The 110,626-nt window shown below is 40.4% G+C and overlaps 3 protein-coding genes and 1 long non-coding RNA gene across 17 annotated transcripts; 2 read left to right on the forward strand and 2 right to left on the reverse strand.

Annotated features, from left to right (window-relative positions):
* Positions 1-4,683: 4,683 nt before the first annotated feature.
* On the reverse strand, positions 4,684-15,188 carry RO60 (Ro60, Y RNA binding protein). Of its 3 annotated transcripts, none has more exons than XM_033067171.2 (9): positions 15,135-15,188; positions 10,403-10,992; positions 9,496-9,716; positions 9,086-9,232; positions 7,691-7,828; positions 7,346-7,462; positions 6,473-6,586; positions 5,922-6,068; positions 4,684-4,970 (listed from the first exon to the last, which is right to left on the reverse strand). In XM_033067171.2, exons 2-9 carry the CDS (start codon positions 10,971-10,973, stop codon positions 4,818-4,820), a joined length of 1,608 nt encoding a protein of 535 aa, XP_032923062.1. In that variant the 5' UTR covers positions 10,974-10,992; positions 15,135-15,188; the 3' UTR covers positions 4,684-4,817. The 3 variants fall into 3 exon arrangements, with proteins under 3 accessions (XP_032923062.1, XP_032923061.1, XP_032923063.1); XM_033067170.2 differs by having other exon boundaries at positions 10,403-10,995; positions 15,135-15,178; XM_033067172.2 differs by lacking the exon at positions 4,684-4,970 and having other exon boundaries at positions 5,941-6,068; positions 6,480-6,586; positions 10,403-10,995; positions 15,135-15,178.
* Positions 15,189-15,601: 413 nt separating this feature from the next.
* Positions 15,602-31,526, forward strand: UCHL5 (ubiquitin C-terminal hydrolase L5). Of its 2 annotated transcripts, XM_033067586.2 has the most exons (11): positions 15,602-15,754; positions 17,062-17,125; positions 18,859-18,964; positions 26,210-26,335; positions 26,414-26,475; positions 26,553-26,683; positions 27,988-28,051; positions 29,114-29,216; positions 29,641-29,754; positions 29,945-30,043; positions 31,401-31,526. In XM_033067586.2, the coding sequence occupies exons 1-11, from the start codon at positions 15,673-15,675 to the stop codon at positions 31,443-31,445; spliced, it is 996 nt and encodes a 331-aa protein (XP_032923477.1). In that variant the 5' UTR covers positions 15,602-15,672; the 3' UTR covers positions 31,446-31,526. The 2 variants fall into 2 exon arrangements, with proteins under 2 accessions (XP_032923477.1, XP_032923478.1); XM_033067587.2 differs by lacking the exons at positions 15,602-15,754; positions 17,062-17,125 and adding an exon at positions 22,274-22,357 and having other exon boundaries at positions 18,881-18,964.
* Positions 31,527-42,027: 10,501 nt separating this feature from the next.
* Positions 42,028-50,584, reverse strand: LOC116999856. The gene is made up of 6 exons (XR_004418637.1): positions 50,463-50,584; positions 47,733-47,816; positions 45,827-45,887; positions 45,067-45,108; positions 44,793-44,953; positions 42,028-43,733 (listed from the first exon to the last, which is right to left on the reverse strand). It is a non-coding gene; the product is annotated as an uncharacterized LOC116999856 (long non-coding RNA).
* Positions 50,585-50,689: 105 nt separating this feature from the next.
* On the forward strand, positions 50,690-108,974 carry RC3H1 (ring finger and CCCH-type domains 1). Of its 11 annotated transcripts, none has more exons than XM_033067562.2 (20): positions 50,690-50,859; positions 74,415-74,780; positions 81,947-82,067; positions 83,266-83,505; positions 84,626-84,801; positions 85,624-85,824; positions 86,863-86,995; positions 88,502-88,620; positions 89,703-89,815; positions 92,433-92,714; positions 93,016-93,233; positions 94,518-94,894; positions 95,925-96,056; positions 96,625-96,795; positions 99,186-99,396; positions 100,788-100,878; positions 100,992-101,127; positions 103,014-103,184; positions 103,771-103,886; positions 104,868-108,974. In XM_033067562.2, the coding sequence occupies exons 2-20, from the start codon at positions 74,550-74,552 to the stop codon at positions 105,019-105,021; spliced, it is 3,393 nt and encodes a 1,130-aa protein (XP_032923453.1). In that variant the 5' UTR covers positions 50,690-50,859; positions 74,415-74,549; the 3' UTR covers positions 105,022-108,974. The 11 variants fall into 11 exon arrangements, with proteins under 11 accessions (XP_032923453.1, XP_032923455.1, XP_032923459.1 ...); XM_033067564.2 differs by having other exon boundaries at positions 104,871-108,974; XM_033067568.2 differs by having other exon boundaries at positions 103,041-103,184.
* The last annotated feature ends 1,652 nt before the right edge of the window (positions 108,975-110,626 follow it).

Here is a 110,626-nt window from a genome sequence, read left to right on the forward strand (position 1 = left end):
AAAATGGCTGATTTTCTTTTTGCAAACCCAAAAGTGCCGTGTGTTAGCTTCTGTAGGAACACTTGGTTTGTTCTAGAACTCACCTGAGGAGCTGGTGGCAGTCCTGTGTCTCCAAGCATTCTGTCAGAGCAGTGGTAACTCAGGAGTGACTTACATTCATATTGGCTGAAAGGCAACACTCTACCCAGCAGTTCCTAAACCTGCTTTATGTCAGGAAAGGCTTCCCTCACTGGACTGATTATGCATTAAGGGAGAGTGTAAGTAAGTTAGCAGAACATCTTCAGTAACATGTAACATCCTATTTTAGCACCAAAAGAGATATCCCAGCTACAGAATGTAAGCTTTGAATTTATAATCACTAAGAATGAGGCATAATGAAAAGTGCTACAAGTACCAAAAGTATAGTAGGAACTTCAATTTTACATTTAAAAGCTCGGGTTTTAGGCAGAAAAATATGGTCTTATGTGTAATTTACCACTATGGGTAAACATGGTATTTTTTATAAATCATAACTATTTTCAAATGAACATCAAATTCACTGTTTAAAACAGTCTGCATTAGCATAAAAGAGGCTGAAATACATATGTTTTAGAGGAAGTCATAAAAGCATCACTAAAAAACCTTTCAAATCTTGTAAGACTGATCTACTAAAGAGATCTTTTAACTTCCCCCCTATACACACATAGAAAACACAGAATTAAATACAAATACACACAAACTGCTATCAATTTCTGTTGCAAAAGGGTAGAATACTCACTGGCTTTCTCTTTGTCACACTCCTACTATCAGACAAAAAAATAAAAAACTAAAAATAAAGAATCCAGTTTCACTCACTTCCTAAACAAGATTTTGTGAACATGAAGGAGGACAACTGTACAGTTCATAAAAGTTTTTAAGAATTGGTCACTATAAACTGGAGGTAGTTTTGAAATATGTTAGCTTGAATTAATTTATTAAATCAGAAGTAATACTAACCTACAAAAAGATTTTTAAAAATGAAATACTCTCCTGTTAGGAAGATTGTTTCCGAGTCATTGAATACATTCTTTTGAAAAATAAAAAAAAAATAATAAAAATAGCTTTTTGTTTCTGGTAGTTCCCACTCAGCTTTGGTGAGCAGGCCAAGACACATGCACTTGTTAATCTTGCTCACTGAAGGTGTGCTGATGTATCTTGAAGTTGTGACAAAGACTGAATGTGAGATCCCAGTCATTTCCAAGGTCTTTTTCTACTTAAGACAGTTTTTAGAACTTCCTGTAAAGTGTTTGAATTCTAAACTAGTGCTTCTGAAACAGTATTGTGCAGAAACTGCCCCTCAATTTATCTAAAGGCATGTTCCCTCCTGAAAATCCAGATGATAATCCAGAGAGAAAAAGATTAGCATGAGCTCTTGAACTTTCAGTTTTATCAGTATAAAATGTCCCTGGGTAACTTTTACACTGTATCACAGTCACATGGTCTCAATACATACCAGAAAAAACTTCATTTGTAGATTTTAACTGTAACCATGGAAACCACTGAGCATTAGTAACACAAAACACAAATATTTTTTGAAGTCCAAAGAAAAGTCCCTCTCAATGAAGTTGCTGGTAAACTGCCATTATTTAAAATACTACACCCATTTATTTCCAGCCCCATTCTAGAAGTAATTAATGAATTTATTCTTGCAAATAAGCATTCCACAGCAATGGGGGAAATTAAAAATCTCTCCGTATTTATAGTCTACTTACTATAAAAGAAATTAAATTATATACTAAGTAACCCTGTAAGCTCTTTTAGCAAACTTCTCACTGTTATTTTAAATTGTGTGCAACAGGAAAAAAAAAAGAGATTCCTCATCTGCTTTTCTTGTTTTCCCTTCAAGAAAAGCTAATAAAGAATCACAAAATCATGAGGGTTGGAAAAGAGCTCTTAAGCTCAAGTCCAACCATCAAGCCAACACTGACAGGTCCACCACTGAGCCATGTCCCTAAGCACCAGATCCACACGGTTTTGGAACACTTCCATGGATGATAATTCCACCACTTCCCTGGGCAGCCTGTTCCAATGCTTGGCTGCAAACAGGATCTGAGGTTCAGTCTCAGCAGTGCCAAGTAAAGAGCAACAATCTATTCCCTAGTCCTGCTGCCACTCCTTCTGATCCAAGCCAGGATGCCCTTGGCCTTCTTGCCCCCCTGGGCACAGCTGGCCAAGTTCACCCACTCCTGACCAGCACCCCCAGGTCCTTTCCCACTGGGCAGCTTTCCAGCCACTCTGCCCCAGCCTGAAGCATTACACAGGATTGCTGTGACCCAAAGGCAGGACCCAGCACTTGGCCTCATTGAACCCCATAAAACTGGCCTCAGTCCATGGATCCAGCCTGTCCAGATCCTCTGCTGGAGCCTTCCTGCACTCCAGCAGATCAACTCTTTGGCTCACCCTGGCGTCATCTGCAAACTGAGGGTGCCCTCGATCCCCTTGTCCAGATCAGCCACAAAGACACTGAACAGGACTGGCCCCAACAGGAGCACCACTGGTGCCCAGCCAGCAGCAGGATGTGACTCAGTCACCACTCTCTGTGCCCAGCCATCCAGCCAGTGTTTTACCCAGCACACAGTGCACCTGGCCAAGCACAGGACTCTCCAGGAGAATGCTGAGAGGAAGTGTCCTAGGCTTTGCTGAAGTCCAGGTTGATCACATCCACAGCCTTTACCTCATCCACGAGGGAGGTCACCATTCACAGTAGATCAGGTTGTACAGGTAGAACCTGCCTTTCATAAAGCCATGCTGCCTGGGCCTGATCCCTGGCTGTCCTGCACGTGCTGTGCGATTAAGATGATGTTTCATAACCTTCCCTGGCACTGAGGTCAGGCTGACAGGCCTGTGGTTTTCTGGATCCTCCTTCCAGCCCTTCTGCTCCATGGGTAACACACTGACCAACCTCCAGCCATCTTGGTTAGCCAGGATTCATGACAAATGGTGGAGAGAGGCTTGGGGGGATTCCTTCTGATCCCATGGACCTTTGAACATTTAAGTGGAGCAATAGTCACCGTTTCCTCCTGAATTACAGGGACTTCATTTTGTTCCTTGTCTCTGTCTTCCCAAGGACAACTGGTCTGACTATTAAAGACTGAGGCAAAGAAGGCATCAAGTACCACAGGCTTTTTCTCATCCTTTATGGCAATGCTTCCCCTCACATGCAATAAAGGATGAAGATTCTCTCCTTGGTCCTCCTTTTGTTGCTGATGTATTTGTAAAAACCCTTTTTGTTATCTATTATGGCAGTGGCCAAATTAATTTCTAGCTGGGGTTTCACTTTTCTAACTTTCCTGCATAACCTAACAACATCCTTGTAGTCCTCAAGAGCATCCTTCCCCTTCTTCCAAAGGTCTTTTCTGCCCGAGTTCCAGTGACAGCTCCCTGTTTAACCAGGTCAGTCTTCTTCCCCACTGGCTTATCTTTCAGCACATGGAAACAGCCTGTTCCTGCATCTTCAGGATCCTTGAAGAATGTGCAGCCTTCCTGAACACCTTTTCATTCAGGATTTTTTGCAAGGGACTTTCTGAATCCTAAAAGGCCAAAGTCTGGTCTCTGGGGCTCCTCAGCTTCCTCTACACCCTCCTCAATGACTCCAAGGTGGTGCTCAGCACTCTGGAGGTGATCCACCTGCTTTCTGGCACTGCTGGTCTCTGCTGCTGTTGGCATCCTGGGGGACAAGAAGTTGGCCATCCTGCAGTACAACCCCTGCTCCTGATGAAGGCAGCATGTCCTCAGCAGGTGCTGCTGCAGCAGGGGTACCTGCAGCAATGGAACTCCAAAGTCCACAAGGAGCTGGATAACTTTGTGGCCCTCTTCACTTACCCTGCTGAGGAGCTGGATGTGGCCAAGCTGGTGTCTGGGCTGAGTCCAGCACCGGTGGAGAGCAAGAGCAGGGTCCAGCATGGTGACATTAAGTGTTTGCTGTGGTAGCGCCTTCCTTGGGCCCAGGCAAAACCACCCTTCTCCTCAAGGCAGCGGGTGCTGTGGAGCTTGAGGTCAACAGGGATGGGGTAATTCATGTGGTGCAGGCCAGGATAGCCAGGAAGACTTTGGTGAAGCCCAGGGACCAAGGGTTTGTAAAGTACACTGTGGTCCTGCCATCATCCCATTGTAACAGAGGGTCCTGTTTGCCCCCTGGAAAAGATCCAGGCTGTCCTGCAGAATTCAAAGCACAGTTACTGTGGTTATCACACAAGGGATGATGCTCTTTGGAGCTCCAGCTCACACAGAGCCCAGGGTGGTCAGGAAGTTAAGTCCAGCTAGAGTTTTGAGTGTGTGTATAGGAAGAAACCAACTGCCTTGGGAAAATGAGCATGCTGGATACAAGGAAGGTGGTTGAGGAATGGAGATGCCTTCTGAAGGGGCATGGAGCAGGGCTGCCAGCTGTGCTGCAGGACTCTGAAGGGTGAATGACTGCTCTGCCAGCCATTACCAGGAGTGTCCAAATGCGCTGTGTGTTACTGCATGGCGCCAAGTGCCAGGGTGACAGCGGTGACATGTGGCTGCCACCTCCAGTGGCGGGGGATCATTGGCTACTGACAGTTAGTTTGACACCAGAGATGCAAGCGCTGAGTTTCTCTGAATCTGTTAGATTTGCATGAAAAAGTTCTGTTCAACCTTACAAATATCTTAGTGAGAAGCTCTAGTCAGAAATGCTTGAAGTGCCACCACCTCCGGTAACATTCTGATATGTATACAGTATGCCAAAAGCTAATAAAGTGTATTTGGCTGGGAGTTCCCAGGGTGAAATCTGATGCCAGCAATGGACCCACTGGGAAGAGCAGATGCCTAAACTTAACTTAAATCAAATCCAAAGTGAAGTTTCGAATGACATCCAAGGCTCCCGTATCGAAGCCGCAGATATCCAACATTCCTCTGTCATCCGGGTCCGCGATCGTAAAACCATGGGAGGTCATTCCACAAACAACCAGCTTAGCAGGAATACCCATTTTCTAGAGGAAGGAGAGAAAAAATATCAAAACACATCTAGAGTAAAACATGTGCACATATGCAGTAACTTAAATATGCCAGAGTTCCAAATCTTGCTTGCATAAGCCACTGTCTGAAGAGCTGTACTGACAGAAACAAGGAATGCCAGAATCAGAACTGCAGGGTGCCTGTCAACACTGGAATGGCAGCTAACCTCACCTACGGAAAACAACTTAAACAAGGAATGCCAGAATCAGAACTGCAGGGTGCCTGTCAACGCTGGAATGGTAGCTAACCTCACCTAAGGAAACCAAATTCAAGAATTTTGGTATTCATTTCACCTGGGTGGAAACTATGTAATGATTAAATTCCATACACCTATGCCTGACATACATATTTTCGGTAGTTTAAAAAATAGTTTCTTCAAAGCATAAGGGATTTTTTGCTGAATAAATAAGGGTTTCCAATAGCAAGGTCCTTGGAGAAGGTATTTTTCTTTGTTCTACCTGTAAAATCATGAAGCTGTACAGCTTAGAGCTGTCCCTTTAAAACACAATGGGCTCTCTTCATAAGAAACTGTCACCTCGTCCTCTTGACACGTGTCTTCATTACTTCATTGAAACTTTTTGATATCTACTGCAGACATCAAAATTGAATTTAGCTCTGAGAGTCAAACATCATTCTGTAAGAACTATAAAAACTTATTCCATCAATTATATATGGGATGTAGAAATTCATACAGTCCCTGAGTAACAAAGTTTCACGGGTCATTGCAGCACACCAAGCAGGGGAGGCTAATTAAAAATCCTTTTAGCAATTCTGTGGTTTTAAATATGCACAATTAGTGCAATATATGCACTAATTCTGCCTAACTGCAGTATTGATAAGTTTTTAACTTGAACAAAGACATAACCAGAGCTGGTACTTTGTACAGTATTTATTAATCATAAATAAACAGTCAGAAGCATATTTACCTCTCTGTACTCTGCAAGGGCCATTGCAGGAGGAGTATTCCCAGCAAAGGTCTCATTATCAGTAAACACAATGAAGACATCAGCAGCTGTCTGAGTTTTCTGAGCCCATATCATTGGAAGGGAACAATCAGTGGTACCCACTGGAATCTTACAAAGAAAAAAATAAATATAAATGGAACATATTAATACAGAAATCAACCAACCATGGAAAAATTACTTTTGATGTAAGGTTCCTGTTTTACCATATGTTACTACACAAAGAGGCTTTTTTGTTAAACTTGGTAATTTTATCTATGTTTGTCCAGGGTTTTCTTTTGTTGCAATTTTTTTTAACATTCTTCCCAAGCTAACTCATTGTGACCTAGTACTGCCATTCTAAATTGCAATGTTTAATATCCAGCAAATGAAATAATGACATTTGCTGGGTTTTCTCTAAGTAAAATGCACCAAAAAAAAATCTAGTCTTGTACTAGAAAGCTACAGATTAAACAAGGTAGTAGAATTTATTACAAAGAAAATACAATTTAACTGCTGAGATTTTTTTTACATACTTCATACATTTTCACTAAAACTTGAGGTAAGGTCATGTCAGCTGTCACTGGACAAGGGACCATTTCATGTGAAAAGGCAACAATTTGGGAATCCTTCTCAGTCCGTGCTACAACCTGAGAAAGAGGGAGACAAAAATAATCCAGTTACATTCCTCTGAATTTTTAATGTCTGAACTGAGCCATTCCCACCAACACACTGCATGACAAAAGCTTTTGCATTTGAGTCATCATGGTTCCTCATAAACAGCAATGGTTCACTCTACACTTTAACTATTCTGCAATATTACTGCAAATAAACACTGCAAAAAGAGGTGAACAACTGCTCTAACTATTGTAACTAAAGATACTTCCTTTTTTCTTCCCTCCCCTCTGACATAAAACCTTGACCATTTTTAAGGGCCAACAAAAGTTCAAGTTCTCTGCAATAAAAGCATACAACACAAGAAGCTTTGGAATACTAAACTGAGGGGAAAGGATTGTGAATAAAGGCCACATTGCTAACTCAATCAGACATAAGAATTATCCCACTACTTCTTAATCTAATCTGTATTTTTCTGTGAATGCTTCTGAAAATATTGAAATCTGTAAAAAAAGTTATATTTTTTTGCTTACAGTAGCCATTTTATTATGGCTAAGATTAGTGAAAAAGCTGCCCTAACCACTTTGATTCACAACAGAAACCAACTTCTTCAGACTGATGTTTCTGAGTATGGCTGCTAGTAGCTTTCAGCAATGAGGCACAAGGTCACACCTTCTCCCAAAAAATATTCTATGTAAGTTCCCTCTTGATTTCTAACCAGCTTTAGAGCACCTTTGTATCAGAAAAGCAATGCAAGCTGAAAACAATTATAAATAAAAAATTTAAATCCTCACCATACACATTATTGCTGCAACTGTGCTGGCATTGAGCACACTGCCCAAAACCTTTTGTGTCATTGATGCACTAACATCAACTGCAATGACAAAGCGTTTCCCTGTTGGTTCCACTATCTGAAAGAATAAAAGACAAAAATATAACAGGTACACGTAATTTATATATTAATTTCTTCTTCTGCTTTCACTCCTAAAGTGAGCATTTTTTCCTTTTTCTGGGTAACATCAGGACAGTGCTGCTGCCAAAGTTTCAGAATTATTACCCACCCCAGGAACTGTTCTCAATAAGCTTTCAGAAAACACAGAACCCTTAAAAAGCTTAACAAATTGGAGAACTATAATTACCTTGAAAGCTTTATAAAATGAGGCATCTAAAGCTTCTAAAATGTCTTCATCAGGACGCCACCAAAGCTTCCCTCTGTTTCCATGTCCAGCTTTATAGGTTTCTAATGCAACCAAAATATGGAAGGGATGTATTCTACCCTACAAAATGGAAATCAAAAATAAGGGTATGAAAATGTAACCTCCTTAAAAAAAAAAGTAACAAACTAAATGTGAAAATAAGTCAATACTACAAAAAAATCTCAGGTTTATTTTATGGTTACTTTAAATTTGTTAAACTAAATGAGAGTTCATGCAGTCTTTACACAGTTGTTGGATGAACTGATCCTTGTGGGTTACTGATAATGGACCTCACTCCCTCTCAAGAATCCTCTTATTAACACCAAATGGGATGTCATCACCAGAATTCTGGTAAAATTTTGCACCTCAGTGATTGTCCAGTGCTATTTTCCATCACTTACAGTAAGAGAAAGTCCCTGCCCAGCTGAAGAGAAAGGAGCTGAACAAGGAAAAGAACCAGCTTAAAACTAGCTTTATACAAGATACAGAAACACTGGACAAGAAATTATTTTTGGAACATAGCATTACTTTTTCTCATGCTATAAAATGCATATATTTACAATTATACAATATATACAATGCTCTCCATATATAAGCTTAACTTATATAAAGATAACAAAATGTTGATAAGGTTATCTTTGTGTTTCAGTCCTTAATCACTGCCAACATCAAAATTCAGTAAATCTGAATGCCTGTCCATTGTCTATTTTCCATCAAGGTATTGCACCATGATCTCTGCTCACCCTTCTCCAGTGCCTGTGTCTGATTAAGGAAGAACCCAGAGAAAAGGAGTTGCAGTAGGATGGGAAAAAAGGACTTGTGCTGCTGTGCTCAATTCAGCTCTGGTGCTGAAGAATTTAAGTGTCCTGATTTTAATCTTCCCAGCTCACAAAACTGCTGCTCAGGCTATCTGTCCTCTCTACCTCTGATTAAAGCCCTGAAATTTTTATTCTGTATTTGGGGAACCCTCTTACTTTCCTATCACTTTGATAGACAATAAAGCAATCAGAAAAGAGGGAAGTGTCCTTACCCATCTTGTTTTTCCCCTCAGTTGCTATGCTATTTACTTAACTCACTTAAAAATTACAAGTCTCAGAAGAAATTGATGAACCCAACTAGCAAAGTTTGCCATAGCCCTATTTAAGAAAAGATCCAATAGCTGCCAATACGCTTATTTTATCAACATGTTTCAGAAAGTAAATGGGGAGTCAAATGAGAAATTATAAACAGAAGTTTTAAAATAAAGTTGCAGGCATTAAACTACAGTTTTTAAATAGAATAAATGAAACATTAAAAATTAAAATCCACCAAGGCTGGCACTGATTATAAAGTTCTTACCTTTTTTAGCAGTTTCTCATTTCTCAGTTTTTCACATACTATTGCCACTTCTGAACCTCGTGGTTCAAGCACTGAATTTGCTGACAGCTTTCCTAAATTTCTCAACAATACAGAAATAGGCATCTCCTTGAGTAATGCCTTCCAAACCTATGATGAAAGGGAAGGGAAGCACAGAAAGACAAGATTGTCACTACAAGAACTGTTAGCTGTACATTGAATAAGTACATTTTTTTAAAAAATGTAAAAAATATATTAAGATCTTAAATTTTTTAGATTAACTATTTGGGTAAACAACTTGAAAAACAGCACAAGGGCTACTTTTTAAAAGAAATCTAGACTTAGGACTCTGAACAGCATTACCCTGTGGAGAATCCATACTATGGAGAATTCAACTAAGGAAGTTTACCTACCTCTTTAGATTTCAGATGGCTTGTCAGGAGATGCTCTCTAACTAGACCATATTCCTCTATCAAATGAATAACTTCCAACTCATCTTTTGTGCGTTTTACTTTCTCCACAGCCTCCAGATACTTCAAGAGTTTTTCAGTCTCAGCAGAAACTGCTTTCTCTTTATAAGCTTCTTGGACATCTTTCCACCCCTTGGTAATATACTTAGTGACTATAGCAATTCCTGATGAAAAAGAAAACCATTTCTCAAACAGGATTACCATCTGTATACTGGCATTTATCATTCTAGCATGCAAATGAATTAGCAGGTTTCATTCTCAGACCTGTCAAACACCTACTGAAAAGCTAAGCCACACACAATTTAGAGCAGTACTTTTAATTACTGAATTAATCTCCTTACAAGTAAGGAGCTTTATGTATTTGCTACATTGCCCAGAGATGCTGTGGATGCCCCATCCCTGGAAGTATCCAAGGCCAGGCTGGATGGGGCTCAGAGTAGCCTGGGCGTGTGGAAGGTGTCCTTGCCATGGCAGGGAGGTTGGAACTGGATCATCTTTATGGTCCCTCCCAACCCAAACCATTCTATTGTTTTAAGATTTGAAGTCAACAGATCTTCCCACAAAATGAAAAAACGTTATTTCATCATTTGTAAGCAAATAGGAACAAAATGAGGGAGTTGTGTTATTTTATCTTCTCTTGGCATATGGAAGAGAAGTAGGAACAAACCCTGTTTACCTTGAAGATTAACAGGTCTGGTTTTGATATGAACATCCACGTTTTTAAGATGCAATTTACAGGATACCATCATTAAGATTTCATCTACAATGGCACTTGCGTTTCCAAAATACTTCCACAGTAAATATAAAAGGTTTAAAACACAGTACTTTCAGGTAAATAAAAATTTATTACCTTCACTGGCAGGTTTTAGGTGGGACAACCTCAGAAGATCTTTATGAGACCAACCACTTCTTTGCTTATATTTTGTAACTGCTAAAGCAAGAGCCATGCCATTCTTTCCATTGTACCAATCTGCAACAGCTTTCCTCAGAGCACGGCCCCACATGCCACATTTCATGCCCTCCTTCAGATCTTTTTTAAACTGGATGAAAGTAAAGAGATGGGTTGGTATGCAACACACCTCGGGGACAGCTTTAAACGCCGCTTGTTTTGTTTTGGCATCAGAACACTGCGAGCAAACTGCGAGGGCAAAGAGCAGGGGCTCCTGCTTTGCTGCTCTGCCCTCTTGACTAAACGCTTTGATTTCTTCAACAACTTGGCAGCCCCTGCCTTCTTCAATCATCCTTAGCAAAGCTTCTGCGTTTTCAAAGCCCAGCTTCTGCTCCTTGACGTGGTAAGCGGCGCCCTCGGAGCCGAAGCAGAGGAAGTGCTGCAGCCGGGTGGTGTCGGTGAGGTGCCAGCCGGCACCGCTGCGCTCCGGCGCCTCGCTGGGGGGCTGCGCTCGGCTCTGCTCTGCCTCCATCCTTCACACTGCCACAGGCCTGCTGCAACAACAACACCTGGTTAACAACTATGGCTTACTGCTCTTTCAGCAAAGTAAATACATCTTCTCTAGAAATTTAAGATTCTAAGTTCTCTTTTATAAACTGAACCACAGCGTACTCCAAGTGTGCGATAATACACATCACTGACTTACAACAGTAACCAGCTTACAGTAATTCCGTGACTATAAGGCACAGCCTTTGGACTAAAATTTTGATTGGAACCTGGAAGTGCGCCTTATAATCCAGTGCGCCTTATATATGGACAAAGTTGGGAAATTTGCCAACCCAGAAGTGCGAGCCACCTGCCGAGCTGCGCACTGCGAGAGCCGCGAGCCGAGCCGCCCACTGAGCCGTTACTAATTCGTTACTTTGTTGTGCGTGGATGCTCACTGGAAAAAAAAAGTGCGCCTTATAGTCCAGTGCGCCTTATATATGGACAAAGTTCGGAAATTTGCCGACTCCCAAATGTGCGCCTTATACTCCGGTGCACCTCATACTCGTAAAATTACTGTATTTCTTTAAGACCACTTCAGAAACTACTTAACCCCTATAAGCAGCAGACAAAAACCCTCTGGTGTTACAGACTTTTGCCACTAATATATCACATCACTTTCTTAGGTAAGTTGTTATATTGCAGACTAAATGGATCAAAATTCAAATCTTGCCCAGTTCTATTTGCTTAAGAATTACTACTACCGACCAACTGATGAAAAACGAGACTAAAATGAAGAACTAAGATACGGAAAAACTGTTTAGTTGGAAGATTTTGTGAGAGTTTATATATGGTAGGTTTCAGTGAGGCTTAGACAACAGCTTCTTAACAACTGAGTAGCTCAAGAACAAATTATCTTTGCTACAGGCTCAAATAGTCTGCTGCTCCAATGGAGATCCAAGAAAACACAGAGACATAGATTCTGTACCGTTTTACATTCAAAGTTAAGAAACAAAAATCAGCACAAGAATTCACAATCATTCAGGTCTCTCTATTTATAGACCCCTGAGCTGCAAGAAAGTGTAATATGTGTAGGGTAACACCACTGCTCTTACTTGGAGAGCATCCAGCACAGTAAAACTCAAGCCATGACATCTAAAATTACGCAAATGCAGGTGAAATGAAATTAGCAGGGTAAGGGTAAAAAAATTCCTTATCACCACTATCACCCAAAAGATTAATAGCACAATAATAAATTCAGTTTACTCAGTTCTCACCAAACAATAAAATTACACTAAATAGCACCAAGAGCTCCTGCTGAAAACCAAAAAGGCAGAACCAATATACCACTCCATCAAACAGCATATAAATCTTAAAATACAGGAGCTAAACTCTGAGCACACACAAATGACCTTCCAAAGAAATCTAGTAAACAATTTTCAAGAATTGTAGATATCTACTTTGACTTTTTTTTGTTTGTTCAGATAGTGAAGACAAATAATGCTCCATTTACTAGGATAAGATAGCACAAACAAATGCCACTAATGTAGACAGAGAATTTTTTTCCACCAGTTTCAGTAACACTCTGATTTACAAACAACTTCCCTAATTCTTTGACAGAGAATTTCCCTTTTTCTGCAAGCAACTAGCAATGCACTTTTCCTTTGATTTTGCCTATCTGCACTAAGCTGCACCCAGAATTCACCAACAGTCATCAGTCCTTCCACTACATTCTACAAACTGATAAAATCATAAAAATAGAAGCCATAGGCTGACAGCTGGTTTAAGAAAGCAGGTTTCATTGAAAATTAAGCAAGAAATATCATTCATTGTATTATTTAGAGCATCGGTGCTCAGCTAAAATTATACATTCTATCCATGTTTCCTGCCAAACCTACTTAAATACACATCATTGTTGAACTGACTTGTTCCCTGACATCTGAAGCATGCAAATACACTGAAAATAACAAGGGCTGTATTCCCCATGCATGAATACCACATCAGGACTTTTTCAGGTCTAAATACATTTTATTTCAATACAGTCCCATTAGCTCATTTCCTTACACAGTCAGTAAAGTTTCGTAATAAACACAGAAAACCTAAACAAAAAAAATCCTGAAATCACACTAAGCATCCATTTATTTATCAGGAAAAAAAACCAAAAACAGTACATGAAAGATACTGAGAAACACCATTATCCTGAAGGAAAAATAAGAACGGGAAGCATAAAGGATCACCCACAAGCAACAAGATCTCCATGTATATAAAATACTGAGCATGATTTCTTTCATATCCCTACTACAATAAATACTACTACATTGAAATGAGACAAGGGGGAACACTCTTATGGATATTAACAATGGATATATTTAATGTTTACTCTTGTATGAACTAGGCTGTTCATGGACCCACAACACTGAAAAGAGGCATATGCCTGCATCCATATGCTTCTGACACAAACCCGTAATACAAAAGATAGTTGCAAATAGTTTTTCTGACACTTGGCTCCTTAATTTGCTTTCTTAGGAATATGATTTAAGATACAAACCCAGATCATGTTACAATTACCAACAACTAACACAAATTGCAAATTCTTATAAATAAATCTGTGTTTTAAAAATTATCTTTGAAATCCACAACAGCTGATGCAAACCACCAATCTCACTATTAAACAGTCACAGCAAAAGTATCAGATTTACACTTCACCAGCAGCTCCTGGAAAAGCACTTATTCACAGCTGAGCTGCTCAAGTCATGATGGCCATTTCTAACCCTGTATTACATCCCAGCCTCACAAATTCCCAGAGCTATTCCCTCCCTTGGACCAGTCCCACTCCTCTGCCCAGACCTCTAGATTATTTTTTCATTTAACACTTGTACAACAAATACAACTTTCCCCCTAACAGATGGATAAATGCAAATGCTCACTTAACATATACTCTACTATAAGCCTACTCTTCACCTGCTGAGCTGCAACAGGGAATTTGAATTTAAAACGCCTGTGGAGGATTTATCCACAATATGCTGGCTCCACAAGCATTTCCAATTTCTGAGATATGGGAATGCAAACAGCAATTCCCAGACTTATAAGTCCCAGACCAGGAGTTTCATAACAAAAATTGCAAAACTAAACTCCATGGCTGTTCACCATTATTAATGGCCCACTATATTTCAACCACCATATAAATTTTTAAGTAAAATATGACTGACTGCTCTGAAACAGGCCATACAGTAGTTACACGTCGACTAGTAACTCAGTATTTTTATGTTGCTGTACCATAGCATGATTCAGTTCTTACGTTGACTTTTCCAACATGCCCTAGCTTTCCTAAGAAACAAAATGTCTGACAAGTTTCATAGAGGGATGAAAAAAAACCACATGAAGTACAAAGCTTTAACTAGAACTACAGAACTACAGATTCTAACTTAAGTTCTTAAGTTTAACTGCTATGTTAACAACTAACCAAATTTAGTAGCGAAATCCTAAGGAATGAAACTTTGAAAAAGTCAGATCTTTTATGACAAAAAAAAAGTATTAACATTTTAAAGACAACTTTAAACAAAACAAATGCCTTCAAATACTTCAAAACCGTACATACTTCAACCTACAAGGAACTGCATTGCTGCTCTGCTCTCTAGAGTCTGTACAAGCATTAACCTGAAGACTATAAGGAATGTCTTCTAGTTAATCGAGCAGAGACCACAACCATCACACTGTAACACAACAGGCTTGTGCTACGGATTAGCTCTGACAGCATAGCTCCCATATTTCAGAAAATAAGCACCTCTAAGTCAACTGGGATGCCAGGAGAACACTGCCCAGATCACCGAGGGAGTGATGCACGGCAGCAGCACAGCAGGTAGCCGGCTACACGAACCAGCCTACGCATTTCTACTGCAGAATTTGCAAGAGCCTGTCTGCTTTAAAAAATGCACTGACTGGGGGCCAAAGGCAGCTTAGCTGACGTAGTGCAGAATTAGGAGACAGAGGCACCTAAAGCGGATACAGCGGAGCTGCGATCGCAGCTGTCAGTCTCCATGCAGACGATAAACACGCCACAGACACGCCCGGGAGCGCCAAGCGGGCCCTTCAGGCCCATGCGCTCTCCGGAGCTGCCCCTCCGGCCTCTCCGCGTTCCCCACGCATCCCCGGGGCCGGCCCAGGGACCCCGCACCCCGCTCCCCCCGAGCCCGGGAGCACCACTTACCTGCGAGGCCGCGGCCCGGGCGGGGCCGGGCGATGCCGCAGCGCGGGGGCCGCGGGCCGATGGCGGGGGAGGCACCGGGGACAGCGGGGGGCGGCCGGGCCGCTCCGGGAGCGCGGGGCGCGGGCAGGGCCGTCCCGCTCCGGCCGCCGCAGCTCCGCGTCTCCCGCTCCAGCCCCGCCCCGCGCCCGACCGCACCGCCGGGACCCGGATGGGGCCGCGCCCCCGGCGCGGTGCCCGGATGGAGCCATGGCCGGGGCCAGCCCCGCTCCCCGCCGCGCCGCCCGAGGGCCCGGCCGCCGCCAGCCGCTCCCCAGCATCCCGGAGCGCACCCCCGAGGCGCGGCGCGGCCCTCCCGCGGCCGGGGCGGTGCCGCCGGTGCCCGCAGCTGCCCCGGATCTCGTAGCTGCCCCGGATCCAGTCCCCGGCGCCGCTTCCTGCGGCCGCCCCGCCTCTCCATGGCGCTGCCCGGCGCGGGTCCTGCCGGGAAGGGAGCGGCGCGGCTCGGCCTCGCAGCCTGAGCGGCGGCGGCGGCGCCGCCATGTCCGGGGGCAGCAGCGCTGGCGAGTGGTGCCTCATGGAGAGCGACCCGGGCGTCTTCACCGAGCTCATCAAGGGCTTCGGTGAGGGGCGAGCGGGGCCGGGCGGGCGGTGGGGCTGTCCCTGCGCAGGGAGGGCATGCGGGGTCGGTGCGGGCGCCCCGCGGGGCTGGATTGCCGCAGGGCCGGGAGGGCGCTGGGTCGCGCTACCGGGACGGGCGCAGTGCCGTGCCTGGGCCGGCCTGGCCGCGTGCGGGCAGCGGGGACAGTTCCCGGCAGCGCGGCCTGTGCGGCCCGGCCCGGCTCTCGGCCCGGCTCCTGCGGCTCTGCTGCGGGACGGCTCGGCGGGGACGTGCCGCCTGGAGTCACTGCGGCAGTTGAGTTGGAAAGGGTCTCTCAGATCATCGGCTCCAACCTATGGCGCAACACCACCTTGTCAACCAGACCCTGGCACTGGGTGCCGTATTCAGTCTCTCCTTAAACACCTCCAGCGGCGGTGACTCCATCACTTCCCCCGGCAGCCCATTCTAATATCTGATCACTCCTTCGAAAAAATTCCTCCCAATGTCCAGTCTTAACTTCCCTGGCGCAACTTAAGGCTGGGAAGGTGTTGGGGTTCCAGAGCCCCAGTAGTGAGGATGTTGGGGGTGAGGGTTGTGCCTAGGCTGAGCTGTGGGGTTTGGCAGTGGCTGGGCAGCCTGCAAGCAGCTGCCTGGCCTTCTAGAATGTTAAATTTTGTGTTGAATTGCATTTAAAAACTATGAATGTGTGGTTATTACAACAGGCTTTCAGCCAAAGAACCAGAGTGAGCTTACTCCACATTTCATTTGTTCATAGTTTCTGTCTTATCTTTTTCTCAGAAATGAACTCCATACACGCTTCTTTTATGTTTTTATTTAGCTAATAATTTAAACTTCCACGTATTAAATATTTGAACCTTTTGGGCACTGTATTGTGCAAATGTCTTGCTTGAGTATACAGCATTTTTGGTGTACTACCATGAGTCTTTGTCTGGAGATAGATGTTTAAAGTTCTGCTTGGACTTGCTGATAATGCTTTTATAAACAGTGTTGTTTTCAGTTAACCAAAGCACATGAGGCGAGGAGAGAGATTTCGTCTCCTTTGCTCCTTTTTTAAATGCAACTGTGTTGTAAAGACAGCATCACTTTACACAAGTTCAGAAATTCCTGAATTTCTCTTTGCCTGTCTTGTTTGTTTTTTTAAAATCAAGGTCTGTTAAAGCCCACAGACAGACTTTTCCATCGCCTGGACATACTAGTTGTAAATATTATATTACATCTTTGTGTCTTCTTTCATAAGTCTGTCTTTACTGGCTGCATCCATTTTTAAATGGGTTAGTTGAAAAAACTTGTATATTTTCCTTATTTCAGGCTGTAGAGGAGCACAAGTTGAAGAAATATGGAGTTTGGAGCCAGAGAACTTTGAAAAATTGAAGTAAGGCACATGCTTTTTATTCACATTTGTCAGAAGTCCCTGAAAGAATGTGAACTAAACTCAGATGTATTTTTGGTGGATTTTTTGTTTGGGGCGTTTTGTGTTTGTGTTTTTTCCTTCAGTTTCTACAGAAGTTCACTAGGATTTTGATTTAATGTAATACCTCATAGTTAAATTGCTTTTTCTTAACACTTTGGTACTTTATCTAGCTTAACCAGGTTTTGAAAGAAATGCTGATAGCTGGAATGTGGAAGTAGATTTCTAATGATTTTTTCCATTAGCTTGCCTTATGGCTTTTAACAAATTATTGGGGGAATTTCTGTTCCTTGCTTTATGTCTCTTCCTCTTCACATCCCATGATGTTGCCTCTGTTGTCTTAAATTATTTTCCAGTACTTAGGTACCTTTGTAACTCGTTTTTCCTGTGGAACCACTTCCATATGTATGTGAAGGCAAATAGGCTTTTTATAACTGATAATGCCTGGTGTCATGTGGAACAATTTTACCCTCGTTAAGCAACATTAATTCTTTTAACATTTTGTCCATGATGTGTTGTTATCCATGTTTACATACAGGATTTTAAGAGGAAAATATCATCTAACCTGGACTATACTCTTGTATCTTGTGCAAATATCCCTTAACTGTGGGATTAATCTTTCAAAAGACGCAGGAATTGGTACAGAGGGTGTACTTTTAGGATTTTTGACCAAAGATGTTTGACAAGCAGCACCTGAATGCAGAAATGTTGCCTATGAAAGTCGTTTATTGCTGTCTGCACCATCAGAACATTTACCTGTTCATTCATGAAGTGACAGCTTTGTGTATCCTGGAAGATGTGTGTCCTTCTGGTCCTGAGGGATGGCCAGCTTCCATCCTCCCTTGCTGTTTACACCTGCAGTATTTTACACAATGTATAAATGCTGGGAGTGAAAGAACATAGGAGCATCTTTGGTTTCTAAACAGGAGGTCCACTGAGAGAATTTGAAAAAGCGCATCTCAGACTTCTGGAAAAGTTTCTTACACAGGTGTATGTTTGTCTTGTAGAGAAACCTTTTGTGGCCTCTTCGTGGTGCTGACCTTAGATTTGAGCTGATCGCTGAGTTTTTGTCTTGCTCTAACTGTATATTTTGTAAGACCTATTTCCTTTACTAATAATTTTTTGTGTTCTGGAAATACTAAATACAGTGCAGCATGTAGTAAAAGGTTTTCACTATTCAAGGCATGCAGTCTGAAAGGCAAGACACATTTTTACTAGAAGGGAAAACTGGGTTTCTCTTACTTGGCGAGATAACTCAAAGCATGAAGTTCCAGAAGAGCTCCTCTTTGGGTATTTCATCTGTGTCTAGAAGGATTACCAAAACTTTAGTTCTTGCTCTTGTATATGACTGACAAATGCTTTGACAGGTGTTTATCACCAGCCAATTCAAATGAGAGGTCTGCAGCTATAAAAGTTGCAGTAACCAGGAAAGCTGGTCCTGACTTTTGAAAATGACTGGCCAAATGCTAATTCACTTTTAGCACTTACAGAAAGATTGTTTAACACTTACAGAAAGAAGCCTGAATTGTCTTCTGCGTAATTAAAAGAGCATATTCTGAAAATTTTGGTGCAAGTTCCTGTTATTTAGCAATAATTACCGGAATTACCTTACCAGCATACAGCTAAACTACAGTACAGTAATTTTAATATTTTTTATCAGTACTGGTGACCTTTTTCCTATAAATTTTGTTTTTCAGGCCAGTCCATGGGCTGATTTTTCTCTTCAAGTGGCAGCCTGGAGAGGAGCCAGCGGGTTCTGTTGTCCAGGATTCCAGACTGGATACAATATTTTTTGCTAAGCAGGTATGAGAAATTCAGTAATTGTTTTAGGTATATCATGAAGCATAGCTTTTAATACCAAAAAAGTAAGGGGTTTTTTTGTTAGTATCTACACCAAAATTAATATTTTGCAAGGTAAAATAGCTTCCACAAATTCTGAGAGTAGGACCTGTGTATTGACAAAGCAAATCAGTTTGATCTGTCAAGTCAGACAAAAATAGCAGCTATGGAAGAGTAAAGCTCTTATTTATTTGTCAGCCCTCACCCTTAAAGCACATCAGTCTTCTGTGCAGTAAATAGTGACTTAGTAAATGTTCTCAGCAGAATGAGCAAATTACTTCTTTTGAAACCACTTTCAACAACTGGTTGGAAGAAACTTATTTTGGTCCTGTTTTCTATTTCTTATTTTTCTCAAATGCTCTGAAGCTGGGGCAGTATATGTAGGATAATAGTTTCCTTTAAGGGGTTGCAGACCATTTTGGCATGCATATTGTAAGTATTCAAATCAGAAAGGTGAATTTAAATTAGAAATAGCAAGAAAAATTTGTTTTGCTGATGTAATCCATTGTGTTTTATTAAATACAGAGTAGTACTGAAATTTTGTCTTAGAATTAACAGACTGCTGTGCATGTTGTTTGCAAACAAGAAAAGCAAGAGATCTGGATCAGAGTGAAAGTAGGACTATTTTAAATGGGTGTGAAATATAAAACACTGATATCAAAGGGCAAATTATTAGAATTTTTGTCAAGACTATTACACAGTCTAGTTGTTGGCGTGTTGTACAGTCTAGGGTGGGGGTTTTGAGTGGCTTCTTTTTTTTGGTTGGGTTTTTTTTCTTGTTTTATTTCCCACCACAAAAGCAGAAGTGATTTGAATGTAAATTTCAGGATATGAAAAGTTCTTCACACACTTCCAGGTAGAAGTATAGAAATATGGAAAACAATGAAAATAGCCATCTTGGCCAGTGTACCTGCACTTCTGTTTTGTTGCTTTTATAATTGCCTTCCTGTTTCAAGCTGTTGTGGATCAGCATTTTGAGTGCTGATTCTCTTCATTCTTCCCCTGCTGCAGCTCTTCAGTCCTGCCAAGCACTGCCCACCATTTTTACAACACAGTGGTCAGCAGCAGTTTGCTAATTGTCTTTATAGTTTGATAGCGCTCACAGAACACTGGTTTAGGTTGTGATTTCTCCCTAACCAAACATACTGTTAGTAGCCATGGGCTGTAGATAAAGAACAGCCATGAGGCAAAGAACTCAGAGAAATTCTTTGATGTAACTATTAAGAGATATTTACATGGTGGGAGGAAATAACTCTGATCAGAATCTAGAGAGGGATTTTTTTGGAGGATGTTGTTCTTATATTTTAAAGTGAAGGTAAATTTTTCCTCACTCAAGGGATTTCATCTTGTTTCCTGTAGTAGCTGAGGTTGTCCTAGAATTGCTGTTCTTGTGAATGCTGAAAAGTTTCAAAGAATTTGTCTGCTTTCTTTCTTTCTTTTGTCTTTTACACTCCCTTCCCTTTTTTGAAGCTTGACACTGTATTTAAAGGCAATAGCTAAAAGGAGCTTTCTTGAGTTTGAAGATAAGATTGCAGAATGTACATCACAAAACTTGGATAATGTTAGATTTGATAACAAGCCCCACAAAATTAAAGGCTAACAGTGAAAATTCTTTATTTTATAGCTTTTTTTGAAACACTCATATTTTAATGTGTTCTTAAGTTGAAACCTCCTTTCTAATTGTCCCTTTCCTTCACCTGCTGCCTTAAAGACTGGAGTGACTCAATTTTAGCGTGGAAAGCAAATTCTAGAAATGTTGACTCTTACAATAGTGCTGCCTGGTTATGCCACTTGATGGCATGGAATAGATGTTCCAAAAGTCATTTGCAAAAAGTTTAGAATTAGTACCTTTTTCATTTTTTAGTGTTACTTGTCAATCAAGTGCAGTTGCTTTGCAAAATCAAAACATTCCTTGTAGACATGTATATGCTTGTGTTTCACATCAGTTCAGTTTTGCCTGGAATGAGCTATTGTGACTGAACAATTAGGAATAGGTACAGAGAAATTATTGTTAAAAGTTAACAGAAAGAAACTACTTTGGATATTTTGGAGGAGTCTGTTTAATACCAGTTTAGCTCTGTGTGACTTTCACACTGAAGAAAGTTAGCCTGAGTTAGAGATCCAACTCGAAAAGCAATGTTTTGGGACTTAGTGTTTTCTTGAGCAAGTGTCCAATCTTACAATTTGCTGCTGATGAGAGCTGGGTGCAGTGAACTTCTGTGAGCCAGGAAAGCTCATCCCCCAGCAGTTTTCTGTGCATATTATCCTGGCTGGTCTCTGCTGTACTATGAGATGTCTGTTCAGCAAGTCTGCACAGGACAAAACTGGTAACAGGTAAGTGAGAGAACAGGGGCTTCTTTATGGTAGTGCTGAAGTTACTGCATTTCTCAAAACTACAGTCTGAATCCTTCTGAGTCACCCAGGTGCACAAAGCAAGATGAGCATTAGTATGGAATGTTTGTATTGTGAAAGAGCAGGTCCTCCCAGCCATCGTGCAACTGGGTTCATGTGTGTTTTTTAATTCCTCTGTATGTTTTAAGCCATATTTTTTGCTGGCTTTGAGGATCTTTTCAGAAGACCTTTATCTTCATTCAGAAGTAATGATATAAAGTTAGACTATGTTCATTTATAGGCTGGAATCCCAGAACGAATAGATTGGTTAGGGCAATTTTTATGACATTTAAGGTTATTGATCTGTTGATCTGTAGCTTCAAAACTGTCATTACACTGGAACCTGCAAAATCTCAACAAGTCTTTGCCTCATTTTCCTTTCTCATATGTTCCCATCTAAATGTTCCCATCTAAAGACATGTGGTACAAATTGGTTTTACTGTGGGCATGTTTTCAAGTGTCTTCCTGAATCCTTTGTGAGCAAGACAAGGTTACTATTAACATAACAAGAGTTGAGGAGAAATTTTGTTTCTGTTCAACTTTATTATGTGTTCAGTCTTAAAAATTGTTTCATTGTGGGGAATCAGCTATAGGTAAAAGGCAGCAGCTCTCAAACTGTCTAGTAAAACATAATTAAAATTGCATTAGGAAACAGTTTTGGTAAGAAGCTTGTGCATGCTCACATTTTCCTCATTTCCACTTCCTTAGTGATGTTGCAGTTAAATTCCAAATGGCAATTAGATCTTGTTCCAAGTTAAATCACAACTGTGTTGGGGGGTTGAATTTTGAAGTCTGTCTTGTATGCATGCATATTAAAGGGTTTTTTTAAATGGTCACTTTTATGTGCACTCATGTTAAATTTGGCCTCCCTGTTATGCCTAGGTATGGTTTGGTCCTCTAGTTGAGGCCACAGAACTCTGGAGGATCTTACATACCCTTTGAGCTAGGATACATAGGCACAATGAGGTGAGTTAAGGATACAATTTCAGCCTTAACTCAGAATTTCCTGATTTCTGTGATACTTTGGTGAGCCCTTGCTGTTGTTTTCACTCACACACAGTGGATACCTGATTACACCTACTCAATGTACCCAGCTCCCTGCCACACTCTGTAGAGGAGCTGCATTCTCTGCCAAGCACTGCAGAAGTGTCTCTGGACAAAAAACAATGCCATTGCTGCAGACCTGAAACTACTTTTTTTTTTTTGCATTTAATAAGTAATTCAGATTTTAGTATGGAACTAATGGTACTACCTTTCTTAGGTGCTGTGTATTTATTTTATTTTGCATTTTCATGACAGAACATTAACGTCATTAATTGGGAATAAGAAGGAGTATCTTATAAGTGATACTGTTAATAACAAAACACTGGTCTCTGATTATGTTTATGGCACTAATGTAAGCATATGGGGTTTTTTACATTTCCAATACTTAATTGATTTCAAACTCAAAATTTTTGACCCTTTCAGATTTGGTAACATTAAGATAGATGAGATAACTGTGTTAAAGCTAAGTTTGGGATAACATAACTTACAAGAAGTACAACTTTGAGACATGAAACAAATCAGAAAGAGATTTTCAGTAACTGAATATAGCTGTAGAAAGATTATATCTTTACTCCATCAAAGTTTAAATGGAAAAAAATTATGTCAGGTTTCTAAAAAGAATAAATTGTGGAACTTTGTGCTAATGCTGAATTTTTCATGTTGAGCTCTGTAAAACCAAGTGTCCTGTAATATTGGGATGTTCAGTAAGTGAAGCCCAGGACTTGCTGGTTGTGCTACCAATTTCAGCACAGGCTTGTCCACAGTTTTTTTGAAAAGCAAAATACATAATCCATCAGGTAGAAGATGTGAGTCAAGAATTTAAAGTGCTTCTGCCTAAAGTGGATCCATAAGGTCAGATTGGATCCCTAGAGACAGGTGTATGATTAGGCTACTCTAATCTTACTTAGAGAGTCGCCTAATCAAATGGGTCCTGGTTTGTTTTAAGCTGAGCTTCACTTGGGGATAGGTCAATCTTCTCTTGATACATTTCTACGTATGTGTCTTACGATTTTTCTTTCAAATATTGTTAAATACACCTTGAACCTTTGCCTACAAAATCTTTTAATTTTAAGTTGGAGTCTTGGATATTGATCAACCTAATACCTCACCAAGACTTTGTGGACAGAAGTATCCTGGTAAATATTGGTATTTCTGGACAAACACAGAAAATCCTCTTAATCTACAAGTCTAAATAAAAATCTCTTGGGAACAACTGCTTTTATTATCATGTTACCTAAATGCAAAACATGTTTTCTGCTAATGCTGAGGCACCCTAAGTAAGAGATACCCATCTCTTATTTCCAGTGTATCCTGAAGGATTCTCCAGGTTGTGTGTGGAGCAGTGCTGGACTGGCTGAGTGCACTGATGGCCTTGTGTCTGTGTGACAAATTCAGCACTTGCCTGCCTTTAGTCCTGCAATCACATCCTCACTCTGCACTCTTCACCCTGCTTGTGAGCCATCACTGGCTAGATGTTCCTTTGTTCCATCTTGGTAGTTCTTCTGTGTCATCTGCATCCAGAAACACACTGGGTTTTTATGCACATCACCTGCATTTCTGTTCCTCTGCTACAGGACTGTTGTTGCTGTCTTTTCCTTAACTCCTGCCTCTCACTCGACTGAAGTTCTAGAATGTATTTCTGTAATGTATTTTCATTTCAACAGCTGGAGGCTGTTGCCCTCAGATCTGCATCTTTTGCATATTGTTTTCTAGCAGTCAGACTTTGTTTAGCTTGCTCCCTATTTACTTCATCAGACTGGTCTTTACTGTAGTAGGAATACAAAATACACTTAAAGGCCAATATTTGATGAGCCCATTGATTCTTTGCCAAATCTAATTTTTCCTCTGAATTTATTTTCTGTTTCAGGCTTCTGTATCCTGCTGTTCAGCAATCTCAGTTTTGATCTTGCCTCTAGGCACAAAATCTCAATAAATTTCCCCTCCTTGTTTTGAAGCCATTATTGAGTTGTCTGTAAAGAGAGCAATTGATTGTTCCATCTTTATTTTTCAGCAAAAAATAGTTGCCATTTAATCCTGTCCCTCCTATCATGCCCTGTATTAATTACCATTTACAAATACAATTTGCCTTTATTGGAGCAGCACTGTTCTAACAGTGTGTCAGCACAGGTGTCTGTACCTTTTTTTGCTTCTCTATCAGCTTAATTCCACTGCATCAGCTTCACCCACTCTGATCCTCTGGAGATTTCCCTGCTTTCAGCCTAGAACTACTTTACAACTGTCTCTGATTGCATTCTTTAGTTGTGTCTCAGAGAGTCTTTACTTCTTAGTTCTTTTTCCTGTGTTACAGGGTAATTCAAAGTATGCTGTTCTCCTAGTCTGTGGGTTTGAACTTTTCTGCAGCTGGTTCATTATTTTGCTGCCCTTCATGGATTTTCCTTGTATGTCCTTTATTTTGTGTATTCTAGCCCTTAGCTTATGTACCTGCAGTTGGTTTGAGTTTTGGCTGCTGTAATCTGTTCTGCATGTGTACTTAACTCCCTTGATTACCATTTAAGTCAACTAGATTGTATTTTTCTTGAATTAAGAAGTGTCTTATTATTTATCATTTGCATACAGACATACTCTATACTGAACTGAGAACACCCTGAAGTATAGAAAATAAATTTATGTTGTGGCTTTTAATATTAACATATTAGGTTTTCCTTTCCTAGGAGTAGACTTGATTATAAAACAGGTTGCTTGGGTTTTCTCTCTTTTTTTTCTTCTTTCTTGTTGGAAGTGGTTTCACATTCACAGCCCTAAACTACTTTTCATTTTTTTATATAAATTTCACATATCTCTGGAAGTTGTAAGGTTTAGCTAGCATTTTCAATTGCAAAATAGTCTCAAAGACTAATGATACATTACTCTTTCCTAATCTATAGCTTGAGAAAAAACTGCTAGTATAAAGTACTTTATTATGGTCTCATACCTTGTGATTACAGTGCATTTAGTTAAATCTCAAATTATATTTAATAGTCCTTGTAGCCTCTTTCTTTAAATACAGTGTTTTATTTTGGTTGTTAGTAAACAACATTAAAGACATGGCTTTAATATGAAGGGGGTTGTTTATATTTTCTGGAAGTGGAATATTTAACACTGAAATGTAACAGTGTCAAACTAGTAACTTTAACTTGAAAAGGACTAGTATGTTGGACAAGTACATTATTCAGCTAACCATCATTTAAACAATCTCTGCATCTTGGAACACTTTTAAATTTTATTAGTTTATTCCTTAATCTTTTGTCCACTAAAACTTTTTAATAAAAAGTTTAAGTTCCATAATGTGCTTTTTTGCTTCAAATTATTAGTTTGGGGTTTTTTTACCTCTTACTCCTAGTAGGAGGTCTGATTATTTGAAGGACTTTGCTTGGGAGAGTTGACTTTTTTTTTAAGGCCATAGGTAAAATAACACAATTTGGGCAGCTTGCTTTGAATATTACTCCGTTTTTCCACAGGGATCTGAGGATTTCTGCTTTTCTTCCATGCCTTTCATTAATCACTCTAGAGAGATGGTGACACAGTGGAATGACAGTTTCTGAGGACAGCTGTGAAATAAGAGTTTTTTCAGTGAATTGTATGTGGCAGCCATGCAGAGCTGATTTTATTACAGCAAGGGCTTTTCTGTAGCTACCCAGGCAGCAAATCCAGTCTGTGTTAGGGTGCAGCTCTAATGTGGATCAGCACAGAAAGTGTGTTTGTAACAAAAGCAAGTACAGTTTGGAGTGAACTTTTCTCACCAGTGCTGACCAAATTCTCCATGCTTTTTTCTAGGTCATAAATAATGCCTGTGCAACTCAAGCCATAGTAAGTGTGCTGTTAAACTGTGCTCATCAAGACATTCATCTAGGAGAGACCTTGTCAGAATTTAAAGAGTTTTCCCAAAGCTTTGATGCTGCGGTGAGTGAGCACTGTGTTCTCCATGCTGAGTGTTAGTGTTACAGCTGGGGTGGTTTACAGGTGTTCTGTTACTTTCAGATGAAAGGTTTGGCACTGAGCAACTCAGAAGTGATTCGGCAAGTTCACAACAGTTTTGCCAGGTAACATATGTTTTAAATCTGGCCAAAATTTGAGCAAATCTTTTTTAATCTCAGGGGATTTTAAATTTTCTTTGCAGACAACAGATGTTTGAGTTTGATGCAAAGTCTTCAGCAAAGGAAGAAGATGCCTTTCACTTTGTAAGCTATGTTCCTGTTAATGGGAGGCTATATGAGCTAGATGGCTTAAGGGAAGGACCAATTGATTTAGGTAACATTTTACATTTTTGCTGAACATCTTTTATTGTAACAATGGCTTTTTGCAACAAATTGCTCATATGTTATAGGCTCAAAGCAAATGATTGATTAAAATAAAGAATATCTTGAAAGTTTTCTCAATGTGCTGTAGGCTTGTACTTCCTTACAGTCATTTGTATGGTTGGTCTGAAAATACAGTTTTCTCCCTGCTTCCTCCATGTCTCTGATGCTCTCTCTTTTCATTTAGTAATGAAATAATCAGGTTCTGCAATCCCTTCCAAAACCTTGGTAGTTCTGTTGTAAGAGCAAATGTATACAGCTGACTCCAGACACTTTTTTTCCATTATGTGGCTTGTGTTTACACACTACCCTTTTTCTTTTAGATAGCAAGTGTTTTCCTAATGGTTTAAAAAAATAGCTTTATTCTCTGTAAGATGGGCTTCTGTTTTGTAATCTTTCTTGAGATATGTGTGCCCTGCTGAGTCTTGAAAAGCTCTGCTCTGCCTGTCATGTATCTGTACTTTAGAGTCTGATACATTGTCAACAACATGTTCCACACTCCATTCCCACAGTCTTTTCCCAGATTTGTTGCCAATTTTGTTTATATTTAGGGTGAGCAACAGCTTGCTGTTTAATCTTGTCTTTAGTAGTCTAGAGATACTGTACAGTGTGCAGACCTAACAGTAACATCATTTGTATGGTCACAAGATCATGAGTTTCTAAATTTACTAAGGTTTTGAAATTGCAAAATAGACATTTTCAACTTCAGAAATCACCTGTAGGTATTCTTCACATATCTTGAAATCAAATCCTCTATCATAAATCCTTTTATGATTTTTTATTCTGCCTGACTTCTTAACATTATATTGCATCTACATAGACAAAATCAAGAGTTAATATTAAACAGCTGCACCTGTTCATAGTGTTTTCCTTTGCTGTCTACTTCAATGCTGTCGTACCAACTAATTTCCCTTGTGTCACAGAAATCTTATATAACATACTTCCCTCCACTCTATTATTTCTTATCAGCAAAACAAATGTTAGGTGCTTATGCCCTTAAAATTTAGTTTTGTTCCATTGCTTTGGCCACTGTGTTAACTGACTAATGTTATTAATAAAGTATCTTCCACCTCCTGAAAAACCACCTGAGTAATTTCAGACTGCAGTAGCTAAGGAAATACTTGTTATGTACTCTGAAGTTGCTGCATAAGCCTGAATTATACAAGTTGACTTTGCAATAAATTTTGCAATGACAGTGAATTTTTTCCTTTGTTAAATTTTGCAAAGATGATGATTTTTTTCCTGTTTTCTCCCCAGGTGCCTGCCATCAGGATGACTGGATAAGTGCGGTGCGGCCCGTCATAGAGAAGCGCATACAAAAGTAAATGGTCATGATGCCTTTAAAATCTAGCACCTATGCCTAAAAAGTCCATAGTCCTAATTTCCTTCAGTTAAAAGATTTCCACCAAATTTCTGAGGAATGCATCATTTATGCATCATTTTTATGCATATCACTGTGTGACTTGAGAACCTGTGGCCCAACATGAGGCAGATGTGATGAGAGATAAATCTCAAATACATGTGCTGCTGCATAATTAATCCAAGTAGGTGTCTGTATAGTGAAGAGAGATCCTACAAGTGCTCTGGAAAAGAAGAGTATCTCTGTTGCACAACTGTGGATCTTTGTGAGTGAAAGCTGAGAGTGCCATGACCATGAATAACCTTTGCCTGTGCACTTAAAATTACTAGATAGTCATTCTGTCCATACAACTGGTATTTAGACATAAGAAGTTTTTCTTAGGAATGTCTTAGAAACTGAAGATGGAAAAACATACTCTGGAAGTTTCCTACTTCTTAATTCTGAATCCAAACTGCAGTGCCAAAGTTGTTGGAAATAAAGTTGATTTTATGCCATTTTTAGAAAATTCTAAGTTTTTGCTTGAGGATTTTTTTTTTTTAATAAGCGAAACAGGACTCCCAAGTTGCTTTTGGAGAATTTAGCCTCCAAAAGCCCTGCTAGTTTAATTGTTGAATGTACTTCTCACACTGTTGGAGAACTCTCCAATATTTTCTAACAAGTAATAGTTATGAGAAAGTAAAAACTATGGTGTGAAGCATCTTCTGTTAGTTCTGTTGTCATGGTTTTTTTTTTCTTTTTGGGCAGTTTCAGTATTTGTTTTGTGACCACAGACAGGAATAGTAAATTTTGGGGAGAGAAGGTTACTAGGACTTAGATATTGGATAGTTAATTTGTGATCTGATTTTATTTTGTAACCAGATTGGATCTGTAGCACAAGTCAGTTTAATAAACCCATTTACAATTTTGTTTCCATGAAATGCATTCCTTAAAATGAAATCAAGGCGGGGGCTTTTGAGTTGTCATATTGGTAACTTAATTTTGAAAGTGGGTTGTCTTTGTTTTGTTTTTCTGTTCCTCATTTAGATATAGTGAAGGTGAGATAAGGTTTAACCTGATGGCTATTGTGTCAGACAGAAAGATGATATATGAGCAGAGGATTGCAGAGCTACAGCAGCAACTGGCAGAGGTAGGCCATGGAATTTAAGTAGCTAAAGTAGTTTTCTGATAGTTCTGTGTGTTGGCTTTACTATTCACTTCCCTTCCTTGCTCCAAATGGAGCAGCAGTAAAAAAAGCAGGGAGTGATTGCTGAAGGTCTGTCCAGCACAGTGTGGATGCATTCAGTGCTGCAGCTCTGAGCTGAGCACTCAGCACAGTTTTGACCGTGTCATTTTGACTTTCTGCCTTGACTCATTTGCTGTGGTGCTGGAACTGTTCTTTTCCCAGTACCTGCTCATAACTAACTGCAGAAATTCCTGGAATATTCCTGTAATGGTAAACAAAACTGAATCTTTCTGTGATAGAAATACCCTTGAGACAAAACTTGCTTTAAAAAAAATAATAATTTAAAAATGGAGTAACATCATCCATTTAAATTTTTGTTTTGTGGAAGGAGGAGCCTATGGATACAGATCAAAGTAGTAATATGTTAAGTTCTATACAATCAGAAGTTGCAAAATACCAGATGTTAATTGAAGAAGAGAACCAAAAATTAAAAAGATATAAGGTATGTAGTCTTTGCTTTTCTGATTAAATTATTGGAACAGTTGTAAGAAAAAGCCAGCTTATATATATATATATATAGATATAGATATATATATATGGGAGCTTTACAATTAATCTGAAGGAATTGGATGGGGACTAGAAGACAGTTGAGCTATATAATAATTCTGTTAATGCTTTTAATTTATTTTTAGATTGAAAATATTAGAAGAAAACATAACTATCTGCCTTTCATCATGGAATTGTTAAAGACTCTAGCAGAGCACCAGCAATTAATACCATTAGTAGAAAAAGTGAGTATCTCCTAGCTGATAGTATATTACATCATTTTTCATACCTTCTCTTTTAAATCCCCAAGCCCATGTCATTTATTTTCCAAGATCTTGGGCCAGGGGCAGCTCCCTGCACTCCTGTGGCCACTGGAGCAGGCAGTGACAGCCGGTGGCACAGCCCTGGGAATTCCACCCCTCCCTTTTCCCTGCTCCTGTGCTCATTTACTGCCTTGGGTTTCCCCCTTTCTAAGTTATCTAGCTGTTATCATTGATTTACTGCCAAGGTTTGTATAAACACTTAAATAGAAGTGTCTGCCACTTTGGCAAGGTTATTAAACTGGTCAAGTACTCGAGTTGTACTCAGCTCTGTGCTGGCGTGCACTTACGCTTGAGTGCCAGAGGCAGGAACTCTGACTTTGTACTCACTGAGAGAGGATCTCTGAATTACATAAGGAAAAAAGAGCTGTGTATTACTTGATGAGTACATTCTTTAGCTGAATTGGTTTAGGAAGGTAAATTTGCAGGCTGGTAGTTTTTAAGAAAGTAACATACAGAGTTGTAATCCAGTTTCATGTTAACAGAAGTCATTTATAACACCCATCAAGCTGCTTTCACAAGTAAATTACCAGTGAACTGGTGGTAACAGATCTTAATTCTAAATCACTGAATTAGATGCTGTTGTGTTCAGTAATAAGTGGTAACGAGCAGTATTTAGAATTAAACAAGCAGATTCAGAATTTACTAATGTTTTGACAGAAAGTTGTTGGCCAGTATTGCTTCTGAGCTGTCCCTTCTTGCCCAATCTGTTTCTTAAGTAAGTGCATAAGGAAGAAGATGCCTGTTCCCTATCAATTTGAACTATTTATGATTGATACAAGTTAGGAGAATCTGTCTGCAAATATTTTGACAGAAACTTTTGTGGAATTTTTTTCCACTTATTTGAAAGATCTAAACCACTGAGATCTTGATTTGTTTCAGAGTTCAATTTTGATAATCTGTATGTCTGAATGTGGTGTTTTCTTGTGACATAAAATATTTCCATTAGGAAGAGTTTTTTTCTATGTTATATTAAATTGGTATGGAGATATAAAAAAAGAAGACTTAAATTTATGTTTTTAAAATAGTGCTTTCCCCTACAGAAGTTACTTAATCTTAGTTTATTTTGCATAATTTTTTTAAACTGTATTTATTCTTAAAAGGCTTTATATGCTAACTTAGTAAAATAGTAGTAGGATGCTTCTGAAGGGTCCAAATTTACATTTAAATTTTCTTTTTCCAGCATATTTTTAATATTCAGAAATTTAATGGGTAGTCATTCAAAGCTCCAGGATGATCTTTGTCTTACCAAAGCTTGACATCGTCTCCCTTTGTTTCCTAGGCAAAAGAAAAACAGAATGCCAAGAAAGCTCAGGAGGCCAAATGAAGATGACTTTGCAAAACACATTCAGTACTTGCTTCTGATACTATTTTCATGACAACAAATAAAACTTTTCATAAACTTCAATTTTTGTCCAGTGCACGTTTACCAGTTGTAATGGTTTGTCTTGTACTGTTTGCATGGGTCTGACTCTTCCTTCCCTGCATCTTGTGCATGTAGTACTGCTGAGCAATGTTTAGGTTCTCTTGGTCACATTCAGTATTTAACAGTCTGTCTGATTGCTGAAACTTGGGAAGTGGACCCAGAAATGTGCAAGGAAAATGTCCCCATTTTGTCCCACTTGAACTTGAAAATTATACAAATGCCAGAGGTTTAAGTATAAGCATGAGCTTTCTTTGCTCATCCCTACTAACAGTTACAATCCTTTCCAGTTGTTCAGTGACATAGCCTGTGTCTTTGTTTTTATGATGTGTCTAATTTTTTTACAAAATGGAAAAGTATTAATTTAGCTGTAGAAACATTTGCAAAGACCAATGTATTATCTCAAAAGAACTGCATTGCTTTAGTAGAAAAGATAATAAATATTCCCATTTTTATTTTGGCAAACTTTTTTCTGTGGTATTTTATTATGGAATAAGACGATTAGGATATGGAGGTCATCAGCCTTGTGGCTTGAGTATATGCATTCTAAATTTGAGGCAGAAAGAAGGCACACTATTGTTTTGGGGAGTTAATATTCTTGGATATAAGGTATTCCTCTTCTGGAGTATGTTTCATTTAAATCTTTAAATCTGTGGTTTTTATTTGACTTTGAGAAGTAATATAAGGAAAAGGTGTCTGGAAGATGATTGTTGACAATACAGTTGTGGAAGATGCTTGAGGTGTGTCCCATGGACCAAAGGAAATACCTGGAGTTCACTGGGTTTCTGCCTGTGTGTAAGCTGTGAATAGATTGTTTTGGTATGGGTAGTAACAGGCCACTGCAACAGTACACAGACAATACACACTGTTGGAGCTATTCATCGTCAGTGTATGTGTATTTGTTTAGAAAACTTCCAGTTTGTTCCTAAAAGACTAGGGTAAGAAACAGAAAGAAAAGAAAAAGAGCTTTGGTTTTGGTTCTTTTGGTTTTTTGGGGTTTTTTTTTTGTTATTTTACCTGTACTTCATTAGACTGTGAACACCTTTGGTATTGTAGGCTGAATTTTTTGAAACCCTGATATGAAACATTCTGTTATCTGTTGGTGCTTTGTATATGTTATATATGCATGTATATAAACAGGATAAAATTTTGGCTGAGGAAGTAAAGCAGACTGTGCTCTTCAGTGCTGGAAGGATCTCCTTGAGTCATTGCTGTGGCTGGAAGGGTAAGATCTGTTTCAGAGAAACCGGAGATCCATATCTGTGCTTTGTACAAAATTGATCAGGTTAATTAGAACATAAACTCTGTGAGAATTTGGTACTTTAGTTATTCACTGCAGTGTTACTGTCCAAGGAAACTGAAAGACTTACAGAGGAAAAGACATTATTGCTTTTAAAATTATGTCTGAAACTCCATTTCAACCCGTTGACAACATGTCTGTCTTTTTAAGTGGTAGCCTGATGACTCCTGCTGCACCCTGTTGTCCTTGGAGAATTTTGCAATTTGATACTAGATGTCAAATTTGTCCTGAAGTGATTTCATTCTCCTTTTACTGGCATACTTGGGCATGTACAAAAGGAATTTTGCTGAAGCAGAAAGTTGTTTTTGCAATTATAAATCAATTTTAGTAGCAATTATTCCAGAAATTTGCTTATATTGCAAGGAATCTTTCTGGATTTGTGGAAGGACAAAAAGAGAATGGATGTAAAGATGAAATTTTAAGAAAAAATTTTTAGTCCAATGTATAAGTGAAAAATGGCAATTTTTTTTACTTTTTTTTTGCCAAATTTGTAGAATCTTATTTTTCATAAGGTATGTCTTGGCTTTAAAGGCAGTTATTTGTATATTAGGACAGCATCACATTGCATGCAGAGCTGGGACATGAAGTTGATCCTGGCTAGGCTACAGGGATAACAGTTAATTTTCTCCTTGGTAGCTGGTACAGTGCTGTGTTTTGGATGGAGCACGAGAATAATGTCGATAACACAATGATGTTTTTAGTGGTCGCTAAGCAGTGCTTGCTCTGAGTGCAGGAGTTTGCAGCTTCTCGTGCGCTGCCAGCCAGGAGCTGCAGGGACACAAGGATTGGGAGGGGACACAGGCAGGACACAGCCCTAGTGGCCACAGGGACATTTCCCAGGGTATGATGTCATGGCCAGTGTTTAAATCGGGGCAGGGCTGGCTGGAGCCTGCTGGGCGTTGCTCGGTGAGTGCTGAGAGCTGCGTTCTGCAGCATTGTCCACTCTGATTCTAATCCTTTCTCTTCTGACGGGTGCTTCTCGCTCATCTCCAGCCGCATGCACTTTGCAGTGAGGGTGCAAGAGACCGCTCATTTCCTCGTTTCGTGATGAAATCTAGCGGCTGGGCGCTGCTTTTCCCAGCAGCAAGCGTACTCCCAGCTGACGCGGATTGTGGACGAGCTTTTGCTGGAATTTTGCAATTCGGTACACTGCGCACAAAGGCCGGTGCTCTGCTGCTTCATTGTTCGCCTTCTGAGATCTGCACGGAACTGAACCGAGAGATGCCGTCCAGCTTGGCCGCTTTTCCGCGTCCGTGCTGCGCGCATCCTCTGACAGATGTCGGGATCTTGAGCCCTTGGAGGCTCTGCTGTGCGCCGGGTACTTGGAGCAGAGCGGGACCATGCAGGGAGCAGCGCGGTCTGACGGCGCTTTGCAGGCTGTGGAGGGAAAAAGACTGCGCCTTGAATGTGCTGCAAATACAAGTTCCTACAAGTTCCAGGGGCAAACCCCGAACAAGTCTGCTGTCCTGGCACACTGCCCTTCGTTCACAGAAGGCACAGTGTTCTGAGCGAGACGTAGACGACGATTTGCATCCAAGAGGATGAAAGCTCGACAGGTTAGAAAATGCGAAGAGCGAAGCCGCAGAGCACCGGTCCGAGTACGCGTGAAAGGATCCCTCTCCCTCCAGCGTCACATCCCGTCCATCTACACGAGCCGGGATGCGCGGCGGAGCTCTCGCTCCAGCTGCTCCCGCACCAATGGGGAGCGCTTGGCTTTTTCCCGGAAACAACCACACGATGGCACCTTCGACTTGCAAAAGGAACGCACCGAGGCCAGCTCGAAACCAGACCAAGCGCAGAGCCAAGCTGGAAGCGTCCAGGCTCTCAAATCAACCGTGTCAGGACAAGGTTTCGCTGACCTTCCCCTTCAAAGTGCAAACTCTTCTTCGCACCACACGAACTCCGTTGCCCTAAGAAAGCTTTTCACTCTCAGAGTCCAGCCACAAACTTGAAAATACCTGGCAAAAACACGGCTCACAGAAGTGCCAGCTGAGAAAGATCTTGCTGCCTTCAGCTTCAACAGCACCATGGGACTTCCAGCACACACCCTGCTATCGGCACTTTCCTTCTCAGCTCCAGGTTCCATCCTAAGCCTTCAGTCTCAGAGTCAGGATCCAAAGGGAACAGCACCAGCGACTGCTCACACACTAAAGCTACCAGGACAAGCTCAAGAGCTCGGTCTTTCCATTCCCACTGACATTCTGACAGCTCTCACCCAGAGAACTGCCTACCGGGAAAAGCCTTTAAATTCACTTAGACCTTACCCAAATGTGCCCATCTAAGCTTGCTTTCTTTACCAAAGAGAGGAGTGAGAAGCTCATCTGAATAGAAATGGCATCTCCTCCAAAATACAAAGCAGGGACTGCTCCCATGCAAAGGTGCCTGTAGAACACTGTTACTGGGTATTAACCTGCCTGTGGCACTAGATCAGTTGCATGCCAAGACTCAGGGTAGCTGCTTACCTTGGCCAAAAGATCTGTGCTGCCAAAATTTCAAGAAGGCCACCTCTGAGAACTGGAAACCACATGCCAAATTAAATCTTTCAGGAGACCACTTTCCAAAGATAGATACTGACTCCAAAATTGTACAAATTGAGGCAGTGCTTCCACAGCAAATATGCCAGGACAGACAGTTGCTGCCACCCTTGATCTGCACGAGGCAGCTTCTCTGCACATGAAACACTGGGGCTGCATGCTTTTGTTCCCATGGAACACCATTGCCATTCTCGTTCAGGAACTTACCAAGCAAAAGTTGCATACATCCAACAATTGCTCCTACACAAAAGAGGCCAGGACAGAATTCTCTTGCTGGACTATTCCTCCCCATGGTACCTTAAAATCTGCTCCACCAACACTGGCACTATGTGCTTTGCCTCCAGAGGAAAGGCACTCTGAGCCACTTGGCCTTGCTTTGTGTCAGGTTCCAATTACTTAGAATAGTCTCTGCCCAAATTAAGGTGCAAATGAGACCATATGCCAGTGACAATAGTATGGGGTTTATTTGATAGTAAATATGAGAGAAATAGAAAATAGGTGGTGGGGACAGAAGGAGAGTAACAGGGACAGAGTAATGAAAATATCATTACTCCATGGATGCCAACAATGTTCTGTTGATCCTCTCCAGCTGTTCTTCTTGGTGGTGATGGTCCCCCAAAAAAGCAGAGAATCTGATGGGCTAGTGTATGCTCAGGCCAGGTAGGAAAACCCAGGCAACTCCCTGGGCAAGGAGAGTTTGTCATTATCAGACTCTGGGCTTTTTGCATAACATGCAGCCCTGTGGTGCAAGGCTTCAGGAATGACTCTGGGGATCACTTTGGGGGGCCTTTGATAGATTAAGGCACCCCCTGGCTGGCCCTCAGTCACTGTCCTGTGGATGTAGCATTCCTAGGGCTGGGGGTCCCATAGACAGTTTGTGTAAGGGAGGATGGGTTCACTGCCCCTGAGTGGAGGTTACAACACACCCAAACTTCTCTCCCCCCCCTCAGCTGGAGGGGAAATCTGTGCAAACCTGCTCCCATCAAATGGGTCTGTGGGCTATGGCCTTCCCCACCCCAAAGCAAGCCAAAGATGATTGTTAGCTCAGCTGCTGAGTTTTGCTCACATTTTTTTTCTTGTTTGCTTGTTTGTTTCAGGTGACTGAAGAATGGGTTTTCCCTTTATCTAATCTCAGCAGTTTGACTTTTAGTACAAAATCCCAGTCAGGTATCTTCAGGGAGGCTTCCTTGGCTGTAGCTTCTTTAAACAGTTTTTGTTATAATGAGCAAAACTTTATATCAATGTTTGAGGCATGAACTATTTCAGTCTCTGACACCTTGCCTTCAGTACCTTGCCTGTTTGCCTAGCCTAGCCTTGTTGCTTTCCTTGCCTGTGTCTGCCTTGCCTCACCCTACCTAAAACTTCCCTGCTTTGCTTTGCCTTGCCTACTACTCTAGCTTGCCTTCCATGAAGGTATGGCAATGCAAACCAGGCATAGGCAACTGTGAGCAAGTCAAGGGAGAGAGGGCCAGGGAGGACTAGCAGAACATGGCCAGGGAACTGTTGGGTTGTCAAGCCAAGGCAAGCGGGAAGTGCATTCAAGGATTGCTGGTATGTGAAAGCAGCCAGGACAGACTGCTCTGTGCAGCCTTGATCTATTTGGCTGTGGGACTTGCTGCGAGGAAGCAGCTGCTAGATGATTTAAGCTTTTTGGGAGTTGTGAGAGTGAAAGATTACACTGGTACTTAGTGAAACTAATGATTGTTGATCATCTGGCTGAATCTATTAAAAAAAAAGACTGGGATTTTTCCCCGTTCACCCCAGTTTTTTCAGCTTCTCATTGAACAGCCTTTTTTGAGGACACTGTGAAAGACCTTGCCTTGAAAACTAGAAGTGCCTCAGCTCGCCATCTAAGAAACATGGAAAACAGCTAAAATTAATTTCAGAATTGCCCTGAGAAGAGCTGGGGTTTCAGTACCTGAAATTACCATTGGAAATATTTGCAAGAATCACCATTTTATTATACAGACATGTGAAATACTGTAGCAGCTTCATCTTATTCTCATTGGAGTCACTGGAACTTTTGCTATTTACTGAGATCAAACACAAGAAGCTTAATAATCCAAGTTCATTCACCATTGTGCAAATAGCACTTGATTAATTCGAGTTACCATTGCAACACACAGAATGGCTCTGTGCAGGAAAATGGAAGTCTCGTTTGTCACGGGCAGAAAAGCTTTCCACCACTCTGGGAGGAATCCATCCTGCCTCAGTGTGCAGTGCTGGTCAAAGAGCTACATGATGGGTGGCTGTGTCCATGGTACTCTCAGGGCTCACATAACTTCCCACCTTACAGACACACAAGTAACGCCCTCTGATAGTGCAGTTCTCCAGACAGCTCACTGAAACCCCTGACTCTATCCAGTTATGGGTTCACAACATCATGCAGGGCAATTCTGTCCACAGGGAGATTTGGTTTTAATTAATCCAGAAGAAAGTTGCATTTTTATAGTCTTTGTCTCTACTAAGATATTTTATGTAACACAGCAAGAATGAATTTGTTTAGACAATGATAAAGAACAGGCGGTAATTGTACATTTTGCTGCTTTCTGTCAAATAAATGCTAGCCAAATAAATACCTCACCAAGTCTTACTGTGAAGACAGATGGCCAGAGTGGTAGACAAATTCTGAACCATGTGTCTTGGTCAATTTATATACTTATCCTTTCCTTCAGCAGAACTTTTTTGCACTGTTAGCCCACGCTGCTGAACTGAATCCAGTACAAAAGCAGTGAATATAGGAACTGTTCCCTTTGAATTTGAATGGTGATAAAAATGCAAATCAAAAAAATACATAGTCTTGGTTTGAAAGACAGGTGCCTCCCTTGGAATGGAAAATGTAAACCCATTCTCTGTGAAATATTATAATTTTGAAATTAAAGGGCTCTCAGGCAAAGAGATGAGAATAGGAATACCAGTTCTTTCCTAGTATGTATAATAAAGCAAACAAACAACAACCACTCGGGCATTAACAACAGCCCTGCCCTTTGCCAGCCAAATCTCAAGATGTCTCTACCCTACAGAGAAACCTCAGGTAAAGAGAGAGTAGCCAGGTGCACCCCTCCCCTATGCTGACAACTTCTTGTGTCCCTGTTCAGAAGCCAGTCATTATTGTCTCCTAGCAACACCTATGAGGGAAAAAAACAATTAAAAAAAAAAAAAATCCCAAAGGAGAACTCCTAAAACTCCAACATGCATTTTAGAGCAGCGGGAAGATTTTATGTGCAGCTAGCAAATCATAAAAAGATACACATTTACAGGGTTTTTACAAAAAAATTACAAGAATTACAGACAAAAAACATAGTTCAGTAAACTGCAAATATAAATCTAAATCACACAGGGTGTTGAAAGGTGGCACGAAAAAGAACAAGAGGAAAATTTAAACAAGGAAGTCAGGGCACAACCTCAAATCCTTTCCTTACTAAAGCATCTTAGAAGTACCTTAGAGTGTCTTAAAAGTCATGTAAGTTGAAAAGTGTGCTATTCGGACATAAAAATCAGGTTTGCTCCCATGATGATTAGATCTGCATACAATGCATAAGGTAAGTGTATGCTTTGGATATTCAATAAACAATTAAAACTATTTTCAAGTTGAAGGGATTACTTTTTATTTGTTTTGAATTACTTGGCTAAAAATGGTGTACATTAAAATATTGCAGACATATTGTTCATTATATAGTTACCAACTGCAAAGGAGGCAAGCATTTGGTGTCCTTAAAAAAGTAAAGCATTTTAGCTTTTGTTACTAGACTCAAAGGTTAGAATATGCATAATATGCTACTTGGGAACTTAAAATTAATCAATTATTTACTGTAAGTAGTTCAAATTACAATAGCTTTCAAAAATAAAAAGTAGATTAATAACCCTTAAGCACAACATGGAAGAGGAATACAATGTAAAAAGGTTAAGCAGTACTGTTGATGGCAAAAGGCTTAACCTGCTTCACATGAATACAGGAGATAAATTGCTATTTTAATATAAGCATACTTATTCAGAGCTTTCCTTGGAAAATTTAAATGATAATCATGGCAGTAAAATTCTGAGCAAGCACCAGCTAACTTAAGCAAAGGGTAGCTCAACCATGGCTTATATTTTATGTAAAAAATGCAACTTGGCCTGTGTTTATCACATCTACTCCATTAAAAAGCTTAATGTGTCTCGGATTCCTTTTCAGGGATACCAACTCTGGCTGTGAAACTGCATGAAAATGATGACTCAAAGAATGATTTTCTTTTACTCTCAACTGCTGTTTGCCCTTTTTGATTTTTTAAGTCCTTTTTATTACTACCATTGTAGCACTGCAGCAAGTGTTCAGTTCCAAACTGTCCATATTGCCAACTTGCAGGGAATTCAGTACTTTCTGCTATATTGTCTACATTCCAAGAAAGAGCATTAAATATTGAAAGGACCTATGGAAGACAAGGTCATTGTGAATTATAGTCCAGTACATGGCAGTGTCAGGAACCTGTTAAAGCCCTTTAAATCCCAACACACAAGCTGTGAGTTGGCAGTCTATGCCAGTTTTTACCAATCACAGCAAAAGGCAGATCACAAAAAGAGGCCATTGGGCCAGATACAAGCATGAAGGAGGAAAGCATCAACCTAAGAACATCAACCCTGTTAAGTGATAAAAGAAATGTCACTATTCTTAGTGACATTAGCAGAAATTTGCAGAAATTTGAGTCTATGACAATTACAAACTAGGCAAAAGAAAAGGGGAGTGATGACTGGTCTGGGACAGTGCTTCCTGCTCTGATCCTGACAAAACTTTTTAATTAACTTCTTTCTAAAAAGGGGAAAGTACAGTTAAATTTCCCTGCCTACAGGTGGAGGTTTAATATTTGGTTTGTTGAGTCTAAAAATGGAAGTGGAACTAGCAGGAATTATTGTATTTAAAGTTTCTGATCCTTTAAGACCTCGGTTTGACAAAAGCTACATGCTACTGTCTGAAGAATATTCTGTTTCCCCTAAGATCAGATGGATGCAATTTAACCAAATTTTCTGTAATATACACCAGCAATACAAAACAGTCCCAAATAGCAGGAAGAATTATTTCACCATTAAGGAGCCAACCTTCTCACCCTCTTTTGGAGGGAGCATAATCTGGGAGCTGAAGTAACCAACTTGAGAACATAAATCTCCCTGCTATTGAGAACTTGCTGACACAGGAACAACCTAAGCTCTGTGACTTTCCTCTTTACATGCATTGGTCAAGGTTAGTAATGTAAAATTTATTGGGTCAATCAAAGACTAATGCTAATCTATGAAAAGTCATAAAATAATCTGAGTTGTTCTCAGACAATGAGAAATGGAACCAGAACTACCAATCTGGTTACTTGCAACATGTCCCTAAAACTTATTGCCTTATATTCATAACTAATGCACAGCCACCAGTGCAACCAGGAAAATAGGAAAGTTACTGATGTCAGCAAGGGAAGGATTATAAAGAACTATTCCCATTAATCATCACATACACAGTAACTCTATCATTAAAATGTAAGCCCTTTTAGTACCACCACCTGGAAATTTAGTATTTAACAGCATTTATAAATATTCTTAGAAGAGGTATATGAATTTACATCTGCTTTTAAACACATATGCCTGAAAAACCCACCAATTTTTCAATTTTTTTGCATGTAGTGGAACTCTTCTCCAACAAAGAGGACACATAGGAGTTAAATTTCCATTCTGCACCTTTGCACCTTCTGGTATATAATTATTCTTGAGTGAAAGCTCAGTAATGCAGTAATAAACAGAATGGAGATGACCTAAGACTCTGGAATGGAGGTAGTTCAAAGCATTTTGGGATGACATCTGTTGTCTGTCAACTGAAACTTTTTCCTGAAATCTATCTTTTCCTCATTTCCCTTTCCTTCTCATGCCAAAAAAAAAAAAAAAAAAGGAAAAAAAAAAAGTCTAAATCTTAAAATAGCATGCTGGGTCACAAGCATACAAGCATAGAGAAAAGACAAGTGTTCTCTAATTGGAATTTATTTAAAACATCAGTTCAGCCATGCAAATAAATAGCAGAGCAGATGTTTCTTGCTCTCAGACACTTTCACACATCCCTCAGCGACCCAATGTGTGTTCTGGGCTGCTTAATTGAAACATTCTCACAAAGATATTTATGGCTGCAGAAGACCTTTGGTAGGCACTTCCTCATGGGAAAAAGGTGCTTGTTAATGTCGACCAGAAGCAGCTGCTTCTACAGAGGTCACACAAAATAGGGTGAATACCACAAAGTTGGTCTTCAGGTATATTAATTTTCAGTGAATAAAAAGTGTCTGGAGGCATTGAAGCATGTATTCTGGTTATATAATTTTGATAATTTCAGTATTTTGACAGTTAATGAGATAGTCTATAAATGAATAGCCACACAAATTTTAATTAAAAGTGACATTGTTCCTATGAGATTCAAAAAGTTGAGTTCTGTAGAACTGAAACAACTATTATTCTCAGGTATTACTGCTGTATTTCAATAAGATATGGTATGAGCTTTTTGCATGTTGCAGGTTTACAAATTTTGGGTTTAAATTGCTTATTACTTTTGCTTGTTTCATTGAGCAATGTAGCTATCCCTTAGAACATTAGTACCTTATAGACATGAAATATCATAATAAATAAGAAAAATATAAAGACCTGTGAGGGATTACTGACAAAGATGACTCACTTCATATTAATACAGAGAAGCAGTAAAAGAGACTGAGATAGCTTGAATGATAAACAGCATTATAACAATTTGTGAACTGTTGCAATTAAGAATTAAGACACAACTAAGTATTTGAGAACCATTTCAAAACTACATTCAGGAGTTCTCTGGTGGTATATAAAAGCATAACCCCATAATACTTTTTTAATTAAAAGTGCAGAGATTCTAAAAAAGAGCACCAGCCCTACTGCAGCAATACACTTTTTAGAATGTGATCTGTGGTTCACAAGACAGAGCTGAAGATATCTGCATAACACCGTGCACATGTAGAATCCTTTTGCTACCTGTCAACATGTCCTGTGCTGTGTGAGGAGAAGCAATGTTCCTGTCTCTCACCAGGCTCAGCAGAACACTTTCCTGCTTTCTCAGCTCCAGCTCCTGGAACACTTCCTGCCTCTCCTTCTTCACTGCCCCTTGATCTCTGCTGTTTCTCTCACACATTCTTACCCTGCTTTTCTCTGGCTTTGATTACAGCTGTGCAACAACTTTTTTTATCTTTATTCTTAAATCTGCTATCATAGAGGCATTACTGCCATTCTGAATTGGCAGCCTTGGCCAGAACCATCTCCATCTTCGGAGTGACCAGGGATCGGTTTTGCTACACCTGGAGGAAGCCTCTGGCAGCTTCTCACAGAAGCCACCCCTGTAACCCGTCCTGCTACCAAAAATCAGGCCCTGCAAACCCAGTACGGCTGGCTTCAGCCTCTGCCTCCCAAACCCTGAGAGTTTTAGCAGCTACACCTGAGAGATCAGGGAATGACCGTGTTTGCCCTCCACTGATTTCCAGTGTGACTCATCAATGTAGGCTTTTATCTGAAACAGTTTTATCTTGTCTATTAACTATGCAAATAAGTACATACATGCCTATGTGCTTCCTGTAAGGAAGTCCAAGGAGAAGGTGAGGGTTGTGTAGGAAAATACAGGGCACTCCTTTCCTTTCCTTTTTTTTTTTTTTCCCCACAGCACTGCGTTAATGGAAACAATGATAAGAAAAACAGCTGCCTGGAAGAGTCTGTAACAAACTGCCACATAAACAACCTTCTCATATCAAATAGCTGAAGTTCAACTACATTCAAGTTGTAAAGACTGAGGACTTCAGAAGAAAGATTAAGTTATTTTTCATGCAGGTAACACATGTCTGCCTAGCAAAGCCACCAGAAGACAAGAAGCACTGGGGACAAACAGACTGGAGATACTGTGGCCTTATGTATGAGAACAAGAAAATTTCCCTAACACAACAGAAAGTGTTGCTTCTGTGTGCTTCTCAAAATAGCTGGAGTTTGTTATTAGGCTAACATTTGTGTATTCCACATGCCTCAATGAGCATATAAAAAAATTTATTAATCTCTGAGAAACTGATGACACTTGCTAAAAATTAATTAGTTCAATATTTTAAAAATGTATACACAATGTAAGCTCTATCTGTGCTCACAGGTCCTTTCACTGTTTCTTCTTTAGCAACTATATCAGTAGCTTGTGTAGAAAAGGAACATTAAAAAATAGTTAACTCACCAAACCACAAATACTGTTTCTTTCTGTCTGGTAATAAGAGTCAATTCCAGTCAGTATTACTAACTTCCATTTCACTTACTGATTTCCTTCAATGACTTTCCTTTTTCTTCTTCTATAAGTGCTGCTGCTTTCACCTGCTAGACTCAAAGAAGAATAGGGAACATCAGATTACATCAGATTATAAAAGTCTTCAAGAAAGCCTGGAAAAATATTTTACAAACAATAAAAAGATAGCAACTTCTTTTTACAGAATATGTCATCTTCTTAGGCAAGTTCAAAAAAATAATAGTTGAAATGTCAGATTAACACAAAATCCTTAAGTGTTAGGATTAATGATGTAATTTTTTGATGAAAGTTTACCAGAACCAGAAGAACATACACAACAGGAACAAACTGTACTGTACATTTACAATACAGAAATTTTAGTGCTTCCTGCTGAAACTGAACTGCTAGAATGATGTGTAACAGATTTTTACCAGTACAGTAATGAGAGGAAACTGAGAATACTGGGCTGAAAAGAAATTTAAAATTGGAGGAGGAAATTCTTATTAAAAAGGTGGGGGTTTGCATGTGTGCCTGACAAAGAAGAAACGATATGCAGAATCTGGTAAAAGACAAACACAAATTACAGCTATGATCTCCAAAGCATAATCCCAGCCCACCTAAGCAAATTTTGATGGGTTTTCACTGAAAAGAATATTTTTAAACTCCTTATCCAGCATATATTGAAGCTACATATATATAAATATGTATATTACATATATATTTGTGCATTATAAAATTGATTTTTGCTTACAGACCTCTTTTGAAAAGCCACTGAAGAGTTTAAAATATGTTCCTCTGCAACTTCCTGAACAACATACTTTTTAAATAAAATCTCTGAGAACTGAGATCTGAATAAGCAGCAGTTCCTTGAGATCCACACTAATATAAAAACACCTAAACGTGCTTTATGCAATTGTTCATGTGTTAGGATTAGCTAAGTTTGGCCCTTGATTCTCCTGTGGGAATTGACAGCCCTGTTTCTTGGCAGATGCACTAGGGAAGTATTGTATCAGGTGTTTTCAAACCAAACCAGTACCAAACTTGGAGTCTTTATGGATAATACAAAGCAAGGACAATTCCAGGAAATCATCAGCATATTTTCTTTTACTGCAGAAATGTGATGTGATTACAGAGATGTAAGACAGTCCTACCTTTTATATGTGGTAAGAGTGTTTCCCTGGGAAATCCGATTGGAAAAATTATTCAGATGGCAGTTTAGTCTTAATGTAATTACTGTAACTTGCATTAGAGTGGAGGATGCACAAGTGGTTGGAACAGGAGGCCAGACCATTCCTCATCTTGCCATTCCTTGCTATGTGAACATGAAAAGTAGCTTAACCTTTATAATTTAGCTTACCCTGCAAAATGAGAATAAGGCTATGGGTTTACATGCAGTAAACAAAGGTACTAACTGTATCACCTTACCTGTGTCTCACTGTCTCCCAGTTTTATAGTGCATGAGCAAAGCTGCCAGAAAGGAACAAAAATTACATTGTTAATTTAGGTGGTTTTCAGCTTTACACATACACACACACACACAGAGGAATTCTTATAAAATATAATTGTCTGAATTGTTTATCATCCCAACATATGTGACATTCCTAAGCTCATTAAGAGGCTGCTATGAAATGTGCTGCAGCAACGCTATGAAGGAAAAGAACAAAGTTCAATCTAAGTACCACTGGAGCAAGGAGAGGAAATAAGGGATCATACTTCTGCTTTTCTGAGGCAGAATAGAAAAGGAAATGGAGCAAGAAGGGGAGTGCAAGATAATGAGGTGGCAACATAGAGCATTTGGCAGAGGCTCCTGCCCCTGCCCAAGGGGACTCAGAAGCCAAGGAGATGGTTACTTCAGCAGAGGGCACTGGAGGAACAAGGATGTGGTGTGGTACTGGCTCTGCCTAGCGGAACTACAGACTTGCTATGCTGCAAATTCTTGTACTTTCTGTTGCTTCAAAATTTTTGCCCCAGAAAGAGAGGAGATGTGCTGAATGATATTGGAAGGTCTGGAATTGGAGCAAAGCAGGTGCAAGCAAAAAAGGCAATAAGGAGGAGAATCTGGGGCATGTACTCCTGAGTCAGCATCCTGCATCCCACAACACCAGAGGGACAAGGAGAATGATGAGATGGGATGGTTAAGGAAGTGAAACCTCTAATGAGAAATCATCAAAACAAAGTTTCTTACCTTCCTTATAATTTCCTCTTTTTCCACAGCAGCTGCAGTCAGAGGGTATATTTACATAGACCTTTGCATTCCATGTAGGATGAAAACACAAACATTAATAATTGTATTGAAATTCTACAGATTTATTATGAACAGCATCAAAAACTGCAAAAAAATTTAAACAAATCTGATGTTTGGTAGGTTATGTAGTACTATTTATTTGTGCAAATTGTGAATTTGTGAATGCTTGGAAGAGGTGCTTTCATAGAGGAACACTCATTTTATACATATGGACCTCATATTCCTTTAGATCCTCTAGGCTTCTTTTACACATGGGAGATGGAAACCTTGTGTGTTACAGTAGAGATACTGAGCATGTCCACAGTGTAAGGCTGTATTTTGCAATTATTGTTTTATTATTTAAAATAAGCATATAAACTAGCTCTAATATGCATCTGTATGCCATGGGCTTGGATGACATTCAGCATGTTCTTTAATGAATACTGGATTTTCTTTCAATGATTATGTTGGATGGATAGTCTTCTGCTTTTGTCAATTGAATTTTACAGAAGTGAAGGAATTTAGGTTTTGTTAAGGAATGTTTAGGTTTTGAAGAAATTTAGGTTTTTGTTTTGGTCCATTTTTTTAACATGATGGTCAAACATATACAAGTGCTGAAGATTTTCTTTTTTATTATCTGTGGTTTATGTGCAAGAATCTTCACTGCAAAGTAACAAGGACATGCTTGCAGCCATCTACGTAAGTTTTTCATTTATTTCATTCCTGCCTTCCATTCTGATATCACAGGTTTTGAAATGAGAATCTTTCCATTATTATCAGCTTTACAGGTCATGTTGCTAACTAAAATAGCAACTGAAACACTGCCAAGACATTTTAAAAATACTCATTTCTTTTTGTAAAGACAGCTATCCTGGTACCACAGTTCTAGAGCAGTTTTATATGGAAGGAGTAATATAAAAATTGAATAGTGAGATGATACCATTTGACAGTTACACTGGTATTTTAGGTATTTCTCTCAGTCATAGAGGCTAAAATAGGGAGTAATTTTTAATGTATAACTTGAAGAACATTACTAGTGTGGCCACAAATGTCAGCTCTTAGAACCATGCCTACACATTATCCCTTTTTGGATGGGAAGAAAGAAAGAGAGAAAGGGATTGAAAATTGAGACTGTATGTGGTAGAATAAAAACTAATTCCTGTGGGTTTTTAAGAACATAAAAGAAAGAACAATGTAAACAAGTGGCAATAAATTATAGCAGATTTAATGATAAGCTGAAAGGATATTTGAAAACAGTAATCCTAAAGACAAATAACATTTTGTGTTTCAAATGCTAAAGCAGTGTATCATGCAGGAAGAAATGCTGCGTAACTGGGGAAGGCACACACTAAAAATAATCTAAGTTATCTAGTGGGATCAGTTCCCAACAAGAGAACAAGCTCATCTACAAATTTCTGAACTTTCAGAAAACATAACAAAGAATAAACATTAGAAAAGCCTGACTGATGGAAGTCTAAAGTGGGGTTTGAGAATTAAAGTGCTCATCTGTGCAGTGTTACACAACAAGAACCATAGGCAATTTAATATCCCACTTCTTTAAATTTCAACCATGTATTACTGTGGTAACCTATGCTGTGATACTGAAAATTGTTGTTAGCATGCTCATACTGCCAATGGAATTAAATGTTGAGGGAAAATAAACTACATGGAAAATGAAACCTTTCCACAATACAGGAACCAGAAGAGAAAGTGGCAGAAGTCCCCAGACTGGAGTATTAAAACCCAGACTGAACAGAACATCAGAACACTGCACAAGCACTTGCTAGAAATTAGGCAGTAACAGGATTCAGGCCCTGACTATTTCTAGCTTCTGTGACTTTAAACAAAGGTTGCAAAGAACACTGACCATTTTAGCTGCATTCCTACTGCCATCTTCTGCTCCTAATCAGGATACTGACAACGTTCATATTTTTACTGCAACAAGAGGAATCTGCAAAAGATGGCAATTGTTGATTGAAAAGTTTTGTGGTACAGAATATCAGACTGGTTGGAAGCACCTTAAAACTCATCTTGTTCCAAATCCTGCCACAGGCAGGGACAACTTCAACTAGACCAGGCTGCTCCAAACCCTGTCCAATCCAGCCTTGGACATTTCAAATTTAGACTTCATAGTAGTTTTGGTTTGAAACCAGGAAGAAACACCATTTTGTGTAGTGGTTTTGGTTCATCAGTTTGAGTTTCCCAGCCAATGCACCAATTTATGTGGTGGGTCTAGCGCTGGCCAAATCACCAGTGCACCCACTAGGATTATTTACTCATTTCCTGCTGTGAGATAGGATTAGGAGGAAGGCAAAGCAGGCTCGAACTTTGAAGGGTATAAAGAAAATTTTATTAACAGAATTAAAAGGAAAATAATAACAATCAGAATAAACCTTCAGAACACTTCTCCTCTTCCCCTCCACCCTCTTTTCTTTCACACTGACAACGTAAAAAGACAAAACCTGGGACTTCCAGTCAGTTTATCACCTCTACAATAACCTTTCTTCAGTTCTCTTAGGGAGAGGAGTCTCTCTTGCCATGCCACAGAGACTTCTCCACAAGAAACAATTCTCTTGGGGCTTCAATGTCACAGCAAATCAGCTGCCCGCGAGATGGAAATCCATTTGCCATGTCTAAGTCACTCCCCTCAACTTACAGCTTTTCCTACAACTGTTTTAGAGGGTTCAATCTTTGGCTAATGGGGTACCCTTTTAAGGATGAGCTCTGAGAACAGAGGTCTTGTTCTTCTTCCCTGGGGACAAAGGGTCTTCATCACCCTTGTCTCTGTCTGTTCAAATTTCTCATCGGATCACAGCTACTTCAACATTGGCTTGTTCAGCATGAGTGCTTGGCTCATGCTCGGCCCGGGCTGGCAGCAGGGCAGGGTTTAATGTTGGTGAGATGTCAGCAAACCCGGCCTGGCCTCGCAGCCTCCCCTCCCCTGCCCAGCCACCACGCAGGGAGAGGGGACAAAAGTTCTCTCTTCAAAAGCCAGGAACTACAGGGAGCTCTTTCCCGGGCTTGTTCGTTTTAAAATGTGAATCTCACAGAGGCGTGTTCAGCTCTTTAACTGGCTTATCAGCATGCCTATTCTCAGAGCCAGCCAGCAATTGGTTTTGCCAGGCATGGAGGAAGCTCTTACCAGGTTCTCTTAGAAGATCACTTCCGTGCCTGGCTCCTTCCCTCCTCAGCAAAAATCAATTTATGCAAAACCAGCACACGCTGCTTTTCTAGCTCATAGTAAAGCTCCTGCTAAGTCAAAGGTTCTCTTTGTAAACATCTTAATATTCTGTGTTCCTAACATCTCAATGCTTGTGACTGTGGCTAGAATACTCTGTTTTCAGAAATTAACAGTTCTTCTTAATACTATTTTATTTAAGCACCTATCCTTGATAAACATAAAGTTTGTTTTGGTGAAACAGCTTAATTAATATAGATTATTTCTTTAGTAAAACAGATAGAAATAACACTTTTGCTTACTACCACCACATTTCTTGTAAAGTTAATGAAAATCTGTCTGTGGTCAGTAGAAGAGTACAAGAGAAACAGGAGCTGAAGAGTAACCTTTCCTTATGAAGTTTTTCCTCTGTGTGCAGGAATTTCCATCTTCTGTCTGCATGTCACAACCTAGCTCCCTTTTGCAGGCAGCCCTCTCGAGTCCCTGGCTCTGGGCATGGCTGCTTCTGACTTGATGTTGTCCTATTTAAATTATATTTCCAGGTCATGCAATGCTGCACTTCAGATGTTGGACTGACAATATACTGGGTGCTCCTCACAGTGTTATGAAAGACAAATAGAAATGCAGTGATTCCCTGCTATCCTGCACAATGGCATTCACAGCAGGATTGATCCCGCAGAGCCTCTAGCTGGGCACAGACATGATAAAATATATGGGCAATAAAATGGGACTACTGGATACCATTTTTAGGTCTTTAACTTATATATGGCTTCCTTAGTACTTTACACCATAGTCATGTTCTCATAAACAGGCATCAAGTGGATGTTACCCGGAAATATCCTGATGCTAAATAATTAGCGCGTGTAACAATTTATCACTGTCAGTCAGTACGTGCTTAGTAAATGCTACAAGTCAAGCGACTGCACATTCTATAATTGCATTTTTAAAATTTTTCTGTATGTCAACTAGTTCTCACTGTGACTCAGGAGGGTCTCCAAACATCTAACCTGTGGTGCTGGTTAAAGCTGAGGATGATTTGTATCCTGCAGCACAAAAAGCTAGGGCGGACCTTCTCCAGCACCGAGCCCACCTCTACACCTTCACGTGGGACTGGCGGACAAAATCCCGAAAGCTTAGCCCTCTACGGCCACGTAAGAGGAAATTTAATTTGTGTTATTTTTCCCTGAACTAAGAAAAGTAACCGGCCCGAAGCAATAAGGTGCGATTGCATGATGCAACCGCAGGATCCGCCAACAGAGGCTCCTGAGGGACAGAAAATGGCGGGCGGGGGCCCTCAGGAAGCTCCGGAGACACAGAGCGCTCTCCAGGAGCCACTCGTTATGTGAAAACCAGCGACCTCCACCCCCGAGCCCGCTAACTATGACAAAAGGAGGTGAGGGAGGGGGGGGAAGACCCCACCTGAAAGGAGAAAGGCATCTGACATTGGAGAGTGTCCCTGACGGAGCGCAAGCTACCCTCCCCAAGGCGGGTGATAGCTTCCCCACCCTGCCCTCACGGACTCCAGGCCGTGACTCGGCTATTTCTCGGCGTCCCAGCTGCGGGGGGGCGGGCGCAGGAAGGGGCGGGTGGTGCGGAGAGAGAGGGAGGGAGGGAGGGAGCTAGGTGGGCGGTGAGCGGAGCAGTCGACGCACAAGATGGCCGCTGCCGGAGTGGCAGCGGGGCGGCGGCGGGCGATGGCGGCGCTGCCCCGGGGCCCGCGTGTACTACTGGAGGAGCAGCAGCAGGGCGCTGTGGCAGCCCCGGTGTGCCGGAGCTGAGGGGGCCCGTGGGCGCTGTAGGAAGCCCGGCCCGCGTGGTGAGTGCGCCGCGTCCGCCGCGGGGTGCGGGGAACAATAGGGCGGGAGAGCTCTGCCCGCCTTGCCGAGAGAGGAGGCGGAGGGACGGGCGCTGGGACGAGATGATCTCCAGAGGTGCTTTTTACTTCTAATAATTCTGTGACTTCGTGCGTTGCCAGGCCTCAGGGCTCGATTTCCGAACGCCTCGGGCAGGCGGGGAGGGACCGTGGGTCGCTGTGCCCGAGGGGGGGAGGCGGAGAGGGACTGGGTCCGGCTGGGGGTGGGGAGAGGCGGCATCGCCTCAGGCTGCGGCGGCCGAGGGACAGGCGGCTTTTGTGTGTCCCCTTTGCCTGCTGTTGTTTTTTCCAGGGGCTCTGCCTGTCTCTGCGTGAGAAAACTCGTCTCTGTGTCTGGTTGAACAACAGAGACGGAGGGAAAATAATGTCAGAGCTCTGGCAGTCCCCGGGACACCTCTCCGCGCTGGGTTGTGTCTCTATTGTCTGTCGCGCCTGAGGGAACAGCGAGGTGGCCGCGGCTCCCTGTGCGTGGGGACAAACGCTGGTGAAGCCGTACAGGATCTCCCTGACTTGCACTAGTTTTTCCACCCTGGCATTGTTTTGGCTGTTGGATTACACCCACAGAGTGGATAGGGTTTCATGCCGGGGGTGCGGTGTTGGTGTAGCTGGGATTTAATTTGCTTTGATGGTTGGGAATGTCCTGGTGTCAGGTTTTGTCCTCAAAAGCCATTGTGAGGGCTGTCTTGTTTTAAAGCAGGGAACTGATGAAGGTTTTGGTTTTTTTTCTAGGAACTAGGAATGTTTTGTTTACCTCCGCATGCTTTTTTGTCCAGAGTGTATTTTTAATTTTTATTAATTTTAGTCAAGTACGAGTGACAAATCATTTGTTCCTCCAGCAGAAGCTACGGCTTTCTGTGTGTTTTTGCCATCTTGAAAATGGCTGAAGTGGGGGAAAATAATTAAAAATTTGCAAAAATAATTAAAAGGTTCAAAGTAACCGGAATTGTGTCTGAGCTGCTTTAATCGTAACTGGTGTAGCAATGCTGTCATTTAATGATTCTGTTGGAAGATAAATGCAGTGGTTAAACTCAGCATTTATACCTCTATTCACATTATATGGCTATAGAATTGTGAGATAACACAGGAATTCTAGGAGGCAGAAAATAATGTATTCCTAAACTTACCTTTTCTTACTTCTTTCAGGCTTATGAGGAGGTGGAGGTGGTTAATTTTGTCAGCTATAAATGTCTGTGTTGCTGCGTTTGAAGTCAGGGAAGCTAATATGGGACTTCATGGCTGTATAATTAGCCTGTGTTCAGGAGCAGTTTGTACATTTTTGCCAATATCTAAACTTTACCAGGAGCACTATGGCTTTCTTCAGTGCATTAATACACAGTGCTAATAATGAAATTATGGTTCCCACTAATATAAATAGAAACAGGTGTTGTCAGGCACCTTTTCCTTTCCCAGTGATAGCTTGTAGCTTTGCCTTTCTGTTCTAGAAAAGGGCCTGTCAAAGCAGACAGCCTGACAGGCTGCTTGGAGGGAAATTTAGAAAAGCAGGTAGCATCAGAGCAGTCTGTTTTGACAGCCAGAGACTTGAGTTTGTCAATCATTTAAGAGCAGCAGGAACCTTCATCGACACAAGTGGGAAGTAACTTGTATGGTTTCTCGTGGTTTGTTGTTTGTTTTTGTGAGGGTTGTGTTTTTTTTTTTTTTTTTTTTTTTTTTTTTTTTTTTTGATATCCAAACTAGTTTAAAGAGAAATATTTTAGAAATTTCTGATGGGATTGTTGTATGCTGATAATTTAAAAAACTAATGTTCCAGTGAACAGGTGGATGTATGAATCTGGAAATTGCAGACATTAATATCACAGAGTTTAATTTAGGGGCATCTTGAGATGTGTATTATGTAAAAGTGCTCATGCTAAAGCAGATGAAGAGAAATAAGCAGGAATGCTTTTGGAAACTTCTGATGTGTTGCCAGTGATTCACCAGCAATCTGGGTGGAGCCATTATCAATCTTGTTGAATTAAGCATCACAGAAGTTGAGATTTAGTGCATGTGTATATTAAAATACTTGTTTAATTACTTTGTATGTGATTCAAAAGTCTTGGGTGACACTGATGCTGGCTACCTTTGATAGTGATGGCAAAAACTGACATCCCATTTAATTAGGGTCTCTCTCTTAAATAACCAGTGCTGTAAGAGGGCATTTCATGGTACTTAGGAAACTGACCTTTGCCAGTCTGTAATATGTAGTGATACGAAGGACAATTACCTTTTTTTTATTCTGCACCGAGAATTATAGTTTACATGCTGGATACCTGGGGAAAAAAAAGTTTGAGCTGTTTGGAAGAACGTGTGGAGTCGTTTGTAGGTTTGCAATAGCATGACATATAAAGCTGAACTAGAAGGAAAGAACCCATCTGCGTGTAGGTTCCCAAACTTCCCCATAATCTCAGAATAGTGATGCAGAAGCTTTATAAGGTATCTTTTAAGCAGGTGATCTTTACAAAACTTTGTAATTTTTTGCAAAGCCTACTCATTGTTTAAAATTCTCCCCCGGTGGATTCACTGAATCATTTAGCAGATGAAAGTGTGTGGTTTTGTGGTGATTTTTCCCACACCCAGTAAATCAAGTGGTTGTTTGCTGGAGCATCCCACATAACATTGGCTGGTGGGCCAGAAAAACAAATCTGACTCAAAGTACATAACAGATAAACCATAGGGGAATTAGTTTTTTGATATTAATATCTTGGACTGTGCTAGGTAACAAATGTGAAACCATTATCATACAGGAATAAAGATGCAATATGCTCCTGTTGTGGAAGATTATTATATAAACACACTGCACCAACTGAAATTTCAGTATGACCTTCAAGATTCCATGTAGGCTCTGTTACAGTAATGTAGCCTGAAGTCTAGGGACTCTGCTAACTGAGAAAGAAAGCCACAGATGTTTACTTACGTTATATTACTTTCCTTTCTATGCAGAGATTCCACAGTGTGCCCAGAATTAGGTGCAGTTTCCGTCACTGAGTCTGACCACTTGTTTTACTGAAGAAGTGCATCTCTTGATAATTACCTTTTGCATCAGTCTCATTTTCTTCATTACCAGTACAGTTACAATTGAAATAGTATTAGATTTCCAGGGGCTAACTGATTTCCTAATGAGGTTTTTTATTTGTGGAAGTGTGTTAATGGGCAAGAAGGTGCACAAGTCCTAATGGCTTATTATAAATAGATTTTTCTGATATAAAAATAATTTCTGGTTAGAGTGCTTGAGGAAACAGCTTTCTGGCTACTGCAACATATTTGATGCCATCAGCTGGAGAAAGAGATTTTGGTGATAGAAATAGTAAGAATTCTAAATAATTTGCTGTAAATGTGTGTTGTCAGAGGCAGTGCCAGTTGTGCACTGCTCTGTGTTAGAAAGTGTAGAGGAGTGTGTCATGCAGGTGTGGTGAGTGTCCTGGCCTCACACTGAGATTCCTTTCTAATGAAGGGAGAAGGAAGGCAGCTGCAGGGGGTCTAAGGGAAACTTTCAGCAGCTGGAGATGACTTAGCATATACATCAGGGCATATCTGCACATGCAAAAGGGCCTGGACATCCTATGCAGACTCCTACATGAAAACTTCTGCCCCACATGTTAGGTTAGCTTTTCTTCCCCAGAAAAAGAAAGTATTTCAGGAAGCCTAAAAACAACATGGAGAATAAGAGAGGAGACAAGGGAAGAGGATTGTTTTGACGCACAAAAGGATTCTTTTTTTCCCATTCTGCTGCATAAGAAATGGAAGATCCACAGTTAAACTGGAAAGTAGTGGAAATGTTGCTGGAGAAACAGGTCTTTCACTTAGTTCACGTAGATGGTGACACAGTTGCCATGTAATTCGATGCCAGGGACGCAGAAGAGTGTTTGTGTCAAGGAGTAGTGTGGTGAGTCTGGAATTCAATATTACAGAAGCTGGAGGATTTACTGACAGTTATGCCTTCCAGCCATGGTCACTTAAACATAAGGACATGTTGTTCTTGCCCCTCACTGAATAGACCCCTCACACTACAGATTGCTTGCAAAACCACTTTTAAAAGTACTACTTTTCAATTACTGAATTTGTGGTGTGCGTGTTATATTGATCTGAGACACGACTGCTTCAGCTCCAAGACAACTGAAGAAACCAAGTGTTTGCTGTAGCTGAAATGGCTGAAATGTGATGGGCTGGGAAAATGAGATCTCACAGGTAACGGTTCCTTATTTTGTTTAGTTTGTTTTTTGTTTTTACATGGAAAGTCTGTTTGGTCTCATCTCTTTACTATTCCATTTTAATAGGTGTTTTTTTAAATGGTCTAATTAAATACTCTTTCAAAGCAGGCTGTTAATCTTAAATTAAAATCTGGACATTCCAAATATAATTATTTTTCAGGATGCTTCCGTGTTTATTAGACCCTGTCAGGATAAGCTTTGAAAGTTGAGGTATAGTTGTTTTTAAAAATGCTGGTTTATCAGCTGAGGGAGCAGGAATGCTTCTAGCCTGGATCTAAAGGTCTTCCCAGCACTTTCTCCTGAACTCATCTGAGCAATTACTTCAGTTCAAATGGTAAGGAAGTTGGAAGGGTTTTCAACTACAATTTTTAACTTCCTTAATATATACAAAGGAGACATCTACTAGAGCAGCAGAAATCTCAGCTCTTTGTTGTGCATTGGAGGTTTTCAAGACTTGGAGCTAAATAGTTTTGATAAATTGTGTCAGACAGTGTTGGTCCCCAACTCAAAATTAGGTGCTATCTTCAGGGCAAAAGGACTAAGGTTCAGGGAAGGTGTAACAGAGAGAATGAATTGAAATTCATGCCACAGAGGATGGTCCTAATTACCTCCTTGTTAATAAACCCAGTTCTGTGGAACACTACCAGTGTTTAGTAGCGTTTAACTTTCTCAGTGCTTTGTTTCTAGAGTAAACATTACTCATAATAACTTGGCACTCTTCACTTTTTGTAGCAATTGTGTTTGAATTAGTAACTTCTCTGTGTCTTACTACAGTGACTGTGTAATAGAAATGCCCTTCAAAAGTGACTGAAATAACATCTTACTGTTGACTTACTTTTCCTGTAAGTCACATTCTTTCAGCTTGTTCTCCTTCCACCTCTGTTCCTTTTGTTACCACTTTAAAATGGAAGTCCTTCAGGTACTGTTTGATGTCACAACTGTACCAACAAGTGGAATTGTTAGGACTTCATTATCCAGCCACTCACAGTACAGCAATACTAAAGTGTTTTGTCTTGTGGGGATTTTTTTTTTCAGTTCTGTGCTAAGATGCAAGAACTGAAGGAGAGACCCTGAAATGATGGAAACTAAATTGGAAAGCGACAGTAGAAAGTGAGTTTGATTAGCTTATGTGGCATTCCTGAATTGTGACATGTTGCATAAACATTATTTTATGAGCATTAATGATTCTGGCAGTTATGCAGGCCTAATGATAATTAAATCTCACCTTTCTTGATATAGGCTGTTCTCTGGGAGGCTTAGTAGAAAAAGTTTCCTTGCCATTATAAGTGAACATTATGCTAATGAATTCTTGAAAAGTCTGCTCATGAGTCCAGTGAAACTATCATCTCTGTGGTGTGTGTCACAATTTAAAATTCCTATATCATTATATGAAAATCAAGCCTAGGTTTTGTGCCACAGATTGAAGTGGTTTGAGGAGATAGGAAACAGCAACATGCTGTCCTGCTTTGCAATCTATGTATGGAAGAAAGAGCAGGAATTGTGAAGCAAGTGTCAGCCTTCCCCCCTACAAATGAAAAATCTTCACAGCTATGTAAGATGTTGCATATCATTTTTTGAGCTCTGCTAGAGCAATCGTTTGTTTAACATAGCGTTTGGGAAGTTGGCTCTAGAGGTGTCTGAGGGGCTTCCTACCAAATCACCAGTCCCCTAATGTAAACGGAACTTTTGAAAGATCTTGATAAATAGCTGTTTATCATCATACAGAAATTGTCTCTGGTCACCTGCATTGTTGTTAATTGTTGTATGGGTAGACAAAATCCAGAAAGTTTTGGAAGTTGGAAGATACCTTGCTCTTATTTAACAGCTCTGAAGGACAGTAATTCTTGGTCTTGCTTTGTAGAGGGGATGTGGATTTTAAATCAAAAACAGATGAGAACTGTACAAAGCTTCATAAATTGCTAGAGCAATTGTGAAGGAAATACCACACTTTGATTAACCTTTTCAGACCTGAAGTAACTTTTGTCTAGGGCATCTCTCTCTTTGCTTGCTAAAATGCCCTGTTTTCTGTGTAGGATTTTTTTCCCTGGATCCGTGGTTATCTTTACCTCCCCTGTTCTCTTTAATGATATTCTCTATTTTTCTTCCATTTTTTTTTTCCATTTAACTTTCAGCCACTCATCAATTCAGCCAGCTAATGCAGGTAACAGGGATGGCTTATTGCCTCTTAGTTTTATTGCTTTATAGCTCAGGGTTGCAGGATGGGTGGTTTGGATGATGGAACAACCTGTGCTACTATTTGTTCTTATACTTTACTGAGGACTGTGAAAACATCAGTGCTTCCTCTGGAACTGATGAGAAGAAGTTAGGGAGCACTGTGACCATTTAGTTGTGAATTTGGAAGATGAGATGGAGAAAGATAAAAATAAGTTAGGCTAAACTGGCCTGATAAGATGGACTGGGTTATTTAAACCAAAGTTAAAGACTCAGGCTGTCCTTCCTGGTTTATGAGTCATTCTGCCATTTAATTGTGTGAGAAGGCCTCCTGTAGAATTAATTAAAAAGGAGGCCTTAGTGCTGCAATCGTCAATTTTAGTTTTGGTCTTCGTTGTTTAAACCAGGCCTTATGGATAGAAGCCTTGACACTGTAGCTTCTTTCTAAGTGAATCATAACAGTGGAAAGAAAATGTTATTCAGGAAAGTGAGAATTACTTAAACGTTGGTTGCTTGGAGTAGACCAGTCTATTTAAAATGTAACTGGTTTGTTGCCAGCTGTTTTCAGATTCTGCTGAAGAGATGTGAGACAGCAGAATTGTCTTCTGGACTTGCTAACCTGTATGTGGACTGTTAGTTTCCTGTACTTGTGTGCTGTATTAAATCCTGGTAGCTGAATATACCTCTTCATGCTACCTTTTAATGCTGCTTATCCACTGTTTTGTAGTTCATACAAATCCATTTCTTGGTTTGAAGATATCTTGCTTTGATTCCATTTGGTTTTGTCTCCTGAACATTTTATTCCATTTTAAGGATTTATTTGTGTTAAGGATCTTCAGGGACATTAATAATTTCAGTGCACAAAGGTGCTCAGAGTAAGGGTTGGCTGTTTTTGGAAACCCTTTAAATTATCCCATCTCTGTTTTTTTTATAAGAAGTTCCCTGTTGATAACAGGATGAGAGTGGAACAACCTAGTTCTGACTTGTGCCAAAATGCACTGGGAAACTGAGTTTTTCGGTTTTCCCTGTGATGCTGCTTAGCATTTTACTGGTGACCTGCCTGTAGGCATAAAGGTTCTGTTGGAGTGGAAGATACTTCTTATTTTTATTGAAATAATTAAGTGAAAGGCTGTGGACAAAGCTCTCCCAACACCTTAACCAGGATGTAAAAAGGCACAACCCAGTTGGTTGCAAATCAAAATCAATTCCTTAAGTTATACTTGTACTAAATTTACCCCTTTTCTCTAATTACTACTAGACTTAAGACTTCCCTTTGAGCGGTGTGATTTTTTTCAGAATATATTCTTAGTAGGGGGAAATGTGGCAAAATTTTAATCTGTCCTAAATGCATGATGTACTTTCTCATTTCTGTAGCATTTCCAAAAGGAAAAAATAAAAGTAGGACTAATAAGATATCAACACTGGCAAGTAGCTTTCAGGCTATTTTTTTTTCTTTTAGCATTCATTCCTTTACCAGGAGTATTGGAAATTCATCTGTTAAGGCAGAATAACCTAAGTGTCAACATCTGCACCGTAGTTCATAGAAGTGTAATATTTCCCTCCTGATTTTCTGTAAATCTGAAGATTTACATGACTTCAGCAAACAGAGATTTGTAGTAAGCTTTTCTGGTCACTCCTTTCTCAGTGGAACTTTTCTGTCAAATGCTTCTAACAAAATAGCACTCAAGAGCTGGGTGGAGATGTCTGTGGGTGTGTTTCTGAGGAGAACTGTATGCTCAGTGCAGTTTCTGTGTGTTTTTAGATTCACTAGCCTGGTTGAGAATAGAACTTGTGCTCTGTCAAGTTGAAGCTTGGTCATGATGTAGGTAATTTCAGGACATACCAGGAAGAAAGGCTTCCACAGAAATCCTTGGTATTGGTGTTTGAGGACGTGATGATGTGGCTATTGCGTTAGGCACTACAGGAGAGGAAAGGGGTGTGAAGTCAGGATTCAAACAGTCACAGGTATATTTTAGCTAAAATCCCGATTGAAAAAAAAAAAAACAAAAAACCAAACCAATATTTTACAGTGTCTTCCTGTGAGTAATACAGGTATTCACCTGATAGATGAAAATGTGACTTGTCCTTCCCCAGGAGAGGGGGTGGGGGAAAAAGCCTTTGCATATTTACTAGTTCATATGACAGTAATTGAGAGCCTTCAGGAAAAGGAAGTTAGTGACAGCAATCCTTTCCTTCAAGCACATCTGATAATTCATTAATATAATTTCAGAAACTTGGTGTAGCTTTTGAGAAGTAGGAATAGACAGTGATGTTGATGTGACAAGCTGCTATCTGAGTTGTCATTACAGAATAAAAATGGACAGTAAGCCTGTGGAAATTCAGTGACTCAAGTATGCTAATAAATTCATTTAAATACTTTGTTCTTGTAAGGATTTTGCATGCTGAATAATTCCCAGTGCAGTTATGAGGGCTTCACTAGTGCTATTGCAGCTGCCTTTGGCTTACCCATTTTTAGAATTTTCTCTTTTGAATTGTTTGGCATTGAGTTCTAGTGTACTGTCATTGCTTTTATTCCAAAAGAAAGGTGGCTGAATACAGGAATGTGTAAAGGAACTGCATGGCTGGTAAGAGAGTTTCAATGCCTAGATTTCCATTCCTATACCTTGTCATATATTTGGATACCTAGTGTATAACCAGACTTACATAACACCAGTCAGAGGAAGTTTAAATTATCAAATCATGCAAATATTGGCTGTACATGGCTGGCTTGTCATTTGTTGTGGCTTGGTCTGCAGTTCTATTTTTAAGACTCTTAAAAGTAGGAAATTTGAAAAATGGAGGGATCTTTCTTAGTAGTCCCTGTGTGCTGTAACTACAACATCGATCAGATGTACTGGAAAAGGTAGCACTGCAGTCAGGGTGTGGGAAGGCTCAAACACTTGTAGTCTCATAGCAGTCTGGGACAATGCCTATTAAAGCTTGTGGTGAGCTGTTGCTACTTCAAGGAGATTGTTAATAGAAATTATATCACCCAAATGGAGTACAGAGTTGCTTGATTTTGCAGCTACTGTTATTTTCTTTCTGAAAGTATTTCAGTGTTATCTTAAGATACTGGACTAGATAAGCCTTATCTAGTCCAGTATCTTAGTTTTCCTTGAGTGAAGTCTAAATTTGTGTGAATAAAGTTCATTAGTGCAAGTTTGCCCTTTGCTATTAAAAAAGGCTGGTTCAGCATGCTGTGGAGATCTGTGTACTTTTTAGTAACGCAATGCCAGCAGTAGTTTGTGATTGTATCCTGTGTAGTCTTTATATCTTTCTGCTTGCTGATACTGCAATAATATAGTTGTAATATGTTTTTAGAGATTAATATATACCTTTGAAGACTGGGAATGAGAAAAATTCTTCTTTGTAGACTGCTCCATTTAGAATAAATCTCATGCAAAGTAAGGAGTAAGAGGACTTGGTTTTAAAAGACAACATTCCCTGTTTTGAGGAGAGCTGTTTTTACAAGTCACACACAGCAAAATGCATCAGGTTGGCACTGAATTTTTAGTGATTACTCCCAAGATTGTTGCATTTTGCCTCCTCAATTGAATGATTTTCAAGTTATGTAACTTAAAACTTCTGTAACTAGGGTTATAATTCAAAACCTCTTTATAAGAGGATGTAGGATAGTCTTTTTCCCAGCTGAATTCAGGCTCCTGTGAAAAAAATAAATATACATCTTTTCCATTACTGATAGGAGGATCAGTGAGATGTTGGGGGTTGGATTTTTCTCTTTTACATTAATATCTTATGGTGTTTGCTCTATTAAAAAAAAAGAAACGTAAGGCAACAGCTTTCATTTTTGTGGTTAAGCTTGAAATGTTTGTTACTGGTTTAAGAGTAGGTGTTTAATGGAAACCCCGAGACTCGAGCCTTTTGTTTCCACTCACTAAAACTACGGGTATTTTTGTCATGGGTTTGGCATGGCTAGAAGCCAGGTATCCACAAAAAAAATCCCCAAAAAACTAATCACTTACTCTCCTCTGCAATGGAGAAGAGGGGGAAAGAACAACTAGAAGGCTCATGGGGTTGAGATAAGGATTAGGAGAAAACACTCTTAAGGGCAAAACAGGCTCAGAAATTAAAAGGTATAAAGAAAAATTTATTAAGGGAATTAAAAGAAGTAATGAGAACTGAAATTGACCTTTAGAACACCTTCCCCCCCGCCCCAGCCCTGCTTTTCCCTTCATTGACAGTGCAAGGAGACAAAACACGGGGCTTGTAGTCAGGTTGTCACTTCCAAAAATCTTTTCTTCAGTTCGTTCACGGAAAGGACTTTCTTCTGTTATGCGTGGGGGGTCCTTCCCACGAGAGACAGTTCCCTGTGAACTTAATTTTCACAAGTAGCACTCCTGCCCAACTTGCTGCAATGTGAGTACCTCCCACGGGCGAAGCAGTATTTCCACAACTGTGTTTTGTGGGCCATTTAGTTCGTGGGGTGTAGTTTGTAGGGATGAGCTGTTCTAGTATAAAAGCAAGAGTCCTCTTCCTCTGTCTCTGGAAGCGAGGGTTCTCCCTGTCTCTGTCCAAAGATTCTCACTGGATTACAGCTTTTCAGCATCCACAAGCTCCCGTGTAAGCCCCTTTTTTTCAAGGGCTGTGGGTGAATTCTGCATCTCCCCACGCACTTCATGAATGGCAGGGAAACAATTTGTTGTATTATAATTCTCACCATGGCTTACAGGAGCATCTCCTTCTCCCTCCTTCCTTTTCACCGACCTTAGTGCCACCATATTGTTCTCCTCGTGTGTCTTCACCTTGTCCTTTTTTCTAACTCGGGAGAGATGGTGTCCGAGTGGTGTCCGTGATGTCCGTTTGTTCTCATGTTCTATCAGCTGAAGAGTTTTTGTGGAGCTGCGCAGCGCTGGGAGATTCATTCCGTGCGGGGAATTGCTCGCCATGCCGCTGCTGCGGGTCACGTGGTGCGGCTGCTGCGGGTCACGTGGTGCGGCTGCTGCGGGTCACGTGGTGCGGCTGGCCCCGCCCGAGCCGCGCCGGCTGCGGCTCCGCTCGGCGCCTCCCTCATGAGGGACCGAGGGAGAGAAGAGCCGCTGCCACCTCCTCTGCCCTTCTGCCCGCGGCATGGCCGCCTAAAAGCGGCTAAGCAAGTAAAGCTCATGGCGAGCCGTGCCGAAATGGCAGCGGCCGTGTGGCGCCGCGCCGATTTTGGCCATGTGGTCCCGGCCGTGCGGCTGCTCCCGGCGCCGGGATGGCGGCAGCCGCTCCCGGTCTCGGCTGGGGCCCCCCCTGTCCCCGGCCGTACGGCAGCTCCCGGCGCTCGGATGGCTCCCCCCGGCCGCACGGGTTCGGCTGCTCCCGGCGCCGGGATGGCGGCAGCCGCTCCCGGTCTCGGCTGGGCCCCCCCCCCCCGTCCCCGGCCGTACGGCCGCTCCCGGCGCTCGGATGGCTCCCCCCGGCCGCACGGGTTCGCCTGCTCGTGGCGCCGGGATGGGCCCCGGTGGCCCCCTCACCACCTCTCGGAGAGGCAGAAGGAAGAGGAATTGAGTTCGCTTTTTTCTTTTTAACTATGTCATCACAGGCGTGATGGGCCAGCCAGTATGTCCATCGTCAGAGCCTTTAGGGATTGACTCCGCTGGACATAGAAATTTCGAGGAGCTTCTCTTTCAGAAGCCTCTGTAGCTTCATCTGCCCTCACTAACACAACTTTTAATGATGTTGTCAAGCTGTAAAGAAATGATTCTATTTTTATGAATCTAGAAGGTGAGGCTGACACCAAGACTGCAAAATATTTAAGGATGGGATTCTTTTCTTGTAATTGAAGGTTGCATGAAAAGTCTAATTCAGAAGGAGAACCTTGCCCCAGGCTATTCTTGGCCTCTGGAACTGCTTTTTTTAGCAGTGCTACAAATTGAATCACCGGCTGCCAGTATCATTTAAAGCAAGTGAGGCTCAATTACATTCTGAGTCAGATGTACCTGAATTAACCTGCTTTTCAGCAACAGTTGTGTGACCTCTCCTGCTGCTACTTAAAGACTTTAAACGCTGTGTGAATGGTAATTTAACACTGTCTAAAAGTCTTGAACAGGTTTGTCAGTGCTGAATAGTGTTTGGATTTTTACATCAAATCTGTTGGAGGTCTGGAGAAAAGTCTTGTATAATGTGTTGACTAGCTAATTTTTTATTTATGCAGTTATTAACAAGAGAGCTGAAATTCTCCAGGCTCGTTGCCATTTCTGCTACAGCTGCCTCCTGACCTTGGATGACTAGAGCTGTAGTGTAGATTAGATTGTGTTATTAAAACACAATTGCAGTCTCTGTCATGAAAAACAGGTAGAATAAGATAAAGAACGTAAGTTTGACAGATGAGTAATATTCCTGCTGTTATTGCAAGTGAAGCTATTACAGGACTCAGCAAAGAAGTTTATCTGGTTTGGGCCCTGTAAGCTATTTTTGTATTAACTATGATAGCATTTACAATTGCTTCCTTATTTGCAACTAGGTTCTAGGGGTGGGAAGGCAATGTTAGTTAAGGACTGCTAGAGCATTTTCTGGACACTGCTCAGTGCTGTAACTGCAGTGAGCTGTAAGGATGGCTTTGACTGTATTTTGCATAACTTGCACCATTAAGCATTGCTTAAATCTAGCATTGTTTTTGAAATTAGATAATTTTGGTGTGGATTTAATATAAAGTAGTAATTCCACAAATTGTGGCTCACATTCCTTATTCCATTTCACCTACTCCCATAATTCCAGCTTGTTAGTGTAGTCATCCTTGTTGTTAGGATTGCTGAATAGCATTTAGGTAGCTAGTTAAAATTTAGTCAATACTTTCAAGATGGCTTCCATTAATGAAGAAATAGATAAAAAGCCTGTGTTGCCCTGGTGGTGCCCAAATAAACTGCTTATGAAACTAGAAACTTGACAAATTTACTGATGCTAAAAGTGTCTGCCTTGAAGTTCCTTCTGTGCTTCCCACAGTTTTTCCCTTGTTTCCAGGACTTCTTAACTATTTAACAGGTCTGGAATGTCTTTTGGAACCCTTCAGAAGTGAATGTGAGAAGGAAGGGAATTTAATTTGGATAGGCTTAGGTCCTTAACGGAGATGAAGCATGGGCATGGAGAGTACCTTCTGTGAAATAGTTTAAACTTGCCCTGCTCTTGGCCTGTGCTTGAAAATGCACTGGAAATGGTAAATAGGTGAAGTTTCATATCTGTCTTCCTTGGTTGTAGAATGCAAATATGAGTCTGGATTCTTGGATCCTCGTAATGCTAAGGTGGTTAACACATGTAAGTTTATTTGGAGGGATTACATTCTACTGCTGCTGTGCTAAATCTCATTTGAAGTATCGTGCTTGTAGGTAGTGGCTGGGATTTGCTCTTTGTTTACAGGTTGGGTATTTGCAGAGAATCAGAGTAGATCAGGTTGGAAGGGATCACACTGGGTCATGGGGTCCCACCTCCCTGCTCAAACAGGGTCACCCCAGAGCACGTGGCACAGGATTGTGTCCAGACAGGTCTGGAATATCCCCAGAGAGGGAGATTCCACACCCTCTCTGCTCTCTGTTCCAGTACTTGGTCACTGCACAGGAAAGAAGTTCTTTGTCATGTCCAGGTGGAACTTCCTGGGCATCCATTTCTGCCCATGGTCTCTTGTCCCATTGCTGGGTCCCAGGGAGCAGAGCCTGGTCCTTGCAGACAGGGACAGAGAGGGATGAGGGCCCCTCTCAGCTGGGTCTCCTCTCCAGGCTGAGCAGCCACAGGTCCCTCGAGAGAGCTGCTTCGTGCCCTTCCTCATCTCCTCAGCCTCTGCTGGGCCTGCGCCAGGAGCTCCAGGTCTCTTCTGTCCTGAGGAGCCCAGACCTGGACACAGCACTCCAGATGTGTCTCACTAGGGCTGAGCAGAGGGGCATGACCAGCCCTGGCAGAGCTGGCAGTGCTCTTCCTAATGCATCCCACAATATCATTGGCCTTCTTGGCCACAAGGGCACTTGTTTGGGTAGTGTTTAACAATTCTCTTAGCAGCTAGACTTGACTGATCTAGGAGAGAAATTAGGAAAACATAGGTCATCTTCTCTTAGCAACTGCTCAGGCTGGGCTGCTTGCCTGAACTTTTTGGTAAAACTGCAATGTTGTGGTGAGCACAAAAGTGGTTGTGCACACTTTTTGTAAATGTGCATCTTTTCTCTGAAGCTGATGGTGCCATACCATTTCATTATAATGCAGAAATTTTATCACATGCTTGACTGAACAGGTGCATGAAATAGAGCTGATTTCTTGAAGATGATATAGTTCAGTGATTGTGTATCAAAATCTTGGAGAGAACGGTGTAATGGATAGAAATACAATAAGGCTCAGACGGTGAAAAAAACAAAACTCTGTCATTGTGAACTCCTGCTATGATAAAATGTATGTGCCACAAAAACTTGCTGCTCCATTGCCTTTTGAAATAACATCACAGTAGTCCAGAGGGGGCTTTGTATGTAACAGAAAAAAAAAACCCCTTCTTGTGATTATGATGTTTAAAATGAAGTTGTATATTAAACAGGCAGGCAAGCAGCTACATTGGTAGTTTTGTTAAAAAATTCATTAGTTTTCACTGCTCTTGATTTTCTGCTTTTATTAAAAGATTTTTTTTTAATGTTTAAATGCAGTCTTCCAAAATAAATTACTTTAAAGGTGAATAGACTAACTGAAGCTTTATTAGAGAGTACTGTTGTGTAAACAGCAGTTATTATATTATTAACATGAAGTTATTTGACTTCTATTTTTAAAATTAGGGTGACATCTACTAAGTTACAGGAAAAGCCACTTCCCAATCACAGAAATGAGAAGTGAGAAGAAAACACTATAAAGAAGTCCTGAGACTGAAGTTTTCAGATGGACTCTGGAAATGTTTTCTGAATACCTGTGGAGTTCTTTGTAAAATGGGATTTTACATTTCCACTTTACACGTTCAATAACAATGAAATAGAAGCCTCTTCTTACCTATCCTGGGCAGTAGCATTTCTATTCACTTAACACTGCTCTTACAGTGTATTTCAGCATTTCATTACTATTGCACCTGGAATTTTTGACATACTTGGTTTGGTTTTTTTAAGTCAGTCAGTCAGTTTGAAAGCAAATAAATAGGAGAGTGACAAGTGTAATGCCACTTGGACATAAGGGGAAGTAGATGGGTAGGAAGTTCAGACTATTGCTTGATTCTTGCCTTGTAAGTTTATCAATAAAATTCTTCAGTAATATTTTCACAGTACACTACATAAAAAGAAAAATTTCTGCATTATTTTTTCTTTTTGGAGACAGTATTCTTATGTAAGTTTGCTGGGAAGGAGGGGGTGGGAGATAATTATTAAATGTTTTATTATAGGTTGGAGGGCTTTTTTGAACTGTTTTTGACCAGTATCTCCAGCCAGTCTGTAAGTGTGCCCTTCTGTCTCACTGACACTGCAGTTGTAGTGTTACTGTAGCTGTAGTGTCACTGGCATCAAAGCAGAGTTAGAACTGCTGAATTAAGTGGGGAGAAAAGCTATTTCTGAAGAGTGGGTGGCAAGCAGTACATCATACCTTTTTGTTAGGTTGTTTTTCTTAATGCTTTCTTTTTCATTGAGTTGTGCTGGATCTTCTCAATGATTCATGACTAATGAAGGATAAAGGCGTTGGAGTGACATCAAGATCTTCCTCTCTCCTTTCTGTAACTTACTTTCCATTTTCATCTGCCAGATGCCTCTAGTAGTAGTTTTCAGGTAACTATAGATTATTCTTGCATGGAAAACAGTGATACTGGTCTTGGTGATCCAGAACACTACTCACGTCAATTGCTTTCTCCTCATAAAGTTTACTACTTGGAGTTACTTTAGATGAGCTGTGTGGCTGATTTGTTGCCTTGTTTTAGTTAAAATGAGATATTGGTTGTGTAATTGCTGTCCACCCACATTTCTGCCTACCTGTGTTTATTAATAAAGATCTATGTTTAAAACTCAGCTGGGACAACTATGTAACCAGTCCAGCTGGAATATCTTAGCAAGGAATGAAAGAGTAGTGACTTCCCTAGCTGACACTGAGAAGGTGCTTTATCTGTCTGTACCCTTGAATCTGAAGACTTCTACAGGCTTGTCCTCTTTATCTTTTCCATGGCTGTTTTCAAACATATGTCTTCTCTGGGAAAAGCAAATTTTTAGCTTGCCTCCTTGACAGCAGGGTTGAGAGCTCTTGAGGATTTGACCAGTTGAACCCAAGTCCCTGTCCTGAAAACTACTGTGGTTTTTTAAAGTGCCTTTTGCCTTTCTTCCCCTAATCTGTTTGGTTTTCCCTTGATTTTTTAAAATACTGGTTTAATCATTGTGTTATTGTTACGGTTTTCATTGACAAATGCAAGAACTTGTAATTTGAAGTGAAAGGAATGTTGTAGAACTGTTGTCTGCTATCAACTCCCTAGACTTTATCATCTGTTGCTAGGAAAAATTTCCTTGGTGGTAGGTCATAAAACCATTTGCTGTAAAGAATTGTTCACTTCCTCTTTTAAATAAGCTGTAAGGTATGTATAATATCAACCAGGAAGCATGAAGCTGGTCGTGTATATCTTCCCTGAAAATTTATGATTTTATTCACATGCAGGTTTTTTATTTTGGAGGGCATGAGCAAGAACACTTAAATTTTGTCTACATGTGTTGTCTTTTAATGTTCGTGGCCCTAATGGTGGTTGGGTGAGAAGAGGGGTCAAGAAAATTATATATCATGTTTCCAGAATTACATATCAGATTTCATTCCATGTTTTTCCTGTTTAACACCATATAAATAACTTAATTCAACTGTTTTCTGTCAGAAGACATGAGGTCTTGCCTCAGAGGATGTTGGGAAGCTTAAATCATTGTAAATTGCTTTCAGAGTGTCTGTTGGGGAGGTACTCTGGTGGAGTTGTGATGTTGATTGTTTGGTTTTCTTGTTTTTCTTGTGTTATTACTAGGCAGGGAGCTTCAAATAAAGAATAACATCTTGTCCTTAACTTGCTCCATTTCCTAAGGTACTTCACTGACTCTCCCTTTTACCTGAAATTACATAAATTTCTTCCTTTGTTTTCACAGTCAAAAATTACTGGGGAGAAAAGAAAGTAGATATTTAATCTGATTTAACTGAGTTTCAGTTACTTTGGGACATGGTTTGGATCATGTTCATTATTTTCTTTGCTTTTTTTTTTTTTAGGAGGTTTATTATGCAGCTACTAAAGCCAGCTAAAGCTTTGAAGGAAGGGTGGGAATATGTATTACGTACAGACTTGCAGGTTTTGGTGTTGGGTGGGGATTTCTTTGTTGGGGCTCTGTGCTGTGGCAGTGTTCGGTGGTGTTGGGTGTGTGCTGGCAACACGCATGCGTGGAGCAGGAATGGGGAAGTCAGGCACTTGCTGCGAGCCGAGAGTTTACTGAGAAGTTTGAGAGAGCAAACAGGAAGGGGAAAAAAACCCTGAATCTGTCAGAGATACTCTTCTGGGCTTATGGTATGTGTTGTTCATGGAGCTTCCCAGGCACAGGTAAGAAGCTTTTTTCTTCTGCCTACTCTTCTCTGATCAGGTATGGCCTTTCCCTCTCTCTGAAAATTTTCAGAGGTTTTTCTGTGCAACTGAATATGGAAAACATTGCTAGAGTGATTTATCCTTTTCTGTGAACTGTGAAGTTGGCAGTACCGGGTGCTTGTAAAAAAACACATTACTTTTGGCTGGTTAGAGCTTCCCATAGGTTGTCAAGTCAGTTTTTCCCTAAAATGCAAGTCAGGACTTTTTAAAGTATTTGCTCAGGGAAAAGAAGAAAGCTACTTAAGTGCCCTCAGAAATACTGTTTATTACGGTGAGCACATTGGAGTAGAAAACAAAAAAGGTTTATGAAGTACCGACAAAAAATTGTCTGTTTGGCACTAGACAAGAATGGAGGCGGTTCAGCTGCTGGCTAGAATTGTACTATGGGTATCTGGTAATCCTTATGAGTTGGGAATTGCTTTGCTGTTGTCTGTTAATTTAGGTAGTTTATTTATTTTTAATCTCAAAGTGTCAGAGAGGTTTTGAAGTAGTTAATGTAGCACAGAACCAGTCTCACAGAAGAAAGAAGTGTGCCTGATTACTTTTTCTGAAAAAGTACCTTATACTCAAAGTAGTGTAACTTATTATCAAGGAGTAAGAGTCTTTAAAAGAATTAATGAAATGGTGTTTTCTTTATTAGAATAAATAAGGATTACTCAAGAGTTGTATCTGCGTGAGCAGTTCAGTTGGCAAGCCTGAGTTTGTTTTGGCTCTGAGGAGCTGCTGTAGCTTTAAGCTTAGCACTAAATAGGCTTTACTTGTGTTCACTGGTAACTGCAACAGGAAGCTCTGCATGGTTTAGCTAGGAGCAAGACTCAGCAAAAATGAAACAGCTTCACCTTAACTGAATTTTGGTTAAGAAGGTGATGGTTGTGTTTAGGTAATGAAATGCTGGGGGAATACATAAAACTCAGGAGTGGGTAATGCTCTTAAGAGCTGTAGCTACTCAATTTTTGGAGTAAGTAATGCTCTTAAGAGCTGTATCTACTGAATTTTTGGAGTAAGTAATGCTCTTAAGAGTTGTATCTACTGAATTGGCAGGAGCTGCGCCAAGGGTGCCTCTTAGGTATGCTGAGTCATCTCCTTAAACTGTGACATGACTTAGTGTGGACTGGGAGAGAGCAGTGCCAACTCGGTGGTGATGAAACAGCATGTGATGTATCCATGTGAGAGCGTGCTGGGTCCAAATAACAGGTTTGTGAGAGAATTTGGGGTGTGCTTGGAACCTGCACCGAAGGACTCCCTCGGGGAGTGCGCTTAATTCAAGCTAAAAGCAGAGGAGTTCTCCTGTGTGTTGTTCTGTGTGAAACTTGATGCCAGTGCATGTTGGTACAGACCGTTCTGCGTTTTAAAAACTTCTTTTTGTCAAGAGCTGAATTTGCAGAGGACATGTGGAAGACTCTGGTTGCCACAGACATAGCACAGCTTGGATGCGAGGCTACGTCAGCCCCTGCATTGTAGTCCAGCAGCGTGAGGATTGAGTGCTTGTTCCAGTGGTTTATGGAATAATCATAAACTGAAGCACTGGCAGGGTCCCAGAGGAGACAGGTCACCGATCTGATTACAGCGTGACATTTCCAGTCTGGGTTGAAGGATGGAATTTCAAGGATTTTTTGGGGGGCTGGGAGGCCCAGAAGAGAGGAGAAATTTTTCCAGGTGGTTCTAGATGTGGGTAAAACAGCTTATGCAGGGCTAAACAGGAGATGAGACTTGCATACAGGTACTTGTTATTTCTGAGTTTGAAAATACAAAATTCTCTCTCTCTCTGGTTTCAGTGAAGGGTTCAAGGTCTGTGTCTAGGGGCATCTTCATTCTTAATTACACCTTTTTGTCTTCCAGTTTGTGCACTGAGGATGTGTGTTTTTAGTTTTTTGCTTTCTTGGGTTTTGATATATCAATTTTCTTCAATCATGCACAAAGCAGTGTGTATGGATATACGTTTTACAATGTCAGAAGCTATTGAGTGTGACATACTTGGTGAATTGAGGGTGGGTTAAAAATGTAATATTATGGGGAAGGGGCTATTTAAAGTTAAATCTTTTATAAATTTTTGCATTCTTTGTTTTACTTATCTGGTATAATGCTGAAGAGAAACATTTTTTATAAAAACATTGTACTATAATAGGGAATATACTTTTTCTTCTGTACATGTTCAAACAAGTGTTCTCTTTCTGTACTGGTGATGGTTCCAATAGCAGACAGTGATAATGAAACCGTCTTATTTCCACTGTTTATCACCATTTGTAATGTCTCCTGTTTTAAGGTAGCTCTTTGAAGTTAGAGACTGTTTTTTTCCAGTTATTTCCAAGGTAGTAGTGAGTCACAAACCTTGATACAAGGCAGCTTCAGGTCTCTACTTCTGTAAGCTTTGTGCCTGAAGATCTTTACGTTGTATCTCAGCAGCTGGCTCTGCTCCCTTGTCAGAAGTTTGATGATCTGGTGGGAAAAGAGGACCAGATAACGAGGAAAGCCATGGCACCAGCAGCAGTACTTGGTTTGGTGCATGTGGCTTGGGAATCCTCCGTCCCTGTGATGCCATTCCCATCTTGTGTGGGATCAGAGGAATTTCCAGCTCTGTTCCGATCAGCTGTGAGGAGTCAATAGTAGCACAGGGTTGTGGTTCCAACAGCTATTCTTTTCTGTGGGGAACAGGTTGGCTGCATCACACCAGTTAGCCATCTGTTGCTGCAACTAGACTGTGCTGAAATAGATGACTTTCTGAGGTTTCTCACAGCTCTAAGTTCTATTGTCAGTGGCCTTCTTTTGGCATTTAGGCACCAGGACACAATCTCAGACACTGTAGAGTCTCTGAGAGCTGTGCTTATGCATAAGCTTTGCTTCTCTTGTTCCCCAGCCTTTTGAGACCTATCTTGACATGGGATCATGGATGCCACTAATTAGTCTCTCCATTTCCAGACTCCCAAAACTTCTTTCAACTGTTGAGTTTGTAAATAAAGATGACCTATTTCATTTTGCCACAGGTACAGGTAGCAACAACATGATTCTGTTTACTGGGGTTTTTTTCATTAGTTAAGTAACATTAAAGTTGCATTAAACTTTTCCTGTTGACAGCTTGAGATAGTGTTCACATCTGCTTTCTAGACTTGATGGTACAGCTTTGTGTTAGCTTCTGCTTTTAAGTGTCCTCAGTTAATTAAAAACTTAATTTCCTGAATGCATGGCTAATCATTTGTTTTAAATAGACTGTTCAGTTTGTTTTTGAATTGCAGAGGAGTCTGAGGAATTGTTGCTAGTTACTCTAATAGCAGTGTGGACAAAAGGAAGAACTATGATTCAGCTCTGAAATTTTGATCCCCAAAGGATATTTCATAGCACAGCCATACATAGAGTAGATTTACCAAACTGTGTTCTGCTCTTTGCAGAAGGATTTCCGTGGAGTTTCTGGGTAATTTCTGTTGCAGATTTGGTTTACAAAGAGTAATTATAGCTTGGATGCTTGTTACTCAAGTTTACTCAGTATATAAGAAAATAAAATTTGCTGCATGTTTGAGGATATCATCTCTCAATGAATACTTCTTAGAATACATCTAACCTGAAAGTATAGAAGATTTAATTTGGGTTGTGATACGTTAGTAATGGGAATGCTTTGACTCTATGCAGACAAGATGGGAAAAAAAAGATGGAAAAAACCAACTGATTTGCCACTAAAGAGGTATTTTGGAAGGAGGAGCCCTGAACAACCTTGACATCCTTTCATTGTGCAATGGTGGTGGCAGGGTTAGCCACTGTGATGCCTCTTCCTTGTACCACCCTGCCTGGGTAATTCTGATTTTTTTATTGACTACTATTGACTGGGAACCAGAGGCTGTGTGGCATCATATATTGTCTTTTGAAGAGAGAAGAATTTTTTTTCCCCTAGAATCATAAAGCATCCTGAGCTGGAAGTGACTCAGAGGGATCATCATACAACAACTCCTTTTGTTAGCTTTAGAGCTAAGGTTAGGTGTTTGATGAAACTCAGCTAAAAGCTTAACTACTAACACTTCATTGTTTACCTTGGCAAAATAATGTTAACTGTGAACAGCATTGCACTAAATTCTGAGAAAAGGAAGCCTTTTTTTCTGAAAAAAGTGGCAGAGGCTTTTCAGAGTCTTTATTTTAGCATTAGATTTTCTTTTCTGTTTTAAAATGCCTTGACTCTGAATTGCACAGGTCCTGATATAAAGTTTCTCTTTGCCTTTAGAATTTAGATTTTAATTGTAAAATAGTTTTTAAAGGTGAAGATTTGATAAAAAGTTGCTTTTTTTCTTGTGGAAGAACTTTCTGTCAGGATAGCTGCTAGCAGGCAAGTGTGCAGTCCTTGGTTTGAAACTGAAGCCAGTGATGTGTGGGAAAGAGAAAGTAATACAATATATGGTGGTTTGGGTGGGGTTTTTGTTGTCATTTTGCTGCTTGATTTAGAAAAATTGATTGTGAATCAGTGACTTGCACTTTTTGTTTTTTCAAACTCACTGGTGAAAGTAAGCCAGACATCAGAAATTATTTTATTACCAATTTTCTTTTTTACAACTTTTTTCATATCATGTGATCCATTCTGCTCTTCTACATTTCTCTTCGTATGAGTTCTGCTTTTTTCCTGTCCCTTAAGGAATATCTTACCTTCCATTCCGTTATAATGAACAACATTTGATCATCTTAGTATTTTGAATTGAAAGTGCCAAGTAATAAACACCTCTGAGCTTCTCTTCTATTGTAGTTTCAGTGTGGTTCTCAATAGAGTAAAGATGTTGCTTTCTGAATCAATATAATCTCTAAGCAGGCAGTGAATATTGTAAACTGGGGTTACAATTAAGATCATTTGTCAGTCATCCAGTCATAAATGAAGTGGTTGTCTGTCTTGTGAAGGATGGAGGTGCTGGGATGGCAGACAGAGGGCAGGTTAACAGTGCAGCATTCCCGGGGTAACTGAGATGTGTCTGGATGGGTCTGTGTGATACCATACAGCTCAGCACATGTAAGGCTGTGTGAAGGTACTGTAGTAGCAGCACATGATATCACTGAGTGCTGTGTGAGAGCTGCATTGCAGTGTGTGACTGACCCTGAGCTGTTTATCCCTACCCACCTGGAGCCTTGGGCAGCTCGCGCGTTTCCGGAGTCACTGTGCGCCAATCCAGAGCCCACGGACTCTGAAGAAAGGCTACTTGTGATAGAGGCTTTGGATGAAGCCTTGTCTAAGCAAAATTATTTAAATATTGGATTATATTGTACAGTAGATACTGTACAAAAGTGGAATTATCTTCTTGATTCATATTTTGTTGATGTCAATTTGCTCATTTATAAAGAGAGAACATAGAAACTAAGAGCTAATTAGTCTTGTAACTTCAATGTGATAGTTATCTCCCTTGATTTATTTTAAGCTGTATAACAGCAGAAATGGCTTACACTGGCTTTTCCAGAGCCAGAGACTAGCTGGAATTAAAGCAAGTCATGACTCAGTCCTGCATTTAATGTCAGAACTGCACTCCTAGTTCAGCTACACCTCAACGAGTGCTATTTCCCTAGCACAAAGGAGCTCCCGTGCCTGTTCTAGTGCAGAACGCTAACTCTGTGTTTCTGTTTTCTTCCAGGTTATGTTTCACACTATGTGCAGACTGTCTGTACTTACAGAAGATATTTAAAACCAAACAGACTTTTTTGCAAGATTTTGATTCCAGTGGAATCTGTGCTTTAGATTTTTGTCTTGTCAATTAACTCCTGAAGCAATGCCTGTACAAGCTCCACAATGGACGGATTTTCTCTCCTGCCCGATTTGCACACAGACTTTCGACGAAACGATCCGGAAGCCCATCAGCTTGGGTTGTGGCCACACTGTCTGCAAGATGTGCCTCAACAAGCTCCACCGTAAGGCATGTCCCTTTGACCAGACCACTATCAACACAGACATTGAACTCCTTCCTGTCAACTCAGCCCTGCTGCAACTTGTGGGTGCTCAGGTATCTGTGCTTTTTTTTATTTTTTTTTTTAAACTGTCTTGGTATGATACTGTCTTAATGATGTGAAGAAAAGCCATCTACCTTTTTGTAGATGTCTACAAGTAGTAAAGGTGCCTGGAACAATTCATTCTGCTGGTGACTGTGACTTTTGTCACATCTAATTCTGTGGGCTGTCACCAGAACGGGTTTGTTGTGTTTCCTTCTTTCTTCCTTGACTCTTACCTAGCCATGTTTGCCAAAAGGACGAGCTGGATCAGTGAGTTTATGGTGTGGGAAGACATTTTTCTGTGGTAGATGATGTGCTTTACTGTATTCATCCTGTGAGACGTGTGATAGGTTGTCCCAAAGGCAGGAGGGGAGTGTAAAGGATGTGGGACAGATCTCTCTGGTAGCAGCCTTTATACAGCCTTATTTGAAGATGTGCAATGGAAATATAACTTCCTGAGATGACATGTTACACTAAATCCCATGTTGAGGAGGGGAGGAAGCCTGCTTGAGACTCCTTTTTTTGCTGGGATAGGTACTGGTGAGGTCTGTTGAAGTGGTGGGGATGAGTGGCACTGGTGCTGACAGCAGCCCCAAGAAAGGGCAGGGATGTGTGGAGAGCAGGGTCACCCTGCTCAGTTGCAGCAGAGACTTAAGCTGGCAAAAGCTTATCCATGTTTGGTCTCAGGTAGCTCCCTGTGACCCACACCTTCCAAGGCTTGTGGGCAGGATTGTGGTCTTAGGAGAGGAGGGATAATCATGTCTAACTTTTGAGGTGAAGATGGAAAAGGTGCAGTTACCATAAAGAGGTAAGAAAACTCTGGCTGGCTAACTAGTAAAACCAGAAAAAAATTCTCAGTTATCTATACAGAGCAGGGGGTGGTTTCCATCTCATTCCAGATAATCTTGTTTCTACAAAAATTTAAATTCTGGCAGAGGTCAAGTTTTATTTCACTGTCTGGGATAAGTGAAATTAAATGCAGCAGAAACTTCAATGAGATCCACAGTTTGGGGAAAAGGAGAGAATTGTAGAAGAACTGTAAAAGGTGTGGAGGAAAGAGGGAAGCTCTTACGTTGCTTTTTATTGGGTACTGTGACTTACAGGTCAAAGTGTGCTTTTGCCACTTCTTAGTTGATCAAGTAATAAGCTAATTTGTTGGTTTCTTCCGTGGTGTATGGCATAGAGGCTATTTCAGAAGCTCAAAATCAAACAGTATTTCTGGCTGTGCTAAGTGACTCATCCTGCTCTGCAGGAGGAAGCAGTGAGATTGTGCACTCCCATTCCTGTGACATGCTGCCATCTTTGAAGAGCTTCCAAGCACTATGAAATCTATGGGTGATGTCGTTAAAAAAGTTGTAATTCTCTCCTATATGTTCTTCCTTCCTCTCTGCAGTTTCTTGAGTATTTTCAGTTGCATCTTAATACAGCATATGTGATAAATGTCTTCCCCTTGCATTTTTTGGTTGTTTTGTGTGCATTTGTTAAGCATTATGAGAAGTTGTATGATAACTTCAACTTGATCTCTGCCAGAATTTAAATTTTTATAGAAACAAGATTGTCTGGAATGAGGTGGAAACCACCCCCTGCACTGTATAGGTAACTGAGAATTTTTTTCTGGTTTTACTAGTTAGCCAGCCAGAGTTTTCATATCTCTATGTGTGGGATATGAATAAAGGTTTTATAGTATAGTGCTTGTCTTGAGAGCACTCTGAACTTTAGATTCTGACTTTGCACTAATAACATTAATTTGTTCTCCCTTTTTATCTGAAAATTTCGTGTTAATAAGATTCGCAGGACCTTGTTTCATCATGACCTTAAAGCTGCAAATGCCACCAAAAGATACTTTATTCCCACCCTAGTTCTTATTGTTTGTTACTTCCAGTATTCTGTTACTTGTAACAATAACAGCTGGATATTTGTTATTGACAAATTTTCCCTTTAAGAGATGTTTGAACCACCTTCCCTGCCAGCTCCTAATTTCAAATGAGTATGTGAATGGAATCAGTGTTCATTATAACTTGCTGTCCTTTCTCTTCCCTTTCCCATCCTCGCAGCTGTTGCAGTGTTTACCAGACTCTGGACTATTAGAAAATAAATACAACTTCTTTCCTGTCTAGGACAGGGAAACAATTGCTATTTTCCAATAGACTGTGTAAGGCCATTTTTAAAAATCTTTTTGCAGAAGAAGGCTCGCTTAAGGACAGATTAAAAAAAAAAAGGTACTTCAGACAAACTAGTGATTTTGAACTGTCCCACTAAGAGAGTGCACTATTCTGCTGTTTCAGCAAAAATGGTCTGTGAGCAGCAATCCAGCTTTCAAAGCATGAGCAGTGTCAACTTCAGTTGAAGCCAATTCCATTTGTTTTTCCACTTCTGGGTTTAGTTTTAGGAGCATGTATGTGTCATTAGTATCCTTTAATCTCCAACAAACCTCTTACATATACCTTAACCTGAGTCCACAGAGACCTGTGATACTTTATTTATAAATGCTAAATTCCAAAAAAACAGGTTCCATTTTGGAAGGAAATACAGTAAAGCCCAACTAAAGCTTTTATCTGTGAGTGGGAAGAACAGTTTGTTCTTTTCCCTTTGGAGTGACTTCTGAGGAATTCACACATTTATACTTGTTAAGTGCTTTTTTGCTGGAGGTGGAGGAGGAGACCAGGCAGTTTAAAGAAACAAATCTATTCTGCTGTGACTGGCAGCAGTGACAGGATTCCAGGGCAAGTCACTTTGGCTTTTGCACAAATACAGCGAGTGAAATAAGCAGGACTGCACTTCTAGGGAAAACATACTGAATTTGTCACACAGTCACCCAGGGAAGCAGTAATGTATTTCTGACAGTTGCATTGTCTCTCTGGATAGATTTTGTCACTCTAACAGTGAAAAGAGTTGGTTTCTTACTTGAATTACGCTCTTTCTCAGGTTTCCCTCTCCCCACCCCTTTCTGAAGTGAAACTCATTGCCCAGGTCATAGTCACTTTGGTGTGTAAATCAGCTGTTGCAGATTCAGATTTCTACCTGCTCCCCTGTAGCACAGTACAAATCAACACTGTATAGAGGCTGTTCTGGAAGGCAGTGGTCAGAGAATCACAGAATGGCTTGGGTTGGGAGGAACCTTAAGAGCCATCTCATTCCAGCCCTGTGTCATGGGCAGGGACACCTTCCACTAGACCAGGTTGCTCCAAGCCCTATCCAGCTTGGCCTTAGATACTTGCAGGGATGGGATTTCCACAGCCTCTCTGGTTAGGTAGTTCAGGCTATGTGTAGGTAAATTTTGCGACATAAAATGAGAGGAGAAAAGAGGTCACAAGGGAAAGATGAGAATTATTATTCCTGGGAAAGCTGGATATAGCCAAGTACCTAAGCAGGAGCTGTGAGGGAAGGGAGACACAATGGCCTGGGACATAAGTCAGCAAGGCATTCATAGGATACCTTGCTTCTTAGACTTCCTGGATAAAGGAATCACTTAAGTTTGTTTCTGTAGGAATAAGGTTTTGATTTTTAGCTATTCAAGCATCCAGGTATTACTCACTATATGTAACTATTTTAAGCGTTCACCTGGCAAGTGTTTTGAAGGTACCTAATGATGGATCTGTCATCTAAGCTCTTCCCTCATGTTTTTTTAACCCGTGAAACAGCAGCATGCACATTCCAAACAGGTGATGCAGAGTGGCAGAAATGTCTGTGGTGCTTTAATTTTGGCATAGTCTCCTGCTGGACGTGATAAATACAATTCTAGACATTGGAATTGTACATGGCAAGGGACTGGGTGATCCTAACTCACAGACCTTTCAAAAGGGGAAAAATGCAAGTGCAGAGCTATTAGAGGCACATTTGATAATTTATTTTAACTTTTGATGAAATGAAGTGCCACAAAAGAGGAATTATCTGTGAAAAAGTTGTCTTCAATGTAAACTTCTGAGGAACTAAAGATGTTGGGTTTGGGTTTTGTTTGTTTCTTTTGGCCGGAAGCAAATCATTCATTTGCAGGGAGGGGGAGGGAAATATTGCTAGAAACAGTTTTCAAACCATACAAAAAGGGGCTTGGTCTGTTTAATGTGTTCTCATTCTGTGTAATTAGATGTCTAATGGTAATTACTGACAACTCAAGCTGACTTTCTTCATCAAATTGCACTTAAATCGCCAATTCAGAGTCACTGCCTGGTATGAGATGATGCTTTAGCATTCTTTTCCGGTCCCCTTCCTTATGCTGTCATAACCTGTCTCTTCCCACAGCCACAAGCCATGCTGATGGGTAACATTCCACTGCCAGTCATTGCCAAAGCAGATAACATGCAAAACCATCACAGATTTAAGGCAATTAAACATCTGAGATCATTTTTCCTGTCCTGTTCTCATCCCCTTTGGGAGGTGTTGATTACATGATGTGAATATATTTGCAGTGGAAACTGTCATAAGGGTGTGATGTCTGAGAGAACGGAATATGGAATGAGGGTGAAAATAATGAGCTCACTCTGTGGGGCATCTATTCTGAGGCTCCTGAGAGGCATTGTAAACAGCAGTGACCATAGGGTCATGCATGCTATTAAAAGGATATTTTGGGAAGGGGAAGTGAAAATGCTTTCGAGTTGAATTATTTCAGCAATTCCATGATGGAGCCAAAATAAAAATTCAAATTTTCTGTCACTTTTATGAATTATGCCTTTATGATTTTTCTCTTGGTAGATGCTATTCTTAAAATTATTCTAATCTTAAAATATTTAAATAAGTCTTGGAAGTGCATATAATAAAACCAGCAAAATGAAAATTACTTGTAAATTTTATTGTGAGTTGCACTGCATGAGTGAAGTGCGTGCATGAGAAATAAATTCTCTTCTCCTGGACACTCCTGAAAACCACAGAAAAATCATGTTGTTTTACTCTTCAGTACTACACTTACTCCAACTCCAAATAAAAGTTTAATCTCTTTTGGGCTCATTTTCAAACAGTACAATTGTATAAAGCATTTAGATTTTTACATTGAAGCTTCCCTTCAAAAGAGAAGGAATGGGAGCAGTATACAGATAGTGTTTGAATAACTTGATTAGCTCTTGGAAGTTTCTCTCTGCTAGCTTTTCTGTGGGGGAGGGGGGAGCTTTCTGTTAGTTGCTAGACGGTCCTTGTGTCTCACTGGTGGAGTTGTGCTGTGTCTGGCATTCCAAACCACTGCTTTGAATGTGTGCTAAACCCACTTCAATTCAGGGTGGAAATCCAGGGCTGAACGTGGCTTCCTGTCCCGTGTCTGTTCCGAGCCCCCTTTGTCTGCTGGGGGTTGCAACGCTGCCATTGTATTTTGGGTTGTGTCAGTGGTGCTAGATGGAATGCTTGCAGGAGCAAGGAGGAATTTGTACAAAATGACGGCAGTAAATAGGGCAGAGGCCGTGCAGTGTCCGGACGCATGTGCTTGAGATGTGTAATCTGCTCAGTAAGGCCGTTCTGCTGTGTAACTTCCCTGGCAGAAGCAGACTGCTAAAATGGCAGTGCCTTTGAAAAGGAGGTGTGGAATATTCTCTGAATGTGCAGGCAGATAGTGCAGGAGTTAATAATTGTTTCCCAAATCCCAAGGAACTCAAGGCTGTTGTGGTAGTTTACAGCTTACCATTCTAACGTACAGAGTTGCCAAATCCCCTTTTGCTGAAAATGTTCTTGCTTACAGACACAAAAATCTTCAAACCCAAAAGCCAAAATACCCTAAACAAATGCTGGCGCAAAATTAAAACTTGCAATGTTCTGTGGAGTTTTGGTTAACTTCCATCAGTGATAAGTATTGAGGCTAACCTTGACTGAACTTGGACTTTTCTCTTTAGGATGAATGAAAGCCTAGATCAGACACAGCCTCTGTCTTGTTTATGTTAGTCTTGGGCTGATACTATGTTAATTGCAGCCGATACCTTGCGTTCTGAGACTTTTCTTTGTTACCTGCTGGAAAAGCAAGATAGTAACTTCTTATTTTCCTCTATGTGTCAAATGAGAAACTTAGCTGGGTGAGACTTGCCTAAGCAGAAATGTGATCGTATGGCTGAAACATTGCTTGCTATCAAAGCTGTTCACATTGGTGATGACAACCATATACTTATGTGTGTGTGTATATATATTTTATATATATTTTCTACTTTTATTTGGTGCTGCCATCACAATGCTGCTCTTGCCATAGCTGGGTTACACATGAAGGTAGGATCTGTATTTAACTGCAGCATTAAAGGCTTTTACTTTAAGATTGAAGGCCTGGGTTGGTCCCTGTAAGCAGCTTTGTGGGATTAGCACGCTGTTGTTGCCACTGGGATGGGGATTGACTTGGAAATAGAAATCTGAGATCTATTTGCACTTTGACAGCAAATACAAAAAGTACTTGTGCTTAGTCTCCAGAGGAATTCCAATTCTCTGTGCTGTCATATTGGCTTGACTGCTGAACAGTGATGTTGAGAAGTGTTAGTACAGTGTTCTACTGCACCCTCAAATTTGAAAAAAATTCCACAATTTACCAAGAGGAAAGTAGGAGCAAAATTATAACTTGCAGGGTGGTGGTGCAAATCCCTTGGAAAAGTCCTGATTTCTGGTGAACGTATGGAAGAAGAAATAAATGGCAGGTGACAAAAAACCAACTCAAAACCCCAAGAATTGGCCTCTATCATCAGATAAATACTCACAGGGTGTGTTCATATGCACTACATAGGAGAACTTGGTATGCTGCTTTGTAACTGGATCTAGTCAGACACTGTTCAAAGGGTGTCTTAGTGTATTTGCTGCTAAGTCTTTCTTCCACTAATCTTAAGTAGCTGCAGTCTCTTATCCCTGGATGATTTTAGAGCTCTGAGGCTGTAGATACAAAATTGTACTTACTGGAAGACCAAGATTCTCATTTTTTTTTCCCCATGAGTTTTTTGACCAATCAGCTTTGGGGATGTTTCAACGTGTTCTATTTTAGCTTCTTCTGCTTCATTTCAGCCACTAAATAAAAGAAGTCTGTTAAACATAAATTCTGTCTTTTTGTTTTCATTTTCACTGGAGTTTTTAATGCTATTTGTTCAGTAAATAAGCTGAAAAAATGCTAAGTAATATGGAAAAATGACAGGAGGAGAACAAAACAGGAAATGTGCTGTAGTAATAAGTGTTTATAAGCACTGTTGCCACTTATTTATGCGTATTCATAGTAGGTGTACATGTCATCTCTCCTCAGGTTCCTGAGCAGCAGCCGATTACTTTATGCAGTGGAGCTGAAGACACCAAGCATTATGAGGAGGGCAAGAAATGTGTGGAAGAATTGGCATTGTACCTCAAACCACTCAGCAGTGCAAGAGGTAGTTTCTGCATTGCTTCCTTGGAAAATGAAACTGAAAAACCCAAATGAGATGCAAAACAAACTACCCAAATTATTAAGCTAGTTTGTTTGAAAAAAGGACATAAATCTAGTTTAGAAACAAATTAAAACAAATTTCTTAAACATTAAAGTTAAGTTTTCATGGAGGGGAGGGGGATGAAGAACTGAAAGGTGCAAAAAATAATTCAGAGAAAAGGCTGAGGTGTTTCTCCATGGCACAGTGGGTTGAGACAAACTTTGATTTTATGTTTGCAGAGTAAGTAAAAATAGATTATTTTACCCTTTTTTTTCAGTTCTGCTTTATGATAACTGTAGTGATGCAGCTGTTCTGTAGAGGATGAATAAACTGATGAGAAAATTACTGCACATAAGATGGATAAGGAAAATTATAAGTAATACATTGTTTGTACAAGGTCATATACAAGAACTGGGTCAGTTGGGGTAATTGTAAGTTAGCAAACCTGCACTGTGTTGAAGAGTATGGATTTTATATATATTACATGTGCTGGATTTGGACAGTCTGTCAGCCCAAGTAGTGGAGGTTGAGCATCATGGGTGTTAGGTTATCAATTTAATTTTTTTTGAGAAACTGTCTTAGTGTTTTGTGGCCAGTGCGATGTGACAGCAGTGTCACTCTGGAATTGGTGGCCCAGTGAACAAGCTCTAGCTGTAAAGCAAACTCAACATGGCAGCTATATGTCTAGTGAGTCACTTGTTCCTTTAACCTGAGTTAGGTGGCTCTCAGCATATTTATGATTCAGAGTTTTGGCACTTAATTAAACATCAGGACTCATGTAAACTCTAAACCAAAACAGTGAAGGTACCACGTGTAGGCAAGAAACTCGGTGCGTTGTGAAAACAATCAAATGTCCAGGGGATCCCTAAAGTCCACGAATAAGGGTTGGACAGGAAATCTGTATGGGAGGGTGTGGGAGGGGCTTCATTAGTGGTTCCATCATCTTAAAAAACCAGATCAGTCAATCACAAGGTTAAGTCAGAAAACTGCTTTTATTGCCAAGTGAAACAAGTGAACTTCTGTTATGTCTTGACTAGTATTCCCTTTGACAAAATGGACACCAGGAGAACTAGGTTTGCACTTTTCCAGTACAGTCACTGAAGATAGGCACAAGGAGGGGATTATGAGGTAGTTTATTGTTCTGTTTCATTTTGTTTTGAAGGTGTGGGTCTTAACAGTACTACTCAGAGTGTACTGAGTCGTCCCATGCAGAGGAAACTTGTGACATTAGTCCATTGCCAGCTGGTGGAGGAGGAAGGGCGGATCAGAGCCATGCGTGCAGCGCGGTCACTGGGTGAAAGAACAGTCACAGAGCTCATTCTCCAGCATCAAAACCCTCAGCAGCTCTCCTCCAACCTCTGGGCTGCAGTGAGAGCCAGAGGGTGCCAGTTCCTTGGGCCAGGTAGGTGACATCACAGTATCATTGCTGTACCAGAAGCAATTTAGAATTGAGCCGTTGATAAATGACTGTCCAATTGCCCAAGTTATTTTATTAAGCCTAATTTCTTAATAGTAGTCTTCAGAATTAATTATGTATCTGTTGGACTGGTGCTGTTGCGTTTTCTTGTATTTTTAATTCTTTTTCAAGTCTTCTGTAAAATTCAGAAATCCTGTTCTTGTCATAGACAAATGACCAGTTGCTTCTCACTTGCTGTTTCTTGAAGAGCTTTCTAGAAAATATGAGGTTACTGGAAGTGACTGGCATGGCCTCTTTTCCTCCTCTAGGGCAGTAAACATATGAAACAGTTGTGGGGATAGATTTGTGACAGTTACATGTACGCATCTTTAAGAAGTTGGGCATTTATAAATTAAATTCCTTTACTTAAAATACTAGAAATAAATCAATGTTGCTAAAAAAAAAAATGAAATCTCATTATTTAAAATGCAGATTTCACTTGTTGAGTCTTGAAATATGAAGCCAATTTCTTAAAAAATAGTGGAGTTTCTCCCAACTGAAACAGATGAAGACTGATTTTGAGATACTGACTTTCATACCACTTCAGGGAAGAGACATGTTGGTTGCATAGCAAAATAGCACTGCTGCAGCCTGGGTTGATTGGTGTGGGCACTCTTTATTCTTTTACTTGCATGGAAGTGAACCTTGCTCTTCCTTAGCTTGTCAGCTTTTTCTTGTGGCATAAATGTGGGATGTAGGCAATACACTTTGAAAACTCATATTAATGATCAAGAGATGTACAGACAGGAATTTTCTTATCAGATGATACCCAAAATAGATGTTGTTGTACTTGTGGTAGTAGTAATAATAATATTAATTCAATATATAATAAAAAATTATAATAATGATAATAATAAAGGTAAAAAGTCCTGTTTTCCCTAGTCATGTTCTAGGAATCTGGAAGGGTTCCTTCTCTCTTCTTGCTCATCTCCCTTTTTTCTCTTGAGTTTGTGTGTCTGTTGGTTTTTTACCTGTTATCCCAATTGTAGATGAACAAGGAACTGCAGAAATTTTGCTTGGGCTTCTCTTATCCTTTGTCTCTTTTTCTGTTTTCCCTGACTCTCAGCAATGCAAGAGGAGGCTTTAAAGCTGGTTCTGCTGGCTTTGGAAGATGGATCTGCTCTGTCACGAAAGGTCTTGGTTCTCTTTGTGGTGCAGAGACTGGAGCCACGATTCCCCCAGGCTTCCAAAACTAGCATTGGGCATGTTGTCCAGCTCCTTTACAGAGCCTCGTGCTTCAAGGTAAGAAGATTCTGCCCAAAGGTTTTGTAATGCTATGAAAACCATTGGTTTTCACTTTCAATTTTCATTGTCCTGTAGCATTAAATGTGATTAAATATATGTGATTTACTAGAGAAAGTATTGCTCATTAAGTCCCACATGAATTTAGAGAGTTCTTTGTCATTCAGTTGTCATGGCAGTGTAGGCTGAAACATCAACTTGAAGCTGTGAAGTTAGGTTTTGCCTCTGTCCGGTTTCGTAGAGGCACCATTACAAAACCTGGATGTAAGGCAGCATACTTGCCTTCTTAGAAGTGGTTTAGAGCCAAAAAATCCCGAATTCTGTTAATACAGTTGTGGTGTGGTTATAATCAAACACATAGGAGACTTTTGGGTGTCAGCTGTATGAAGAAAAACTGCTTAATGTACTTTACAGTATTTAATATCTGTTACTAGATGTTCAACTTAAATGTCATTCACTCTTGCTAAATAAGTAGAAAAATACTTTGGTTTTGCTAATTGAACCCTCAAACAAAATCCTGCAATGCAAACAAAATTTTTTGATTGAACGTTTGGATGCTGTAAAATCTTCTAGGAAGTGTGACACTTTGACCACTATGTGAGTCAGAATCTAAGTAAACAATGTTTTAAATCCATTTTACAGCAGTTCCACTCCATGAAGTGTGTTACTTTAGTAGGAACTGGTGTCCACTGAGTGGTGTCATAACTGATTTAAGTTTGAGAGAAGGACTTAGTTGGTGACTGAAGATGTCACTTGCCTCGGACTTCACGTAATCTTGGGCTTATCCTGCTTAATTATATTTGGCTCGTTTCTCCTTCCTAGGTGACCAAGCGAGATGAGGATTCCTCCCTGATGCAGCTGAAGGAGGAGTTTCGCACTTACGAAGCTCTGCGAAGGGAACACGACTCCCAGATCGTTCAGATAGCCATGGAGGCAGGTTTGCGCATTGCGCCAGACCAGTGGTCCTCGCTGTTGTATGGAGACCAGTCTCACAAATCCCACATGCAGAGTATCATTGACAAGGTAAAGCCACCTAAAATCAGCCCAGTCCATCTTGTTTGCAGCTGTAGTAGATTTAAATGTTTGTAACATTCAGCTTGGACTTGCCCGTTAATCATTTGTCCTGTTTCGAAATAACAATTTGTTATTTCAAAACCTGCTATGTCTAAATAATTAGAATATATATTTGTAACTTAATGAATCTTGCTCCCTCTGCCATCCTGACACTTTTGCTAGTTCACTTCTTTCTGCAGATGGAAAATCACAAAGTTTAGCTAAATAATTGGGGGATGACCTCTATGAACAGCTGATAAGTGCCAGTGTAATGACAGAAACTAATGGTCCATGTTTCCAGGCAGGAAGTTACTGCATAAGTTGGAAAAAAAATGAGTCCCCATGTCTGTGTCTGAAGTAAGACAGAGAGGTGAAAGCACATTTCATAAATAAAATACCTAAACTCTGGAAATGCCCAGATGTCTCTGTGTTCAGAAACAACATATTATAATTGAGGTTTTAGATTAGGAGGCACTTTGTGAGTGCCTAGATTAGGTGGGAAGAGCTGAACCTTGTTGAATGGTTATCGAAGCTGTGAAACAACTGCTTTGGCTGCTGTGCAAGAGGATTAGCCTCAAGATAACTTTATTTATGCCTTTGCCCACCTTTTGAAGTGTCCTTTCAAACATCTCCTGAAGGACCTAGGTGGAATTAACAGTTTTAAATACTGGAATTATGTGATGTTAGAAACAGAACATTGCTAACTGTCTTTTCCTTCAACCATCTTGTTCTTTATTTTCTGCTTACTGTACTCAGTTTAAAGCAGGACACAAAAGAAATGGCTACTAGAGATAATATTAACCTTTATTTTGTCTATTTAGAAGAGTAATTTAATGCAATGTCAAAGAACTGTGCATTCTTAATAGAAAGGGTTCACTGGAATGGGCTTCTGTGAAAGATGTTTATCTCCAGTTTTGAGAGACAGTTCTTGTGAGCCTGTGGAGCAGCCTTCAGAAGCCATGAGGATTGCTATGCCTGTAGAAAGTTAATTATGATAATTTTTTTAAGTTGCAGACCCCAGCCTCGTTTGCACAGAGTGTTCAGGAATTAACTATTGCTCTTCAGAGGACTGGAGATCCAGCTAACTTGAATCGTCTTAGACCTCACCTAGAGCTCCTAGCAAATATTGATCCCAGTCCAGGTAAATCTGGATGTTTTTATGGAAACATTTAAGTTTGGCAAGATGGGCTTAACACTGTTGAAGGACTGAAAGCTGATCTTCAAGTGTAAGGAAACATCCTCCTTACTCATCAACTTAAGAGTTTTGGATTCCAAAGTATAATTTTGATAGATTGAATAGAGAGAAGCTGGGTGAAAGTCAGTCTAGACAAGAATGATTCACTAGCCTACCGAATTTAGTATTTTTCTTGTTCATATGTAATTCTGCAAAACTAGGAAAGAGTCTGGGAAGATAGTTGGAAAGAATTTAACCTAAGATGTTGACAGAGGAGAGAAAGATGGAAATAATTGAAAAAACCATCAGTGCTGTAAGGATGGACCACCTGAGGGGGTAGGGACAGAATAAAGTCCTATGCTGAAGTTTTATTTTATACCTGCTAAAATTTGCAGAATCAGTATTATATATCAAAGTAGTAAAAAGATACAAAGTATAACTGGAGGAGATGAGAAATTGTACCTCTTATTTGTTTAAACAAAAGGAAGTTAAACTTCCTTTTCAATGAGGACCAGTTGTACTTCACAACTAAGGGAGATGCAGTGCTTTCTCCCCAAATCTTTCATACTGGAACAAGCTGAGGACAATCCTGTGTACTGCAAATTTGTTTGCAAAAAAATTATATGGAAGGTGGCATCACTAATAGCCTCCCTTGATTTTTGTAGCCAAGTCTGGTCTTCATGGGTTTTTTTCTGTACTGTTGAGTTACCTAAAGAACAGCAGGGAAGCATGTTGAAGTACTTCTGGAAGCATTTAGTCCCTGTGAGTGGAATATAATGTAATTAATCCTGCTAAAGGTCTTGAAAAGCTCTTTGAGGTACTGTGCTTTGCAACAAAGTGTGCAGGCACACAGTGGGAGTGTCAGCTACTGGAACAGATTCAAAAACTTAGAAAAGTAAATTGGCTAAAAAGTGCTCCTATAGAATTGAGACTGTACAATTTATTCAGTGGTTTAGATGGTGGTCTGATTCATAGATTTGCCTTGTGATGTTTTTTCCACATGAGAGGCATTAATTTCTGTTGCTGTTCCACTTCTGTGCCTGTGTAATCAGGCCAGCAGTGACTGTATTCATACGGAGTGATTTTACCTCCAGAAGTCTGAGGGACTTTGAAGAGAGGGATTTTGAACCTGATGTTTTTCTCAATGAGAAGGGTTTGTACAGTGCCTTTACTTGGATTTTTTTGTCAGATGTGAAACTTCTTGTAAAAGAAAATAATTTCACATGCTAGCAATGATCTTACTGGCTCATTCGGTGTTTTGTGCTGTTCAGTCCTAAATTTATAGCTACATCTATTCTGTAAGAGCTAAATGTCCCAGAATTAAGGTGTTGAATGCTTTTTACCTACTGATGAAATGTTTTTTATAAAGTTGGCTAGTCAAGTTTTGTGATACTCAAGTGAGGTTTTGTACCTGCTTTTAGAAAATCCTTCTGATTTTTCTTTTCTATTTGGTATTTGCTGTCCATGCAACAGATGCTCCACCTCCAACATGGGAACAACTGGAAAATGGACTGGTTGCTGTGAGGACTGTGGTTCATGGCTTAGTTGATTATATCCAGAATCACAGCAAAAAAGGAACAGATCAACAACAGGTAAAAGCTAAATCATTTGGGAAATATGTATCCCTAAGTTTTATTGGCTGTTTCCTATAGTAGAGGTTTACTAATGTCATCTGGAAAGATTTGGTTTGACAAGGAGCTAATTGAAAAACATCACTGTGAGCCATATTTATCAAAAAAGAAACAGGAAAAAATGCAAAGCAATACATATTTACCTCCAAACCCTGTTGAATTGATTTTCATAGCTCACTAGGTTGAAAGGAGAACAGTGATCCAGCTGCAGGCTTAGGGAAATGAGTAACAACCTTCCTGAGCAGAGGGTAGGGAAGGAACACTGGGTGCTGCTGTGATTTGTGGGAATTTTTTTGGTTTTGTTTTAATGTCACCTATTTCAACCAGCTGGCTCTCTGTTAATGAAATCATCATTATACCTATACTTAATGGTCTGTCAAGCTTGAAGTTTTAAGAACAGTGCCCATGAAGGTAAAGTTACCTGGCAGCAGTGGCCAGTAAAAGGCTGTGTGGCTCATGTTTACTCTGCCTGGATTGTCTCACTACAGTAGATGGCAAAAAAACCCCAAACCAAACAAAACTAAAAAACAAACAGAAACCCAAAAACAAAGCAAACAACAAAAAACAAAACCTACAAAAAACCCCAACAGCTTGCAGGTGACTTCTTTCAGATATACACCTTTTGGCTTGTCAGAAAGCACGTTGACTTTTACAGACCTTTCTCTTGGTGGGAACTATTGATAGGGTATATATGATTATTGGTAATTTTTTCATCCTGTATCAGTTTTGTCCACTTAACTGCGTCCTGAAATGTACAACTGTGTTCCAATCAAACTCTCAAGTAAGGAGTTTGAATAAAAATGTTGTAGAAAACTGAGAGTTGACTTAGTTGTCAAAACATGTCCTCTTCAATCTGTTAGTTCTGTTGAAGAGCCAAATACAAGTACTGCAGTAGTTTATTTAATATCAGGTATTCCAGAAATACTTAAATTTGAGGAATTATCCACAGTCAGACGTCAAACCTTTGATAAAATTATGCATTCAGCTTGGTAGGTGCACTTTGATGTTCAGATCTCTCACCTGGTTTCCTTTAACCTTGTCAGCCCCCTCAGCACAGCAAGTACAAGACATACATGTGCCGAGACATGAAGCAGAGAGGAGGATGTCCCCGGGGGGCCAGCTGCACCTTTGCACACTCACAGGAGGAGCTGGAAAAGTGAGTGTACCTCTGCTAGTAGAAAGCAGTCTAGTCTTTGTTTTATCTTGTCTGTGAGAGTTATTTCTCATATCTAGGAATTAGAGGAAAGGAGGTTTGGTCTGCTGTTAAACTAGTAAGAGATAATGCGGTAAACTTGTAACAGTCATCTCTTAGGTTTTGGAACTACTTTTCTTCCATACAGCAGGATATTTGCTTTGTTCATCAGTAATGCAGCTCGGAAAGTTTGATGTCACACAAGTGTTATCCAAAGTTTCTGGAGCTGGGCTGTCTTCCCTAGTTAAGTGTGACTAAACATGCTGTGTGAAGGCATTCCCAGTGGCTGTTACTTGGGGGTGCTTCTTATCTTCCCTTTTTATTCAGGTCGGTTGCTGGCAGTTTTCCAAATGTAAAGAATGTGTTGCTAGCTCTCCAAAGAGCTAAAAACAAACTTTCCAAGATTTTTCCCTGCAACAATTAATTCTTTGTGCAATCTGTCAAAAAGTTTCATGCACGTACCTTCAATTGGTTACATCTATTGTCGTAGAGTTAAAAAATGATAGTCATATCCAGTTTGCAGTCTAGATCCAGTACAGATTTAGGAGGGCTACCAGTTATGCAAGGGCAACATGCTGCTGTTCTGCTGGTTGTTTTAATTTTTTTTTTTAAGCAAAATGGATTATTTAGGAACTAAAAGAAATAAATACAGTGTATTTTATGTAGTATATTAGCTTGTTACTTGCTTTTTGGGCTAAAATAATTCAAAGAAAAGGTACTTTTTAATGAGAAGAATACTGCAAAGGCTCAGAATTGGCATGCAGTGTTTCTTTTTCCTTTCTTAATCTGAAACTCAAAGCATTAATGTCAGTTCATGGGCTGTATAGCCAGCATGCAGTGCACAAAGAAAACATGAAGAAGAGCAGAGCACGTGGTGTTAGAATGACAAAGACGGTTATTCATGTGAGCAAGGAATAGCACTTCAATACTTGTGTGCTGCAGAAACAGTGGAAGAGTTGTTTACCTTCTGTCATCATGCTAATCCAATGGAGATTGGTAGTTCTGTTTTGGGATGGTTTTGTTAACCTGTGTTGGGTGGTGGGTCATCAGTTGCACCTCTGAGCCAGTTGTATGTAGCAAGGACTGTTTGTCAGCTTTGCAGGGCCTCTTGTAGCCAGACTGACTCGCATGCATGGTGTTAATGTTGTCCTGGTCTGAAGAGAATGTTTGTTCAGTTTCAGATTCCAACAGTTTCTGTGGGTGGATGGGGAACTTGGGAGTTCTGATTGTTCCTTGTACCTTTAATCTTAGCTGAATTCCTTTAAGTAGCTGTTGTGTTAGTGCTCCTCCTTTTAAAAATGCTTTGTGTGAATTAATGCATTGCTGTTGTTGTGTGACCCCTGTATCTCTCCACATAGCTTTAAGTTTGGAGGGAGGTTATGGGGAAATGTGTGATCATGCTTTAGTTAGCATATTATAATCTGAACTTGCTTAAACAGCAGCTCATTCCCCTCTTGACAAGAAACAAAGACCTTTTGTGCATAAGCAAGCACTGAACTTTTTAAAATTAATTTGTGTCCTGCACATGTGGACACTGCAACAATATCTAAAAAATAAAACAACCCCAACACTAAAGCCCCTTTTTACTTCTGTCTTGTTGCTGTTAATGCATGTGGGCGACTACAGAGATTATCTAAAGATTACCCACCTTTTTCTGCAGTAATTTGTGTACCTTCCTAGTCTGGGTTCCCATCTCACTCTGACTGTTATTTATGATTTGAAAGTGTTGGCTTCAACCCTGCTGAAGAAGTAGCCTCTTGTTCAATGAAAACACTCTGGTCTGCAAATGTGCTCTCTCAGTTGCATTCTGCAATCTGAACTAATGGCAGGGGATTTAGTGGAGGACCTTCAACTCTGGAATTTGTTCTCCAGTACCATTGGCCTACTGGTTTCTATGGAACTTTGGTTAAAATGCCTGTATTTGTTCAGGCTTTAGTCAGCAGCAGTTAGATTTTTAGAATTGTGGTGTGTTCATAGAATTTTTGCAATCTTTGCAATCACTTTATCAAACAACAGAAATGGTGTAAGCGTATTGATGTAGTAACATAAATCTTGAACTGTGCTTTAAAATATACCACATGGTAGTAAACACTTGGCTTATTATTGGACAAATGGAGCAAAAGGGTATAACTTCATATTTTTCTACTTTTAGTTTTCTGCTATTAGTGTCTTCTCTGAATAAAGCAGACTTGAACAGTCTGTGATTCTTATTCTGAAGCTTGTATTACTCTATTTTATGTGATAATAGTACTTTATGTGATGCCTGGTTTTGGTTTTCTTCTCTTGAGATGCATATGTGTAAAGAAAGTAGGACTTGTAAATTTGCTGTGTGAAGTTTACCTGTGAATTCTTGATGTACTTGTCATTAAAAGTACATCCTTGTTCTGATTGAAACGCCTATTAATAGATCAGCTGTCAGGGAAGTTGTGTTCAAAGAGGTATTCTCATAAGCCTCTTGGGGAACTTGAGTAAAAGGAAGCTTTTGGTAGAATCCATGTTTGAAAAATCTTGAAAATACATCTCCTTTTGTTTTTTGGGTTCGTTTTGTTTCAACTTTTGATCTGTGGTTTTCTTTCTGAAGATTCCGTAAAATGAACAAGCGTCTCGTTCCCAGAAGACCCCTTAGTGCCTCCCTGGGCCAGCTGAATGAGGTGGGCCTGCCTTCAGGAGCTATCCTCTCAGAGGAAGGGGGAGTGGACTTGCCCAATAGGAAGACTTCTGCTCTGCCAAATGGAATTGTGTCAACAGGCAGCACAGTGACACAACTCATTTCTCGAGGCACTGACTCCGGTTATGAAACTGCCCTGAAGCCGGGGAAGATGGATCATCTGAGTAGCAGCGCCCCTGGATCTCCTCCTGACTTGTACGCCTCTTCCTACCTCTTGTTCCAATTGTTGTGTGGATAAATGTGGAGTAGAAACAAAGTAAACTAGTCCTTTAAAAAATAAACAGAACTGGGGTTGTGGTTTGTTTTTAGTGATTATGTATCAGATTAGAAAACTAAAGCTGAAATTAAGCTGCGTTAATTCCCTGTTTGCTTATATTTCAATTGGAGAAGGTGATAGAAGCCTTTAGAAGGTAGAGCATAGACAAATAACAGTGTGTTAGAGGACAGTGTGCTATACCAGGCCTTAATGAGCAGTGCCATCTTTCCACTTTTTCAGGCTGGAATCTGTTCCCAAGAGCTCTATTTCTGCCTTGCCAGTGAACCCTCATCCTGTGCCTGCTCGGGTGCCAGCAGACCTGCCCTCGGTGTCTGTCACCAAGCAGTTGCAGATGGTACCACGAGGGTCTCAGCTGTACAATGCACAACAAGCAGATATGTTTTATCAAGACCCCAGAGGGGCTGCTCCATCATTTGAGCCAGCACCCTACCAACAAGGTAAGATTGACACAAACCTCTTTCATCCTCATGCTGATTTTTAGTCTTTCTTCCCACTCTATTTTTTAAGCCCTTTAATTGGAGTTTTCTTACAAATGACGTGGATGAATGACACTAACATGGTGACTTCATAATAAAATGGAAATTGGTGGGATTTTATGTCTTGACTGAGGACTTCAATGCAAGTGGAAATACTTGTATCTGTCCAAGTGTTGCAAGTCCTTCTGTCTTCAGTTCTTCCTCATTGGGCTGGAGGAGGGATCCAGTGTGGTAAACCTTACTTCAGTTTGACTCAGGGAAAATGTAAATTAAGTGTGTGTGATGACTAAAGATAAATGAAATTAGAGGAGGGTGTTCACAAAAAAGAAAACATCATTAAAAAGAAACTAAGAGGAAAAACTAGTTATAGAGAGCACATGGAGAAAGATGATTTGAAGAGGATTTAAAAGAAGATATGGCTATCTATATGAAAACAGAGAATGATTCTTAGGCAATGAGGTTGCAGGGAGAAATGAGATAAAGTGAAGTTAATATGAAAGAAAAATAAGCAATGAAAGACCCAAGGAAGTTAAAAGCAGAAAAAGCTCTAGAAAGGAAAGGTGCAGTGGGGGAAGCCATTTCTGAGAAAGTTGCAGAGCATTGTGAAGAAAAACAAACTACTTACATTTGTTCCTTATGTGCCAGTGAACATCTGAGTTGTCCACAAAATTTGATGTCATGCACATATTCATGCTTATTTTAAAATTTTCCAGAGATCTTGGACAGAATAATAAGAATTTCAGGTAACCCGGCAATGTAGTATTTCAAGTCTTTGGTGATTTGCAGTTCTGAAATGTCTTTCTCCTGTTCAAGACACAGAACAGATCTCTAGATAACTTTAAGTCCTAATAATCCAAGTTCCTTTACCCAACCAGTGGCTGTGATATGTTGAGATAAATTGAATTTAATTGCAGGGATGAAGGTGTGCAGACCAATCTTCAGTTTACATTTTAGGTCTTACCTAGCTGAAAGCATTTGTAGCAATCTACAGAGACATTCTGGTGTTTTATTTCTATTCAGTGTAGCTGGCAGGACTTGCGGGGCATCTGTGGTGGGCTCAGTCTCACCAGCTCTTCATCAGCTACTGTAACATTGACACCATGCTGGTATCCTAGGGAGTTGTACTATGTCACTTGAGCTGTGGATCAACTTTTGCTTCTTCAGGGTTTTCTGCAGTCAATTTTTGTAGACAATCATGGTGATCCCTTTCTGTATCTTGTGTTTTTCCCCCTTGCCTTGCTTCAGGAGTGTACTACCCCACTCAGTCCATGTCTCGCTTCGTCCGCCCTCCTCCGTCAGCGCCCGAACCGGGTGCGCCGTACCTGGAGCACTACGGGCCGTACCTGCCGGAGCGCGTGGTGAGCCCGCAGTACCCGCAGCCGCAGGGGTACCCGGCCCTGGCACAGCCCATGTACCCAGCACACTACGACAGCCGCCGCGTGTACCCCCCCGTGCAGCCCTACCAGCGCGACGACGTGGTGCGGGGCAGCCCCGTGCCCATCGACATCCCGCAGGCGGCCGTGCCGCTCTACGTACCTGAGAACAGAGACAGATACCAGCAGACAGAGGCTTACTGCCCAGTGGCTCCACATCTCAGTCAGATCAGACCTTCGTGCCACAGGGTAGGGGTTCTGCACTGTGTTTTTGTAGTTGTATTGAGAGCGAAACTATAAACTGCTGAAGGAATTGAATATTTTTGTACTAAGGGGTGGCCCTTGTGAAAGTCTGAACTTTAGGAAGTGGATTAAAAACTGGAAGATGATTTAGTTACTGATCAACTCTGCTGTTGATGATAATATGTAAAAGTAGGCTGCTTCAGTGCTCGAAGTAGAAAAGCATTGTAATTCACTTTGGAAATCTCGTAAGTCCCTGACTTCTCCAGCAAAGATTAGGCTGGAGAGGCCTACTCAAGTGCAGAGGAAATTCAGTGTGGAAATGGTCACATGTGCATTCTTGTACTGCCCATCTGTGATTGACCGACTCTGTACCTAAATAGTAAACATTAAACATACTTGTCTTCATAATAGAATTAAAAATTCTGCTCTTCTGAATTTTTTCTAGTTAAATAGTTAACTGGAGGGTCTTCCTCTTGTAAATTTACAAATTTGTTAACTCACCAGCTGGAATTGAGTTCTGTAGAGTAGTTGGACTTAGGTAATTCAGATTAAAGGCTCTGAATTCTATTGCTGAGTACGGGAATTGTTTTTAACATAACATATCATAACTGATAACATAATTTATCAGTTTGAGTGTACTGTGTTTGTGTTTAATTCTATTGCAAAGTTAATAATAAACGTTACTAGTGACCCGTAGAGTTCTATCAATTTACCATATATGACTGTAATGGGAACTTGCCGTGCTGAAGGTGTCCCAGTGGGAACTTTACCAAGTTGTATCACATTGCTTGTTTGTGGGGTGTCTTGAACTAGCACTGGCTAGTGTAGGAACATGTATGTCCTCTGTGAAAGTTAACAGGTAGACTTTAACAAAGTGATCATTACTTGTTACTTTAATGATTCTGTCTATCTGTATTTTGCTCTCCTTGCAGTATATTGCTGCCTTACTTTGTTCAGATAAACAACACTTAGAAAATTATTCATTTGTACATTAATGTTTTAGGAGCTCTGAAACGTTTTCCTGTTTTTGTTTCAGCCTCATCCCAGCCTGGATGAACTTCACCGACGAAGGAAAGAGATCATGGCCCAGCTGGAAGAGAGGAAGGTGATTTCTCCACCTCCTTTTGCACCATCACCAACCTTGCCTCATCCTTTTCACTCAGAGGAGGTAAGCATATTTTGACAACAACATGAGATACTGGCATGTTTAGAAAACACTTGGGTATTTATGTGCTGATAGGTGTAGACAAGAAGGAAATCAGACCAGCACAGGGCTGGCAAGTGTAGGGGAAAGTAGATTTTTGTGCCCAGATGGGAGACCCTTGTAGTACAGTCTCCAGTATTTCAGCTGGCTGTTCATCTACCACTGGTCCTAAGCTCTCTGCTTTCAGTTCAACCAAGAAAATTAATTTTGATCCATTACTAATTGAAATAATCTCTCTTCACAGTTACTAGACTTTACTCCTGACATATTTAGAGTGAAGTAACAGCTTGATAGAGATTTATTTTTTTAACCAGTGTCAAAATACCACCTTCAAACTGGCCAAGTGAACAGTCAGCACTGGGAGCATAGCCAGGGGCTCAGAATTTCATGCACTTCATGCGTTCTCTGGCCCAGTTCCAGAAGGTGATGTATCTGATAAAAAATAATCCTGGTGATGTTTCTCAAGTTCATTACTGTTGAAGTGAACAGGGATGGCTGTGAAACTGCTTCTTCCCTTCACTTACAGAACCAGATTTTTGTTTTTGTACAGTACTTGGATGAAGACCTGAAGGTAGCTGGGAAATACAAAGGAAATGACTACAGCCAGTACTCTCCCTGGTCCTGTGACACCATCGGCTCCTACATTGGAACCAAAGATGCAAAACCCAAAGATGTTGTGGCAGCAAGGAGTGTGGAGATGGCGGTATGCAGGGATAAGGGGAAAAGAGGAGGTGATATTTCTGTGGGTTGGGAAGGACTTTCATTTACTTTCCATGATGATGGCAGTGCTTTTATTTAAGCTCAGAAATGCATTGCAGTCACAGAATGCATTTGCAGGTGTGTGAAGCACTTGGTTTTCAAGGTTATGAGCAGTCCTACCCTTGTGTAGCTGGTACAAAATTCTGCATATAGATGCAGGATAACCATTCTGCTCTGAAGCCGTGGATAGCAAGAATATTTTTTGCAAGGATTATTCTTTGCAATTACTTGAAATGCAAAAATTATTCTGTCCTGGCAGCTTGTTAATTAAGCATGTCCATCTGTTTCTCCCTGTACTTCTTTCTGTCAGAGGAAGACGCTGTAACTTAACTTTAGGCAATTCATTCTGAGGTGGCTGTTATTGCTGCTAAAGGTGTTACTAATTTTTACTTGAAGGACTGATTTTTGGCCACAAGAATACCCAAAACTTGCATTAAGTTTTTTGAGAAAAGCACAGCCAAAACATTGTACTAGGCTGTTTCTTCTTGAAGACAATTTGTAACTCTATGCTGCACTTAGTCAGCCCTTCACTGAACTGTGGGAGGTGGGCCATGGTCTTGTTATGTGTTGCTCTGTGTTTGCTAGATCAGTGTTGCAAAAGGAAGGAGTTTCTTGGGTGTTACTATTGGGAGTCATTTTTCCCTCTGCCCCACTGGAATTAAATTTGTCTTTTTTCTGTCTGCTGGATTACTTTCCTCTTAAAATCTTGAAGCCACTGGTGGGAATGGACCCAAAAAGGAGGCTTTCTCCTGGAAAAAGCAGAGCAAAAACCTGCATTTCATCTGCAGCTTTGGCCTTTTTACCTGTCCTCTTGCTCTCTGTCCTACACAGTGTGGTTGCCTGGAGTTATCATGCTGCCACATTTGACCTGGGGAAGTACTGAGATTACTTGGAATCAGCTTATTGCTGGCCAAGTGGCAGCATCCAGGAATGATAAACAGCTCTTGGCTTTCAGCCCTGCTGCTAGAAAACTGTGTAAAAAAAATTGGATTTCAATCGAGAGAAGTAATAAGGTTCTGGAGAAGTAACCTCCTTTTTCAAGGCTAAACAAAGTACTCTTCTGCCCCAGAGCTAATTTCCATGTAAGCAAAATGGGATCTCTACTGCTTTTCAGTTTTTGTTGTCCTCACAGGAAAAAACTGTCAGGGGACCTTTACTGAATTAATTCTTCAGTACTTTTTTTTTTTAAATCATTCATAAGAGATTCCTTTTTTGAAGGATAGGAATAGTATCGTCTGAGAGTGCATAATGCTGCATATTCTGAAGATAACATGCAGCTTTCCTGAGTAAATAGAAATATATTCAAATTGGATACTAACATTCTATGGCCTCGAGTTTAAAATGTAATTTTTTTCCAGAATTCCAAAGTAGATTTTCCCTAAGAGTTCAGTTTCCAAGTGTTAAATTTCTTGAGTTTAACTTCCAACTTAGTTGTTACTGCCATTTTTACCCCTTTATTCCTGCCTCAGATATGTTAACTGTTTCTAGCAATCCTTACGCCTACTGAAAGCTTGCAGAGTTTTATTTTAATATTGAACTATACCAAAGGGTTAGCCTTTAGACAATTTTCTTGGTGTATTGGCCTGACTTACCTTACTTTTTTTGTTTTACTGCATAAGGTTTTACTACTTTAGCAAATCTTGATTTTGGCAATTCTTACTATGTTACATTTTCTGGTAGCCAACAGATAACTTTCCTATTTTACTCAACTCTTTGAGGAGAGAGTGAACTTTCTCTCTTCATATGCTGACCCATTAAGGTGTTTGAGTCTGAAACTCAGTTAGAAACCAGGATGTTCCAAACAGTACTGCTACTTAATGAAAAATGCCTGAAAATATGTACTAGACGTGTCCAAGTAAGTGCAGTACTGAGAAATTCCCATTCTGATTCATCTGCAGGCTATTAGGTGATACAGTTCTTAACAGTGGGCTTCAGAGAAATTTCTTTTTGATTCTAGAAGGAACATATATTCCTCAGAGATGCTCACTGATCTCTTCTTTGAGTTTATATACGGAGAGGTTTTGTCCCTCTTCTCTTCCCATTAGACTGTCTCTGTCTCAGTTTCCATTTGCTGCTTCTCTTCTTCTGGATTTGATCACAGTTAATTTTACAGCTTTTTTTGGTGTGGTGTAGGTAATGGTCATGTTAAGGTAGACCATTAAGGAGATGTCCCCTCTGATACTGGGGTTAGAAATTGAAGAATAGGAAAACTAGTTGAAAAGTGAAGGGAATAAAGAATATGAGAGAAACTTACTGCACTAATTGTTGTGTAGGGGATGTGATGCTGTTACTTTGTGAATGAATTTTTGAGTGCCTTTTGCATGTCTTGTCCAGAACGTGGACAGCAAAGCCATGCGTGAGCAGCGCCTGGACATGCAGCGACGAGCGGCCGAGACAGGGGACGATGACCTCATTCCCTTTGGGGACCGACCAACTGTGTCGAGATTTGGGGCCATCTCTCGCACTTCCAAAGCCATGTACCAGAACTCTGGGCCCATGCAGGCCATGGCAGTTCAGGGAGCTGCCACCAAATCCATCATTTCAGGTATGATCTGTGCTCTTGGATTTTGCTGGCTGCTGCTATTTTCTTCACTGCTGCAGTGTTGTTCAGGTCAAAGACAAGGCCTGTAAACTTGTATCTTAGAAATACAGCTGTGGTGTGTGTTAATACCACTTAAAATAACTTCAGGAAGGTTGTACTGAGAGGACTGGATTCAGAACAAGGTTGCCTCAGCTTTCTGAGATCACTTGGTCTGGACAAGAGCAGACTGAGGGCAGACCCCACAGCAGTCTACAGCTTCTCCCTGAGGGGATGCAGAAGGGCAGGCCCTGATTTTTTTCTAGTGACCAGTGAAAGGACTGGAGCTGTGTTAGGGGAGAGTTAGGTTGGATATCAGGAAAAGGTTCTTCTCTCAGAAGGTGGTGGGGCACTGAACAGGGACTGCCAGAGCTCCGGAAGTACTGGACAATAGTCTCGGGCACAGAATGGGATTGTTGGGGTATCTGTGGAGGGCCAGGAGTTGGACTCTGTGGTCTTTGTGTCCCTTCCATTTCTGTGTCTGGATATTCAATGATTCCATTACTTGTTTGTGCATACACAGTGTATTTGTTTGTGATACCTTGTTGCTGTTTGGAAGAAGTTACGTCTTTCTGCCAGTCCCTCAGAAATGAAGCTTATTTTAAGTCTAGCTGCAGAATCCAGAAGCTTAGCACTTTCCCAAATGCATAATACAAAACCATCTTGATGAAGTACTGTACTGCTGCTGCCCTGTTTATGGGTAGCTGCTCTTGCAAGCTTAGTGCAGCCATTGTCTCATGTACTGTTAGGCAAAGCAAAAAAGTAGGAGTAGTTCATTTCCAACATGTCTACTTTCTAACCAGGTGTATAATATGGCTTTCTGTCTTACCCCAAGAGATTGTCTCTTTCTTGAGGGGCATTGAATAACCTTAAGAAAATATTTAATTATTATATCCCCCCAAACTTGCTTCTAGATTTTTCAGGCAGTAATTTTTTAGACTTCATTACAGGTAGAACTCTGACCTCCCTAAAAACTTAATCTTTAAACTGTAATGACCTAGGTATGTCAGAATTATCAATGAACTCCTTTTAGGAACTTCAGTAGTAAAAATAACTGCAGTCATCATGTCTGTAAGTTTTGTTCTTTGTTTGTTCATCTGCCTGAGTATCTGAAGTCCTTTGCAGTCTCAGACTCTGGAAGGCTGTCACAAACTTGTAGACATACAGAAAGAGTCATGTATTAGGCATGAGAGACCGGTCACAGAGTGTTTCTGTGTTCATTTAATCAGAAGAAATGTTGAACTTCTCATAATTGGAGGGCTGGCATTTCTTTTTCTCTGTCTAGTTCTGTGTTGGCTGAGTGACTGAAAGCGTGATTTTGTTTTAATGCAACGTGGTTTTCTTCTGTTCCCTGGTAGACTACAGTCCTTACGAAACCCATGGTGGCTGGGGAGGCTCTCCATATTCTCCTCATCAAAATATACCTTCTCAGGGACGTTTCAATGACAGGTAGGATTGCTTATCTTTTCTTTACCTTTTTCTAAATTTTCTTTTACCTATTTTTTTCTGTGTCAGTTGAGTAAAGATTTTTTTTGAAATTACCTTATTTTGCAATCCCAAAGGGAGAGGCTGTCCATGTCGGATGTGGCTGGTCATGGGAAGCAGTTGCCCTCAGCTGAACGAGAGCAGCAGCTGCGCATGGAACTGCAGCAAGTTGACCATCAGATCAGCCAGCAGACACAAATGCGGGGACTGGAGGTTGGTACTGGCATTTGGAGCAGCACTGGGGGGTGGTATGGAGAGAGATGATGCTGGTAAAGCTTTTCATGGGCTGACCTTTGCAGTGATATTCAGTAACAACACTTGATCCTGTGATGCCACGCATCAGGGCTGTGGTGCAAGTGTCAGCCTTTCTGCTTAGCAGCAGAAACTTCCCTGCACTCCACGTGCACATCAACACCATATTTGAATCTGCAGTCTGTGGTCAGTCTTGTTTGCTGTCATTCTTTCTCACTCCCCCTCTGTTCAGCTCTACTCAGAGGCAAGCTTATGGTGTAGGAGCCTGTTCTTCTTGACTTTAGCACTGTTGGAAATGTCTGATTTTATGTACAGAAAGCCATGAGCTTCATCTGTTACGTGTTTGGCTTTGTTTGTACCTGTTTCTTCCTAAATAGCACAAACCACAAGAGTCAAGAAAGTAAATATGTAATATATTTTGCTTGAAAAATTAAGGCTTAATATTTTATAGCTCCTTGCTTAGAAGAAAGGTAGTTGTAGCATAAGGAAAGATGAGTGTGTGTTTGTAAAATAATTAATGAGCTGAAATCTTTTGATTTTGTGAGACAGAAGGAGAAATGTCAAGCCATAATGAATAGTTTTAGAAAGCTTTAGTTACTTTTTTCCTCTTAGGAAAAATCAGTAAATATTCACCAGAAAATTGTTTAGGTACCTCAGCAACTATTTCTGTTAACATTTTCCCAGAAAAAAATGCTCTGAGTAGGGGATAGCAGCTTCTGCTGAAGCTATGGTTAGCTAAGAACACCTGTTACAGAGCAGGGTTGTTGCAGATTAGTTTAAGAGCTCACAATTAAGTCACAGCGTTAGTTTTAGTAATATGCATTTGTTAGTTGCTTGAAACATAGCTTGTGTTCTTGTTCTCTTGTTTGGGAATGAGAGGAGAAAATGTTTTCAGTCTTTCATGTTTGCCTTTGCCATAATACAAGAGTATTGGAAAGTTGCAAAACCTGTAAGTCCTGCTCATCATTGTTGTGATTGTGTCAGTGTTAAATTCTATAGAGTTGAATATTGAGCCCTGATTTTGCCATAGTATCAATTTTGCAGAATTAGTCAGTTATTTTGAATAAGAACAGCTTTCAGTTTATCTCCTGTGTTTAAAGTTGCATGTAGATACTGGGTATCAAGAAGTCTTCACTGGTTTGCCTATTACAAGGTTGCAGCAATTAATTCAGCCAGAGCATGAAGAACTAGATCACTTTGCTTTTGCATTGCATGAGCATTTCTGCTTGAAGACCAGCCATATGTTGGGTTGTGAGGAGTACAAGATGATGCATTTAAATGCAGAGCACACACTTGCAGAACTGATTCCCAGGTATTAGCAGAGTTTTAGAATGGCTGACATGGCTACTGCCTTTGGTAACTTGCAACTTGTGAATGACCATAGTCACTTGTCCCTCTCTGTTCCTGTTTCCTAATGTGGGTCAGTAAAGACCTACATATCGACAACTACATCTCTCAAGATGATGTAATAAAAATTATGGCTCTGCTGTAGAATTAGGTAAGTTCTACTGCTGTAAATAAAGCAGCAGACTTGCTTATCTGCAGTCTTTTTGTTCAGGGGCTTAGTCTTACTTTTGAGAAGGGAGTGGTATGTGAAGAAAACCCATGCAAATATATGACAGCAAGAGGTGTTTAACACTGCTTGTTTAAAAGTGAAAATACTTGTGTAAGTGTACAGAAACATGTTGAAACTTGCATTGGAATTGATTTCAATTGGGACATCAAGTGTGGTGAGAGGCAGCCTTGGTTTTGTAAATGAGCAATACTCTGGAATTATGGCCTTGGAGCTCTCTGTGCTTGGTGTGTTGTGTGCTCAGTTGTGTATGTGCTTGGCTTTATGCATTTAGGCTGTTAGTAACAGGCTGCTGTTGCAGAGAGAGGCGACTACCCTGGCAGGCCAACCACAGCCCCCACCCCCACCTCCCAAGTGGCCTGGGATGATCTCAAGTGAACAGCTGAGCTTGGAGCTACACCAGGTGGAAAGGGAAATTGGGAAGAGAACCCGTGAGCTGAGCATGGTGAGTGCTGGGGGGGTGGAAGGTAGAGAGATGCAGTGGAGAGCCATGTACCTGGCTGCAGCCCTTTCACCCTGGCAGAAGGGCTCCCTACTGGATGCCCACAGCTGGAGTCATCCATCTTCCTCTTCACCTCTAGTCTTCAAAACCTCCTGAGGAGTTTCTTGAGTCTTCTTCATGAAGGAGTTTAATGTAGCCACTTCAAAATTTTTTTGATTTGTCACCACTTGAGAAAGCGTGGTGTTGAATTTGATGAAAACCAAATTGTCTCCAAGGTCACTGTGCCATGAGTTCTGTGAAGTGCTTTAACCTAGGGAACATTGTCTGCAGGTACAGGCTAGTGTTCACAAGTCCGTGTGCTGTTACAGTCTGTGGCCTTTGCTTGTTGTTACAAGGATCATCCCTTCCTTTTGAGAAATACTGTGTCCTGAGAGGATGAGCACATCTGAAAGTCTGTTTTTGTCTCGCGGCTTTTGCGGGTTAAACTGTGTGACTACCGTTTACGAGCCTTATTCACTGTCCCTAGGGGATGAAGTCTCCAATTCTTTCAACACCCTCATAAAGAATTTTTATCTGTCCTTTCTTAAAGGAGAGCCAGTCTTCACTGGATATGAAAAACAAGCTGGGCACCACTAAACAGACAGAAAACGGACAATTAGAGCCACAAAACAAGGTTCCAGCTGAGGACCTTACACTGACATTCAGGTAATACGGGCATTCAACATGTCTTTGTGTAACAGGAGACTGACTTCTTGAGGGCTACTCTCCTGTTGAATAAATACCTTGCCTCACATCAGCTATGATGAGGAAGCACCTACTAAGCAGAGAGAAACACAAATCAAGTTTTTGTAGTGTAGACATGAATTAAGGAGCTCTCTAGCTGTGGAGTAGGTGAGTGGAATAAAACTGTATATAAATTAATGCAACAGAAGACTTGCAGTGTCTTTCAGAGAGGAATCCATCTAGTCAGTATTGGATGATTAATAGGGAGAAGCAGGAGTTATGCAGCCACCACAAAAGAAATCCTTATCTGCTGTTTTAGTTTCAAATAAAAGAAATCTCCCGAATGTGAAAGTTATTCCATCCTCCTAAGGTATGTGATGTGGATGTTGTCGAGGAAGGCACACCCTTTGAAACTCAGTTCACTTTCAGTTGTCAGTAGTGGACTTTTCCCTGTGCAGATGCTGAGATTGATTTCAGTTCACATTTAGTAGACAGCTGGAATAAGATGTTGGGTGGGAATGCTGGAAGTCTCTACAGCAAGTGTTTTCAAATGACCACAAGGATCTATGTGTATTCAGGCCAGCACTTACCAGAGAAGCTTGGATGTTTGCAAAACTTCATATGAGCAGTTTGGAATAATAATATTTATTCAGAATGAGCATTTTCTGAATAAGTACACTATTGCTGATGAAGTCTGTGCCTTCTTTCTATAACCGGTTCTGGAGTTCTGTGCTACACCATCAGATTGACACCTCCAGAGCAGGAACTAATTTTCTATATGGTGCTGTGAAAGTAATGAAATCAAAACAACTGTTTATATTTTTAAAATTAGGGGAAAAAAACAAAGATAAATTTTTATTAGGTAAGTTGAATGTTCTGGAATGTGTACACTGAAAAACAAAGGAAAAATCTCAGAATTGCTTCTTATCACCCACTTCTCCTTTCTCCTCAACTTCCCTTCAGCAGTGATGTTCCGAATGGATCAGCTTTGACCCAAGAGAACATTGGCCTCCTGTCAAACAATATGGCATCTCTCAGCCTGTCAGAGGACCCCGAGGGAGGAGGGGATGGCCACGACTCCCAGCGAGCGGGAGTGACACCCACATCTGCTCCATGAAGCGAGGCCAGCACACCCCGGAGTTCCTTCTGCTGGGGTGTCGGCAGCTTCCACCTTGTGTTTTTTTCCAGGAGAAACCCAGGAGCAGCAGCAGTAGCAGAGCAGCAGGTCCAGAGGCAATGTGCACAAACACAACTACTAGAAACAAATCCTGCACATAGTTCACATTAACGCATTTTTTAATTAAAAAAAATGAAAATTAGCAGTATCTGCAAAGAATTCAAATTAAATTTGTTTTTGTTCTGTGAATGAACTTTATTTTAATAACTTTGGACGCCTTGAATCCCAGGGCTTAAAAAAAAAAGATATTATATATATATACTCTGTTTGATTAATTGTATGATCTTAATGAAGTAGGTTTTTTCTTTTATTTTGGTATTATTACATACCCAGTGCATAATTCCTTATTACCTTACTAAAACAATTTGGCCACTTCCTTGTATGGTTTAAGGGTAAACAAGGAATGAGGGTTGGAGAGTAGCTGTGAATTGCAGTGTCAAAAGATGTGCAGCAAACTTCATGCTTAACGCAATTCCTCCCACTGCAAAAGACAGAGTCTTTGCAAAGGTGTGGTCCTTTCTAAAGGTGGCTTTGTTTAAGATCTGTGTATGTTAGAATCTGACACCTGAGTATCAATCTGCAGTTTGTCAGGGCTGCAGTGAATCCACCCTGAATTCCTGTTTCATGGGAGAAGAATTGCACCAAAGTAACCACTGAAGGTGCAGCACAGATCTTGCCAGAAGTATTGAGAAGCAAATTTTGCCTGCTAGATCTAATACTTCTCTAAGTAGATGCTTTGTAGGCGTAAGTCAGAGAAGCTGTGTATGTTGATTATTTTTTTTTGCTGCACATTTTTTTGCTTTTTTGGCATATGCTGAGGTAAGATCCTGGATATGAAGACCTCTTGAGAGTGATTTTTCAAGTGCTGCTCCCTCTCTACCTTCTTGGCCTGTCCTCATTTTTTCTTTCTGGGTTCGACTACTAAGTGGGAAAGCACTGGTTATGTAATAAATTACTGCATTGCTTTGGTTGGGTAAAGCAAGAGTTAATAAATTTTCTTGGGTTTTAGTTTTTTTTTCCTTAACCTTAACTCCTGCTGAGGTTATAGCAACCTTGGGCTAAGCTTTGCATTCATCATACTGTTAAATAAAACAAAAGGGGGGGTGGGAGGGGATACAGTCTCACTATTGCCTACCAGTAGGAGAGTCCAAACAGAAGACTCTTTTGAGTAGCAATTATTTAATTTGCCCAGTCAAGGCACCGCGTTTATATACTATTTCACATTGAATTTGATTATGCCCTACAGACCTGGCTGGTCAAGGATTTGATACACATATTGGCTTGGGATTCGAGCTTTCTTTTTTATTTAAATAAAAATTTATATATAAATATATATATACATATATACATAGTTATATCTGTATATATATTGGGTATGTTTTAAGAATTTTTTCGCATGAGCGCAGCTGTTGTGATCAAATGTCTGGGAGGTAGAAGCACTGAATGAAAATAAAAGCATTTTTCACCACACCCCCCCACACTTTCCATGTGTCTTAACACGGGTTTATTTCGCTCTTAGTTGAACTTTGGCCTCTTAATTGCCTGGAGTAGTTTGAAGCTTGCTTTTTTTAACGCCTCTTTTAACTTTTGGCAAAGAATCAACTTTGCACTGAAACAGCTTCATCTCCCCTTGCCCCTATTGGTCTGTATCTCCTACTTGAAGCCAAGCATTCCAGCCACTCCCTTGGAGCTGAGCAGAACTGGGGTGATGCAGTTGGGAGCCCATCAGGTCTGTTCCTCTCTCCTCTGCTCTGGGCATGAGGAGGATGCAGGTCTTTTCCTGGCTGCCTGCTCCCAAGTCACCTGGCACAGGCCCTGAGCCCTCATCCTCCGGTGCAGAGCACCACCCTCAGGTCAGCCTCTTCCTTGACTTTAATTAGTTTACTCCTTCCTGCTGTGTCTTTATTAGCGCAGGGAGCTCATCTTAGTCAAGATAATTAGTGCAATATTCTAATCTAGGTGGACAAGCCCAGAATGTGCCTTTTTTTTGACTAGTAATTGTGGATGTAGAATTAGTTTTCAAAGATGGTTGTGATAGGTTGGACACTGCAGATTCATTTTAATACTAGGAAGAAAATCTAGAGGGGCAAAACCCTCTACCTTTTATTTTCTAGTTCCCTCACCAGATTAGGGATTATTCTTTTCTCCACATTTTCTCCTGGAATTCTTCAGTAAGAGCTATTTAGATTGCTGGCCTACATATGATGAATGCTTCCAAGATCTGTGGATTAGAAGGAAGACCCTACTGGGTTTTTTTTTTTTTCCTTCATCCAACTCTCTGTGCTGTACTTTGTGCGTAATGTCCTTGTTGTGATCAATGTGTCCAGGTGAATGCCCTGTTTGCCCAGAGTTATAGTTTGGCTTGTTAAATAGTTTGTTTAATGTCTACTAACAGTATTGATTTTCGACTTTGTTTCATCCCCTCCTCCTCTTACCCTTTTTCTGCAGAGGTTTAGTTGATTAAACAAATCAAACAGCAAAATGCAGTGCATGCTTTTAAGTTTTTTTTCTGGAAACTGCACCTAAAATGTTCTGGTTTTGTGGAAAAGCTGGGAGACTGTGAGGGACAGATAGCTCTGTATGTTGTGGCAGCATTAATGTTTACAGCTAACAAATGTGAAAATGTCTGGAGTGACTCTGTCTTGCTGCACTCATTCCTGTAGCCCATCGTTGTCCCAGTCATACAGGAATTCTGGCCACCTCAGTGAAATTGGTCTTGGCTACCAAGTGATTTAGTTCCTTCTGTTGGGCAAGAGGAAGCAGTGTTACCATGGTGTCAGGGCACTGCTGCATCCTTTGGTAGGTAGGTTAAATTTTCTGCTGCACCAGGCAACTCGAACCCCATCGATAACTGGGTTCCAGCCAGATGGACAGCATGGACAAACCTTCAGAATAGGAAGCTTCAAGTGGTAGGTTAAGCTTCAGTGTGTCAGTGATTCAGTCAGTATGTAGATGATGTCTGTTTATTCTGTGGTGTTGTTTCCCTCCTTCTGTCAATGTCTCATCTGTCTGTCCTGTGACCTAGTTCTTTCTTCTTAATAGGAGAAGTTTAAAGTTTTTCTTCTGCCCTTCTTGCATGCTGTCCCATTTCAGAGTAGGACTTTTTTTTTCTGTAGGTCAGAGCACCTTTCAAGCTAGCAGCACTTTTATCCCTATTCTCTGTGTAGTTTTTTCTGAGCCCTCTGTCCCCTTTTTGCGTCTTTTTCTCCTGTGGCTTGCCCATCCACCCTCCCTGATTGTGTAACAGTGACAGCTTGCTGCCTCAAAACAGAGCATTCAAATGAATTCGCTTAGCCAATAACTTCTGTGAAGTTGCCTTTTCTAATGGTGTTATTACTCAGTGATGCACAAATGTGATATTGCCCCTACTGGTAGGCAAACAGGGGATCTGTATAAACATGGTAAACTGCTGTTTTTCTTTAAAGGAGAGCCAAAGACTTGTGCTTTACACTTTTTCCCCCCTGGTGTAGCCATTTTGATTGTCAGACATTTGTGTAGGGTATTGTGAGTTGACTGTATTATCCTAAAAACAATTTCCAGAAGTTAATGATTGTCAAGCCTTGCCCATGCATTGAATTGTGGAAAATCATTCCATTGAGTCATACAATTTGCAATGTACTGAGATGTATCTGAAGTGTTGTGATGTGTTTTCAGTCTTCCATGCACTCTCAGCTGACTGAATGGCTCATTTAGAGAGGAAGAAGGAACATAGAAATGTTATAATCCAAGAAGCCTTGTTTTTAAGTGTTTCTAAATTAAATACTTATTGAAAATTTCTTCAATTGCAGTAAAAGATAAATCTGTGTTACAAATGTGACTGACTTTTAAATCCACTGGGACGGAAAAGAATTGTGAAACACTAGCATTGCATTAAATTAGATGTGGAAGAACCAGACTTGTGATGATATTGTCTCTTGGCAGCATGGACTGAGTAAGGTAGGACAAATTTTGTTAGAAAGGGCCAGAATTGAGGTTTTGTTTGATAATACAAGAAAGCTGATGGCATTCCCCTTCCTTGAGCTACTCAAATTCTCATAGACTTGTTACTAAAGTTTTTAGGTTCAAAGAGAAAACTCTTAGAGTCAAAGTAGCATAAACCCTCATTTCCATTGCCATTTATAATTTTTGGACTATAACAAAGCGGACTTAAAAGACAGTCATCTGAAAGACCCCCAGTATAAAGTTTCTTTCCTGGACTATTTCTTTCAGACCTGCTTTTATGGTCCAAGAAATTCCATACCGGTGTTCAGGAGGCTCAACAGCAGGAGTGCCAGCCACCTTCTCTGCTGAGAAATGGGAGAATAGACCCAAACATATGCAGTGTGCAAGTTTTTGTGCTTGTGTGTGTATGGAGAAGTGATTTTGGTCCTAGGATAGATAGAAGGAACACACAAAGCAGTGTTGCTGGGGCATGATGTTACCTTCATATTCAAGTTTTGTCAGCATTCACTTTCCAAAACACAGCTTTCCATTCCTGCCTCCTAATGTTGCTGATTTTAAAACAACCCCCAAAAAATTACCACGTCAGCAACTTAATTTCTTGCATCACAATAAATCATTTCCCCTGGGGGGGAAAAAGAGAACAAGAGTTCTTGAGTTGCCTACGTGGTAATGGAGTTAAGAACTGGGAAAATACTCACCTTGCTTGATTAAGTGTAAACTGAATTTCTGAGGAGAACAAAGTACTTCCTCTAAGCCACCTTTTGTGTACAGCTATGGTGCCAAGAGATGGTGGTTGTCACTTGTGGTAAATCAGCATACAGATTAAATTGAGAGCAAATCAATTTGTGTTACATAGTAAATAGACTCTTAAAATGTCAAATAATTCATTGGGAATTTTCATTTCCATAGTCAACTGTTGCTGACTGTTTTCTGTTGGAATGTCAGGGGATGACAGAGACTGGAGTTAAGATAATTCTAGTTATACAACATAAGAAAGGGATTTGGGGAAATGTTATCCCAGCACAGTGTCCTTCTACAGTTAACATGTGGCCTTTATTCTTCTATAGGAAGAAGAATGTAACTGCTTAGTGTTGTCACAGTCTTTGAAGCACTTCTTGTGATGCAAGTAGAGCCTTGGTTAGCAGAGAAAGGAGAACATTTATTTTCTTTATAATTTTATTTCCTATTGGCAAGTGTAATATTATGCCATGGGAAGCATGGCAAGCAAAGAGGCTGCAGCTCTCTCTGAAATTTCCCAATATAAAGAGCGCATTGCAATGTGGATTTGTCTGCATCAGGAACATCGCCGTCGTTTGATGCTTAAAATATGGGGCCGTAATAATCAAAATTGGATGCTTGTAGCTTAGTAACGTGAATAATTAACTAATCTTTCCCAGGCAATCTTTGCAATTCCGGTGAGTCTGTGTATGATTTTTAGTGCTAATTGCAAGATGTGAAGCTGTTGGGAAGGTTTAGGTGCCTAACTTCATCCAGCAAGGCAGCTAATTGCTTGGATATACTGGTTGGATGTTTTTGTATGCCAGGAAAAAACTGTTTTGAAGATCTGCAAGTTTTAGGAAAACGCAATTGTCCACTTCAGTTT

This window comes from Catharus ustulatus, chromosome 9, assembly GCF_009819885.2.
Source record: "Catharus ustulatus isolate bCatUst1 chromosome 9, bCatUst1.pri.v2, whole genome shotgun sequence".
Classification (NCBI taxonomy): Eukaryota; Metazoa; Chordata; class Aves; order Passeriformes; family Turdidae; genus Catharus; species Catharus ustulatus.

What these genes read in the sequence shown, in the direction of transcription:
- RO60 (XM_033067171.2), bottom strand. Translation starts at nt 10,973, where the DNA reads ATGGAGGCAGAGCAGAGCCGAGCGCAGCCCCCCAGCGAGGCGCCGGAG. An exon ending in CCTAAAACCTGCCAGTGAAG is followed by an intron (nt 9,717 to 10,402) that starts GTAATAAATTTT and finishes CTTTTTCATCAG; the next exon opens with GAATTGCTATAGTCACTAAG. An exon ending in CCCTTGCAGAGTACAGAGAG is followed by an intron (nt 4,971 to 5,921) that starts GTAAATATGCTT and finishes TCCTTCCTCTAG; the next exon opens with AAAATGGGTATTCCTGCTAA.
- UCHL5 (XM_033067586.2), top strand. Translation starts at nt 15,673, where the DNA reads ATGTCCGGGGGCAGCAGCGCTGGCGAGTGGTGCCTCATGGAGAGCGAC. An exon ending in CAATATTTTTTGCTAAGCAG is followed by an intron (nt 18,965 to 26,209) that starts GTATGAGAAATT and finishes GCTTTTTTCTAG; the next exon opens with GTCATAAATAATGCCTGTGC. An exon ending in ATAGAGAAGCGCATACAAAA is followed by an intron (nt 28,052 to 29,113) that starts GTAAATGGTCAT and finishes TTCCTCATTTAG; the next exon opens with ATATAGTGAAGGTGAGATAA.
- RC3H1 (XM_033067562.2), top strand. Translation starts at nt 74,550, where the DNA reads ATGCCTGTACAAGCTCCACAATGGACGGATTTTCTCTCCTGCCCGATT. An exon ending in GTGCCAGTTCCTTGGGCCAG is followed by an intron (nt 83,506 to 84,625) that starts GTAGGTGACATC and finishes CCTGACTCTCAG; the next exon opens with CAATGCAAGAGGAGGCTTTA. An exon ending in CAGGGACGTTTCAATGACAG is followed by an intron (nt 100,879 to 100,991) that starts GTAGGATTGCTT and finishes GCAATCCCAAAG; the next exon opens with GGAGAGGCTGTCCATGTCGG.